Source organism: Hemitrygon akajei, chromosome 12 (assembly GCF_048418815.1).
Source record: "Hemitrygon akajei chromosome 12, sHemAka1.3, whole genome shotgun sequence".
NCBI classification, from domain to species: Eukaryota; Metazoa; Chordata; class Chondrichthyes; order Myliobatiformes; family Dasyatidae; genus Hemitrygon; species Hemitrygon akajei.
The window spans coordinates 72,841,900-72,986,078 of record NC_133135.1 but is presented as its reverse complement, the minus strand read 5'-3'; the positions used below and the strand labels follow the sequence as shown (position 1 = coordinate 72,986,078).

The following is a 144,179-nucleotide window of genomic DNA, read 5'->3' as shown; positions in this document are numbered from 1 at the left end:
GGCTTTCATCTCCCCCTTATTCAAAGGCACCACTACATTTATATCCTCAGTTTTAGGTGACTATTTGGCATGAATACCTGCCACCTCATTTCCTTCAACCCCAGCATGGGCAGGAAACTGTGTGAAATGTGTATACAACCTGGACCCTGCAGCCTCAGCAGATGTTGTCAAGAAGAATGTCTGAACTACAATTTGAAATCTATTTTAATAGATATCAAAACTGCGAATGAACCATTCCAAGGCTAAAATTTTAGCAACCATCTCAGACATGAATACTGATACATTGTCTGGTAATCTTTTCTTAATAGTCACCTGAAACTTTGGAACAGAAACAGAAACACCTGAACAACCTGCCAGTGGATCTGTTGAACCATCTGTGTAGAATTGTAAAAATCCATAATATCTGCCATGCTTATATAGCTGAACTTCCTGTGCCACTGATAAACAATCACTTCTCATCTTGACCTTTATCTGAAGGCCTAAATCAGCCACAGGGAAAAGTAAAAACTGTTGAAGTGTGACAGAAAGTAATACTCTGGGACAATGCACATTAAACAACCCAAGATTTTGTACCCATTCATTTCCCATCAATCCAAAAGTGAAGACCTTATGAACACAGTGCTCCCAACACTCTACTAATGATGCCAATATTGGATAACCAACTTTAGTCCTCTTACATTAACTCAATAAACCAATGCTAACTGTAACCTGCATAGATATAATAGATATAACAAACATCCCAACACCCCTCCTCCTCCTGAGACTTCCCACTCCTTACCCTCCCTTAACCCCAGTCCCAACCCTTGCCGTGTCTTCACCATCCCCCTGACCTTCCCCTATCTGAGGCAGAACGCTCTGTCCTCAGTAAGGGCCTCACTTTTGTCCCCCTCTGCCCCCACCTCAGCGAGTTCCGTGCCCGCCATGATGCTGAACTCTTCTTCTGCCGCCTACATCTCCGAGCCTACTACTTCAACAAGGATTCCCCCCCTCCCCCCCAGTGATGACCCATTCTCCTGTCTTCTACACTCCTCCTCCTCCTGGATATCCCCATTGGGCCTTCTACCTGCTCTCAACCTTTTCATCTCTAACTGTCGCCAAGACATCAACCATCTCAACTTCACCACCCCTTTCTCCTATTCTAACCTAACTCCCTCTGAACGCACTGCCCTCCATTCTCTCCACACTAACCCCAACCTCACCATCAAACCTACAGACAAAGGTGGTGCCATAGTAGTCTGGTGGACGGACCTCTACCTCACTGAAGCCAAATGGCAGCTCTCCAACACCTCCTCGTACTTCCCCTGCCGCAGGACCCCACCAAAAAACATCAATCCACTGACTCCCGCACCATCTCCATCCTCATCAACTCCGGACACCTTCCTCCCTCAGCCAAAAAACTCATAATTCCCACACCCCGCACAGCTCGGTTTTACCTCCTCCCCAAGATCCACAAGCCTGACTGTCCCGGCAGACCCATAGTTTCAGCCTGCTCCTGCCCCACTGAACTTGTGTCTGCCTACCTGGACTCCATTTTATCCCCCATAGTTCAGACTCTCCCCACCTACATCCAGGATACATCCCATGCCCTTCACCTCTTCAATAACTTCCAATTCCCCGGCCCCGACCACTTCATTTTTACCATGGATGTTCAATCCTTATACACCTCCATCCCCCATCAAGAAGACCTCAAAGCCCTCCGCTACTTTTTGGATAACAGACACCACCAGTTCCCCAGCACCACCATACTCCTCCGGTTGGCGGAGCTTGTTCTAACTCTCAATAACTTCTCCTTTGGTTCTTCCCTCTTTCTCCAGATCAAGGGCGTAGCCATGGGCACTGGCATGGGCCCCAGCTATGCCTGCCTCTTTGTGGGTTATGTGGAACAGTCTATGCTCCAAATCTATACTGGCACCACTCCCCAACTTTTCCTCCGCTACATTGACGACTACATTGGTGCTGCTTCCTGCACCCATGCTGAGCTTGTCAATTTCATCAACTTTGCCTCAAACTTTTACCCAGCCCTTAAGTTCCCTTGGTCCATCTCGGACACTTCTCTCCCCTTTCTTGATCTCTCGGTCTCCATCTTGGGAGACAGACTATCCACTGTCATCTTCTACAAACCCATTGACTCCCATAACTATCTTTACTATACCTCCTCCCACCCTGCCCAATGCAAAAATGTCATTCCCTATTCCCAGTTCCTCCGTCTCCGCCGCATCTTCTCCCAGGATGAGGCTTTCCATTCCAGGGCTTCTCAAATGTCCTCTTTCTTTCAGGATTGTGGTTTCCCTTCTGGCGTCATCAAAGATGCCCTCACCCGCATCTCCTCCACTTCCCGCACTTCAGCCCTTAACCCATCCTCCCGTCACCACAACAGGGACAGGGTTCCCCTTGTCCTCACCTACCACCCCACCAGCCTCCGGATCCAACACATTATCCTCCGCAACTTCCGCCACCTTCAACAGGACCCCACCACCAAGCACATCTTTCCCTCCCTACCCCCCTCAACTTTTCGCAGGGATCGTTCCCTCCGCGACTACCTGGTCCACACGTCCCTCCCCACAGAACTCCCACCTGGCACTTATCCCTGCAAGCACAGATGCTACACCTGTCCCCACACCTCTCCCCTTACCACCAAATCTGGACCCCAGACAGTCCTTCCAGGTGAGGCAACACTTCACCTGCGAGTCTGCTGGAGTCGTCTATTGCATCCGGTGCTCCCGGTGCGGCCTCCTCTACGTCGGCGAGACCCGACGCAGATTGGGGGACTGCTTCATTGAGCACCTACGCTCCGTCCGTCACAATAGACAGGACCTCCTGGTTGCCACCCACTTCAACTCTGCCTCTCATTCCCATCTAGATATAGTCCATACATGGCCTCCTCTACTGCCATGATGAGGCCAAACTCAGGTTGGAGGAGCAACACCTCATCTACCATCTGGGTAGCCTCCAGCCTGGTGGTATGAACATTGAATTCTCCAATTTCTGGCAATTTCCTCCCCCTCCCACTATCCCAGGTCCCTCTCTGCCTCTCTCCCCTTTCAACTTTCTGCTTCTTTATCTCTACAGTTCTTTCATGCTTATCCCCTCCCCCTCACCCCTTTATCTTTCCTCTGATTGGTTTTCCACCTGGCGCCTCTAGCCCTTCCCCCTCCCCTATCTCTATTACTGGGCTTCAACCCTCTCTTCCCCCCCATTCCTGATGAAGGGTCTTGGCCCGAAACGTTGGCTACTCTTTTCTCATGGATGCTGCCTGACCTGCTGAGTTCTTCCAGCGTTATGTACGTATTCTTTGATCCACAGCATCTGCAGTTGTATTTTTGTGATATAATAGATAGACCTCCTATTCACACCCCATTCACACCTGAGCGCATTAAAGACTTTTTTATACTTCTCTTATTTACATCCACCTTTCAACTCAGTCTTGTATCCATCCAAGTACCTAGAAACTTTAGTGTCTCTTCCTTCAGAGATTTACCATATATGAGGGGTGATTGATAAGTTTGTTGTCTAAGGTAGAAGGAGATGAGTTATTAACTTCAAACTTTCTGCATAATCACTCAAGGAGTTGAACTGCATGTGCATGTAACGAGAGCTGTATAACTCATCTCCTTCTACCTTAGGCCATGAACTTATCAATCACTCCTGCTGTGGACACTTTCTGGAGGTCCAAGATCCGTATACTCCATGACCACTGGAGTAAGTGTGTAAATGTAGGAGGGGACTATGTTGAAAAATATATGTGCTAGGTTTTCTAAAATTGACTCCTTCCACCTTAAGCCACAAACTTATCAATTACCCCTCATAACTTGAGAGTATTCCCCTATATAATTTGTGACTAAGTCATTATTACCAATTTTATTTCATGCTTCTGTTCAACATCCGTCAACAGCTAGAAATCCATACAAATAATCTGTGATGCAGTTGTAAGTTAAATTTCATAACAATTATGCTTTATCATTTGAACATTGCAGTTCTGAAAACAATATACCAGAATGTAGCTGCACAGGTTGAAAAACTTGTATATAAATTTTGTTTGCTGTTATTTTTGGCTTTGTTTATGCTTATGATGTGTGATATATAAATATGTTAAATTGAACAATTCAGCCCATCAGTCACTGAGGTTTTGCTGTATTTCATATGAAAAGTACATTGTAATGCAAAGAAGAGGACTCAGTTTCTTTGATATTAAAACAGTATTTGGGGCATACTCATGACCTTGTCCTCATCAGATACATCTGTCCATAAGAGCTTTGTAGAAGTGACCATTGCTTTTTCCTTGTGAAAACAAATTCTATGTTCACACTGAAGAAACTCTCCTTCATGCTATGTGGCTCCACATTCCTGTAAATGAAGTAGAATCAGGATGGCTCCTGAAACTTAAAACTGGGGATCCATGATGTATTGTGTGCAGTAATTGTGCACTATCGTGTGGAACTCTAATCTGATCAATTGGCTGTAAGAATGTTCAGATCTGCTTATTCCTTTCAATGTGGGGTGCAGTGAAACCCTGCATTTCATCAGGCACCTCAACCCTTTAGATATTTCTAATGCTGCACTGACAAGATCCTTCTGTAATCCACTTTGAATCAGGGTTAATCCCCTGACTTAGTGATTATAATGGTATTACTATCATGCCAAGTAAAATGTTATAGATTGTACATTTCTATTGCTGCCAATAGTCCTTAGTATGTCCAGAAAGCCAGTATGAGCATCCAGATCTGCTCTGAGTCTTTCCTATTCAACATGATTTTAATGCCATTAAAACACATAGAGTGTGTCCTCAATGTGAAGTCCATACAAGAAATGCATGGTGGTCAGTTCAACCAAAACTTCATGCATCTGTCAGCAGATTAAAACTATGCACATTTTCAAATACTGTTCCTAAATTATGTGGTTCTGATCTACACCTGGTGTTACAGTTTTGTCCAATATATTTTAGTCCAGCCATTAATGTGCTAACTCTTAAACAGTTTATTTTATTGGTTTAATATCTGATTTATGTATTGTGCATAAGAAAGAACATTGGAAATAAGAACACTGCATTCTGGGGTTACATTGGAAAGAAAAATGTGCCCTGGGTACAGCCAAACAGTGATCACAGGGCATTAAAAGATCTCTCTCCTCCTTTACTTATGCTCAATGGGATTTTCTGACAGTCTACCAATAAAATTGGGCATTTATGAGTTTAGCTGCCAGAGAAGGACAGAGGGTAGATCTGGAGTGTGCAGTTGCAGAGAAGAATCTATTCCTGGTAAAAGTATTAACATGGTATGAAGCAAGAACCAGAATTTGCCCCATGTGTAAATACCATTGATATATTTTGCCCTTTGATAACTTTTCAATTTTTATCACCAAATAACCAGTCTGGATGCTGCATTTGTGAATGCTGCCATTTGATTTTTTATCCCTAGTATGTCAAATTCTAATAAAGAGATTCCATTATCACCATAAAATAAATTGAATTTTCCTTCCTTATTACTGACTAATGTGCAAGTTAGCCTTCAGGAAATTGTACATAAGGACTCCTCAGTCTCTTTGTACCTCCTATTTCTGAATTTGCTCCTCATTTAGAAAACAGTCTCTATACTTTTATTCCTTCTACCATATTGCCATATCAAATGACCATATAGTTCCCCATGTTATATTCCATCTGCCATTTTTTGCCAATTCTCCTCACCTGTCTAAGCTCTCCACCTATCTTTATATCATCAGCAAACTTGACCACAAAGCCATCAATTCCATCATCCAGATTATTAACTTATAATGTGAAAAGTAGTGGACCCAGCATGAACTCTTGGGAAACACCACCAGTCACTAGGAGCCAGTCTGAAAAAGCACCCTTTATTCCTGCTCTTTCCTCCTGCCAGTCCGCCAGCTTTCTATCCAAGTAAGTATCTTTCCTGTAATACCATGGGCTCTTATTCTGTTTAGCAGCTTCATTTGCAGAACCTCATCAAAGGTCTTCTGACAATCAAAGTAAACAACATCAATTGACTCTCTTTTGTCTATCTTGCTTGTTGCTTCCTCAAAGAATTCCAATGAATTTGTCAGGCAAACTTTCCCCTTTCCCCATGCTGATTTTCCCCAGGCCTATTCTATCAGGTGTCTCAAAGTTCCAAGAAACTTCATCTTTAATAATGGACTCTAACAACTTGCCACCTACAAAGTTCATGTTAACTGGCCATAATTTCCTTACCTATGTTTCCCTCGCTTCTTAAAGAGTGGAGTGACATTTGTAATTTTTCAGTTCTATGGAACTATTCCAGAATCTGGAGATTCTTGAAAAATCACTACTAATGCCTCCACAATCTCTTCACCTACTTCTTTCAGAAAACTGGGGTGTAGTCCATCTGGTCCAGGTAACCTATCTACCTTCACACATTTCAGCTTCCCAAGCAACCTCTCCTTAGTAGTAGTGACTACACTACTACTACTTCTGACGCTGTCTACATAGCCAATGGAAAAGGAGACATGGCTGGGACTGATGCAAATGCCTATGGCTGTACCTTTTGTCTGCAAAAAGTGGGAGGAGCTGAATGAGAAGTTGTTAAAGGTGAGTACCATTTATAGCTGATGGAGGGTGACAGTGGTGGAGGGGAATTGGTGCTATCAAGAAAGAAGCAGAGGGCCTTGAAGCCTTCCGGGGTGGGGGAACGGAAGTGTGCAAGGATTGGACATGTTTGATGAAAATGAAGCGGGCTGGTTCAGGGGACTGTTGAAGTGGAAGAGAACACATGAATTTCCATGGATGTAGATGGGAAGGGACTGAAACAAGAAGGTCAAAATGGAGCTAAGATACAAAGATACAAGTTCAGTGGAAAAGGAGTAGGCAGAAACATCAGTCCTACCAGGGCACATAGGTTTGTAGATCTTGTTAGGATGTAGAAGCAAGCAGTGTTGGGTCAGGGAACTATAACTTTAGAGCCTGGAGTGGGGAAATCTCCGTCGGTGATCAGTTCAGTGATGGTATGGGAGACAGATATGATGCTTCTCAGTGGGGTCCTGGTTCAAGTGTAAGAAGTGTCTGAGAGCTGCTGTATGGCCTCAGCAAGGTAGAGACCAGTCCACCAGCCAGTGGGTTTTATGATGAGGTTGGGATTAGTGCAGAGAGAGTGGAGGACAGTGTGTTCAAGGGGGGTCAGTTTGGAAAAGGCAATGAGAGGGATGAAGTTGAGACAGTTAATGTCCTATTGGGAGTCGAAGATGAAAACATCCAGAGCAGGGACTCCAAGAAGAGGAGGGCTGAAGGCGGAAGAAAGAGTTATTGGTGGGGTTTGAGGTAGCCTTGCCAAAGAAGTAGGGCCAGAGAAAAAAGCAATGGAAGAAGAGCTTGGTGTCATAGCCGGCACAGAACTCATCAAAGTCTAGGTGCAGAGGAACAAAGGCAAGGCCCCTCCTGAAGACAGAACGTTTTGCCTCAGTGAGTGGAAGTTCAGAGGGAATAGTGAAGACATGGCAGGGGTTGGAGTTGCGTCAAGCAAGGGTAGAGAGTTGGAGGGTTCAGAGGAGAATGGAGGATTAGGAGGCTCAAGGAAGGTGCTGGAGGAGGAAGTAGGATCTCAGGAGAGTGAAGGAAGAATGAAGAGCAGGGAATGTGCGAGACTAGGGGTGGGTGGAGAGTGGTGGTGGAAGAATTTTAAGGGCCATGGGATCCAGCAGTGGCATGAGGGGAGTTCAACCCAGGTAAGTGTGAGGGGATTCCTTTTGGTAGGTCAAGTATGATGGCAGAATATGGTAAGACTCTTGGCAGTGTGGAGGATCAGAGGGATCTTGGGGTGCCTGGATTAGGGAGCATGCCTTATGAGAATATGTTGAGTGAACTCAGCCTTTTCTCCTTGGAGCGAAGGAGTATGAGAGGTGACCTGATAGAGGTGTACAAGATGATGAGAGGCATTGATCGTGTGGATAGTCAGAGGCTTTTTCCCAGGGCTGAAATGGTTATCACAAGAGGACACAGGTTTAAGGTGCTGGGGAATAGGTACAGAGGAGATGTCAGGGGTAAGTTTTTTACGCAGAGAGTGGTGAATGCATGGAATGGGCTGCTGGCAGCGGTGGTGGAGGCAGATACGATAGGGTCTTTTAACAGACTTTTGGATAGGTACATGGAGCTTAGAAAAATAGAGGGCTATGGGTAAGCCCAGTAATTTCTAAGGTAGGGACATGTTTGGCACAACTTTGTGAGCTGAAGGGCCTGTATTGTGCTGTAGGTTTTCTATGTTTCTAAAAAATAACATTGTGCTTTGAACTTCACGCAGTGGTGGGAAGTGGCCAAGCAGACCCAATAGCAATCTCAGCCCAGTATGGCAGTGTGAAGTTGGACCGTGTTTATTTGGTTGAGTCCATCCTCAATTTTTGACGCAAGGTAGGGAAGGCCATTGACAATTCGTGAGCACTGCCTTGCACGGAGGGGAGGATGGTAGACTGTTTTCCAAGCATTGAATGACTTGCCCAACTTGGGCTGTGAAGTCAACCTTTCCCTCCTGAATTACTTCCTCCGACTTCCCCTTACACACCATCAACTAACTTAAGAGACCAAACAAACTGCCAGTGCAATAGAAAATTGCAGGGAAATTTCATTTTAAAGATGGTCCATTGTGGCAATTTTTGAAGAGGAGGTGTGAGATGGAAGAGGTAAATTCTGGGCCTAGGCCTACAGACAATTCTGATGAAGTTAATGATGAAGAATTACAATTTTCTAAGTCATTTCACTACATAGTGCAACAACGGACACAAAAGAAGTCCATCTTTATAATAACAGCTACTTAAAAAGCATTTTACATGGATTGGTGATCTGAGTTGTCCTATTCCATTGTATCTAGCAGAGGAAAACATCTTACAAATGTAGCAGTGGCTCCAGCAAAATTGAAAAAAACACTTAACTACAAATCACAGCCTATGATATGCAAAAGTGCTGATTATTTTAACCAACTATAGGAATCTCAAAACAAACAGATTAAAGCTCTTGAAAATAAGTCACAGTCAGCAAAAATTTTCAGGTAGAAAATTATGTAGCAGCTTTAAGACCAGTTCACTGAAGAATGTTTAAAAAACTATGTGAAAACCTGGACAAAGAGCCCACCTGTCTCCTGCTGCATATAGAAATCTAGTGGCTTGGCAGAGGAAGACTTCTCAACAGGATGAAAGGAGAATTGCAGGAGTACTTTCAAGAAAGTAGTAGGCTAGATTTTGGTGAGTGCTTTGAAGATGAAGAATGGCTGCAGAAATTAGCCTACTGAACTTAACAGACATTTTTTATCATATGAACCAGTTGAACAAGTGTCAGCAAGGCCCTGGAGAAAATATTTTGACCTCAGGCTGCAAGATTGTTGGATTTACAAGGAAACAGAATCTTTGAAAAAAAATCATATTGCCGAAGGAAATCTTGAAATGTTTCCACTGCTGCTTGGGCTTGTGAGTGAGGAAGAGGAAGAAAGAAATTAATTTCTAGAAAGGTAAGCTAAACTTAACCAACTTTTTTTTCTTTCAAGAAAGGTTGGCTAAAAATTCGTTCTCTATTCAAAAGAGCATTGACAATGATTTTTGAATTATTATAGCCACAAGGGACTGATCGCAGTAATGTACTGTGAGCCGTAGATATATTCATTTTTATGCAGGGTGGCTCTGAGACCAGGAAATTGCTCCAGGGCAAAAAAGTTGAGAAAGGCTGCTCTATGCTCTGACCTGCACATGTTTCTGTGACCTTGTCATGACCTTCAAATCATGGCCTGTAATTCTGGCCACATACTCAGCTTTGATTTCCATTGCCAGACTTGCCTTTCGCTGCTGGGGTTCTAAGTCTTACTGAAATTGGCTCCCAAAACCTTTCCTGTACCTAATAAAGTGGCCACAGAGTCTACCGCTGCTGTAGCCTTTCAAGGTTCGTCATGTGTGTTCAAAGATACTTATCTGCATGCTACTGTTGTAATGTGTGGTTATTTGTGTTACTGTTGCCTTCCCTGAGCCTCTCTGGCCATTCTCCACTAGCCTCCCTCATTAACAAGGCATTTTCATCCACAGAACTGCCATTCACTGGGTGTTCTTTTTGTTTCCCACTCCATTCTCTGTAAACTTTAGAGACTGTTGCGCATGAAAATGCCTGGAGATCAACAGTTTCCAAGATACTCAAACCACCCTGTCCGGCACCAGCATTCATTCCATGGTCAAAGTCTCTTAGGTCACATCTCTTCCCCATTCTGATGTTTGGTCTGAACAACAACTGAACCTCTTGACCATGTCTACATACTTTTACATGTTGAGCTGTTGCTGCATCATTGGCTGATTAGATATTTGTATTAATGAACAGGTGTACAAGTGTACCTAATAAAGAGACTACCGAGTGTATATGGTTTAATCTTTTATTTTGTATAATAATGTTCCTACTAATTGGAAATGTATAGCTATGTTAGAGTTACTGCTTGACTGAATTTAATGAATACCTGTACCCAGAATGTTCCCCCTTTATGAAATATTATTATCAAAACCACAGACTTCCAGGTAGCAACCATAAAACACAAGGCACTTCGATGTGATTATAATTCTTAATAATTATTATAACTTTTTCATGTGATTAAAATTTTCATCAAAAAATACATTGTTACATTTTAATATATTTATTGTGACATTGCAATAAAACCAACACATGTAACAGATTCATTAATCTAAATCCAGGAAAAGCAACTGCAGCATAAGATAATATAGCATCTATTAAATGTTAGTAAAATTTGAACCAATTCTACTGCTCTAAATGATGTCCTCATCAACAGTCTCACGTTGTATAAGTTTAACTGGATGTTAAGTCATCCGGTTCATTCATTGTGGATACAAAGAAGAGATCACACAAGATGTATTATGTTTCATTACATAACAGAGATTATTCATTAACAGTAAATGATTAGAGACCTTGGAGGCATCAACAAAACGCAGCTTCACACACAGATGAACATTTTTCAAAGCTTTGGAAGTTGCTGTTTTCATTAATATTAATGAAAATAAATCAATGTGTTGATACTTACTAAAACTATGCCGAACGCGTTATCATTCCAGAAATACCCTCGCAAAGTTTCAGTAATTGAATTAGTTAAGCATGTTTACAAAAAAATCATACTTCGGCTTTAGAATTAATACTTAGGGAAGAAACAATCCTTAAATTTCTTCACTCAGATATTGTATCTTTAATTCTTGGGAGCAGTTAATTGCCTTTTCTCTGTCTTGTAACTCCACAGCTTACATCTGTTATGGATAAATAAATAAATGATCATAAATGTACTAACAGGATACGAACATTAAATGCAGACTATAGCTTTAGAATAATTATTAAACTTTTGATAGATAAATAATATTTGAATTAATAAGAGCATGTGAGGAAGAGCTGAAAGATGCAATGTATTTCCAACTCTTGGTGAATACTAAATTTTATTGAGAGTAGTGCGCTATCTTTTGTCTTAAAGGGACGTGTGGTGATACAAATCTTTAGTCTACAAATTTGAGAATAGTGCAACCCCAACTTATTAGCCTTTGTTCTCTCTTTATGAACACATACTGTTCACAAGAAGCATCCATCATTTTTAGCTAATAAAGATGAATGATTGTTAAGGGGACAGTAGAGACTTGATTTGAAGTGACACCTATTATTGATCCATTGGAAATTGGTAGCCATTAAAAGTATGCCAAGTGTGAGGGAATATAACCTTTTCTTGATCAATTCCATATTTCAATAAAAATTACTGCTTTCTGCAGCAGTCTGCCAACTTTTGCCAAGAGTTCTTGAATAACTACAGCAAGAAGGGCAAGAGACACTGGGCACTTCTGTACTAAGACTGGCATTTCTGTGCATCTGTGGGGAAAGATCAATGGGGAGCTATTTCGTGCATGACAAAAAATATGCACACTGAGAAAGTAGTACAGTAGAAATAATGTACCTGAAATTATCAGGAAAAGGAATGAAAAACCTGTTCCGACTGCCCGTTTGTTTAGGATCTGAATTGCAGAGTAAACTTGACAGTAAAAGCCATGTAAAGGAACTTGAATGCAGTTCTTTCAAAATCATGATTGGCAACATTATCATCACAGAGTCTTTCAGATCCTGAGCAGAATTATAAGCATAAGTATAAACTTCAAAAATAAAATGCAACAATCAAACTTTTTGAGTCACCTGAACTGGTTGCATCAATAACAAATAACCCTTTCCCCACTCAAGCTTTAGTCAAGGACTGTGCATTATTAACAAGAGACAGAAAACTACATCTCCTTCAGGTTTATTGGAATTCCCAATACCAAGTTTCTCATTATCAATGTTAATGGGATTTGGAAAATGAGTTGGGGTCACCAATACCAGAAGCTGATGGCTCGGATGCATAAATACTGAGACAAACTTTTAAGAAAAAAAACTGTAGTGGCTGGCTCAAGCCTTTTTTGAATATTCTCCATAGATGAATGTGCAACATAGTGGAAATCCAAGAATACAAAGGCAACTCAATGTTATCAACTGGCACTCTATCCATGCTCCAAAGTATCCCCCTCCTCACCGTCAGAATATATCAACTGAAATGTGAATTGATTTCAGAATCTACAGCAGTAATTCTGAATTAATAATGCTTAAGAATAAGCCAATTTTATCCATCAAGTATTAATTTTGACTTTCACAGGAAGTGATTTGCACTGAAAATATTTTATGTCAATATCTTTCCATTAACCTTTCCAACTTTCAAACTTTTAGTCTTAATGTTGACTCCTTTCATCAAATCTAATGCTGTACTACTTTTGAAAGTAACATTGTATGTGATCTATAAGACAACAGATATAAGTACATCAAAAACACATCCTAAACATATGCAAAGAGCATATAAGGTGCATGAAAAAGAGAGAGATGCAGTTTGTTGAATGTTATGCCATCTTTTATACCCTTGAGATAAACCAGACATCTGTGCAGCCAGTTATGTAATTTATGTAGGCAAATGTGACAACTGATTTCCACTCAGCCAAGCCCCACAAACCAGATCATCTGTTTCAGATTGTTTGCTGAGAGCTGCACATTGGCCAGAATACAGAGAATTCTCCTGTACATTTTGCTTGTGCAATGCAATTAATTTCTTTTTGCCTATGTATGTGAACCAACAAACCCAGTTCAGCGTCTCATTTTCAAAACAAAAATGACGTCGCTAGCAGTTGTCACCAGATAAGTGCAAAAGACCTATCTCTCTCACAATGAAACTGTGGAATATGCCCTTTTCTCATGGTTGCAGGTAAATCAATGGATTCAATCAGCAGAAAATGCAACAAAGTAGGACACATACAAAGCATATTGGGCAGACAAAAATAAATGGACTGCACAGGAAGAGATAGATAAAAAGTCAAGTTGCAGTTTCTAAAAGAGCACTAATCTGCATGTTGTTGCTGAAAAATCTGATCATGTTGAGAGTTTTGTAGTTACAAAACATAATAGTGGTGATGAGGAAGTTTTAAAACAAACTTGAGATGACTACCTATCTGTTGAAGCACAGTGAGACATTTGAGTCAAAATGAAGCGCAGCAAGTTTTTTTTCTCCAGAAGGGAAGGAGACTATCGAGTTAAAAAAGGCAGAAAATGGATAACATTCGCTGGTTCATAAGCAATGAGTACCAGGCAATAGTAATAATAAATAAAATTAAACAGAAATGACTGGCGGCATTGGAAAGGTAGTTGCATTTGATTGCACAACAGATAACTGGCTGATGTATGCTGAGTGAATTGAGCAGTATTTTGAAGCAAATGAAATAGCCAATGAGAAATGGGTGCCAGCTTTACTGAGTGTAATACTACAAATGAGAAACTATACAGTTGGCTTAGAAGTTTAACTGCTCCAACCAAACCAGCCAAAATTATCTTTACCGATATCATGAAAGTAATGCAGGAACATTCAGAACTTAAATATTGTTGATTGCAGAACACTTTAAGTTTCATAAGCAGGATTAAAAGGCAAGGGAGTCCGTTGCAGTTTACATGGCTGAGTTGAAGAAATTGTCTGAGCATTGTCAGTTCAGTGCTGGGCTTAATGAGGCACTGAGAGATTGTTTAGTTTGTGGGATCTTACAAGAAAGCATTCAAAAATGGCTCCTAACTGAAGCATAACTCATATTTAAAAGGGTAATTGAAATTGCTGCATCAATGGAAACAGCAGACACAACTGAATTGTAGTCAGGATTGAAAGTGAACATGAACAAAATTGCATGGTCTAAACAGAAACCTCCCTGGCCAAACAAATTGTTTTACCATTGTAGCAGGGATTCACATACACCACACCAATGCAATCTTAAAGGCAAAACTTGCAGAAAATGCAACAAAGTAGGACACATACAAAGAGCATGTCAGGCAGACAAAAATAAATGGACTACACAGGAAGAGATATAGATAAAAAGTCAAGTTGCAGTTTCAAAAAGAGCACTAATCTGTATGCTGTTGATGATAAATCTGATAATTATGGGTGTGACATAGGACTGAGTAGCCTTCAGATTTACAATCTGAAAACTGACAAGAAACAAGTAATATGGCTTACACCAGAAGTGAATGGAAAAATAATTAAAGTCTAGACGCATTAAAGTCTAATTGTTTCAGTTATTCCACAAAATGTTTGAACAGCATGAGCTGAGAGGCCATGAGCATGAGTTCAAGCTTTGAACTTTGAGGCAAAGCCATTTTTTTCAATCTCTTTTAACCATGGCTACCGATACCTACTTTAGCAACTGGAGGTTAAGATGGGAGGTGTCCTCAGCTGTTGTATTTCAGGCGTTCTGCTTGCTGTCTGCCAGATGCAGCCACGTTGCTCTAAACTAGACAAGATGCCATACTTATTTTATTTAATATTTATGCATTATTATTTTTAACAAACTACATTTCATTCATAATAAAAATATTTACAAGAATGAACAGTTCAATGCCTTTTCATATATGCATTATTATTGTACTCTTCAATCAATAGCAATATATTTTCCCAGGCAGTATATTGGAAAAATAATTATCTGGTCTCGATTTCATCACTTGCATATGATAAGCATTCCAATAGACTGTATATGTTTGTATCATCTGCAGAAAACAGACATTTTAGAAATGGTATCAAAATCTAAACATTAAAAAGAATTTAAAGTACTATGATTTAGTATTGAATCCAGGAAATTGCAGGTAATGTGGAAAACTCAATGGACAATAATAACAACAGGTACAAACTTCCGCTTTGTGGGAGAAGATTATAATATTTCCATGTGTTAGCTTAGAGGCACCCACCTCACATCAGCAAATGCAAGATTACAGTTTCAATTAAAGAATGTTACATCCAAAATAATGCTTATTTTCAAACATTGCATCAGTGACAAAAAGTAACATTTCATTTACAGCATAAAGATGGTCCATTAAGCCCAGCATCCCATGTTTATACTTCACAAGGGTTTTCTCTTGTGAAGTGGAAACAAATAACTTCGTATGACCTCATGAATAAATCCTTCCATTTCCTTCTTCCATTGATAACTTCCACTTCAATGCATAATTGCTCTTTGGTCCAATATTTCTCCTGCTACCTAGTTCTACATTATAATTAGTTTCAAAGTAATGAAATTCATCCTTGGATCTATTAGATTATAAATTAATTTACAGAGACATACATCATGGAAGTTGTCCTACACCAAAGCTAATTCCATGTGCCTGCATTTGGCCATAAACCTCTATTTTTAAACCCTCGTACTGGACCAAGTCCCTTTGAGCTGTTAGATGCAGTCCCTTTCTGCATCAACTTAATCCTCTGGCAGTTCATTCCATAAATAGACCACCTTCTGAATGAACAAGTTTCCACTCAGGTACTGATTAAATCTCTCCCCTTTCACATTAAATCTATTCCCTCTAGTTCTTCATCTGAGCTGTGCTTACACATGCAGCCATCTATCTGTGCCCCTCTTGATTTTGCACAGCATCCTATGATCACTTGTTATCAACCCATGCTCCAATGAAGGGTGTCTGAAACTGTTCAACCTGTCCTTATTACTCAGTCCCTTGAGTCCCAGGAAAGTCCTCACCAATCTCCTCTGTACTCTTTCCAGCTTATTAGTGACTTTCCTACAGCAGATTGACCAAAACTGAACACTATATTCTAAATGTAACCTCACTAACAGCTTGTAAAACTGCAACATAAAATCTCAACTTCAATTTTCAGTGCTCTGACTAATGAAAAATACTGTGCCAAAACCCTTCTTCACCATCATCTACATGCAATGCCACTTTCATGGACCCATATACTTGTACTGCCCAGTTCTTCTGTTTTGCAATACATCCCAGGGTCCAACATTACCGTGGGCAAGTCCTATCTTCATCTGTCCCCCAGACACTTCACACTTACCCAAATTTATATCCATTTACCCAGATGATGAAGATCCCTCTGCAAATCATTATAACCGTCCTCACTGCCAATGACATCACCTATTTTAGTATCATCTGCAAACTTACTCACCATGCATATAGATTTTCATCCGTCATTGATTATAGATAACAAATACCAATAAGCCTAACACCAGCCTCCAGAGAAAACCACAGGTCACTGGCTCCAGTCTGGGAAACAATTTTCCACCTCACTATCTGCTTCCTACTGTCAAGTCAATTGTTTATCCATGTAGCAAATTCTCCTTGGATCTCATACAACCTTACATTTTGTTTGAGGCTTATCATCCAGAACTTTACCAAAGGTCTTACTGAAGTCTATATAGATTATGGATATTGCCATCACCCATTAGTCTTCTTGGTTTCTTCTTCAAGTACTTATATTAACCTGTGAGTCGCAATCTCCCATGTGTAAAGTCTTGTTGACTTTCCTAAACCAACCCGTCTTTCCAATTGCTTGTACATCATATCCCACAGAATCCATCCTAGAACCTTATCTTATGCATACGCATCTATAGTTCCCATGTGTTTTTTAAGCTCAGCTTAAATAAAGGCACAACATGAGCCACCCTCTGGGTTTTTGACAATTCACCCATTGCTAATGATGGTACTTATATCGGAGCTAAGACTCCCACTATTTCTTCACTAGCTTCCCATAATGGCCTTGAATATATCAGAACAGGCTATGGTGATTTATCCACCTTCAAATATTTAAGATATTTAATACCTCCTCTGTTGTTATGTGGATATTCCCCAAGACATCCCATTAATTATCTCAAGTTCCAAGGACTTCATGTCCTTCTTCATGGTTAAAATAGAGGAGCAAAATCCATTGAAGACTTCACCCATCTCCTGCAGTTCCATACAACAATGTCCACTTTGGTCTTTGAGGAGCCCTATTGTTTTTCCAATTACTTTTTGTCCCTTAATATACTCATAATATTTTATTGATTCTCCCTAATTTCTCTGCCAATACTCCCTTTTAGCCCTTCTGATTTCTTCCATGTATCCCTCTCTCTCCAGGGATTTGCTTCATCCCAATTGTCTGTATCTGACTCATGTTTACTTTCTTTTCCTAACCAGTGTGAATGGATTAGTGCTTGATACCTGTTACACTTCTATTAAGGTAATCAGATTTTAGGTCCAGGATGGAATTGTAGACAATGTTGTGAGGTAACTATAACGTCAGATATTTAAACACATTCAGAATATGAAGTGAATGCTCTCCCTATACAGCAGTTTATGCCACAAGCAGTTATTTATTCTAAGTTTTATATTTTATAGACAAATATTTTGTGCTGATTTAGGTTAAGTTTCTGCTGTTGCATCTTATATGGTGTTTAAAACAGGGTTTTCCACTTTCTATCAGATCATGAGCTGCCCACGAATATGTGTGTTCCCACCTATTTCATCGATTCCATATCAGACAGGTATTATACATCTCAGGCCATGGACTCTGTTGAGGAGAAGTTCAGCACCAGCACAGGAACCTCAGACATGAAAGGCCTTTGTACTTACAAAACTTCAAATCTATTAGTATAGATATGCTTTGGGATACTCAGGCCTATAGAAAGGAATTGTATAAATAAATAATTTATATGTATTATATGTATAAAATCACTCTTACTCCTCTAAATATCTTGGTCAAAAGTAGCAAATGCTTAAAATTAAAAAGACACTCTTAGTTTACATCCAATATGCCATGAAGTAAATGTGGAGGAGACCAATTAGTCTGCAAAGGAGGCAAGTGATTTGATAACTAAATGAAATCCATAACTTGAATAGATCAACTCTGTTCAACTGACCATTAAATTGTGGTTTGATTGAATGTGTGTCCTGTTATGGGTTCTTATCCTGTTTAGCAGCTTCATGAGCAGTACCTTATCAAAGGCCTTCTGAAAATCAGAGTGAACAAAATCCACTGATTCTCCTTTGTGTATCCTGTCTGTTATATCCTCCAAGAATCCCAACAGATTTGTCAGGTAATATTTTCCCTGAAGGAAATCATGCTGACTGGCATTTTTTATCATGTGCCTCCAAGTACCCTGAATCCTCATTCTTAATGACATCTTGCCAACACCTGATGTCAGGGTAACAAGCATATAATCTTTTGCTTCCATCTCTTCTGAAAGAGTGGAGTGACATCTTCAATGTTTTGGTCCTCTGCAACCATTCTGGAATCCAGTGATTCTTGAAAGATCACTTCTAATGCCCCCACAATCTTTACAACTATCTCTGTCAGCATCCTGGGGTGCAGTCCATCTGGTCCAGGTGGCTTCTCTACCTTTAAACCTTCCAGCTTCCCAACTACCTTCTCCTTGTAGTAAGAGCAACTACACTCACCTCCACCCTCTGACACAACATAAATTCTGGCATGCTGGTGCCTTCTGCAGTGAAGATTGATGCAAAATATTTATTCAGTTTTCCCACCATTTTTTGTTCTCCATTTCTACCTCTCCAAGATGATTTTGTGGTGGTCCAATGTCCATTCTTGCTTTTCTTTTAATCTTTATATATCTGAAAATCTTTTGGCATCCCCTTTTATATACAGTAATTGGCTTGCCTTCATATTTCATCTTTTATCTTATTTTTGTCAGTTGCTTTCTGTTGGTTTTTAGAAGTTTCCCAATCTCCCAACTTCCTACTAATTTTTTTGCTATATTTTATGCCCTCTCCTTTGTTTATATACCATCTTTAATTTCACTTGTCAACCAGGGTACCTTATTCTCCCTTTAGACTATTTCTTCTTCTTTGACATGTTGCTATCCTGCATCTTCCAAGTTACTCCCAGAAATTCTAACCACTACTGTTCTAGTATCATCCCTGCTGGTCTTCCCTTCCAGTCAGTTTTGGCCAGCTCCTCTCTCATGCCTCTGTAGTTATCATTACTTAACTGTAATACCAGTTCATCCATTGAGAGTCTCAATCTCTCAAAATGCAAAATGAATTCTATCATATTATGATCACTGTCTCCTAATGATTCCTTTACCTTAAGCTCCCTAATCAAATCTGTTTCATTACATAAAACCCATGTGACAAGAGACATGCCTAGGCGAAGATGGTAAGGACCCAAGCGCTAGAGTATCCGAGACTAAACTTGAGACATGATTTCAAGATGAGACAAGAGCATGTTCTTTACTAGGTGCTAGGCGAGAATCCAAATGAGACAGAAATCCATAACACAATCACAGACTGAACTAAAGTTGAGCTAATGATTGAGCGCTGAACCTGTGTTCAGGTCCTCTTCAAATATTAAAATCCTGGCGCCAAACCTGGCCACCAATTAGCAAAGTGGGCCCGAATCTTGAGAGGGGCCATGCTAGCTATCCATACTCCAGAGAACCGGAGCATGTAAACCCCGGAAGCTGGTGCAGTCATGACATATACCATCACAACCCAGTCCAGAATTGTCTTTTCCCTAGTGGGCAACACCACAACCTGCTCAAAAACTCCATCTTATAAGCATTCTACAAAAGTCTACTCTTTTGGGATGCAATACTAATCTGATTTTCCATATCTATCTGCATACTGAAATCCCACTTGACTATCATAACATTGCCATTTTTACGTGCCTTTTCTATCTCCCACTGTAATTTGTACCCCACATCCTAGCTACTGTTCAGAGGTCTGTATATAACTTTTTTTGTGTCAAGACCCTGCATTAGGATTGAGAGTGTAGAGGAGAGATAGCCAGCATAAAAAAGTGAAGAAAATGGGTGAGAGAAACACTAGTCAATATGGTATGTTTTCCTAATTGCAAGAGGATTTCTGAGCAGAATAAAGAATGGGGGCATTTATATTATGAGGGCTCCAAATATTCCAAGGGGAATAAACTCTCAGCATATTTCTTGTACTAAGAGGTTTCAAATTGAAATTAGAATAAGTTTAGTTTGAAATTTATAAAGGGCACAGAGTTCCCTTAAGGAGAACTTTCACCAGTGCCATCTAGAGCCCTCTAAATGCCAAATGCCTAGGACACAGGATAAGGCCAAAAAAATGTTGATATGAGACACAGTTTAATATAGCAAGAAACTGATAGAGTACAAGTGCAGAGTGAAATAGAAAGGGAAACTTCAAGAGCACAGAATGGAAGAGTGCTGGCAAGGAAAATCAAATAAGTCCTAGAAACTTTGTAAATTACATAAAAAGCAAGAGGACAGGGTAAGTGATGCACCATCAATAACTCTCGGAGACGTGAGGCGAGAAATAGGCTTTTATTCACTGGAAGAGAGCAATCAGCAGCAAGAGATCACCATACGACATCCTGGAGACTGAGGGAGGAGCAGTGCCTCCAATCGCCTTTATACAGGGGTCTGTGGGGGGAGCCACAGGAGCAGTCAGCCGGGGGGGGGGGGGGTGTCCAGACAGGTATATGTAGTTCACCACAGTAAGATCGTTTGAGGATCAACATGGCAGAGAATGTAGTTAAGGTTCTTAATGAAGATTTAGCAATTACCTTTTCTCAATCATGTCTAAATTTGTCTGAATGCTGCTGATTTTTTTAATTTACACAATGATCTTATGTGTTCTCTCTGACAGATTTACATTTCCTGAGCTTTGTTTCAAGAATATTATGCCTCACATCCAGAACCTAATGTTAGAAAGGAAATAACCCTTACGCTGATTCATTACATTAGAACTGGTATCATCCAAATTTATGTCATATGCCCGTCAACATATTCCCCCAGCCAGCATGCCACTTGCAGATGAATCCTTGGCACAGTATTTAGCACGACAAGATCTCGTCACTTCAAGACTATACAAGTTTGACGATAAGCCTGAAAATTACCATGCGTGGTACTCCTCATTCGCCAATGCAACCGCCGGAATCCAGCTCATAGCAACCCAAGAGTTGGATCTTATGTCTAAATGGCTGGGAAAGGAATCAAGTGAACAGGTGAGACACATACACTCAGAGTATGTCAACAACCCCAAGCTAGCCTTACGCAAAGCATGTGAGAGACTTCGGGAGTGCTATGTGGCCCTTGAAATTATTAAAACGGCACTACTTCGACGGCTGGAAAATTTTTGAGCTGATCGAATCTGAAAGAGACTCGGAAATTCGGCCGCAAATACAAACAGGAGTCACCTACCTGGAAGAATCAATACAAACCACTGAACGCTTTCAGCGGTTCTCCACTTTGAATTTGAAGTGAGAGGACTTGCGTTCCTCATTCACATGGCCAGATCCCACAAACACTCATCCCGAAATAGTAAATGTAAGGGATGGCACAAATGTGACTTACCTTGCACTGCGGATGAATTGGCCCAGGCCAAGGATGTCATCCTTAAAGCAACTCAAAAAGCAACTTTTGCAAAGGAGTTTTCGGCCCTCCAAGCTAATAAACCAATACCAAAGGACAGCCCTTTGAGGAAACTCAGCCCGATCCTGAAGAATGATCTCGTCTGCATTGGAGGCCGATTAATACACTCTCACCTTTCAGCTGCAGAAAAGAGCCCAGTAATCCTGCCCAAAGACAGCCACGTGTCCTTGCTGCTCACATGCCATCACCATGAACAGGTAAGGCATCAAAGCCATCACCTGACGGAGGGAGCAATCAGGGCAGTGGGACTGTGGATCTTGGGAGGCAAAACACTAATCAATTCAGTACTCCACAAACGTGTTACCTGCCGCAAACTGCGAGGGAAGCTGGAAGTTCAACGTATGGCAGCACTCCCACCAGAACGCCTCAAAGCCTGCCTTCCTTTTACATATGTGGGGTTCGATGTATTTGGTCCCTGGACCATCACCACTAGACGCACCGGAAGAGGACAAGCAGAGAGCAAACGGTGGGCCATCATGTTCAGCTGCATGAGTTCGAGAGCTGTGCACATTGAGGTAATTGAATCTTTAGATACATCCAGCTGCATTAACGCTCTCAGGCACTTCTTTGCACTAAGAGGCCCTGCAAAACAGTTAAGATCTGATTGCAGCACAAGCTTTGTTAGAGCGTCCAAGGAGCTTGGGATGGACAAAATGGTGCAAAGGTACCTCAGTGAGCAGGGATACAACTGGGAAGTCAACACACCACACGCCTCTCACATGGGAGGCTCATGGGAGCAGATGATTGGCATCGCCAGATGAATCCTTGATTCAATGTTTTTGCAGCAATGCACCCGTCTGACCCACGAAATACTGTGCACACTACTAGCAGAGGTCACTGCCATTATAAATGCGCGACCACTCCTACCTGTGTCTTCTGACCCGGAAAGCCCCTTCATACTCTCGCCATTAATGCTCCTTACGCAGAAGACAGGAGTTCCCCCTCCACCTGGGGACTTCTCAGATAAGGACTTGTACACAAAGCAATGGAGACAGGTTCAGGCTCTCGCAAATTAGTTCTGGTCTCGTTGGAGACATGAATATCTACCTTTGTTGCAACACAGACAAAAGTGGACAGAGCCTCACAGGAACCTTCAAGTTGGAGATCTAGTCCTGCTCAGGGACAAGCAGATCGCCTGCAACTGCTGGCCAATGGCCAGAATCACTGCCACATTCCCTGGTAGGGATGGACATATCAGGAAGGTTGAGTTGAAAACTACTGACCAAGGTGATGTGAAAACTTACCAAAGACCAGTTGCAGAAGTCATTCTACTTCTACCTAAAGACTGATCTATAAACTAAGCTCGTCGACTTCATTAACTTTGCCTACAACTTTCACCCTGCCCTCAAATTTACCTGGTCCATTTCCAACACCTCCCTCCCCTTTCTTGATCTTTCTGTCTCCATCTCTGGAGACGGCCTATCTACTGATATCTACTATAAGCCTACAGATTCTCACAGCTACCTGGACTATTCCTCTTCCCATCCTGTCTCTTGCAAAAAGGCTATCCCCTTCTCACAATTCCTCCGTCTCCGCCGCATCTGCTCTCAGGATGAGGCTTTTCATTCCAGTACGAAGGAGATGTCTTCCTTTTTTAAACAAAGGGGCTTCCATTCGTCCACCATCAACTCTGCTCTCAAACGCATCTCTCCCATTTCCCGCACATCTGCCCTCACCCCATCCACCCACCACCCCACTCAAGATAGGGTTCCCCTTATCCTTACCTACCACCCCACCAGCCTCCAGGTCCAACATATAATTCTCCGTAACTTCCGCCACCTCCAACGGGATCCCACTACCAAACACATTTTTCCCTCCCCCCCCTCTTTCTGCTTTCTGCAGGGATCGCTCCCTACGTGACTCCCTTGTCCACTCGTCCCCCCCATCCCTTCCCACCGATCTCCCTCCTGGCACTTATCCTTGTAAACGGAACAAGTGCTATACCTGCCTTTACGCTTCCTCCCTCACCACCATTCAGGGCCCCAGACAGTCCTTCCAGGTGAGGCGACACTTCACCTGTGAGTCGGCTGGTGTGGTATACTGCATCCGGTGCTCCCGGTGTGGCCTTTTATATATTGGTGAGACCCGACGCAGACTGGGAGACCGTTTCGCCAAACACCTACGCTCGGTCCGCCAGAAAAAGCAGGATCTCCCAATGGCCACACATTTTAATTCCACGTCCCATCCCATTCTGATATGTCTATCTATGGCCTCCTCTATTGTCAAAATGAATCCAAACTCAGGTTGGAGGAACAACACCTTATATACCGGCTGGGTAGCCTCCAACCTGATGGCATGAACATTGATTTCTCTAACTTCCGTTAATGCCCCTCCTCCCCTTCTTACTCCATCCCTGACATATTTAGTTGTTTGCCTGTTCTCCATCTCCCTCTGGTGCTCCCCCCCCCCTTTCTTTCTCCTGAGGCCTCCCATCCCATGATCCTTTCCCTTCTCCAGCTCTGTATCACTTTCGCCAATCACCTTTCCAGCTCTTAGCTTCATCCCACCCCCTCCAGTCTTCTCCTATCATTTTGCATTTCCCCCTCCCCCCACTACTTTCAAATCTCTTACTATCTTTCCTTTTGGTTAGTCCTGACGAAGGGTCTCGGCCTGAAACGTCGATAGCGCTTCTCCCCATAGATGCTGCCTGGCCTGCTGTGTTCTACCAGCATTTTGTGTGTGCTGTTGTTTGAATTTCCAGCATCTGCAGATTTCCTCGTGTTTGCTCTATAAACTAAAGTTCTGTATCATGTTCATAGTGACCTTACAAAGGTCAGGCGGGGAGTGTGAAGCCCTTAAGGCATTTATTTAGCTTTATTACATTTTCTCTTTAGTAATTCGTTTGTAATTATTCTCTAGTTAAAGTTAAGGTTGATAACTACGTTACAGTTGTTGAAGGTAAATTCATTGTCTGTGATGTATCACGGCATGTGAAGACGTCACACCCGGTTTTGCCATGTCTTGTGGGTAAATACCGGTTTGGAGAAACGGGAAGGCGGGGGGCTTGTCTGTGCAGGATCAGCGCGAGAAAAGTTCCATTTCTACGCACTAAGAAACATCATAGAAGCAACACCTTTTCACCATATGTTAATGTGGACGAGTGAACAGTAAACGGTTAACCTTACTGCGATCCTATCCTGATTGACTTCGGTTTAACTTGTTGTTAGTTCAGAGTTTCTACACCCTGCACGAGATCACTACACCTTTCATTCCTGAAATCATCCTTGTCAACTTCCTCTGGATCCTCTCCAATGCCAGCACATCTTTTCTAATATGAGGGGCCCAAAACTGTTCACGATACTCAAGGTGAGGCCTCACCAGTGCCTTATAAAGCCTCAGCATCACATCCTTGCTCTTGTATTCTAGACCTCTTGAAATGAATACTAACATGGCATTTGCCTTCCTCACCACCAACTCAACCTGCAAGTTAGCCTTCAGGGTGTTCTTCTCAAGGATTCCCAAGTCCCTCTGCATCTCAGATCCTGGATTTTCTCCCCGTTTAGAAAATAGTCTGCATGCTTATTTTTTCTACCATGCATTTTCCAACATTGTACTTAATTTGCCACTTTCTTGCCCAGTCCTTCTGCATCCTATCTATTTCCTCAACACTAACTGCCCCTTCACCACTCTTCATATCATCTGTAAACTTGGCAACAAAGCCATCGATTCCATCATCTAAATCATTTATATACGATCATTTATTGTACTTGCTTCAAGCACCTCCTCTGGCAGCTCATTCCATATTCTTACCATCGTCCATGTGAAAAAAATTATTGCTCCGGCCCCTATGAAATCATTTCCCTCTTTCCTTTAACATATTTCCTCTAATTCCCGATTCCCCAACCCTGGGATTAAAACTAACCCTATCAAAACTCCCCTTGATCTTATACAATGCATCATTCTCCTTCACTCCTAGGAATAAATTCCTAGCTTGCCCAACCCCTCCCTACAAACCCAGTCCCTCAAGACCTAACATCACCATCTTGAATCTTTTCTGCATTCTTTCCTGATTAATGGTATCTTCCCTTTAGCAGGATTTGGTAGATTTTACATCTTGAAGTCCTTTAAACTTAAAATAATATATGGAAAGATGAGGGACAAGAAGAATGATTTCAACCTATTGACCTAATGACAAGTCAGACAAGTTTCTAATTGAATTTTGAATTTTCCTATCATTTCAAATTAGCAGATGGTTTAAGAAATTTAATTTGGAAACAAAGTTCTCATTTAAATTTGTTCATTCCACCAGCCCAATTTTGGTGGTTGTATTATTTTGCCTAATTGAGATCCCTAACACCCTCCTTTCTCAAAAATAAATTGTTAATCTTCATTCCCTGATCTTTTAAAGCTGGCATCTTATTAGTCACTTTCTTTATTGCCAGCAATGCAGCATCTAATTATTTAGTTATTATTGAAATAAACAGGCTTACCATCTCAGTGAAAGCCAGTACCTGTATTAGCACCCAGTAACTAATTTATTTCAAAATCGATTTCACATTACTGTGATTGCACATCCTTATCTCTTTTGGTAAAAATAAACCATTCCTGCATCTGAGTTACTTGAAAGATAAAGTTAAACAATCTAGCAAGTTGTTTAAATTATTACACAGTGGTAAATGATACCGGCAGAGCTAGTTTGTTGTCAGAAAATGAGGCATTGGGTTTTGGACTTTGTAACTACACTGGATGGCGATCTAGTGCAGTTATCCAGCGATGTGTTTATTTACATTGTTCACTAACATTTTTAAAACTAACATTTAGTAAAACTAATAGTTTTACTTTGAAAGAATGATAGGAGGCTGAGGATAGAAGATATCATATGTAAGAATGCGGAGACAGGGTGAATGGCACGTTTAAGAAATGTTAATTAAAGCACCCACAATGTGATTAATGATAAGTTATTGTCTCCGGGCTAGTGTTGGGTTTGCTGATTAAGCTGCAGTCTCAGATTGAAAACTGGTATCTGCTTACCACACAGTAAAAATTTAACCAATTTATATGCAACATTAAACATTTCATTGTTTAACATTGTTATCTTTCATATAACATACACGAGAGAGACTTCTTTATACTAACAGATATGAGAACGTGCAGTTGTGGTGCTAAAAGACCACATTGGGGTGACTGAAGCATTTCAGAGGGCAGCATTTGAGATGTAGTTTTTGGAATGGCTGTATAAAATGAAATAGGATTTAAGTTAAAAAGGATAGATCCCAAGAAGTATATTTGGCAGTGTCTGCTTCCCATGGGCTGAAATCCTCAATTGTACTTACAAGTTTTATATTATTTTATAAAGCATCCTGTAGCTGTGTATGAGCTTGGAAGATTAGGGAGGTAATAATTGAATGTCTGAGCAAAGGGAAATGTCTTTGTATTTCACGAGAAGCCAAACATACTGTAATTTGATGATTTTTAATCTCTTTCCCTTGTGTTTTATCTTGCAACGAAAATGCTCATGACACACAAACTGTTAATACATATCCACAGGTTTTCATTGCCACCAGAAAAACAGAGACACAGAATATCAGGAGTCACCATTCAACATGCTAATGGCTGGTCACCTTCTTCAGTATTCTGCTCCTGGGTCCTCCCCATAACCATTGATCCAAGAATATATTTCATGATTTGACTTCCACAGGCTTCTGTGGTAGAGAATTTGATTCCCAGTACTCTCTGGGTGAAGAAATCTGCACACATTTCAATTCTAAATGATTTTCTCCATACAGGTTATGACACCTGGATCTGAACTGCAGGAACTTCCACCCCAGATATTGTCTGTTGATTCTGTTCAAATTTAAGGTCCAGAATATTAGATCATTCTGGTTCCTGATTTTACACATGGACAGCTCCTGATGGTAAAACCAGGAACCAGATTGATTATATCCTCAACAACAAAAGATGGAAATCAAATATTCTGAAGTACGGGACATATCCGGCAGCTGACTGTGATACTGACCATCAACTGCTGTTGGCCAAGGTGAAGCTCAGGGTTAGGAACGTAAAATGAACAAAACCACCAGTCAGATATGGTCTCTCAGACATACCAAACTCTCTCAGCATAGAGGTTTGCAACAGTTTTGAAGCCCTGCTGAACTTACAAGAAGATGTCGAACCAGAAGAGCTTTGGAACCAACAAGTGATGCATTGACAACAGCAGCCAAGAAACACATTCCAAAGCAATGCAAGCACAAAGGCACAGAATAGACCACAAATAAAACATTGTATGCAGTAGAAGAGGTTGGTGAAAGGTCAGAAAGGAACAAGTAAGGAATACAAGAAGATGAAGCATGAAATACAATGATGATGTAGGCTTGACAAAGAGGTATACCTACAACGCGTCTGCTCCAACATGGAAAATGAGGCCAACAAAGGCAACAGCAAGATAGTTTATGCTGCAGTAAAAGAACTTACTAGCACCTTCACACCAAGGACTGGTGCAATCAAAAATGACGAAGGAAAAATTCTGACAGAAGATGCAGATGTGAGGGAAAGGTGGCTCGAGTACACCAAGAAACTATATGAAAATCACAAGGATGAAAACCGTGACAAAGCCATTGACTGGACAACACTGGAACATGAACTACTACTGTCAGAAGTAGAAAGAGCAGTCGAGAAGATTAAAAGGAATAAAGCACCTGGTCCAGACAACATACCAGCAGAACTACTGAAAGCAACAGGCACCTCAATGGCCCACATCTTGCACCACATTGTCTGCGCCATCTGAAAGACTGGCAAATGGCCAACAGACTGGTGCAAATCTGTCTACATTCCAATTCCCAAGAAAGGGGACCTCCTGCAGTGCAGTAATTACAGAAAAATTGCATCGATATCACACGCCAGCAAGGTTCTACTCATAATCATCTCTGAGAGACTAAAGAACTATGTAGATAGAGAAATAGCACTCGAACAGGCTGGCTTCAGGAGTGGCCGAGGCACCAGGGACCAGCTCTTCAACATATACCTAATAATGGAGAAAATGAGAGAGGTCAATACCCCCCCCTCCCGTACATCTGCTTCATAGACTACTCAAAGGTGTTTGACTGTGTCCAATACACCAAACTATGGACAACAATGATTCAACTGGGCGTGGCACCACACCTCGTGACTCTTCTAGAAACACTGTATGCTACGCAATACTCCAGCCTTCAGACCACATCTGGCGAGACTGAATCATTCTGCAATGGGAAAGGAGTCTGCCAAGGCTGCATCCTTTCTCCACACCTTTTTAACATCTGCACTGAGATGATCATGAGACTGGCAATTCCAGACAACACTGGCATTAAAATAGGAGAAACAACCATCAGTAACTTGAGATGCGCAGATGACACAGCCCTGCTAGCCACAATGGAAGAAGACCTACAAGCACTACTCAATAATGTTGCAAAAGTCTCTGCTGAATTTGGATTGCTGATGAATGGCAAAAAGACCAAAGTTATGGTGATAAGCAAAACTGCAATTCAAGCTGACATCTACATCGGAAACGACAAGATCGAACAAGTGTCCTCCTTTATATACCTTGGTGCAGAACTAAATGACACAAACGAATGCAGCAAGGAAATAAGGCGAAGGCTAGCAATGGCACGCACAAGCACTACCAAACTCTGGAGCATCTGTAAAGATAGATCTGTGAGCACTGACACCAAGATACACCTCCTCAAGAGTCTCGTCTGGCCAGTGACCCTATACGGCTGTGAAACATGGACCCTAAACGCAGCTGACGAAAAGAAGTTGACAGCATTTGAGATGTGGACATACAGACGGATCCTCAGGGTATCATACATTGAAAGGAGATCCAACAACTTCATCCTAGAAAAGATTGGCACGAATCCAATACTTCTGGAAACCATTATCCAAAGGAAACTTCGTTATTTTGGACACATCTCAAGAACTGATGACACACTGGAACGCACTGTGCCTGAAGGCAAAGTAGAAGGAAGCCGTTCCCGAGGCAGACAGAGGACAACCTGATCGACATCAAGAAGTGGACCAACCTCATCGCCAGAGATTTGACTGCCAACAGATCGTAGTGGAAGTGGCCTTCGAGGCTCTGGCAGAGTATGGCACATGATGATCATTATGATAAGGTCCAGAAAACTCCATTATACTCCCTCCATGGCAGAAACATCCTTCCTCAGACTAGGAGACCAAAACTGCACACCATAATTAATATGTGGTCTCAAAGATTGTACACAGTTACTGCAAGGCATTATTGTTCCAATACTCTAATCCTATTGCAGTGAAGGTCAACATACCATTTTTCAAAGAGATTGCTATACAAGGACACCCACATCCTGATTGGGAAGAGGAGGTTCGACAATCACCATTCAGATAACAATCCTGACTTTTAGCTCTAACATGGATGACTTCATATTCACATAGAACTGCATTCACCATGCATTCTCCCATTCACCCAACAATTTAAAATAATATTTGAATCCCCTTTGTATTCTGCTCACAGTTCACAGTACCCTCTAGAATCATTTTGGCTGCAAATATGGAACTGTTATATTAAATTCTCTCACGCATATCACTGGCGTACTTACAAATAACTAGGATTCCAAGCCCTGATCCCTCTAGTTGCCCATTAATCACTGTCTGGCAGATAAATGTTTATTCCTCCTTTACCTCATCAATTAATTCTCAATCTAAGTCAGTATATTACCCCGTTCTAAATGTTTTCACTTTCACACCAACCTCTTTTGTTGGATTTTATCAAAAGCCTTCTGAAAGTTCACATATATCACATCCATTTGCTCTCCTTTGCCTATTACACTGCAAAAAGAAAAGTTAACCTAGAAGCAGCTTTGTGTTTGACTGTTTATGGAAAGGGCTACTGTAAACTCCCCCCCCCCCCAGTGGCTCTACTATTTGCACTATTTGGCTCTCTTCTTTCTCACCCCATTTGAACGCAATCCATTTTACAAAAAAAACATCAAATACTGATTATCAGTATTACTCAGTTAAAAGCGATTTTTGAAAGTGATGATGTGCCTTTGCACCTACTACTGCAGTTTAAAGACAAGACATAGGAGCAGAATTAGGCTATTTGGCCCTTCAAATCTGCTCCACCATTTGATCACGGCTGATTTATTCTCCCAGTCCTGCCTTACCCCTGAAACCTTTTCTAATCAATAATCTATCAAACTCCACTTTAAATATACCCAATGACTTAGCCTCCACAGCCATCTGTGCATTGAATTCCACAGATTCACCACCCTCTGGCCGTAGACTCTCACACTATTGGAAAAATCATCTCCACCTCCACTCTAAGCCTTTCAATATTCCATAGGTTTCAATGAGATTCTTCCCCCCACCCCATTATTCTTCAAAACTCCAGTGAGTACAGGTCCAGAGCCATCAAATGCTCATATATTAAACTTTTCATTCCCAGGATCATTCTTATAAACCACCACTGGACCCTCTTCAATGTCATTTTATCTTTTCTTAGATAAGGGGACAAAATATCTTCACAATGCTTCAAGTGCCAATGCCTTAGGTAATGGAATATTCAGCTTTGGATGCAGCAACCTATTGCAATGCATCCTTTACATACAGCAAAAACAAACACTTCTAACCCAAGCCCTGTTTCTTTGCTTTTTGACCAGTAATACAGGAGCATTTCTGATTTATTTTCTTTTTCAACATATTCAAACAGCCTGCCACCAATCTAAGCTACTCAAAATTATCTGAGGTTTAAAACAAACTGATCTCTGGTGAACCTTTCAGGTTGCTCGGTAGTGTTGTGGTTAGCTTAATGCTATTACAGTGCCAGTAACCTGGGCTCATTTCTTTCTGGACTGTAAGGAGTTTGTACATTCTCACTGTGATGGCATAGGTTTCCTCCGGGTGCTCTGGTTTCCACCCACATTCCAAAGATGTTTAGGTTAGTAGATTAATGTGGTGAAATTGGGCGGTACAGGCTTGTTGGGACAGAAGAGCCCATTACTGTGCTCTCTGTCTAAATAAAACAAAACTACAGAGCACATTTTTACTAACTGTATTGAAGTTCAGTGGAGACTTGGGTGATTATCTGTAAGGAGCCCCCGTGGTCAGTTTTACATCTCTACTTTAAACTATTAACCACAATATATTCATACAGCCAGAAAAAAAAAAACAACAGTACAAGACGTACCTAATTATAGTACTGGATGTAATATTGCAATATTTATTTTCTTTGAGACAATAAAAGGCAAGCATTGCAAACTGTACAAAAAGTATTAACAAATTTTGTTAACTTACAAACAATTTATTGGAATAACTCCATCCTCATTGTTTTCAGACTGAAGATGGACAATAACATTTCACCATGAGTGTCATGCATACGAAGGTTGCTTACACAACCGAACTATATTTCTCCAACTTTGGCAAATATACAAGCAGTACAAGTTGGAAAAGTTGAAGTTTTTTTGCAAACATTTATATCAATATATCTAGCATTAAAATCAACTTTTTCCCCTATTTAAGATCTTAAAGAGAAATTCCAAGCGTATCCATGACCAACTGAATTGCTTTTAAAGGATCCACAACTTCTTTCACGTTGTCTCTCCTCAAGACCCAGTCTGGTTTTAATCTGTGAAACAGAGAAGTATATAAGTTTAGCCATGTCCTACAGGACGAATTAAAGGAAACTGGAATGGGCAAGGTAGGGGAATGCCAGCAATGAACAAATGCAAAGAGAATAAATGGATTCTTACTTAGAAACTGCTCTTGTTCGCACTGGAGTGGCTGGAATATATAAACTACCATTGAGAGGAGTTTGCATCCGTTGTTTAACATTTATTCGGTCTGCATCCATTTTATGTTTCCTCGCTGTCAGTTTATAAACATTTCTGATTCGATCTACTGCTTTTGGCAAGCTACGGACCTCCTGGAAGCAAAAACTGCCGTTACATAATGTTACATTTATCAAATAATATTTTCCATTGTTTTGGTGGGACTACTGGGGAAAAAGAAATAAGCAGAAATTAATCCTGACCTTGTAATTATCAACAAGTTTATTCTTTGCTACTTCTACTTTTTCAACAAAATCAAAAGACAGCAGACAGAATTGTTATTCTCTTACACTGCATTCTGAGAGTAAAGTGAGGTATTATATGTGTTATGAAATCATTTTAGATGTGACAACCAAGTTCTTCATCTAGTTGCTATAAAAAAAAACATTTTTTCCACCAGTTCAAGATCTGCCATGATGCGATACCCATCTCGATAATGTCAGGCAAAAATATTTCTTTCAACCATTGGAAATATCCTTCCAATGCATCGTAAGGAGCATGTGAAGACCAAGGACATAAATCAACACCATCCAAAATTGTGATAACTATCTGCAACAATCTTTTATGATTAACCATAAACATGCCAAGATTTCCGGCACTAAGCCAATGATTTTGGACAAAAAACAAATTCTTGGATCTCAGTGTCCTCACAGACCCAGAACATTTGTTTTCTAGATTGCATTCTGAAACTTATATCCAAACAGGAACCTTGCCACTTGTGCTATAGCCTTTTTTGACCACCAGTTCATCGCAAGTTCAGTGAAACACAATGAAATATTAACTTGAAGACAAAATTTACTCCCAGCGTTGCCAAGGAAGTTTTTTTAGGAAAACGTTGCCGATAAGCAGAATGAAAGCTACCTTTAAGTTTTCTATGGGTGATTTGCCATGACAATGAAGCTCACAACCATGTAAAGCAAGAATGCCTCAACTTAACTTCAATGTTAGGTCAAAAAAAAAGTTCAGTAGTGTGGAAGAAGATAATTGACAATGTTTAACTCTAATATTAAGCAAAAACAACATCTGCTTGGATTGTGCACCTTGAGGTAGACTAGCCTGCCGAGGACTGCCCACATGCAGGATTAGTTATTGAATGTACTGAAGTTTAACTGGCTCCATGTCCAGACATTACTGCATTCAACATGGAAAAATAAGGACAAAAACAGAAGAAATGGACATTCACCATGGTCAACAAATGTTCACTTACAGCCTATTCTTTGGATACAATTGCCTATCGTGCTTGTTTAGGTATCTGTCAAAAGTGGGAAACCAATTGGTAACATAAACATCTTATTTATACTGGAATATAAAAAGGCCATACAGTACCTAACAGAAAAGTTTAAAAAATTAAAATTAAAAACATGAACACATATACTTACAAAAGCATTCTTTGAGTCTTGCGACAGAATTGCCAGTAAACAGCAAACTTTTGAAAAAATACTGCCACATTTGTCAGACGTCTTATCACCAGCTTTCCCTCTATATGTATACAATAGCTCAAGCAAGGTATCAATGGAATTCTCCACTTCATAAACCACTGAGGCTGTCTTTTCATACTGAAGATCATAAAAAATATTCATAATTAAAATTAAAGATTGAAAATCTATCATCCAAACAGAAGGAAAACTGAGAACAATCAACCACTTAACAAATTTGATTGACTACAATATACTTCACAACAACAATCATAAATTTTTTCTGAAAAATGTTTATACTTGCATGAAAGAGAAAAGAGCAGATTATGTGATGATATAATGGATCTCAGAAAACACATTTGCAAGTCGCAAAAAGGGTGTAATAAATGCTAACACACCCTGTTAAGATGGCTCACCTTCTCCTAGAAATAAGGCAAACTACAGTTGATGGGAGTACAACTAAACAAAAAAATGGTAAACACATCAACTTGTGTTCAAGACTTCCCACTGATCTTGAAACAGACATCTTCCCAAGATGGTGTGACATGAGGTTTGTTGCAACCTAGTGCAAGTTCCAAGGGATCCCTAGAGCCCAGAAGTTGTTTGCCAAGCTGGCTAAGCAACTAACCACACACACAAAATGCTGGTGGAACACAGCAGGCCAGGCAGCATCTATAAGAAGCACTGTCGACGTTTCCGGCTGAGACCCTTCGTCAGGATAACTGAAAGGAGCGATACTAAGAGATTTGAAAGTAGTGGGAGGAGGGGAAAAAGGAAATGATAGGAGAAGACCGGAGGGGGTGGGATGAAACTAAGAGCTGGAAAGGTGATTGGCGAAAGTGATACAGTGCTGGAGAAGGGAAAGGATCATGGGATGGGAGGCCTCGGGAGAAAGAAGGGGGGGGGGGGGGGGGGGGAGAAGAAGCACCAGAGGGAGATGGAGAACAGGCAGAGTGATGGGCAAAGAGAGAGGAAAAAAAACAAAACAACTAAATATGTCAGGGATGGGGTAAGAAGGGGAGGAGGGGCATTAACAGAAATTAGAGAAGTCAATGTTCATGCCATCAGGTTGGAGGCTACCCAGCCGGTATATAAGGTGTTGTTCCTCCAACCTGAGTTTGGATTCATTTTGACAATAGAGGAGGCCATAGATAGACATATCAGAATGGGAATGGGACATGGAATTAAAATGTGTGGCCATTGGGAGATACTGTTTTCTCTGGCGGACTGAACGCAGGTGTTCAGCGGAACGGTCTCCCACTCTGCGTCGGGTCTCACCAATATATAAAAGGCCACACCGGGAGCACCGGATGCAGTATACCACACTAGCCGACTCACAGGTGAAGTGTCGCCTCACCTGGAAGGACTGTCTGGGGCCCTGAATGGTGGTGAGGGAGGAAGTGTAAGGGCAGGTGTAGCACTTGTTCCGTTTACGATAAATGCCAGGAGGGAGATCGGTGGGAAGGGATGGGGGGGACGAGTGGACAAGGGAGTCGTGTAGGGAGCGATCCCTGCGGAAGGCAGAAAGGGGGGGGAGAGGGAAAGATATGCTGGGTAGTGGGATCCCGTTGGAGGTGGCGGAAGTTACGGAGAATTATACGTTGGACCTGGAGGCTGGTGGGGTGGTAGGGGAGGACAAGGGGAACCCTATCCCGAGTGGGGTCGCGGGCGGATGGGATGAGGGCAGATGTGCGGGAAATGGGAGAGATGCATTTGAGAGCAGAGTTGATAGTGGAAGAAGGGAACTCCCTTTGTTTAAAAAAGGAAGACATCTCCTTCGTCCTGGAATGAAAAGCCTCATCCTGAGAGCAGATGCAGCAGAGACGGAGGAATTGTGAGAAGGGGATAGCATTTTTGCAAGAGACAGGATGGGAAGAGGAATAGTCCAGGTAGCTGTGAGAATCTGTAGGCTTATAGTAGATATCAGTAGATAAGCCATTTCCAGAGATGGAGACAGAAAGATCAAGAAAAGGGAGGGAGGTGTTGGAAATGGACCAGGTAAACTTGAGGGCAGGGTGAAAGTTAGAGGCAAAGTGAATGAAGTCAACGAGCTCAGCATGCGTGCAGGAGGCAGTGCCAATGCAGTCACTGATGTAGCGAAGGAAAAGAGGGGGACGGATACCTGTATAGACTTGGAACATGGACTGTTCCACAAAGCAAACAAAAAGGCAGGCATAACTGGGACCCATACGGGTGCCCATGGCTACGCCCTTGGTTTGGAGGAAGTGGGAGGAGCCAAAGGAGAAATTATTGAGAGTAAGAACTAATTCCGCTAGATGAAGGAGAGTGGTGGTAGAGGGGAATTGGTTAGGTCTGGAATCCAAAAAGAAGTGAAGAGCTTTGAGACCATCCCGGTGGGGGATGGAGGTATATAGGGACTGGATGTCCATGGTCCCTTCTGCAGCTCTGTATCACTGTATCACTTTCGTCAATCACCTTTCCAGCTCTTAGTTTCATCCCACCCCCTCCGGTCTTCTCCTATCATTTTGCATTCCCCGTCCCCCCACTACTTCCAAATCTCTTAGTATCTCTCCTTTCAGTTAGTCCTGACGAAGGGTCTCGGCCCGAAATGTCGACAGTGCTTCTCCTTATAGATGCTGCCTGGCCTGCTGTGTTCCACCAGCATTTTGTGCGTGTTGTTTGAATTTCCAGCACTTGCAGATTTCCTTGTGTTTGCTCTTTAAGCAACTAACCACAGTAGGAATTCACAGACAGAAATCAGGAAGTAAATTGCAAATGCTAAATATTAGAACATAAAGGAAATTAAAGTAGCTGAAATACAAAGAAATTAATAATTAGATTTAAAATCAATTACAGTTGAAAATATTAATGCAAGGATATTAAAACAATCATACTTAAACCACTCTCATTACAGAAGTGAAAATCCCTAAGTTTCATAATAATGATAGGAACACTAAGAGCAAACACGAGAAAATCTGCAGATGCTGGAAATTCAAACAACAACACACACAAAATGCTGGTGGAACACAGCAGGCCAGGCAGCATCTATAGGGAGAAGCACTGTCGACGTTTCGGGCCGAGACCCTTCATCAGGAACACTAAGGCTTTATTTCGCTAAATGAATTGTCCGGCCATGAATTGACTTCATACGGGAGGTGAAAGATGCAGATGTAGTTCAAATATACTCAGTGGAAAGATTTTTTTTTGGTAATACTTGGGTGGAAAGAATACAAGTATTACGGGATAATGGAAGTACAAGTGTAGAATGCCTGATTTATTACAAATGGAAATATGCTTCACTCAGTTTTCTAACACTCAAAATTTTCTTGCCTTACATGTCCAAGTTACTGTAGACTAATTGAAAAGATTGATAAAACTAATAACTCTATACACCAAACATGATAATTAAAATGTTGAACTAAATGAACTAATTAAGAATTCTTATTTTAGCATTTCCCCTGAGTACATTAATTAATATAGGTCAATTTAAGAAATAGGTAAACAAAAACAAGGCACTTGACTGCCTGTCTGACAGTTAAATAATTTCAGTACATGGGACAGTTAAAAATATTAGTGTATCCAAAGGTGCAGTTAATATGCAAGTTAAATATACTCCTTCACATCCATAAAACTAACACAGGCTACAGAACTTACATCAAGCACTTAGATGTCAATAAAGCCATTCTAAATTCAGTTAAGATTTTAAAGATTTAATGAACTAGGCAAAGTTTCTAACATATTGTTCTGATAAAGCCAACGATATGCCACATAAAACAAGAGAAAATCTGCAGATGCAGGAAATCCAAGCAATACACACAAAATGCTGGAGGAACTTGCATCCATAGATGCTGCCTGGCCTGCTGAGTTCCTCCAGCATTGTGAATCTGCCATATAAATAGGCATTACCAAAAGAAAAATTTTATACCGATGTCAAATTATAAAGATCAATTGCATAAAGAATCAAACTGCCTGTGAGAAACAGATAAAAGTACTTTAACCAGCAATTGTGGAAGACTTCGTACAGTACCTTAGAAAGATTGAGGAGAACTTGAATTGCACTTTTAATGACATCCATACAAGGCACACTGCGGTTACAACTTCTGATCAAAGTGAAAATAATAGGTGTTGCTCCACTTTGAGCAAGATTTTCACAACAAATAGCAGATAGCCTAGTGGCAACTTCTAAAATAAAATTAATGGTAAAACCAGTCAAAATTTTTAAGACACGAAGTAGCAGAAATATTTTTTTTAAAGAATAAGCAACTTTAATTAATTTCCATTTGATATTATTTTTAAACTTAGCAGAACATCAACATGGACTTGAGAAAAAAAAAGTCTATTTGTTTCATTAGATTCCTTTCTTATGCATCTTCCAACTTCCAAGTTCTAGGTATTGGACCCCACACAATACTTTGAGTTCAAATTCTAGAGGGTACACTTTTATGGTGAGTGGGGAAATACTGAAAATGAGAAACAAAGCATTATGTAAGTAGGATGAACTACAAATGTATGGTGGATTGCGATTAACTGGGCCATTGGTTAATTCCAGCAGCTACTTGCCTACATTTGTGACCCTGCTTAAAGAATAAACTTTAAGTGAAAAAATAGCCAGGATTCCTTTTGTTTATTAGGATCATTATTCCGCTAATTGGGACAGGGGATTGTGGCCGAACAGTTTTTAAATAGCGTCATCTACAGTGCCTTTTATCACTAACATTTGGCAAGAAGTAAGACAATTCAGAATTGCTTTGCTCACAGTGGTTTCAAACATTCAAGCTTGGAGATGCAAGCAACAGCCAGAAGTGAAAATGAAACCACTTCAGCAAGTTAGAAACTATGATAATTTGAAGGTATCTACAATCACGCTGAATGTTGCAACGAAAGTGAAGATTTGGAGGCTGCAAGCAAAGACTTTGTATGAAGGCAGTCCATTGTCTGCACTGACTTTTGTTGATTTACAGTCAATCAAACTAACATAGCAGCATACACTGGATAAATTCCTGTCGATGACTGTCAGGAACCAATACAGTTATATAGTATTGGCAGTTTTTCAATTTGCTCTGTATTTCATTTAAATACATAATTTGTCACAGTTAAATGGTAGTTCTTTTTAATACCTTTTTAACTATTTCTATGAAATTTCGGCTAATTGGGGCAGCTGGACGAAGTGTATGGGTCCCAATTAACTGGAATGCTCTGCATTTGGAAACTGATCAAGGAGATTAACCTGCTATAGATCAATAAATAGTGATTGCTTTTGACAATTTTGACTACTACCACTACCTTGATAGAACATGAGTCAGATCAAAGAGATCAGAACATTACAGAAAAGTGGCCACAACATTAAAGAGAGCTTGCAAAGATCTTAGATCTGAATTGGAAGCAAGAAATGCAGTAGTATCTGTAGAGTTCAGCATAGAGAGCACTGGGAAATTCACTTTTTTTAAAAAAAGGCTTGGAGCAATCGGACTAAAACAAAATGGAGTAATTGAATATTGAAGTACAGATAATGGTAATGAAAACAAACTAGCATAACAAATCTGTCTGAACTGCTAAAAATGGTACTTACAAAATAATCTAAAATTCAAAATTGGTTTGAAACTCTGACTTCTAGTTTTTTTTGGAAGATAAAGGAACAAAAAGACACAGTAAAGAATAATGAACAGTTTATATTCTTGCAATTGAGATTTTCATCCAAAGTAGATTATAAATATGCTTGCATAATTATGATTAGCTAAATATCTCATCCAGCAAATAAGGTGAAATAAAAATAAGGATAGAAGCATAAAGGCCAAAAATAAGGACCGAAGCATAAAGATAATCAATTTATTAGCTTCATTTGAACACAGAAATGGACTCCATATAAGCACATTTCAATCCCACAAATATCAGAGGTAAAATCACAATGATTCTGTTCTCTTGTTATCTAGAGGCTTAATGAGCAGATTTAAATCACAGCAGGGCAACTGAGAAAATGATTTTATAATTCTTCAGTACGAAAGCTGAAACAAGTTGCATTTACTTAATAGCAGATAATGCTTCAGATGTAGCGACGATAATTAGGAGGGTTAAGATGCGTTACTGAAGGTTTGAAAATAACTACGCAAGAGTAAGAGGAGTCAGAGCTAGAAATGTGTTTGAACCGAATCGTACATGGGAAAACATTGTGAATAAGAAGCAAATCTTTATGAAGGCATGTTGAACTTTAAATGTTCTTGGAAATTGTTTAATTATTAAAATTTATAAAGATTGTGGATAACAGAAATATACAAACCTAAGTGCTGTAATGCTGCAAGAATATAGGAGAAGTGCTTATATTTAAGAATGTAATCTACAGCTACAGCTGTTCTGTTGCACAATTTCTGATCCTCGTAGCTGTTCTTATTAGCCCGTTGTATACGGTGTCTGATAGCAATGATTTGAGGATTCCTGATTTTCTTACGCAACCAATATCCTTTCCACAAAGCCTGTAAAATTAGACAATATCGACATTTTCTTAAACAAATGGGTGCATAATTATAATAAACATCTAATATCCACCAGGAACACTAAAAAAGTGTAACTAATATTTTGTGCACTACATATTTGAATACAGCAACTATTGGTAAATAATATTCAATTGGTATTTGAAACAACTTTGCAAATTCAATGCAAAAATATTAAATATACATTTTTCGTTTAAAATATGTGAAACGTCAAGAATTCTCAAAAAACATCAACAACCAACCTGTATTTTGATAATTCCATTGTGAATTTTCTTACTCCGGATTTTATAAAGAAACTTCCTTACAGACTCCTGAATGACAACAGCAGCTTTGTGTCGTCGCATGTACCAGGCTTTCACAATTCGTTGTGCAGCAATGATCTTTCCACGTTCATAAAGATATCTTCTGCGTTGAAGACAAGTCCGGAACCATCTCTATAATGGAGGATTTATAATAAATGAACCACCCTTTAAAGGACAAATGGACCAGAAAGAAAAACTGACAAACACCACACAAGACTTCAGGGTCAGAGAATCATAACACAGAAATGGGTGCTTTGGCCCACCAAGTCCATGCTGACCTTCAATCTAATTTCTTCCCCCCCCACCCTAAATTATATCTCTCACCCACACACACAGGGGCCAATTAACATACCAACTGGCACACCTTTGGGATACAAGGGGCAGAAAGCAGAGCACCTGATCCCTGAAGCAGTCACAGGAAGAAAATACAAACTGCATACAGTCATCACCAGAGGTCAGGATTGAGCCTGTGATCACACTTCTCTGAAAACAACACATTTTACTATCTTGGTGCAGACAGCACTTCCCTCGATGAACTTGATACGTGAATATGTGAATCAGCCAAATTCACAGAATAGGCGTGCACAAATAATAAACTTGCCCAAATGACTAAGGTGCAGATCTGTGAAGTCCTTGTTCTTAGAATTTTTCTGTATGGTACAGATTTACACTGCTGCCAAGAAAGACAACTTATGAGCTTTCAACTTTGGCGCAGTGGTAAACATGTGCTCTCTGAAAGTAAGATGACGAATGCTGGATGCTTCACTAGGACAGACAACGTCCGTGGTCCTGGTATGGGCATAGGATGAAAGACATCAATAACAAACAATCTGCTGCAGATTCCAGCATTTGTATACTCTGTGTCTCCATGTAAAATAATTATATCTGCAAGGAAATACTCAAAAGTTTTTGGTTCAACTATGAATTTTGTTGGGACACCAAAGTTAGTAAAAAAAAAGCCTAGAATATTGATTATGACAAGTGCTAACTCTAGGTAATAAGAAAAAAAAACACTGACAGCAGTTTGGAGTGTGTCATCACAGGTGGCAGTTTCACAAGTCTACAGTGGACAATACTAAACAGCCCCAAAAATGCCAATGAACTACAGACTAGCTTTTATTTTTAAAGCCAATGACATTTTCTGTTCTGACAGACTCCATTTCACATTTGCACATTTAGTCACCAATGGAAATGATACACCTAAGTTTGAAAATTATGTAGCTATCAACTTGCATGGATCAAAGAATGGCAAAATATCACATAAAATACTCATTTCATCAGAACTTACATAGTCTCATGTAGCCAAACAACCACAAGTCAATCGATTATGGGTTTCAAGCACAATTTGTGCTCCAATCTTAGGCAGAAGTTCTGAGAATGCTGGTAGTTTCATCTCTCAATTATGTTAAAAAAAGGCTCCAGTAAGTCAAAAATAAAAGACTTGGGGGGTAAAAATTTGTCTGAATGGGGATTTCAATACATCAAATGCAGAGAATGGAGCAGAACCAGGGATTGATATTCCTGCACTTGTTTGGCAATTCAAATATCCTGACCAATATTATCTGGTCATGCATCAGGACAGATTTTTCCATTGTCCAGCAATTTCCTATTTTATATTTTTGCTGTGGGTGGTAGGCTGCCACAATTATTGCAGTGACTTAGGAGGAATTCATCAGGTTTTATCTTCTTTTGAACATTTGTTGAGACATTATGTCTTTATGAAAGTTTTGTTTTTCAGTACTGATTAAAATTGTTAAAAATCTTTTAAAGCAAATAGTATATTCGCTCCTCCAATCAACATTTAGAGAATATTTTAATATCAATAGCCCCTTATCATACAACAACAACCAGATTAGTTATTCTATTAATGTGTTAAATTTTAGGTTTTAAGGGAAACATTTTCAAAATTTTGAACAGCCAAATGAAGTTCCCAATTTCCGTTATTTATTACCTGGATATAAATGACTGAATTGATCTTCTCTTTTGCATGTTTAAGAGCCAAGTAGCCCCAGTATGCTTTCTGAATCTTAACAGCACAGAGATTGTGATAGGCCGCAGCAGCAAAACGAAGGTTCCTTTCTGACCGTTTTTTCTCAGCAAGCTATGTGAAAATCAAAATAGCAGAAAAGAGTTAATGTCGCATTACAACAGTAAGGTACAGTTTCATGGCATTCCATACAAATGGCATGACAAAAAAAAATCACATTTTCAGATCTGAACTCTAAATGAAGGACTAGTTACAGTTTTGAAAAACCTGATACATCATTAACATATTTATACAACAAAATATTAGATTTTTCCAAACTTCTTAAAATGTGGTGCCAGCTTTTCCTTTTCCTAATTTTATTGCTAGGTATCAAACACGCTATTCTCTTTTAAAAAACACTCTTTGATCCCCATGTCCAGGGCAGTGGCAATGGTCATATACAATTACTCTATTCCTAGTAGCTCTGAAGGCAGACAACTAAGTTTGTAATTTTGCTATCAGACTTGACAGATTCTTTCATTAGTGCTGTGAAATCAAATCCAGCCATTGGTTTACTTTTCATTTAATATACTTCTCCTCATCTCCAAATGATTTGCATGAGCCAACTGCACAAACTTTAATCTCAGCTCATTTAGTACAAAGTCCTCATCCATGGATTTCCTTAGCTCTAAATTATCTACTCCAACAAAATCCAAGCTAGCATTCCTTATTCTAAAGTCTATACAAGTTCATTAAATATTCTGCTATCTTGTCTACACACCACCCTAATGCTTGCTGATCCACACTGTATCTCTTTAAACTATGGTTCAATTTTATTCTGTCATTGTCATTTAAACTTCAGTTGTCAGGTGTTTACTCTTTGAAATTTCCTCTTCAAATTGCTCTATTCTCCTCTAAAGATGCTCACTGACATTAATCACTGCTGTTTTTGAATTCTGATTTATTATCTCTTCATGGCTCAAATAAATGTTTGATAAAACACTTTTCAGTGCCTCGGGATGCTTTCCTGCATTAGAGTGATCAGAAAAAATTACGGTCCCAAATCGTCAAACTCTCATGCTCTTTATAAGACACCTCACTGACATGAGGTAGAAAAAAAAAATAACATGGGTTTTGCAGGAACCAAATTTCATCGAAATTGGTTCCAATAAACATTCAAGACACGTTGCCTGACCTACTGAGTTCCTCCAGCATTTTGTGTGCATTAAAGCATCCATTTCAGAGATTATAATCATACCTTTTTACGAACCAACCATCCACGACAAAGAGATTGCAAATGAATTACAGACTTCCTAGTTTTATTATATTTCAGGCTTTCAACTTTAGCGAGATGCCATGCCCGGTATTGTCTCTGTATAAGCACTGCAGCTCTCCTTTGCTGAAGGAACTTCTCTCTTTGGGTGTAAGCTCTAAATGCAAGTTGAATACGAGAAGCTGCTTCATGTTTCTGCAATTCCAATAAAAGATTATAAGTGCTGGAAGTACATTCATTTGGCAGTACTATTTGTACTAACTAATTAAGCTGTAGAAATGTTGCAAGTCAGCTTTGCAAGCAAACCTAGATTATTTAAAGAAATTAAATTATTGGGTGAGGGAAACAGTTGACATGTGCTTCACTTGAACCAGACAAAGTTAGAAATTTACCATTCAAAGGTGGAGGGGGGAGCTGAGAAAAGATACAGGAAAAGACTGAGACGGGGTAGAAGTCAGGAAACTCAACAAGTGACTTTAAGACAAAAAGGGACAAGGACCAAAACAGATTATCAACATCCAAAAACAAGCCACTCGTTTTTGAATTCCAATTGGTAAACCATTCAAATGGCTGGGGTTCCACTATGTACAGAAGAATGCCTTATACAAATGTACAGTATCCTCACCTCAGACCATCCATGCACGCGGTGTTGGGTGTGATAGTAGAGCTACAATGATGACACTAGCATCTTATCTTCAGATCATTCTGAATTTTAAGTCCATAATTACCATCTAAATCAACATATTTACCTGTGCATTCTACAACTACTGAGCAACTTGATAGTTTTCTGTTTCATTTTTACCGGGTGCTGCCTGACCTCCTTTCCTGTATTTTCTATTTATTTCACCAGATTTCAAGAGGGACCAATTCACTTTCAAAAAAAAAAGGTTACCTTCGTCATTTGTTTTCTGACTTTAAATCCTTTCCAAAAGGCCTGGATTTTGATAGCTCCCATGGCTCTTCTACGATTGGTATGCTCCAGTTTCCTTGCTTCAATAGCCATTCTCCATCTGCGCTGAATAACAATTGTGGCAACCTGGATCTTTAGAAACCTACAACCATGAAAAATAAGGATACTAACTTAATCAAAATACACTTCACATTCAGAGTACTTACTATTTAAGGACAATTTCATCTAAAGGATATTACTCAAACCATCAACCACATTATTTTCCAGCGGTTGCTTATAGACTCTTCCCCCTTCCTCACACTCTAACACAACTTGCCTTTAGTTCCTGGAAATTTGCCAGTGTACGGGTATTATTCATTAAATGCTGGTGCAGATGGTAAAGCAGGTTGTATTGTAACAAAACAAATGTCATCCTACTAAACAGGTCATATCAGACTCTTTAACTGCACGAGCAATTTCTGGAGTGCAAGTAAGAACAACCTGATGGAGATAACAAAGGAGGTACTTAACTGATCCACTGGCTTCACATGTAATGTTTTCTATACAAAAAAGACCAGAGGCTGGATCCTCAAACAACTCACCTCCGTAGGAATCCAGGGCTAGTTTTAGAAGCATATTTTTTTTTCAATCAAATTAATAAGCCTGTTGAGTACACATCAAAGGATACAACTAACTGACTTATTGAACCCAATGGATGTTTTGCAATGACTGGATACAGAGTAGGGAAGGAGGCCTTGCTTAGTTTTGGTTGGTTAAAAGCTACTGATATCTATACATAGTTAGATGACAAAGAACACATGTGATTGTGCTTACAGTAGAATATGAATTGTATGAAGAGTGTGTTTTTAAAAAAAAAAATATCCTAAACTCTATGACTGGGTGATATCACTGCATATACTTAAATAAGCCTGCATACATTATTAAAAAACAAAAAGCAGTAAATTACTTTTCCTTGAATCGAGGAACTCAAGTTTTGCAGGGATGCACACCAACCAAGACCACTTATTTCTTGCTACTAAAGAGTGAAATATACTTGTTTAAAAAACGGGAAACAGAATATTTCAGTCAGTTAGTGAAAAGAGTTTAAAAATTGCAGCATTTTTGGGAAGAGAAATCTTTATTGTCTCAGAATTATTAACCTATGGAAACTTGTTTGCACATATGGGAGAAAAATATTGAAGAAAACCACAAAACCTTTGTTATTGAAATGTTACCTGGATCTATCTTGTTTTGCTCTGAAGTGCCTTTGGATGAATATAACTGAAGCAAGAAAAGCCTTATACCGACGATGTACCACTTGCCCCTTGAACCAAGCCTGAATTTTTTGTGCAGCTTTTGTTTTTCTGATTACTTGTCTTTCTTGGTATCGGCGGAATGAAGTCTAAAATAAGATTAATATACAAGATAAATTTTACTAGCAACAGGTGTGAAAGTCAATGAGAAAGTCCAGATTTTAAAGAAAAAGAAAAATGCATTTCAACCACTGAAGTAGCACATTAACATTAGAAAATCGTTCTAGTTAAGATTGAGAGTAGATTGAAACCAATACAGGAAAGCAAATAATAAAATTTAAAATGAAATTCTTCGATGTCAATGTTGACAGCATAAAAAGGACACAATGAGGCAGAAAGTGAAGTAACACAGGATTGACAGACCACTCAAATCAATGTGTTTCAAATTACAATACTTCTAATGGATGCAGAACACCAAACTACCATACAAAGGATTTTACATAATCAGAAAACAATTCTGAAGACATCTATGTGAAGTGTAGAGCTCAGTATGAAGTGCAGGATTAAAAGAAACGTAAAATCGCAAATAAAGCATTTAAAGATAAACACAATATTGATGGCAGGTTCAATTACCAAAAATCTACTAAAGTTATGGAGAGGCTGCAAATGGTCAGTGCATCACATTTCAATTTCAGGTACATAGTAAACAAGTTGGTTGGAAGGATGTGGAAGAACAAAGAAATTATTGTTAGAGCACAGGTTCATGGCCAGGTCATAGCAATACCAAAAAATCACGCAGTAAGGCCTTATCATTCTATGACTATTTTTAAAAATCAGTGCGTATTGTAAAGAAAGGGCTTTCCAGAGTTGTTTGGGGGATGAAGTTCAGGAAGAGAGCTTTTGAATTGACTAAGTTGGAATCAGTCTTTAAAAGGAAGAAAAAGCCATTTACTCTAGAAATATTTAACAATCAATAGTTAAAACATTAAAAAGCATCCCAGAAACAAATTAACTTTTGAAAGCCCAAAAATACATGTGAAGCCTTCTAAACTGAAATAGTACATATTATAAACATAGTTAATTAATAACTCCTCGAATTTGCCTGAAAGGGAAGAGATAAATAACCATTAGAAATAAGCTTTGGTCAGCAGATATTAAAACAGGCAAACTTATCAATGAAGGATCTTCAATTTTTTAAAGGAACAACTGGAGTAGCATAACTTAATCAACAGGTAACCAGTATGGAATCAAAGAAAATACCTGTATTGTGACAGCAGCATGTTTCATTTTAAAGTACTTTTCTTGTTCAATCCTTCTTTGACAATAAGCTCTGTAGTGTTGTTGTATCACAAGTGCAGATTCTTTGTAGAGTAGGAATGCTTGTCTTTGTTTCTTTCCACGATAACAAGCCTGCAAGTAAAGTAAACTACTTAAAAATAAAAACAGACTTTGCAGAGATAATTGAAATATTGCTCTTAAATTTGCACGTGCCTCCAGTGCCAGATCTTCTCCCTACTTGATTAGCATTTGATGTGCGAATGTGTGCAGGCAAGACGAGTCAGGAAAGAAAACTGAATTAATTGGACAAAATTGCCCTTTTTGCCCACTTTGCGCAATAATGCAGTAAAGCTCTAATAACCCGCTGACCGGCTCATCAGAAATCCCAACGTTTCAGCATCTAGCTCGCTCAGTGATGTGTGCGGCAGCTTTTAGCTCATGGTTGCTGGTGCTCACAATCTTTCAATTCATTGGGTACATTGGAAAATTTATCATACTGTGTCATTTATGTAAGATCAAAATGTTTTTGGGTATTAACAGGAATATTTAATTACCTGTTAGTCTGACACTGAAGTCACAAGTGTGCTACAATATTGGTGTTTTACTGTGTATCGCAATGAAGTCAATTTTATTCTTCAATTGCTTTCAAACCTTATTATTCAAACATATTATAATTTAATTTACTATCAAATGTTTTACCTGAATTTTAGTGATACTCTGATGAAGTCTCTCATAGTTTCTTTGAACAATAAACCCTCGAATTCTGGCTTGAAGTCTGATTACTGTCTGACGGAATGTTAAGTAAGCATTTCTCTCTTTCTTCATTAGGAGGTAGGATCGATATTGTCTTTGTAATATAACAGCTGCTTGTACATAAGCTCTGTATTGTTTCCTTGCTTCATAGGCACGGTAGTGCGACTGCAATACAATTGCTCCACACTTCAGTTTGAGGAAGCGTCTCCTATAGTGAATCATACGGAAAAGTGACTGAATTTTTACGGCAGCATACTGCTGCTTAACGCACTGCCTCACTACCATGCCTTTGTAGGCAGCCTGAATCACAATGGCAGCATTACGCATGGACTGATATTGCACGAACTGTGAACGTCCTAGCTTGCAGGCTCTGTACCATCTCTGGATCAAAATGGTTGATAGCCGCATGGCTCTGTAACGTACCCTCGCTCGATAACCACGGAATGAAGCTTGAAGAGTTACTACAGCTGTCTTCTGAATCAAGAAGCGTTTCCTGGTAGTACACATTAGTAGGTATGATTTAATATAGATAGCTGCCTTCATTGTTTTAACTAAATCTCGGGCTTTTTTCCCACGGTAGAAGGCCTGAATACAGACGGCTGCTTTTCGCAAAGTATTGTATTGTCTCACATGGATATCTCTTATTTGACAAGCTCGGTATCTCCGCTGTATAGCAGTTGTCGCCCATTGCAATTTTTTGAAGCATTGGTGCTGCTTGTGCATTCGATAATACGTCTGTACGGTTCTTGCAGACTTGTGCATCTTCCGCAAATGCCTTCGAACAATCATTCCTCGGAAAGCAGCTTGAATCACCAAAACACTGCTGTGGATTTTCAGATAATTATTGCGATCAGTTTTCCTTTGAAGGTGTGCCCTATAGTGACTCTGTATTATTGTAGCTGCCAGTCTCATTGCTCTGTATGGAAGGTATACCCTATGCATTTTAAATGCTGCCTGTATCACGGTCGCTGCCTTGTGTTTGTGCTGGATCTCTCGCCGAACTTTCATTCCCCTGTAGGCAGCTTGAATGGATATAGTTGCCTTCCGTATTGAAGCATATGCTTGCTTTTTATTCCTGGCAAGCACAAGTGCACGGTACCTCACCTGGATAACAGAAGCAGCAGCTCTAAGCAACAGGTAGTTTTTCCTTGCAACATAGCTCCTGAATCTTCTTTGTATAATTGTTGCCGCCAAGTGAACTCGTCGCATTTGCTGCCTTGTTTTCATTCTGCGAAAAGCAGCCTGAAGACAAGCTGCTGCCCTTTTCATGGCCTTGTATTGTCTCACATGGGCATCTCTTATTTGACAAGCTTGGTATCTTTGCTGTATAACAATGGCTGCCTGGCGTAGTTTTTGGAAATATTGGTACTGTTTATGCATTCGATAATATGACTGTATAATTCTGGCAGACTTGTTCATGTTCCTCAAACACCTACGAACATTCATTCCTCTGTAAGCAGCCTGAAGCAGTACAACACTGTTGCGGATTTTCAGATAATTATTGCGATCAGTTTCCCTTTGAAGGTGGGCTCTATAGTGACTCTGTATTATTGTAGCTGCCAGTCTCATTGCTCTGTATGGAAGGTATACCCTGTGCATTCTAAATGCTGCCTGTATCACGGTCGCTGCCTTGTGTTTGTGCCGGATCTCTCGCCGAACTTTCATTCCCCTGTAGGCAGCTTGAATGGATATAGTTGCCTTCCGTATTGAAGCATATGCTTGCTTTTTATTCCTGGCGAGCACAAGTGCACGGTACCTCACCTGGATAACAGAAGCAGCAGCTCTAAGCAACAGGTAGTTTTTCCTTGCAACATAACTCCTGAATCTTCTTTGTATAATTGTTGCCGCCAAGTGAACTTGTCGCATTTGCTGCCTTGTTTTCATTCTGCGAAAAGCAGCCTGAAGACAAACTGCTGCCCTTTTCATGGCCTTGTATTGTCTCACATGGGCATCTCTTATTTGACAAGCTCGGTATCTTTGCTGTATAACAATGGCTGCCCGGCGTAGTTTTTGGAAACATTGGTACTGTTTATGCATTCGATAATACGACTGTATAATTCTGGCAGACTTGTTCATGTTCCACAAACATCTTCGAATATTCATTCCTCGGTAAGCAGCCTGAAGCAGTAAAATGCTGCTGCGGATTTTCAGATAATTATTGCGATCCGTTTTCCTTTGAAGGTGGGCTCTATAGTGACTCTGTATTATTGTAGCTGCCAGTCTCATTGCTCTGTATGGAAGGTATACCCTGTGCATTCTAAATGCTGCCTGTATCACGGTCGCTGCCTTGTGTTTGTGCCGGATCTCTCGCCGAACTTTCATTCCCCTGTAGGCAGCTTGTATGGTTATAGCTGCTCTACGAATAGACAGATACATTTCTCGCTGCTCTCTGCTTAGGAGAAAAGCTCTAAACTGCCTTTGTACAACAACTGAAGCAGCTTTAAGGGCAGTGTAATGCTTCTTGGTCAGGAAAGATTTAGTTGATCTTTGAATAATTGTTGCAGCTTTGTGCATTTCTTTCAGCCTTTTTCTGGTTTTCATAGCACGAAATGCAGCTTGTAAAACTACCACAGCAGCCCTCAGATTTTGATATTTTTGATATTGATATTTCCTTTGTATGTGTGCACGGAAGTATTGTTGTATTATCAATGCTGCTCGTCTCTTAGTTTGAAATTCTATACAAGTTTTGTGCATTCGAAAATAAGATTGTATTACAATACAAGCTTTCCGTTTCCTTCCAAGCTCTTTCCTTGCAATCTTACCTTTATAAGCCGCTTGAAGTGCTATTGCTGACCGGCGTATTCTCAGATATGCACAACGTTCTTTCCTTCCCAACAGCTTTGCCCTAAAATGGCATTGAACAGTTATGACAGCCCTTTTTAAAACGCCAAACCGGTACTGTGCTCTGCACCTCCGGAAAGCTGTTTGAATGGTCACCGCAGCTTTCTGCTGTGCCTCTAATTTTTTCCTTGCAGATAATCCACGGAACGCAGCCTGAAGAATAACTACTGATGCCTTAATATTGAGGTACCTGAGTCGCTGCTGTTGCCCAACTTTGCAATTCCTGTACCAATTCTGGACTGTAATGGCAGCATTTTTCATTGACGAATATTTGACCCGCGAAGCATGTCCTCTAAATGCTGCTTGGATTTTACTAGCTGCTCTATGTTGAAGCTTCATCTTTCTGCGTACACTGTATCCTTTGTATGCTGCCTGCAAGCGGATCACTGCTTCTCTAGTTTTAAGGAAGTTCTGCCTTTGGCGAGTTCCTTCCTGGTACACACGGAATCCTCTCTGAATTACAACGGCAGCACAACGAATCCTCTGGTATTGACTCCTTACTCTATACATTCTGAACATTGATTGGATTTTAATTGCAGCTTGTCGGCACAAACGCAGCTGCTTTTGAGCCAGATGCTGTCTAATGGCAGACTGAAGATATATACAAGCTTCCTTTTTTCTCAGATATTCTTTTCGCTTTTCTAAGCAAAGCCTGTTAGCCCGGTAACGCCTCTGGATACAAACTGCAGCTTTTTTAAGGGATGTGTAATATTTCCGTGCTTGTATCATTTTTACTGAGGCCTGAATTTTGACAGCTGCACTTCGTATTTGTAGGTATTTCTTTCGTGAAACATATGCACGAAAGGCAGACTGAATCCTTACAACTGACTGCAATAAGTAAGCTTGTCTTCTCATTTGTAACCGCCTGTAGGCAGACTGTAAAGCAATAGCTGCAGCTCTTACTGCCCTATACTCGGCTTGTGCTTTCTTTTGAGCTAAAATAGCTCGAAAATGGGCCTGTAATGTATAAATTGCAACCTTCATTGAATGGTATCTTTTTTGAGCATAAGATCTTCTCACGTGGGCTTGCAGTACAATAATACATTGCTTGTAATACAAGAACTTCAGTCGTTCTTTTCTCATTTTCCAATATGACTGAATGACTCGTGCAGCTTTCATTTTCCTGGCAAGCTGACGACTGTTCATGCCACGAAAGTAAGCCTGGATAATTACAGCTGCCTTGAGCATTAATTTATATTTTCCATGCTGAGCTTTACTTTCCCTGTAAGCTCTATAATATTTTTGGATAGCTAATGCTGCACTTTTCTGAGAACAAAAAGCATTTTGAGCCACATAACATCTATACCATGATTGTATTCTAATACAACTTCGTTTTGCACGTAGATACTTTTGTTTTCCTCTGTGCATTCGATACCAAGACTGTATCGTAATTGCAGCTTGATTTTTCCTGACCACTTTTTGTGCTTGCCGTTTCCGAAAAGACACCTGTAGTTTTAGAGCTGCTTGTCGAAGTTTCAGGAAGTGCCTCAAGTCATTTCTCCCCTGCTGCTTAGCCCTGAAGTGCCTCTGTATGATAACCGCAGCATGCCGGCATTGTAGAAACCTTGCACGAGCCTGATGCATCCTTACTAAAGACTGCATGGTAATAGCAGCTTTACGGCTAGCAACAAATCTTGTACGTTGCTTGTACATTCTAAAAGTTGATTGGATTAGTGTAGCTGACTTAGTTAGATGGCAAAGCTTTTGCGTTTTTAAGTGACGGTAAGCTCTTTGAATTACGACTGCAGCCCATTTCAGCCTCTGATAAGAATCGTATTCACGCTTTCCTCGGACATAAGCCTTTATGTACTTCTTTAGGGTGACAGCAGCATTTTTCCTCCTGCGCATTTCAGTTCTTATGAGAAATCCCTTTGCATGTGCTTGTATCAGAAGTACAGAGCGTTGAAACCTTTTGTATTTGCCTCGGGAGAGAAAACCCCTTACATATTTCTGCAGTACAATTGCTGCCTTTGTCTGTTTTTCCATTTTGTGAGCTCGCCACCTTCTAAATCCAGATTGTATTTTATCAACTGCAGTCTTCAATTTTAAGTAATTCCTTTGCTCAGATACACACAGCTGATGTGCTCTAAAATGCCTCTGAATGGTAACAGTAGCCCATTTAACACGATTGTAAGATGTGACTGCAGTCTTCATCCTTATGCGACTTTGCATGAGAATGCAATACTGCCGAAGTCTCTGAAAATGCCTTCTATCAACATATCCTCTCCAGCAGGCCTATAAATAAAATAAAGGAAACACTATATGAACAACAACTATACTAAAAGGAGAACGTACACCATTTTAAATTAAAATGGCTCTCAAAAAGATGTTCTGTGATTTAAGTGCATTTATTGTCTAATGCAACACTGAGCAGATTACAACAACTATACAAGTTATGCATATGAAGGACCACTTTGGACAAAATGTAGAATATTTGCTTCTAAAGTTAATTTGCAAATACCTCTTAAATTATAATTTTGCATTATAATGCTGAAGATGTTCTATAGGTCAGTTGTTGAGAGCGCCCTCTTCTTTGTGGTGGCGTGTTGGGGAGGAAGCATTAAGAAGAAGGACGCCTCACGTCTTAATAAGCTGATAAGGAAGGCGGGCTCTGTCGTGGGCAAAGTACTGGAGAGTTTAACATCGGTAGCTGAGCGAAGGGCGCTGAGTAGGCTACGGTCAATTATGGAAAACCCTGAACATCCTCTACATAGCACCATCCAGAGACAGAGAAGCAGTTTCAGCGACAGGTTACTGTCGATGCAATGCTCCTCAGACAGGATGAAGAGGTCAATACTCCCCAGTGCCATTAGGCTTTACAATTCAACTGCCAGGACCTAAGAACTTTTTTTTTTTTTTTAAAGCTATTATTAATGCTTTTTGAGTTAGTGATTTAGATGCATATCATATTATTACTGAGTTAAGTATTGTATGTAATGAGTTTTTGCTACAACAAGTGTATGGGACATTGGAAAAAATGTTGAATTTCCCCATGGGGATGAATAAAGTATCTATCTATCTATCTATCTAAACTCAAGAACTTAGAATGCTGAACTTAACCCTGACTCAGCATTCAAAAAACCTGATCATCAACCCAACCTCATGCAGAGTCCTTCCTTTGGAAAATGTCAAAACATAGACTTCACCAGGCTAGAGAATAAAAGTATTAATGCGGTAACTGAAGAACCTAGTGAAACAAATTAACTTTATAGCCTGGTGATCTCCATATGGATATGTCGCCCCCTTGTGGTAAGTACTCAACTGGAATCATATCCATAAATGAAGTGGAGATTCACCTGACAAGAAACTTTTGGATAAGTATATGGAGTTTAGAAAAGTAGAGGGCTATGGGTAACCCTAGTAATTTCTAGGGTAGGGACATGTTCGGCATGACTTTATGGGCTGAAGGGCCTGTATTGTGCTGTAGGTTTTCTACGACAAGATTTAAGGATGGTTTTTTTAAAAATATCACCTGAAGTATTGGATTTGAATGCATTCCTAGAAAGAAATGTGGATCAATACTCATAGTTAGCAAAGTCCACTGCAGAGCTTCCACACGGGTGTCTGCATGATAGTGAGTTGCACCATTTAACACTTGAAACAGTTTAACACCAAGTTTCAGTTAGCTAACTCCAATTTGAAAAATAATACTAAAACCAATGCCAAAAACCATGAAACTAATTTTAAGATTTGGTAACAAATGCAGATTTTCTGCATCATTTCCATGCTCTGAACAGAGAGGAAGAATTCAGGACTGCTAGCAGATAGCTCAGTCACAATCTTCATTTATAAGCCTGCTACTTGCAAGAAAACAATCATCGAGAGCAACAGAGCATCTCTACCCAATGGGACTAGTCACTATGAAAGGAGGCTGACATACGACTGAAGACTGAAGTACTTTTACATCAGTCCAAAGTAAACCAAGGTAACAATGTTGCTGGAAACTCAGCAAAGGAAGACACAGTAAAGATTTTAGATAGGTCAGACATTGTTAAAGAGGAATTACTAAGTAACTAGCCTTGATAAAATGGAGGGTTGATGAGGAAAATGCTGCAAATGCAATACGTACAAACTTCCTAAAGGTATTTGATAAAGTGCCACATAATCATTTACTAATATTTAAGTAATTGAAACCTTCTTCTGTGACACATACTTAAAAGTTAATTTCAGAGAATAACATTTGTAAAGTGGAAAGATACAGATTCCAGATTGGATTCAGCACATGGTATGTTAATCATATTTGATTTCTTAAAGCTAAATGATCCAACCTGAAGAAGTGTTGCTGCCTCATTCTGCACTGCTTGTATCTTAAACATTATCAGTGCTTTAGTCTTCTGCCTTGCCACATGGCCGCGCCAAGTACTTTGTATAACCATAGCAGCTTTGTTCTTCTTCTTGACCTGCTGTCGATGCAAGAATTTACGCACTGCTGTTTGAAGGACGCTTGCAGCTTGTTCTTTCTCCTAAAATGCAATACAGTTGTTAAGAGTGAATTTACATCATAGCTCATAGTTAGTTTTAATTTACAAAATTACACCCAGCAATGTTTTTCCAGTAACAAACAGCATATATTGATAAGTGCACAAAGAATAATATGAATATCAAAGTTTGGGGAGACAATGGCTTAGAAATCCAAGTATATAATACCTTGTACTCCACAGACCACATAACATTCCTTTTTTCTCAACATAAGATGGCTACCCATATAAAGATGTCAAGTAGAAAACAAATTACAGTCCTTACTGTATACTTTTGTTTTTATTAAATACTTAACCTTATTAATAGAAAATGTAAAAATCTAATATATTTCAGGAAATTATAATTATGAATTGTGTCTGTTCCATAAAACCTCTAAAAGACACTGTCAGGTGCCAAATTTTGTTCATGTCACATAACTTTTGAAAGTTCTTTTGTTTCCTGATTTCTCCATTGAATTTTCGTACAGCCCATCATAGGCAATGTACCTGCAAATATTCACCATCATAATGAACAAAAACAGAAAGGAATTGTCCACAGACATGTTAAAATCTACCCAGTCATGTCAGTTACAATGGCTGATCTGATTTTTGTCCTCCGCAGAAGTGTCCCTCTTGATTACATAGTCCAATCTTATCGTTGAATAGACCAAATAACTCAAGTCTCAGCAGCTAAGTGGAGAGTCCCAATTCATTATCCTAAGAAAATCTCCTTCTTAAAAAAATGACTCTTAATCTTAAATAGTTAACCACTCTCCCTTCTTTGTTCTAGGTTTTCCCTTCCTGACAGCAACCACCCTGTCAGGTACTCCCAAATTTGCTTAATTTAATAGAATCACATTTTGTTCCAATAAACTCCAAAGTGGAGTAAAGCTTAATATAGTCAAACTTTTCCTTATTAGACAACTTCCACTCAGTCTTCTAACCTTTTCTGCAATGGTTCCATGGTAAATAATAAGACCAAGCCTATACTCTAGATGCAGTCTCACCAAAGCATTGTGTACAGACATAACAAGACTTCCTCATTTTTGTACTTCACCTATCTTGTCTTAGGCAGAGCAGCAAAAATGGTGTCTGTTACCTCCCAAAGCTATTGCCATGCACCCTACAGTTGTGCTTGATTCTTTTTTAATCTATCAAAACAGCTCTTCAAGTCATAAACATCAACCATGTTTATGTTAAAAGGTTAATAAATCCCTCCTGTCTGTGTATAGCCCTTAAAAGTGTTAGGCAAATCAACTTCCTGCAATGTGTTCCTCAAACTTCTAGCCGCCTAGGACATGGTTTGTACAATTCCTTTCTTTATATCTACTTAGTTTTAGAATCATGCCATTGTGCTCTTCCAATGCTACTTCTGGAATTTCCCAAGCACTCATTTGGAACACCTCAGTCTCATCCATAAGCTTTCAATTAAACACCAGATATTAAAATTCTTTCTTAGTCATAGCTTTCTTGCTTTCAAATCCCTCCACAACCTCATTCCTTGCTATCTCTAATATTCTCCAGAGCTACTTTACAAATTCTGGCTTCATGAACAGCCCAAATTTAATCGTGTGTTACAGGTAATGCTTGAGTCAGCTGAGGAAACTTAAATCTCTGAAATTCCCTTTCTAATATGCTCCACCGAAGTATTGTCCTTTACTTTGTTCTGCAAAAACTCAGCATAACTAATTTTTTTGTCAATTGGTTAGACATCTATTACTTCAAACTGCAAATGAGTTGGACTACAATGAAGAGACAGGAAAGTGAAGCTGAGGCCAAGATCAGATCAGTTGTCTTCTTACTAAAAGGCAGAACAATCACAAAGGTTCACATTTTGTCGAAGGTCATGTTTTGCTGCTTTAATGATTCCATGAACTATAGTTTGCTATTAAATCTTTCTAACCTGCACATTAGACACAAGAACACCAAAATCTGGAAACACATTATCCATATTTCCATGAAAATTATTGAACTTCACTGCATGTAGAGTTGTTGCCTCCCAAATACAAAAGTTTTGCAAACTTTTGATATTCTAAATTGACTACAGATTACTAAAATACTTTTCCCCCCCATCTCACAGGATGCAAACGTATTAAATAATTAAATGAGATTTTCTGAAATTAACTTGATGGAACAGGTTATTATTTAAATAATTGTTTTTGCTTAGTCAAATGCACAATGCTTCACAATAGCTTTAACTAAAACCTTGAAGAATAGGTCATTTTAACAGCAGAACAGAGCAGGTGGTGGATAACTACACTACCTTTAAAAGCTGAAGCTCACAGTTTAGCTTGTATCGTCTCCAAGCAGCCTGTATGATTCTGGCAGCTCTTGCTTCTTTTCGTAGATCAAGAAGACGTGCACAGAGAAATGAGACATAAGTGATAACAACCTGGAAAAAAACAAAGATGTTTAGAGAGCTATCGTAAAGCAATGGCATGACTGCCATCTTGCCCAGAATTAAACATTTCATAATTTATTTTACGCTTCTACTTGAAGGCAAGAAACGTGTACCTTCTCTTCTGGGATGGTATTTGACATATCCATGAGCCGTATCATTGCTGGGATGCCTCCAAGTTCTGCAACAGCAGTTGTCACTAAATTAAAATTCTTCTTTTCATTCTCCAAGAGTTCTTCATAGATACCGGTTAAAGGCAGTGCTAAATAGAAAGATACATCACTGAGCATCATTTCAATAGCAAAAATGAATATAGTAGTTCACTCAAGCAAGTGTGACCATTAGCTTTTAAACTAATTTATTCTAATCAGCAGAATTTCACTTTACTATTGCAGTAATAAAACCCAGTCATCTGACTCTTTAGAACTCAAGATTACTGTTGTTTGCCAAGAAAGCTCCAAGTAACCACTTAGTTTTTGTATTAAATACACGGTTCGCTGGATTCATTTTGCACAAAAGAAATTATATTCAACCTCTGCAGCTTTTCTAAATATTTTCAAGCTACCTAAATAAAATTGATGATTCCGAATCATCAACTTGCAAAAATGATTAGCTTTTCTATATCCACACCAACAAAATACTTCATAAATATTAAATTATTTGATAAATATCTGCTGAACCTCAACTTGAACATTCTCCTCATAACTAATACCTCATCAAAAGTAAAAATGGATTAAACACCAAGAATGCAAGCTATTCAAAAACTGTATGCCATACAGATGGTATTTACTTCAAAATATTTCTATTCACTGAACATCTTACTCAGAAAATCCAGAAAAATGGGCAAGTTTTATGACTTTATCTAGCAATACTCCCACTTAAAACAGCACATTGACCGCCCACTACATTTTGTGCAAAGCCATTTATCATATAGCAGTAAACCATTTAAAGACTATTTACTTCATTATTTAAAAGTGTTTGTTTCCTCAGATCATTTTGCATCTTTCACCATTCTCCCCTACAAAATCTAACCCCATATTGTATCTAAACACAAAAGGAATTAAGCTGAATGAGTTATCGTATAGCTTCATTAGTTATTTGTCTTTGATGTTTGGTGTCTTCCACCTTAACTGGGGAGGTATGACAATATAAGTAGCAACTGAACTGAAATTTAAATCAGAACTAGTTGCACCAGAATTGGGGGAAGGTGGGTGAGGTGGGCAAGGGGGTGGTAGGAAAAGCCAAGCAAATTGCAGAGAACTTTGTGTTCGCAAATCCATTACTATTTACCTTCTGGGAACCACCCACTGTGGTCATCTATTCCAGTTGTCCAGTACAGAAAAACTGGAGTACAGGAAAAACGCCAAAGGAACAAAACATTCAGACCAATCACTCAGCTCAAGTCTCCTCCTTTCTTATCTAATCATAGCTATGTAAGCTTCCATTCCATTCTCCTCCAGATGCTTTCCCAATTATCCTTAAAGTACCGTATTGGTTTTGATCACGCCCTGTGGTAATCAATCCTGCCTTTATTACCTATGCGTAATAAAATTTGTCTCATTTCCTTACTGAATTTATAATATTTGCACTCAGATATGCATTTCCCTACAAATGGAATTTTTTTGGATACAAGGTCTTTCAAGAGACTCTTAGGTACACTGAGCTTAGAACAATAGAGGGCTAAGCGGTAGGGAAATTCTAGGCAGTTTCTAGAGTAGGTCAGATAGTCAGCACAACATTCCTATGCATATTAACTTGGTCATAATTAGGCCCCCTATATTCTCAAGTAACTTAGTTTTTTCAACCTTTGCTGATACTCATACCCTCATATACTGAGTACCTTCCTTGTAAATCTTTATTTCATCCTTCCCAGTATCCCTTTATCCTTTTTATAATATGACAACTAGTACAGTAGGGCAGGGGTGTTCTAACTAAAATTCAATACAGGTTGGCATGACTTCACTACTCCCCACCCCAATTATAGCACTCCAGAACTGTAGAGCTTTTTTTTCCTTAAATGGCTTAAAGCATTAAGAAGAACCTTTCCAGTCTTCAGTTTGTATTTTGAAATGTTTCTCTAACCCTGCTGAACTTTCATCTTCCAAATCATAAATAACTCTATTATTCCTAACCGGAAGTTAATTCCAAACATGACAACTTATAATTGGTTTGTTGCACACGCCAATTATTTGTCCATTCTCCATTTACAAATCTCTTCTTGTATTGATTATACTTGATGCCTGTCACTGTTTATATCCCTCCAAAATAAAGAGTCTTAACTACAAATTTTGGAAGTGTGTTGTTGTTGCAGTGTTTCAGTATAAACAAACTGTTCACAGCAGGGGAGTCTTGAAAGAGTTAGTCGAGGCATTGATTATCATCTTCAAGGTTCTATTGATTCTGGAATTGCTTCTGTGGGTTTGGTGGGAGGAAATGTGACCTCACTTTTTATGAAAGGAAGGAGAATTCTGGAAAGCACTTGCTTGTTAGCTTTAATTACAGCCTCTAGCTTTTTCCTCATTACTCACAGTAAGAACGCAACAACAGAAAGCCAATATGGATTTATGACAGGAAAATCTTACTTGACTAAATTGCTTGAGTTATGGAGCATGAAACAAGGCCCAAATCATCCTTGGTAACCCAGGTTGTCCACGTGAACAAGTGTGATTTGCCCAAGTTTGGACATTATTCCTCTAAACGTTTTCTATCCATGTACCTGTCTAAATGTCTTTTAAATGGTATAACTTCTCTCGTGTCTTCTACTTTCTCTGGCAGCTCATTCCATACACAAACCAACCTGTTAGTGAAAGATTTACCCCCTAAAGTTCCTTTTAAACCTCCCACCTTTAAACAACATCATCTAGTTTTAAACTCCCCTACCATAGGAAAGAGACTGACTTTCACCTTTTCTATGCCCTAATGATTTTATAAACCTCTATAAGAGCAACCCTCAGCCTCCAATGCTCCAGGGGAAAAAAGCCCCATCTTATGCCCTTCAAGCCCTGGTAGCATCCATATCAATCCTTTTCTACTCGTTCCAGCTTAATGTCATACTTTCTATGGCTAGAAGTGAACTGCACACAGTACTTAAATGTGATCTCACCAACATTTGATATAGTCAATAATATGACATCCCAAAATCAACAAGTCAATGGAGATAACATGTATGACTTAAAATTGATTATCAGACACGAAGCAAAATGACAGTAACTGGCTGAGACAAGGTCTGAGGCTGGAGTCAGAGCTTTTTAGGTCTTCAAAGATCTAGCAGAGATATTCAAATGCTATTAATGACACTAAACTAAGTAGAATTGAAAGCAGATGGTGCTGCTAAGATGTATTAAGGGAATATGGACAGACTGTGGGTGGTTAAGAACTGCTGAGGGAATAAAATATGGAAAAGTGTTAGGTTATCCACTTCGGAACATGTAACAGAAGCAGAGTCGCTGTTAAATGAAGCAACAAATTTTGCACCTCATTCCTGACTTCTGATAGAACTTTGGGTTAAAAACCATCACAATCCAAGAACTGGTGTGCCTTGGGGATCTGTTCTGGGACCCCTGCTCTTCATGATGTTTATAAGTGACCTGGATGAGGAAGTGGAGGGATGGGCTAGTAATTTCCTGATGACACAAAGGTTGGAGGTGTTGTGGATAGTGTGGAGGACTGTCAGAGGTTACAGCGGGACATTGATTGGATGCAAAACTGGGCTGAGAAGTGGCAGATGGAGTTCAATCCAGATAAGTGTGAGGTGGTTCATTTAGGTAGGTCAAATATGATGGCAGAATATAGTTTTAATGTTAAGACTCTTGGCAGTGTGGAGGATCAGAGGGATCTTGGGGTCCAAGTCCATAGGCTGCGCAGGTTGACTCTGTGATTAAGAAAGCATACGGTGCATTAGCCTTCATCAATCGTGGGATTGGGTTTAGGAACCGAGAGGTCATGTTGCAGCTGTTGCACCTGGTCAGACCCCACTTGGAGTACTGTGCTCAGTTCTGGTCGCCTCACTACAGGAAGGATGTGAAAACCATAGAAAGGGTGCAGAGGAGATTTACAAGGATGTTGCCTGGATTGGGGGTCATGCCTTATAAGAATAGGTTGAGTGAACTCAGCCTTTTCTCCTTGGAGCGACAGAGGATGAGAGGTGACCTGATAGAGGTGTATAAGATGATAAGAGGCCTTGATCGTGTGGATAGTTAGGAGGCTTTTTCCCAGGGCTGAAATGGCTAGCACAAGAGGGCACAGATTTAAGGTGCTTGGAAGTAGATACAGAGGAGATGTCAGGGGCAAGTTGCTGCTGTTTTTTTGTAAAAACGTAGAGAGTAGTGAGTGTGTGGAATGTGCTCCGGCAACGGTGGTGGAGGCGGATACGATAGGGTATTTTAAGAGTCTCCTGGACAGGTCCGTGGAGCTTTGAAATTGCATAGGGTTAATCATAACCCTTTATTTTCCTAAGGTAAGGACATGTTTGGCACAGCTTTATGGGCCGAAGAGCCTGTATTGTGCTATAGGTTTTCTATGTTTCTAACTGGTGTGGTCTGCAGGGAGATTACAAAGTTTTAAGTACTAGAGCCAATTGCAGATAAAGTGGAACTCTTAGCATTCAACAAAAGGGGCAAGAATGTCTTCTGTTCCAATTTGTCTGAGAGAAAACATGCAGTAGTTGTGGGTCCAATACATTGGATACAAGTAGGATCGAGGAAACTACTGCATTTCTATTTTGTAAAAACCAAGGCAAGCACGGACATTAATATTGGATTCCGCTGCACAAGCAGGTAGGGTATGGGAGAATTTTGGTTGTAGGACAACCTATTTCGATCATGCAGCAAACTAATTTGGTACCTAGTGAAAATTTGGTTGAAATCTATTAGGTTGCTGGACAATCTATTAACTTGGCTGCTATCTATTAATATTTTGAGATTGCAGTCAAAGTAATATAAAGTATATATGAACTAAGATCGAATCAAGATGATGGCCAAGAGCTCTTACCTGAATAAAACATCTCAGTTTGATATAATTAATGAAAACGTCTGGAAATAAAACCACATGGTCAGTTTGATCAAATGTCTGAGTGAATGAAAATGTTACCGGGGCGAGTGAAGTCTTTAATTAATTGTTTGGAAAAGAAAAGTGAAATTTGCAGAAAACAATAAAAACAGCCTGATAGAGACAGGGAAAAGTCTAAAGAAGAAACCTCTGCCTTAACCAAACAAGTGAAAAACAAAACCAAAGTGCATGGTAAGTAAACAGGACAACATGGGAAAACTGAATAGGGACCTCAAGTGGGCAGTCCTGCAAATGACACTTCGAGTGACATTACATCTGGCATCCCTCCACAGAGGACACTCCCTACGTTGAACAGTCCCCCTTGACAGCAACACCATCCACACTCTGGAGAATAACCCTCCATCGAACTGTTCTCCAAGACACTACCACCATCTGAACTCATAGAGGAACTACTGGATGGACGTGACATAAACTCCACAGGAGCCCCCTAGCGACTCAAGTGAGGATAACAGTAATGAAATAAGATTGGCTGCTATGTCACAGCTTGCTTCAATATAGACCAAAGAAGTCAAGATACACAGGACTGAAGATTAAACTATTGCTAATCTATATATTGACAAACAAGTGGTAGACCCATCAAATACTGCTCACACTCAACAGTCAGCTGAAGGGCAGTAAGCGTTTACGGCATAAAGGGATACAGGGAGAAGACAGTAGGTTGGATTGAGAGGAAAACTGGATCAGCCATGATTAAGTACTGGAGCAGACTCGATAGGCCAAATGGCCTAAGTCTACTCCTATATCTTATAATCTTGTGGTGTCAAATTTGAACAGTGGACATCAAAATCCAACAACAGCTATGATTTTAATGAATGAGGAATGGCAAAATAGCCTTCAAAGGCTGGATAACCAGTTCCTGGTTTGTTTCCTGATTTTAATATCTTATCATCAATCTGTGGAAAAACACTTCTACTGGCCCTCTGTTGTGCAATGATAGCTGCTTATTTTATATACTAACCATCCCAATGATATTTAGAGACTTCAAAAATCAACCCCATGAGTTTTAACTAAATATTTTATTCTGAAGGCATTCCCAGAAAAACTCGTTTAAGTTTGTGTTTCATCACAGCGATATGGAACACCAATAATACTTACTGTTTGTAGGTATGGCATCAATGGAATTTTCATCAGACTCACTGGTAGATGTATCAATTGCCACTGTGCCATGCTGTGCATACTCCACTGTCTGTGTGGTTCGTTGACAAATGTTATTCACAGGCAAAAGGCTCGGGTGGTAATGATGAATAAGGTAACATAAAACTCTACCATCAGAAAAGGGGACGGTAAAATTCTCAACCTGAAACAAGACGACAAAACTGAATAATGCATACAAGATAATTTTTGAAAATACAATTTATTATGATTTTTCTCAGTTGGAACTCTTAAAAATAGCCATTTGCTAATATTTGAGCAAACCACATATCAGAATATAGTGGGTGCTGGCTAATTGGGACACATCGGGACCAGTACATTTTGGTCCAATCAAGAGGCTGCCCCAGTCAGCCGAAGTTTCATGGAAATAGTTAAAAAGGTATAAAAAGACAAAGTACCATTTAACAGCGTGACAAAATATGTATGTAAATTGAATACTGAATAAATACTGTATTTTAAATGAATTACAGTCCACCTCTCCTTATAGAAAATGACCTGTATATATAAAGTTCTAAGATAATTAACTGCCTTGCTCAGTCTATTTAAAAATAGGCTAACTCTTTACTCTAAGATTACTATCAAATTTATAGACCTACAAACCTCAAACTAAACAAAATTTGTTAACTATCACAAATGAATATCCTGAATTGCTTAAAGATATTATTAATAATAAAAAATATTATTCTGTTCTTATTGCAGATTTCTGGTAGCTCAAAACATTGAATTTATATCAACTGCATGTGGAAAAAAATATTCATAAACATTAAATTACATTAACCATATGCAAGCCTTAGAAAGTTGCATCAAGAAACCAGGTTCATGAGAGATCCACATACAGTGAACTTATAAAGTAATTAAGTGTGTGTGTGTGTGTGTGTGTGTGTGTGTGTGTGTGTGTGTGTGTGTGTGTGTGTGTGTGTGTGTGTGTGTGTGTGTGTGTTCGTTCGTTCATTTGTTCCCCCCCCCACCCCCACCCCGGATCAGACAGGGATGTGCACATCCTAAAAATAAATAAAATTTGAGCCAAGGAATAGGAATGAACTGGAAAATATCCTTCTACGTACTATTGCATTGCCTGAAGACGCAGTCCAAGTTCAACATCAGTACAAGTCAGATAAAGAAGGCAACCAAAAGTTACTCATTTTAAAAGAGAAAAACAGAATTAGATCAAATGTAACAACTTTACCTACTTTTACACCATAATATGCACATACAGCATTTATCCAATTCATCAACAGAGTGATTTGCGGACTGTATTTTTCTGTCAAGCAGTTGAGGTCTTTATCTTTCACTGGGTGGGGTGGCACAGAAAGGGAACGCAGAGCTGCAAGTTTGTGTGATGTGTGTAAATTATTTTTCAGAAATTCAATTTCTTCTCGCAACTGATCTTCATTTAGCAAAATCTCCACCTGAGTAGAGAAAAAAATTAGTTAAAACCAACAAATGTTAGTACTCTATGAACAGCAATTAAACTGGTTAACATTTTTACTTGTCAATCTAATCAATTTGCTTCAAATAGTGTGGTATTAGAAGGCCAAATACATAGGATCAGGGCTTCACAAACAAGAGAAAATCTGCAAATGCTGGAAATCCAAGCAACATACAAGATGCTGAAGGACCTCAGCTGTCCAGGCAGCATCTATGGAAGAGTAAATAATCAACATTTCAGACCAAGCTCCTTCATCAGTCCTGATATGTCAAGAGTTTACTCTTTTCCATAGATGCTGCCTGGCCCATTGAGTTCTTTCAGTATTTTGTGTAGAATATGGGCTCTGGGCGTTTATAATATTATTAGTTATATTTGTATGCTCAGTTCACTTCATTGTACATATACTTTTCTGTACAAAGGTGCAGAACTAGTTACTACATTTACTTTTGAAAGAAAAACTAAGTAACAATAAAAAGTAAAAGATCATGTGTGAATTCCCAATACTAATTTCAATATTTAATTTCAGAACAAACCAAGCAACATTTAACAATTACGAAAATAGTATAACTCAAAGCCTTAAATGTTTTTGAAGTTTAATTAGATTTTCATAGTCAAAAATGTACCTGAAAGGCAAAGATGATTCTCCACAGTAGTGCCAAAGTTTTTTCCCGATGTCCATCCACAATATCTCTGGGATCTATATCAATGCCTGGTGGAGAGAGAAAAACATTGTATTCAAAGACCATTTAAAAATTAGGAGTAAAGCTAATATTCTGGCTAAAGTTAAGAAAATTGAATTTTACCCCGCTCATCTTTCAAATCAACTCGAGTTTTAAGGGCTTTCAGTGCAACATCCACATTATGCAGTTTTTGAAGACGGCTAATTGCTGGGACCCTCAGCTGCTTTGAAAGTTTCCAGTCTTGAGTAAGAAGTTCAACTGCTCGCCTGAAAAACGTCACACAACCAAAATCTTATGAATTTTAAAAGTGCCCTTCCATTGGAAGTACAGCAGAATTTTAAAAAAACTTCATCTCGCCCCAAGAAGCTAAAAATCATGGACTGCAGCAGAGATAGTTTTCTAATTCAATAGGTTGGACAAGCTATTGACGTCACATCTTCAAATGGGGCTAATTAATTTTGTATTTAATATATTTAAGGAAGAATAATCTTAGTAGTGGATATTTTTATGCAAGGGTTGAAATTGATTTAATTCACTCTAAAATTAGAGTTTTACATCCAAATGAAATTGAATAATGGTAGGCATGAGTTGGCCATAGCCAATACGGGAAACTGCACATGATGTGAATGGCAGCAAATGCAGCAATGGACAACAACTACAGAATTGATAAAACAACATGACAAGTACACATATTGTTGGGTTTTTGAGTCTTAAAATGGATGTGGTCAAACATGATTAATAAAGGCTAAATACTTTATTAGTTCAATGGAAAAGGTATACATCATTGTCAAAGAAAACAAGTCTGAGGAGTAGAGCAGTTTTCAATTCATACAGAAGGACCAATAAAGGTATATAGAATACTTAAGTGATCCAAGAAGAAAAGGCTAGAAAAGCATTTAAACATTTAAAATGGAAACATTAGTAAAGTTGTTATCGACCCCTTATGGACATTTAAGATAAACTATATTTTGAAATAAAATTAGATTATTTTGCCTTCGTCTCAACAGAAAAATGCATACAACCACCCAGAAAATGTGAACAACAATTAATGGGCAGACAGCCAACGAAGTTCAAGATCCCTTGATCTTCATCCCAACCTTGAAAATAGTTGTGAGGGACTTAAAGATTCTCATCTCCCAGAATGCCACGAATTCTGGAATGATTCCCATAGAAGTTACTAAATGTAACTTCCCTATTTGAGTAATCACCAGCCAAGGAATGAACTGGATTGTCTCCAGAGAAAGGGTTGTTATCTTGATTCACTAGAAAATATCAATAGAAGACACTGCCTTGTCAGTTCTTTCCATTCCAGAACTACTGAGATGTCCTTCTTCTTCAAAGAAAGGGGCTTTCATTCCTCCACCATCAAGTCTGCCCTCACCTGCATCTCTTCCATTTCACGCATGTCTGCCTCACTCCATCCTACCACCTCCACACCAGGGATAGGGTTCCTCTTGTCCTCACCTACCTCCCCACTAGCCTCCACGTCCAGGACATAATTCTCCATAACTTCCACCATCTCCAACGGAATCCCACTACCAAGCACATCTTTCCCTCTGCACGCACCCCCCCCCCCCCCACTTTCTGTTTTCCGCAGGGTTTGCTCCCTAAGCGACCTCCTTGCCCACTCATCCCTCCCACTGATCCTGCTTCATTCCTGGCACTTATCCTTGCAAATAGAACCAGTGTCACCTGCCTATACACCTCCACCCTCACTACCATTCAGGGCCCCAAATAGTCCTGCCAGGCAAGGCAACACTTCACCTGAGAATCTTCTGGGGTCATCTACTGTACCCACTGCTCCCGGTGTGTCCTCCTACATAATCGGTGAGATCCGACGTAGTTTGGGAGACTGCTTCACCCGCCAGAAAAATCACAATCTCCCTGTAGCCAGTCATTTCAATTCTACTTCCCATTCCAACATGTCAGTCCATGGCCTCCTCTACTGCTGCAATGAGGCCACACTCAGGATGGAGGAGCAGCACCTTACAGTCTGTCTAGGTAGCCTCCAACCTGATGGCATGAACATCAATCTTTTGAACTTCTGGTAACTGCTACCCACTTCATCATTTTCCATTCCTGTTTCCCTCTCTCACGTTCTTATTTGCCCATCACCTCCCTCTGGTGCTCCTCATCCTTCTCTTTCTTCCGTGGTCTTCTATCCTCCTATCTGATGCCCTCTTCCCAAGCCCTTTCTCTCTTTCACCAATCAACTTCCCAGCTCTTTACATGATCCACTCTCCCTCTCCTGGTTTCACCTATCATCTACGACCTTGTACTTCTTCCTCCCCTCCCCCCACTTTCTTGCTCTGACTTCTCTTTCTTTCCAGTCCTGACGAAGGGTCTTGGCCTGAAATGTCGACAGTTAACTGCTTTCCACTGGTGCTGTCCCACCTGCTGAGTTCCTCACGCATTTTTTATGTGTTCCTGCCTTGTCAGTTTTCAAAGCCATTCTCAAGTGGCCTCCCACTGTGAATAAACAACTGAGATATTTACAGGTAATGGATCTGTTTGATTACCTCTGGAAAGTTGCAGTCTTCTGTGAAGCCTGCAAAGTGAATTTCTGTTAACCTAAACTGCTGTAACAGAGGTTATCTGTATTTGAACTATTGATAAGACAACAGACAAGAGATTTTTAAATGACATTCCCAGGGAATACAAGATTGTGGGCATCATATTGGTGTGGATAAATGATTACTAAATGTACAAAGAACAGTTGAAATAGACACATCATTTTCAGATTGCGAGGCTGTAACTCATGGGGTGATATAGGGGGTTGATGCTGAGGCCCCAGTTGTCACAATCTATATAAAAGAGTTGAATGCCAAGGTATAACGTATTCAAGATAATAAATTAGGTAATGATATGAATTCAAGAAATAATGCACAAAGCCTTCACAGCAGTGTAAACAAGCTTAAAGACATGGCAGAAAGCATATTAATGCGTAAAAATGTAAAGTCATCTATTTTGATGAAAAACAGAAATTTTTTTTTTTAAATGGCAAGAAACTGAAATGTTTTAGTGTTCATTATCAGATTTATTATCATTGCCAAGATGTTATATTTGTTGTTTTGCAGAGCACAAAAATACACAAATCACTGAATATCTATGTGAAGGTTCAGTCACTGATTGGTATGACAAATGGTACATAACCTTAATGGCAAGGGACCTGAGTACTACCATCATCCAGTGCCCTAGTGGCAGCACAGCTGGAATTTTGTCTACACACCAGGACTCTGTACCAAGTGTTAACTAGGACAAGTGCACCCGAAGTTCACTAGATTTTGGGGGTGTGGGTCGAAATTATACATGAGGAAAGATTAAGCAGACTGAGCCCATACAGGCTCTAGTTTAGAAGAATGAATGTGATTTTTGAAAAAGTACAAAATTCTTATGGGAATTCACAGGGTAGATTCAAGGATAATGCTCCTGACAAAGGTGCTCCAGTGGCCATATCAGTATATGGGAACAGTCAGTCAGGACTGAGATAAGATATAACTATGCCCAGATGGAAAATTCAATCATTATTTCTCTAATCAAGAAGGCTGTGAAACTCAGTCAGCAAATACGTTCAAGATGGTGTCCTGTTGATTTCTGGCTATTAAGGGCTATGAGGTTATTATGGGAAAGAGACATAGAGGTAAGAGATTATCCAATGGAATTAATAGACAGGAAATGATAAATAACTTAACCCTATTGTCATGTAATATCCATAAAGATCTACCAATAAAGCAATATATTAAAATAGTTCTTTGGTTCAAAGTCAAAATAAAAATCATTATTGCATTGTTAACTTGTGCAGATTATTTATAATTTAAAATAATTATGTAATTGCAATTCAATTGCTTGGATTACTTGTTTTTGACAAAATAGCAGTAGCCCCACTTCCAAATCCAGCATCGTTCTCATGCTCAGTAGCAACCTACTAATACACAATAGAACAGCACAAATCTAACTGTCATTGTCAGATACAACGGACAACCAACCAGTCAGTTTGGATTACACAGCTCATTTAAAAGTTAATCGTAAAAGTATTATTGCTCCACTGGATGATTAAAATATATTGTACTTACACCAAGCGAATACCACATCGAAGATCTACAGCAAGATTGGTGACCGCAAAATTAAATTCATGAAGGGGCATCTGACAATGACTGACTGTCAACCCCAGGAAACCAAGATGACGGCAAATGTCTCCTTCACCACTAAGAAAGTCTCTTGAGAAGGCAAGTAAAAGGTCTTTGCTTGCCTAAGCAAAAAAAAAGATACAAGTTAAAGGAGCTTGGTATTAAGCAAAATTACAATCTAATGCACCCTTATCCTTTATCCAGGGCACACACAACTGTAGGCCAAATACAATTTCACAGCTGCACTACAAATGCAAAATGTTTTCTAATACAATGGAGTTCATTTTTAATTCAGAGGTACTGCCTATATTTCTGTTTTAACAAAAATCAATAAAATTGTAGAAACCAAATTAGACACGTTTATCAAATGAGTTTAATTGTCTTTAACAGATGCCACAGGTATACAGAAATCCCCAGTGCACAAAGCCAAAGAATGTATTTTAATTTATTCATTCCATGTTTGGTGTGCACACACGTTCAAGACCCTCGTGCACAAAACCAATTTTTACAGCACTCAAGTAAATCTTACATCTCACATTTATTTCAAATCATTTTGGTTTGAACATCAGTCTAAATGGAGAATATAATATAATGCATAAACAGAAAGTAGATTTTAATAAATTGCTAATGACATTTCTAAAAATTGCAACTTCACATATAAAATGTTATGATCACAAGTTAACGTAATAAATGTTTTCATCTTAGTACTAGATTTGAAGACCGAACAGGTTAATTGAAAGCATTCTATCCCGATGACCTGCTTAAGAATTTAATAAAACAATGGAAGAGTGAAATGGTATCACACAGAATCATGGTCCTATCCATGTCCTAGACTAACTGTTCGTCATTATAAAAGATAATTAATCTTCCACGACACGTATTGCTTTTATACTTGTTTTTACGAAAGAAAATCTATGACAGAAGACATACCTGTCAGCATCTTACCTTAAATTCAGCATCTTTGCAGAAAAGACATGGATCATGATCTATCATTCTGGATTGTTTGGCACAATCAAGAAACCAAACCAGAAGTAGGAATTTCTTCAGTGTGAACTGTGCCAAAACTTCCTGGTGCTCTAGAAAAGTCAAATCACAAAAGCTAGAGTATTTAAATTTATCCTTCAACTCACATTAATATCAAATCCAAAATTTGGATCATTAGAACAATTTTTTTCATTAGTTTGAAGAAGTGACAGGCTTGAAATGTATTACTGATTACAAGCTTCACATTTAAACAGTTGGGGCAAAAATTCATTCCTTGACTACCAGATGTAAGTGGGTACTAGATTATGGACTGCCCACTATATAACAAATACTCCAGTAACCAAAGATGAATTTCTACCTCCTGGTGTTATGTATCAGAACATTTTAGATAACTGCATAAACTGTACATAGAGAAAACACATCATCAGCTGATATAATTTCAGTTATACAATGCAATTTTTTTTTTTTTAAATCCCTTAGCTGGGATTTATAGCACTCAAACTTGTCTAGCGGTATTAGCTTATGAAAGAGTGCCATGAAGTACACGTGACTACAATATCCAATACCAAACTATGTTAGCAAAGGGTCAAATCAAATAGATTTTCCATAATAATTTCTCTTATAGATTCCTAAAATTAATGAATGATACAGATGACTGGCATTTTAAATATAGTTTTTGGAAATCTGGATGGAACAACATTAAACAAAAGTGACCAGCTTTGTATTCCAAAAATAGTGAAGTGATGAAAAGGATTTCAAATAAGAAATAAAACTTTACATGACATTAAATAGCTAACAATTTTTTTAAAAAATCAGAGCATGGAGGTGTAAGGAAATCATACAATTGCTTCAGGAAGTTCTCCAATAAAGACAAATCACAACTAATATTAGCACAGATAATGGCATTTCATCAAGCTTCTTCACTAGAGTCACTAATAATTGTATAATCGTTATTGTAACTGGAAGTTGCAAGTTAAAATCCTACTGCTTTGAGATTCAAATTTGTTTATAGTAAATCTGTACACTTGTGGTTAAGGCACGTCTTCATGTCTAGTCAAAATTTGTATCCAATTTTCTAAATTCTAATGGAGATCCTTTCATTTGTTTTAACTTTGACTTGCATACTCAATTCAAAGCTTGGACTGCAATCCATATATTGAAAGCAAAATTGCTTACCATCAGCATACAAATGTGGTACTGTTGAATGTCTATACACTGCAGCTATGTCAGAATTCCAAAGCAAACGATTTAAAATGAATCTGGCTAATCCATTAACATCGCTGTTGCTTTCCAATGGAATCATCTCACCAAAAACACACTAAAATGTAACAAAAGTTGAAAAATTTAAGCAAATACACTAAAATTCACTACAAATTAACAAAATTGACTATATTACTGTTAGTTTTGCTTAATATATGCTGTATATCAAACATTATATTTAAAGAAGCAACATTACTTTTTTTTTAGTTGCAACAAATAAAATCCTACCTCTAATCCAATTCGTAGCCATAGAGGATTATATGACAAAAGCCATTTGAGGATCTTCTGTCGATGTCCTATTGTGGATAAAAAGAAATTAACAGAACAGCAAATACCCACTCTTTATGTATTCAATACTAAAAATTCAAAGCAGAACTCAGTAGTAATTATAGTGAATTTGGTAAAATGGAATTTATGCTACGGCCCACACTAAAATAAGTTATGCTCAGTGTAAATTGAATATTCAGTCTAGAATAATTGAAATCTAATTAAATCTAAATAGTGCAGAACTCATGGTGATAAAAGTGTTATCTTTTGTAAATATACTCACCCTGTGAAAAAGGATCTGATTTCCATTCAACATTACTAGTGATAAACAAGTGGTCTACCAACATCAGGTATAAATGCCCTACTCCGTTTCTATAAATACTTAATACATTGAGGCACTCTGGAAATTCACTTCTGTTCTTTCAAGTCAGACAACATTGAGAAACTGAAAATGTCTGGCTTCAATAAACATCGGAAAAATATTTCAGAATTGTCTGACACTTTGCAAGAGGGACAAGGAGAGAAAATATACCCAAGTACTTTTGACTGCAAGCAAAAGTTAGAGAACCAGCAAAACAGTAACTAAATGTTTAATAGGATCTGCTAACTTCTTCAATATAGTGTAAATTATGATGAGTACCAGATTTTAAATCATGGCATGTGGTAAATCAAGCAACACACACAAAATGCTGGTGGAACACAACAGGCCAGGCAGCATCTATAGGAAGAAGTACAGTCGACGTTTCGGGCCAAGACCCTTCGTCTGCAGATTTCCTCGTGTATATGGTAAGTCACTTTATTTTAAGTGTACTGACACAGATAGATGGTAACTTTCTGAATAAAATATTTGCTTGAAAAGCTTCTTGCTAATCAAAGCTTCAAAAATCATTTATATCAGTGTACAAAAGGGCATATTATTTTAACCAAGATTCGATTTTTCATCTGATTTCATGCATTCCTCCCACTGTGTACAAATTATACAAGCAGCATTGAATCAGTACTGCAGTGAGGGTCTGTTTTATGATAGGGCTCAAGCAGTAATATGTTGGAACTACAGATGGCCCCCGTTTTTCGAACGTTAGCTTTACGACAGCTCGCTGTTCCTACATTAGTACCTGTTTTCGCTAACCAAAGAGGATTTTCGCTTTTACGAAAAAAAGACGCCCACTTTATACGTGTGTTCACTCCAAGAAAGACTACCATGACCATGAGGCGTGCGTGCAGTTGTGTACGTGCTTACGCTTGTAAGTACGCATGCGTGTACATGCCGATTTTTTCTCTCCAAATCAATTTCAGCTCGCTGTCTTCCCGATTCTGGTAAGTGAAACTACACCACACATACAAAACACAAAGGACACTGCAGATGCTGTGGTCAAATCAACGAGTGACTGCTCCTTTCAACGGATGCTGCCCGACCTGCTGAGTTCATCCAGCTTGTTTTGTATGGGTTGACCGTACATACAATATTTCTACTTTATATAGGCTGTATATTTATCATATCATTCCTGCTTTTACTGTATGTTGGTGTTATTTTAGGTTTGATGTGCTATTTGATTTGATTTGGTAGGTTATTTTTTGGGTCTGGGAACACTCAAAAATTTTTCCCATATAAATTAATGGTAATTGCTTCTTCACTTTACAACATTTCGGCTTACAAACAGTTTCATAGGAACACTCTACCTTCGGACAGCGGGGAAAACCTGTATAGTAAAGCAGTCAGCCATGGGCCCATTAAATGCCAGCTGATAGTAGAGCAGCCTGGCCAATTCCATTCCCCAACTACTTCCACATTGCTCTGCTATTTTGCAGTCCATGTGCTAATCCAAATCCAATCTTGAAAGCCTTAAATTCTGTTAATTTATAAATTACCAAGGCAATGTGTGGAAGGGTTTAACAGGAGAATTCAGTGAGGCTTAACAACAGAAAAGCCTAAAACCCAAGTGCCAAAAGTTCACACCGCAGGCTCTCAGGCTCTGAGGACCTCGGAAAATAAACTGGAGAGGTCACATCTGGGTTGGACCGGCTCCAATGTCTCGCAAGGGTAAGGGTGGTGCTTGTTTTTATTTAGGAGAGTTTAGAAACTCTCCCAGATAAAAGCAAACTTCAGAAGGAGAAAAATTTTAAGTCAGGAGAGAAAGAAGGAATAGAATAAAAACAACATAAAGGCAAGTATGAACACTGGCACGTAAAGGCGTGACATAGATCTGAACAAGTGCAACTAAAAACACCAAAGACAGTAAATGTTGGCTGGTTACCTACAGGGCCCCAAATAGAGATGTTGAGAAGGGAATTGAATTAAATAGATAAATGGAGATGCATACAATAAGCGTACAACTACAAACACAGGAAAATTGAAACTAAATTTGAAAGGATGCATGTGATTTTTTTTTAAACATATGTTTAGAGATGAATCACAAAGCTATTTCTTACTGTGCCTTGTGCAATGAGAAAAGAATAACTAATTTTATTATGCGTTTGATCATTTAGGGAAGTGTGACAATAATATGACAGAAACCTTCAGTAACATGAGAGAGCTAGTAGAAACTAGGGTCCCAAATCTGAACACAGGAAACAAGGTTGTGAAGTGGCATAAACTATGATAAACATGGTGTATAACCAAATGGATTAACAGTGATTAGGAATGAATCAAGATGATTTAGTTGTGGCTTATGAAGGAAATTAGGTATAGTATTTTATCTAAAGAGGAGGAATACAACATTACCAAAACAAAAGCAGCATGCCTGAGGATTGGGAACAGTTCAGAACTCAGAGACCATAGAGAAAAGATGATACGAGAATGAAAGCTTACTGGGAAGATAAATGAAGACTAGAAAAGCTTCCTTAAACGTGAAGAAAAATTAGTCCATGAAGAAAACTGTAGGTTCAAAGTCAGAAATGGGACAGGTTACTATTGGGAACAAAGAAAGCACACATGACTGTAAAGGAGGACACAAATAACCTCACAGATATGTTCACGGATCAAGGGTTAAGTGAGAGGTAGAGTGAAGGAAATCATATACATCCAAGTATTGCAATGGAAAATAATGGACTTAAGGTTAACAAATCCACAGGCCCTATTAATCTACAACCTAGAGAACTAAAGAAAGTGACCCTAGAAATAGTAAATGCTTTTGTGGTCATCTTGCACAGTGTACTGAGATACTGGAACTATAGTTACAGATGGGAGGGATGACAATTATAATCCCAGTATTTTTTAAAAAGGAGAGGAAAAACGGAATCCAATCTCAGGAGGGTGAAAGGTGCTGGAATCTATTGTAAGAGAAATGCATTAACAGCACAATTGTATCACATCAATAAGACTGAACAAAATCAGCAGCAGCTTTTGAAAGGGAAACCAAGCATATCCACTGCAGTTTGAGAATATAATTAATAGAAAGGGAGAATTACTAGATGTGATGCATTTTGATTTTCTGAAAGTTTTTTCTTAAATCTTGCAAAATTAAATCAAATGAAACTGAGGATAGTAAACCAGCATGAATTGAGAATTGACTGATGGCAGGAAACAATAGGAATAAATGGGTCTTTCTCAGGTGGCAGAGAGTAACAGTTCAGCTGAAAGGCCTTAACTCAAAACATTCAGTCTCCAAAGCCTGTGTTACTGAATTTCTCCAGCATGTTGTGTGTTGCTCCAGAGGGCAGCCTTGGTGGCCTCCTGGGTCTGTAAGAGCTAGTGCGGAACTACAGATGTACTGTAAGTGCTCAAATGTCAATTGCTCACAATACACTGTGGTAATTTAGGTGCAGTGATTAAACACATCTCTACATTTACAGATGAACAAAGCTGGGATGAGAAAAGTAAGCTGGGGAACAAAACTTTCTGTGATTCTACCCTTTCTTGTCATGCTAACAATTTTTATACCCTTATAATCTTCCAAACACTATAATTCTGTCCTTGGAGCAAAGATGTTACAGCATGATTTAGAAAAGTTGACTGAGTGGGGAAAATGCTAGGCCATTGCAATTGAAACTTTAGTTTAAAAACAAAGATTTCTCATCTGAGTGGTGGCAGATTAGGAAAACATCAATTGCAATGAGACCCAGCTGGCGTTGAACACTAGTTGTTAAGACCAACAGTTAGCAGGCATTTAAAAGGGCAAATGGAATTACTGGGCAATACTAATACTGCAAGACAACTTGAGTACCAGGAACAATAATGTCTTGCTGCAGTTGCACAGGGCTTAATTGAGAGCAAAAGGATGTTTTTGCCATGGTACGATAAAGATTTACCAGATTGATTACTGGGATGGAAGGACTGATACAGTTGGAACAAAAAAATTATAAGGTATCTCATAGATTATACAATTTTTTTTAACAAGATTAGAAAAGCTAGTTTTCAAAGGATTTTCCCTATGGCTAAATATTCCAAAACCAAGGGATATGGAGTACACGATTTACAGCAGAAATTTTTTTTTATCTCCCTGTTATCCCCCGGTGACTCTGTGCAATTCTTTTTCATCGAAAGATGTACGAGAAAATAAATAAACGTATTCAAAGTTGATATGTAAAAGGAATTAAGTGATAAAAGGAAAAGCTAGGAAAAGGGTACTGATCAGTCATACATTCAGTGGTAGAGCAGACACAAAAAGGGCCACACGATCCTGCTTTAATTTTCCATTTTTCCATGTAAAATAAATAGATATTTTCGTACTAAGGGAATCATAAAGTTAGTGCAAGTGGGAGAAGTAATGGATTGGCTCGGATCTTATCAAAGCACTAAGGTATGAATGGCTTCCTACTTCTATTTAACCTCCTGCCAATATATTGTTTGTGAACGAAATTCTATATTAATTCAAATAAAGGATTGCTTTTGTAAAAAATAAACTGCAGAGCATAACAATGACCGTTTGCTGCATTGAATAAGAATTACATGTTTGCAAGGTTACCAAAGTCTTTCCAGAGACATCGGTCTTTCCGTACAAGGAGATGTTTTGCTTCAATGGCTGCTTCCAGTTTCTGTATAACTTTGACCATGCTTTCAGATGTAAATAACCTGCAGGCTGCACGGCGGAGGCGATTGAGTCGACATTTTGCAGTATATGCTCTCAATGACATTTCTTCTTTAGTTGGTGCAGAAGAAACACTAATTTTGTGATGCTGAATCTCAGAACCGATAAACAATGTAGCAGTATTCACTGGAAAGTAGAGCCAAATATTTAGAAGTTAACACCATGATATGTAAAAGTGCAGCAATTTTCTCCCACACTATTGTATGCTCTAGTACATTTCTACCGCTTGCGTTTAATTAATTGATTTTTAAAACCAATTCAAATCTGAAAATGTCAAGACTGAATGAATTACATGACAATGTCAGTGAGTAAATGAAAATAATATGAGAGAACATACTAAAGGTAGTACACAGTAAACATTGTAACGCACCTCTGGAAGACTCTGTGTTCACTGTTAAGTCATCAGGAGTAAGAATAAAATTTAACCACCACGTGAATCCTCTTTCCTGCTTCTCCTTCCATCGTTCATCATAAAACATATTTTTTGCAGCAAATGGTAATGGATGTCTTGGAATAACTGAAAAATGTAGGTAACCATATTAAACGCTTCCCAAGGAAACAAATTGGCCATTAATCACACATCTCAAAGGCATCCCCGTGTGGCCAACTAAAGATCTAATCAATAAAAGTGAATTTAGAGTGACATTAATATTAATGCATATTACATACATTTGTAATTTAACCCTTTGCATACATTTGCTGATGATATTAAAGCTAACCCTGAGTGTGTCTTCTTCTGATGATTTGAGTGTTTTGCTTCAACGGGAGTTGTGGCTGATACATTGAAGAAAATATACATGAAGCTCATCTAATCTAATGGAATCACGACATGTAGCAATACAGGGCCAAACTTGTGAATGTTCAAAAATGCTTTATACCGGGGTGGCCAACCTTTTACATTCCATGCGTCAATTTTTTCACGCATGAGTTCAGATGCACCGTACAACTCTTGTACCCCCATTCAATTCTTGTAAAAATATGTTAATATAGACATTTAGCATTTTTACATGAAATATTGATTTAATATAAAAAACATACTAAACATTATTTACCTTAATGAGACTTTTAACAAATATATTTTGTCTTCTTTTAATTTCTTCCTTTTTCTTAGTCACATATTCTTTCCGTAACTCAGACCCAAGCACTAGCTTCAGTGTTCCTTCTATTTCAGTCTGTTGTTGTGTTTTATAGTGTCTACTAAGATCATGTCTTCTATTATGTGAGAAAGTGTTCTCACATACAATGCACAACGGTTTGCCTGTCGGACCTGCTATAAATAAGAACTCATTTTCCCCACTGTTCATTGTGCCACTTCTAATCATCCAATGCGCCACAGGTTGGCCATCCTTACTTTATACTGTAGTTCAGTTAGTAAAGAATATATCCTTTATTTGCTATGCTTTTGGTGCCACTTTCAAAATTTCTACTGCATGGCACTAGTGACAAGTGCTCTAAATTAATGATCCCAGCTTTTAAAAGCAAGCAGCAAATCATTTCCATCGACTCCCTAAATCAAAATATAAACTTTGGATTATCTCCAAATTTTATCAATTGATTTTCTTAAATTATATTTTTCCAACAACTTCAACATTCCGGGCTCTAATGCCAATAGAAAGCCACTAATATGGTCCAAGCTCCAGTGACTTGACAGCTTTGAAGCCAATACTTCACATACAGTACATGCCTACTTGTCAATGCAAGCATATATCCATTTCAACCAAGTACTTTCACCACACCAGTCTTTGCAGCAGGTCAAAATCAAATTTTCCTAGCAAAACTTAAAAATTTAACATTTCTAAAACTAATCCTAAGTACAATAACTTTTAAAAATTAAAAGCTTTTGCATTATTACTTTGTATGAGTAAATTTCAAAAGAATCTAACAACTTTCAAGATAAAACATTTCCTCTGTCAACAATCAGAATGCAATAAAGTTTGTGTTCAATTTAAAACCTTATGCAAAATATGAAATAAACAGTTCTGCATATTGCAAGCTTGAACATTTCACTCACCAGTCTTCATCAATTTCCTAAAAGTTAACTGTGACTGTGCAACTCCAGGCATAAGTTTACCATTGTTCACTCGGACAGAGGAAATCTTGAGTTGAGAAACTGTAGAATTCACATGAAAAGAGCATATTACTACAAAGCCTCTTACAATGTGAATTAACTAATAGTGATGGGAGAGGTTGATCCATTTAGATATATGGATTTTACTGTGGAAGCTATCAGAAAGTTAATTTAATGCAGCACGTGTTACATAATTATATCACCAAATCAGCCTCGTAAATGATGGTAAAATTCAACACTATCTAATTGGGCTTAACTAGTAAGTAGCTTGATATTGTTGAGAATGATATGCTGGATATGGAAACCCATGAGGTAGTAGGTGAGGAATCCTACCCAACCTCCACCACTTTTCACAGAGATCTCTATACGCGACCCCCTTGCCCACTTACCACTCCCTACAGATCTCTGTCAAGCAACCGAACCGTGCCAATTGCTACACATGCCTCTACATTTCCTCTTTCATCACCATTCACTTTCCGAGACAGTCCTTCCAGTTGAGTCTGTCAAGGTCATTTATGTTATCCCATGCAGCCTCCTACATCAGTAAGACCCAACACATATTGGGGGGGAATCACTTTGTTAAGCTATTTTGCTCTGTTGCTTGCAACAACCAAAATCTCTGAGTAATCCAGTGACCACCCATTTCAATTCCACTTCCCATTCCCTCCATTACTGGCACAAATAGGCTAAAAATGGTGAAAGGAGCAACATCCCATATTCTGTCTGGATCATCTCCAACCTGATGACATGAACGTCAATTTTAATAACTTCCAGTAACCACTCCCTTCTGCTTCCCCCCCCCCACAACTTTTTCACTCTCCCCCATTCTGGTGGCCATCCCACTCCCCTTCTCCTCTCCACCCTCATGACATGCCCATCAAGGCTCTCTACCTGCCCACCATGGTCTTCTTCCCTTTACTCCACAGTCCAACGTCCTTTCCAAACAGATTTCTCCTCTTTCAGTCATTTTTCTCTTCTACCATCACCTCCCAGCACATCATCCCTTCCATCACCCACCCAATTTCCCCAACCACCTGATCTCACCTGTGACCTGCTAGCTTGTCCTCCTCCACCTACCTCTACCTTCTTAGTCTGGCTTCTACATCCTTCCTTTCCAGTCCTGATTAAAAATTTTCAGCCAAAATATTGACTTTTGTTTCTTTCCATGGATGCTGCCTGATCTGCTGAGTTCCGCCTGCACTTTGTGTTCATTGCTTAAAATTCCCTTGTGTTTCAAACATCAACATCCTCATTATATGCTGGAACAAGCTAGAGTACATAAACTGCTGTTAAATTTATTAATCCATTGAATTCTCCAAATAAAAAAAAGCAAATACTTAAGCTCATACCAGATTTTCTTTTCTGGAGTCGTTTTCCACCTCCATTCAAGCTTCTTGAAGTGGTCTTCTTCACCACATTTAACTTTGGACTCAGTTGTTCAACACACTTAGTCTTTCTTTTATTGGTATGAACACCTTTTTCACATGCATTGTTTGACAAATATTCTGAACTTTTTCTCTTTCTGCTTGGTAGAGTTGACCTGTTAGCAAGTTTAGGACTTCTGTTTTCAGCTTTCGTCTCTACATCAATAATAGACCTTGACCGGAAACGAGAGTTGACTTCAACAGACTGATAGCTTGAAAGTTTAACTTTGCTCTCTAATCTGCTGTAACCTACAGATGTATCCTTGTTGTCCGTGGTAGTGAAGACTGGAAGCATCTTAGTATGAGCAGTGGACTGATGTTCTTGTCCACAAGCCTGTGAGTTCTCTGCAAGATCAGTCGTTTTAGAAAATACAAAAAAGGTTAATCTTGACTTAGCTGGCTTCAATTCTTCCACATTAATAACAGGTGATCCATGCTCTGACATAAACCTTGGGCTACTTTCTGTCGACAAAGAACTTCCAGATTTCAAATTTTCAATAGAGGAAGCTTCAACAGACATAGAGCAAGGCTGATTCATGGACATCTTTGCATCTTTCAGAAATTGATCTGGTGATAGCACAGCTGACTCAACAACTGATTCAGCATCTTCATCAGGGACATAACTGTCATTTACAAAAGAATCGGGGCTTAAAATCTGCCGTTTGTGAACAGGAGTTTGAAGAGCAGAAGCACAAAGAAAACTTAGTGGTGTTTTATTCAGTCCAGTCTTCAAAACTTCAGATGTACACAATTCATCAGTCTTTTCCTCATATTCTAGTCTCCCATCTTTATGTAATGGCATTGCTTTACCTTGATGGATAGAGAAGGAACCAAATTTTTTAAGTGATTGTGGAGTACAATTTTCAAGCTCTCTTATTTGACTGGTGGGTAATATTGGTGATATGTGCTTTATATCAAAGCTAGCATAGTCCAAAGCATCCACGGGATGAAGGGGAGGAACTCTTTTGCCAACTGGTCTGAGATTTTCGCAAGGCTGAAGAGGACTTAAAGGGCGACTTCGACCCATTTTCATAAAATCCTTCTTCTGCGGTATGATGATCGTCTTGCTGCCAATTGATACATTCCTCTTTTGTTTCGAGCGAACAGTATTTTCTGAAGCCTTCTTGCCTTTAATTGATTCCCATAGGCTTCGCTATAGAAGTAAATTAAATATTTACACCTCAAGCAAGAATATATGGCTTTAAACTATTTTGGTCAGATATATTAAAAATTGATTAGAATTATGGATATTGTACACATAACCAAAGACATTTTAAAACTATGATAAATCTTTTTTGTAGAATATATATGAGCAGCACAGCACATCCACACCTACCATGATGCCAGTCTAACCCATTGTACCTGCCTGCATGCCATCTGTATCCCTTTATTCTTTGCATGTCTAAATACCTCTCAAATATTGCTAATGTATCTGCTTCTACCATCTCCCCTGGCAGCATATACCAGGCACCTCCCACTCAGGCAGTTCCGTTATGGGCAATAGCCTCCCCAGATTCAAGACCACCTTCAAAAGGTGATGCCTCAAAAAGGCAGCATTCATTATTAAGGTCACCCATCACCCAGGACATGCCCTCTTCTCATTGCTACCATCAAGATGGTGGTACAGGTCCTGAAGACACACACTCAAAATTTCAGGAACAACTTCTTCCCTTCTGCTGTCAGATTTCTGAATGGACAATGAACCCATGAACTTTACCTTTTCTTTGCTGTCTTTTTGCACTGCTATTTTGCACTTACTGTAATTTTGTCTTTTTATTATGTATTGCATTGTACTGCTGCTGCAAAACAACAAATTTCATAACATACGCCAGTGATATTAAATCTGGTTCTGGTTCTTCCTTTGAATTTTCCTTCTCTCGTCTTAAATCCAAGCCCTTTAGAATTTGACATTTCCCCCTTTGGGGAAAATAATCTATCCTACCTACACCTCCTATAATTTTATTTCTACTAGGTCGCCCCTTAGCTTCTGACACTGTAGAGAAAATAATTCATTTTTTAGCCTATCAGTTCTGAAATCTAAAACATTTACATTACTGCTTCGTGTCACGACTTTAAGTAGATTTTAACATCATTGCTTTTAGTCTTTTAATTTATGTGTCATTATCTATTGCAAAGAGATTGTATTAAACACTGTAGTTCAGCACATGACCTTACAAAATCACATGTCTAACAAGTAATCATAATTGGAACAAAGGCCAATTGGGAAAACAAATCAGACTGACTCGACAGTCAAAGTAGCATTTATTTCCACTGTGAAGTGCTTTTGAGAGTTGGAGGTGAAGCATATCAAGCCCCGCCCAAGGAGTGATTTAGATCCACTCCAATTTGCCTACCATCACAAGAGGTAAACATCTGCTGACATTTCACTGGCTCTCCACTCAGCTCTGGACAGTGCAGATACATATATCAGGATGCTCTTTATCAACTATAGCTGGGCATTCAATACCATCATCCCCTCTAAACTGATCAATTAGCTTCAAAACATAGGCCACAATACCTCCTTGCGCATCTGGGTCCTCGATTTTCTCACTTACAGAACCCAGTCAATTCAGATTGGCAATAACACCTCCTCCACAATCACCATCAGCACAGGTGCACCAGAAGACTGTGTGCTTAGCCCCCTGCTCTACTCTCTTTAAACTTACGATTGTGAGGCTCCAATGCCATACTTAAGATTGCTGATGACGCCACTGTTGTGAGCCAAAGCAAAGGTGATGACATATAGAAGGGAGATTGAGAATTTGTCTGAATGGTGCCACAACACCTCTCAGTCAATGTCGTCAAAACCAAAGAGCTCATTATTGACCACAAGAGGAGAAAACCAGAGGTCCATATTCTAGGCCTCATCAGTGGATCAGAGATGGAGAGACTTTAAATTTCTCAGTTTTAATGGCATTTAACTGCCATTACAAAGAAGACATGGCAGGGTCTCTACTTTCTTAAAAGTTTGTACAGATTCAGCATGTCATCCGAGAATTTGCCAGACTTCTGCAGATGCACAGTGGAGAGCATTCTGACTGGTTGTATCACAGCCTACAAAAAGTAGTGGATGCAGCCCAGTCCTTCACAGGTAAAGCAACATGTGGACTTCCAACATTCAGACCATGCCCTCCTCTCATTGCTGCCAGCAGGGAGGAGGTATAGGAGCCTCAAGTCCCAAACCACAAGGTTCCTGAACAGTTACTTCCCTTCAACCATCAGGCTCTTGAACCACAGGGAAATACTTCACTGAGCCCAACACAGAACTGATTCCACAATCTATGGGCTCACCTTTAGGAATCTACAACTCATGCTTAATATTTTTTCTTCTTTTATTTGCACATTGGTTGTCCGCCTATTGTTTGGTGTCTGCCCATCGATTCTATTGTTTCTCTCTATTTACTATGTATGCCCACAAAAAAATGGTAGCATATAGACTTGGATAATAAAATTACTTAGAACCTTTGAAAGTACTTTGTTCATCACACTTGTGATGTTCCTTTGTAAATTTGGCTAGTCATTTACACAAAAGAAACCAGGTCTTTTCAAATCAGTCAATTATGAAGTTTGAAATATCTGCAGATATTCTATCTTTTGGAATTGTTTCTGGTCCTATCACAGCCAAAACAATATTCATGCAACAATAAAAACTTGCATTTGTGTGGTATTAACAAAGAAATGTGTTCTAAGGCATGTCTTAAGAGCATAATCTAACCAAATCTGACACCTGACCGTGAAGTGAGAGAGCGGGCAAAAGATTGATTCAAAGGTCGGCAAGTTTCAAGTAAGTGAGAAAACAGAAGCAGAAGTTCCAAGTGAGTACAAGGACCACGAAACAAACGCTAAATCATTAGCACGCCCAAATAGTTGGGTAGCTGCTCATTGTTTTTCAATGCACCTCATTCATTTGAAAAATTCTTTGGGACGTACCGAGACTGTAATAAGAACGACAAATGCAAATATTTCCATTCCGAGCCAACTTTCAGTTTTTATCTGAAATATTTGGAACAACTCAGAATTTGTCTGTCCTTTGGCTCTTTGTTCCTCACAGCAGAATTTACAATTATTGGCAGCTTACCATCAAAAGGACCATCTCAATTTACTTACCAGTAGCAAGCCCTTGACAGCAAAAACTGTCTCGGGAAACAACATCCAACTTGAAAAGAAATTCAGAGGACAATGGTTGTTGATTCACCAGCAGAACGGAAGACAGCAGTGGGTAAGATTGTTACAAGGGAATTATTGGCAAGACCAAGAGCTGCTTTGGTTGTAGTGTGCAGGAGGGCACTGACATGAGCTGGAGTAAAGCGCCGCTGAACGATAAGGAACACATACTGTAGATACCAGTTATGATCTTATCTGAAGCATTCAATTTTGAGATAAGAAAATAGGAAGTTATGGAGGAAGAAATGAATTGATAGAAAACTAACATTGACTTATTTGGGGGACATGGGAGAGCCCTGGGAGAAATAAAGTATTTGGCAAGAATCTGAAGTGTTAGGTGAAATCCACAGACATATAAATACAAAGGAAATGTAGGCTAAGACCAACTACAAATTTCCTAAAGTACAGCATGGGGGAACATATAGTAATATGGGCTTTCAAACAAAGACGGCATCATAATTTAGAATAATATCAGGTTCGCCAAACTGTAAGGAAAATCATAGATATTAATACTAGATATAAGTTAATACAAGACCCCAAAACAATATATTTGAGTTGTAATAAGGAAAAATAATGAAGATGCTAAAGAATGCAATATTTTAACTACCTTGACTTTGAAAGACAAATTCTGACCTTTTTTTTGGGTGGGTCTTCTGCCTTGCCCAAAAGAATGCAGAGGACCTTCACACAACCAACGCTAAACGTCACTGTTTCTCGGACTCTTCCAGCTTCCACTGGCGCCCAGGTTATGGAAAGATAATACCTTCCTGCTGGCTGTGAAAGTGAGCACACATTTTAAAAGACAAATTAACATTTTTAAAAATTGATTTCTGGCACAGTTGAGACATTTGAGATATCTATATTAATGTCAGATCTGCAATAACACATAGCGGACTGGATCTTTCATCTCCAAGTCTAAACTTAATCCAAGATTGGGTGGAAACTTGGACCTTAATGAGATTTGGAAGGGCAAGTCTCTCAGGTCATTCTGCCATTGGATTCCACAAGATTATTGTAAAGTTGGAGAAGAAACACCTTTTAGATCTAAGCCAAAACCACTCTTCATTTCCCTGTATACTTTCAACTTATTATTATCAAGGCTATCAACTCCCCTTTGATTTTTTTGCGACTAACCTACACACAATTGTTAATTAACCAATTAACAAAAGGAAATGCTTTCTTGAAATTCAAGGTATAAATGGGATTGATCAACATTCCCCTCCAGTAGCACCTTCCAACAAGTTTCTACCTTCAGGAGAGCCAAAAATATGATTGGGGAAAAAAAGAATACTTGGAGAGATTAGAAGAACAACGAAGGCACATGAAATATCATTGGCTGATAAGGTTAATCAAGATCTCAAAGCATTTCATAAAGGAAAGAGAAGGGCCGATTTGGTGGTGTCAAAAGTTGCATGCCAGGTCTTAACTCTCAGCAATGTTTACAAAGGAGAAGGGTATTGTGGGAATCCGTGAAATTCTAGAACCTGTGTCTACAATAATAGAACTAAACCGGTGATAAAAACCACCTTAGGTTCTGACAAGTATTATGGGATGAAGTGTTCCTGTCACCATAGAAGAATGACAATACATCTTGATGGTTTGGGTGAGAGCCTTTCCGTACCATTAACCAAGGGGTCCGTGGACCCCAGGCTGGGAAACCCTGCCTTACACCCACCACAGTTAACCTTCTGTCTTGCCAGGGAAGTGCATGATATTGCAGCCTACTTTCTAGATTGGACAACGCATTGGTGACGGAGTGAGTAAACTTTGAGTGGTGGAAAGGACATCAATTAAGTGGCTCCCTTTAAGATTCTTCTCTGGATTACTATCGTACAGATATTGGAAATGCTGTCGTTAGTAACTTCCACACCATACCTTCACATGGATAGTTTAATTTCGCATTAAAGGCATTTTACTTGTGGAATATTGAAACAAAGTTTAAAGGCAGATTTGGACAGGTGAGCGATGAGGTGTCTCTGCAAAACTAGATGGGAAAGATGAGGGTGCAAATTTCAGAGCTTGCTAACTCCAGGCATTACATCCGATTCCACATTTTAATTTGAAGATAATGACAATTGTAATGCAAAAAGCTCAACGGGTTATAGATCTGTACAGAGACGACTGGGCCATGGTAGAGTTGGTTAACCAACTCTTTGATGGATCATCAAACACATAGCTGACGATGAGTGTGACTTGGTGCCATAGCACGGGGCAGACCAATCAGGAACGCATTGGAGTATTACATCTAGACCAGCAAATAAGGATCTCTAAATCGAGGATGAGCTTGAAACGGCAGAAAATACTGTCGTCGGGATGGCTGAGCAAAGGACATTGCCAAAGAGGATATATCCAAACTTGACAGCCGGGATATGAAGTCCAGAACCCATCTCAGGGTGGACATGATGTAAACAAGCAGGGCTGTCTGAAGCTGGCCAGGGAGGGTGATGGAGAAGATAGCTCACACACATTACATTTTGGTAAAGATAATGTTGGCTTTGGGATTCCCGATTTTTAGATGGAGGAAATCTCCGCTCAACTTTCTATCACAACAAGTGACTGAATCAGGTATAAGTAAAACGTTTAAAAGACGCTGAACTGGTATATGACTGGGAATGGTTTCGAGGGATATGGAACAAACACGGGCAAATGGGACAAGTGCAGATGCATGGACCTATTGGATAGATTGCCCCTTTTCCGTGCTGTATGACTGACTCATGTCCCCATCCTTACCTCGATCACAAACTCCCGTTCATTCACTACAAACCCCTTGGAGCTGGGAAACTTGTCCACCGTCACCAGGACTGGTACACTCTCAGGATTTTCCACGGCCAACCGCTCGGTCTTGGCGTAACCTGTCCTCACCGTCTTGAAGCAGACGAATGGAGTGCGGGCAAAGTGAGTGAGTGTGAGGACGGGGACATCATCCCCCTCCTCGGGCCCGCGATAAGGCTGTCGTCTCGGCCCCCCTGCCGCAACGGGACTTCGAACAAGCGAATCCATCTCAGGCGGCCAGGGCTCCGCCACCAGCAGCTGCACAAGGTCTCGCCACACCGCCGCCCTCCTCTCCGTTCAAACTTCCAGCCGCAGCCAATCGCCCGCCGCCATCCGCCTCGCAATCAGACGCCAAGAAACAACAGCCAATGGCGACGAGGATCCTCCGAGATACATCACTCCCCCCCTCCAACAGCAGCGCCCAATCGGCACCGCGTATTCCACGGGCGACCAATCGGAGGCGACACATCCAAAATATTATTTTTCGAAAGCTCAAGTCATCGGGTGGATTTAAACCTTGGCTCTGCGAAACGCTGGTGTTCGGCGGCGCAAGGGGGAGGGTCGCGCTGTCGGGTGTGCGGAGGAAAGAGTGATTACTGCTGTGTCAATTCTAATGAGATTCGATGGTGAATTTGGTGTTTTATTATTTTGAAGGGGAGCATTGTCCTAAAAGGTTCATCATCATCCCCGATAACAAGAACTAGTTTAGCCGAAAACACGCTGTCTGTACTGTTGTGCAATGAAATGCAAACGACAAATGATGTGTGTTAGTTATTTTATTTTCAATGTACTACAGGCAAAGGTTAAATAGCACAGAACATGCTGGAAATGCGCTGCCTCAAGGAGAGCATCTGTAGACGGAGGAACGCAGCTCGCATCCATACCATTTCACGTGTTTATTCGCTGACATAGGTGTCTCCAGTGATAGTGCTATACACACTCGGAAGTTTTCCTAAACCGCTCCAGTTCATGCCTGTCGGTAATGTCGGCGCTACTGGGAAGTCCAAGCTGAAGAAATAATATATTTGTATTTAGATGGCGTTGGTAGATAGAATTAACTGCTCCTGTTCCAGGAGATACGAGCTGCAATATTGTACAGTGTAGGATCCTGTGAAAACTGCACAGCGCAGGGAGGGAAAGGTGTCGTTTTAAGAGCCCCACAACATGCAAAGATAAGATTTAACAAATGTAATTGTAATAATCCGGTTTGCAATACGAGTTCATCAAAATCCAGTCTTTCAAGCTGGTTGGTTTGGGTTTTTTTAAATTATTGCAGTGGCTTCAGCAAATATACCGTCGCACTCTCACTTGGCCTTGTAAGTAATGGAAAGGGTTCACGAGGTGACACTGACTCTGGTCCCTGCAGCACAAACTTTATGGAACTGGTTCAGTTCAGTGATGTGGAAGGCTCTGGGACACTGGTTGTAAGTGGCAAAAGTTCAAAGTAAATCTATCATCAGAGTATATATGTCACCAGATACAACCCCGAGATTCATTTTCTTGCGGGCGTACTCAATCAATCCATAATAGAATAATAACCATAATAGAGCCAATGAAAGACCGCACCAAACTGGGCGTTCAATCAGTCTGCAAGAGACACAAACTGTGCAAATACTAATCAAATAAATATATATCGAGAACACGAAAAGCAAAGAACTGGTGAGGGAACAGATCGTTTTGGAGGTATCTTATAATTTTGATTAATCCATGATAATTTACTCATTTATGAAAATAAAAATGGTAACTTATTATTGGCGAATAAAAACATCTGGGACCAAGTTGAATGAGCCTTAAAACAAACCGTCCACAGAAATAAAAGTGCCAACTTGCATTCTGGGGTTTAGTCTATGGATATTTGGTGCTTTTTGTACAGAAAGAACTTGGTGAATGTTTCTCAAACAAATACAAACGATCAGAACAAATAATAAGCTTTTTATTGCATCCACTGATGAGAACATGGGATCAGCTTATATATTTTTTGAGTTCACCAGAAAATTCACTGTACCATTCACATTGTTTTTGAGTTACTGCTCACTGAATGCAGAGAAATAAGCATGAAATTAATTTTTCAGGCAAAAATGTCAATTATGGGTTAATAGACATATCCTTTCTCACTGCTGCCATCAGGAAGGAAGTACAAGGGCCTTATTCCCACACTCCCAGATTCAAGAAAAGTTCTGACGAAGCATCTCAGCCTAAAACGTCAACTGGTTAATTTTTCCATAGATGCTGCCTGACCAGCTGAGTTCCTCCAGCATTTTGTGTGTGTTACTCTGGATTTCCACCATCTGCACAGTTTCTTGTGTTCAGGAACAGTTATTACCCTTCAACCATCAGGCTCTTGAACCCGCATGGATGACTTGACTCACCTCAACTCTGAACTGATTCCACAAGCTATGAATTCCCTTTCAACAACCCTCAGCTCATGTTCTTAGCATTATTATTAATATCTGCACATTTAGTCTTATTTTGCACATAGGTTGTTTATCAATCTTTATGTATTTTTTCATTATCTCTATTGTATTTCTCTGTTCAACTGTGAATGTCTGCAAGAAAACAAATCTCAGGCTGATATATGGTGTACTTTGGCAATAAATTTATTTTTAACTTTGAAAGGTGATAGTTATTATTGTGCTTTCAAAAGAGTCATGCTGATTTACAGAATTGTTCATATTCCCAGGATAAAAACTTTTCACAATGAATTACATTAATTGAAGTACCTATTTCCTGCAAAAGAAGATATAGCAATAAAAACTGGTAAATAATGTAACTGCAAGAGTTAGTATTTACTAAAACCTTTATTAAAATTAGCTATTTCCTTTCACAATAACTGTAATCATAGTTTGGTAAGGGTTTTATATTTCCCATTTCATCAGAGCATGAATAAGTACTCCTTATCAGCCAAACTGAATTTCTGGTCTATACTACAGTGGAGACTTATGTTATCTGGCCTTGAAGAAACAAGATGACACCAAGATGCTGATAATGTGGATTATAAAATTACAAACCCTCCTTTCAGTTAAAGTCTGTCCCGGCTCATCAGGTGTGCCGATTTTCATCAGGTGTTTCCATGGTGTGAAGCGACTGACTACAGGCCTTTCCCCCCCCCCCCCCCCGATAGGACGCCTGTCTATCGTGACGTTAACCCCCCAGCATTTTGCCATTACCCATTTTCAGCTGGGTGGACTGGAGCAATGTGTGGTTAAGTGCCGTGCTCAAGGACACAACAAGTCGTCTAGGCTGGGGCTCGAACTCATGACCTTCAGATCGCTAGTCCAATGCCTTAACTACTTGGCCACGCGCCACCCTCCTTTCAATATTTTCTTCCCGATTACAGTGGATCAATGAAATACTTACATTAAATGAAATATTACACCAGTGTGAGATACTTGATACAATACAATGCATGCTGACAAAAACTTATTCTCTTTACTTAAGCAATCTCCAGTATTTTCCATACTTGTAATGTTTTTTCTATCCAAATAAAGGTATCACTCAATTTTAAAACTCACCTTTACTTTTCCCAGGATAAAGTAGTCCAAAAATTATTGGAAACGCAATGTATTAAATGGCTCTTGAATCAGAAATGGGTTTATTCTCATTAACATGAAATTTGTTGTTTTGCAGCAGCAGTGCAGTGCAATACATAAAAATGTTACAAAAGAAAAAGATAAATAATATAAAGAGTGCAAAAATAAAACAAAATAATGAGGTAGTGTTCATGGTCCATGTTTATAGTGGAGGGGAAGGAGCTGTTCCCAAAAGATTGTGCATCCTGAGGCTCCGGTACCTCCATCTAGTGAGATTGCAACTGCAGTAGGCCTGTTGTGACGGTAGGCAAATCATAGCAGGTCCAGGTCATTGCTCAGGCATGAGTTAAATCCAGTCATGACCAACTTCTCAAATCACTTCATCCCTGTAGAAGTGAGCACTACTGGGTGATAGTTGTTGAGGCAGCTCACCCTGCGCTTCTTAGGCATCAGTATGATTAATGCTGTTTTGAAGTTGGTGAGAACCTTCGACTGCAGCAATGAGAGTTTGAAGACGTTCTTGAACACGTGAGTCAGTTGCTTCACACAGGTTTCTCAGTGCCCTGCCACGTATGGGACCTGACACCATTTGAGGGGTCACCCTCTTTCAAGATATTCTGATGTCAGCTTCTGAGACAAATATCACAGGTTTGTCAAATGCTGCAGGAATTCACACTGGCACTGAGCTCATCTGGGAGTGAAGTGTTGCAGTCATTTAGGTTTTATCTCATAGAAAATAATGACATGCAAACCCTGCCACAGCTAATGTCTCTAACTTCACTTGGGATTGCATTTTTCATTCTTAGGTCATAGCAGGACTTCCTGCAGAGTTCTGAAACACTGGTCTTGACCCAGAGATCTAGTCCTGAGAGGACAGTGAATTTCCTGGATCACCCAGGATATATGTCTGGTATATTCCCAAAGACACACAATCATCCACACAGGTCTCGGGGACAACTATCGCATATTTATTCAGATCCGAAGATGAATTCCTGAATATCATCTAGTCCACTGATTCAAAGCAGCCCAGTAAAATGCTCCTCCATGTTCCTTAACCATACATACAGTACCTTTGCGGTCCTTAGTCTCTGCTGTATGCTACGAGTAGAAGTACAGGCCAGGTGATCAGACTTGGCAAGTGCGGTCATGGGATTGCAACAAATACTTCCTAACTCTGTATCAAATAATTCTCAGTGATCTAGATCTCTCATTCAGACAGATTTTTATCTTTACTAACCTTTATTTGGGATGACTGTGCTTTTAAGATATGTTAAGTACTGATACCCATATATTTTTGTTATGTATATAAAGCTTTGCAATGAATGATAAGCAGAAGCAGTAGAGGCCGACCCACCCTAACTTATCCTGTATCTATCATCTACTGTTCCCAAATGATATCAACTATTTTTTTTAGCATCTTAGTACCTCTTTTACTTCCATCTTCAATATTCTCAGTAACTGTATTTTCATCCCATTGTGGAAGAGGAGTCCAAGATTCACAATGCTTTAACTTAAAGAACTTCCCATCTGTTTTAAACAACCAATCTCATTCCTTAAAATTGTGCCCTTTTGTCAAAAGAGCAGCTTGTCTACATTTAATTGTAAATCCCTCTCAGAATTTTCTATTTTAATGAGGCCATCTCTTATTCTTCCAGTTGTTAATGAATAGAAGCCTTACTCATTTGCTCTCTCTTCAAAGGAAACCCCATAACCCCAGGAATGACTCAGTGAACAACTCCAAATCAAATACCTTTCAAGGTACAAAGACCAAAATCACACACAATGCTTGTTCCTTTTTTAGTGCAATAGGCAACAGCAGCAAGGCAACGTGCATGTTGTGTACAAAATAAATCTTCCCCTAAAAATAAACTACAGGCAATTTTTTGAATGTTCTGAATATTATATCAGGCTTTAATTTTGAGTTTGGCACAATCTTCATTTAAATTTGGCAGTCTTATGGTAATGAATATCTCTCGTATTCTGAATCTCAGGTTTCCAGATGAATCAAGAATACAAAACATGTTCAGCTGTGTCAGATGATTTGACAAGATTTACAAAATAGAAAATAAAATAAATTTATTTCCATATCCAATCTATCACAATTCAGAAAAGTTAGGAAGAGGAAACAATCGAAGTCAGACAGAACCCATTTTATATTAGGAAGCACTCTCCAAGGCAGTTATCTGATGCGTGGTATGGTAGCGTATGGTTAGTGCAACGTCATTACAACTGGAGTTGGAGTTCAATCTTGGCATCCTCTGTAAGGAGTTTGTATGTCCTCCCTGTGGAATGTGTGTGTTTTCTCCAGGTGATCCGGTTTTCTCCCACAATGAGTTTGCTGGTTAACTGATCACTGTAAATTTTCCCATGATTAGGCTAGGGTTAAGTTTGGGGTTACTGGCAACCCAGCTCAAAAGGCAAGAAGGACCTGTTCCGTGCTATATCACTAAATAAACAAATTCATGTTCAAGATATGGGACTGATATCAATTTTTCAATCAATGGAACCAAAGGGAACCTATCTTTATACCTGGACCTAATAGAATATTTCCACCTGTCAAAATAATTAAAACATCTACATGAAGCAGGTTGTCTTGGGTCCAAATTTTTTGTTAAACCTAATTTCTTATTGAAACGCTTCTTCAAGAATCAGACATCCATCAGATATTTCAAGCTGCATGGTTAATTTAATAGCACAGAATATAACCATGTAAGAAAAAGGATGACACAACCTAAAGCTCTTTCCATCTTTTAATAAGCATGGTTATTATGTTCAAACAATAAATATGATTGTTTTAATATTTATCTTTGGGTTTAAATAGTTTAAAATCATTCAAGTCATTGTAGAACTGGAGTTGAGACATAATTTCAGTTATATACAATAGCCAAGCCTTGCATTATCAACTGGATGATAGGCTGAAGGATATAACTAATACAAAATGACATATCCATTTTTAATCCCTAATTATAGGCAATCCCACAGTACAAAAACATAGATATTGCTGTGAATTATACCAATTGACCAACATGATTCACAACTGATATCAATTTTGAATTAAAAGTTAATGTTCCACTTTCCCACATAAGACTGTAGTCTTCACAGTGTGCTTTTCCTTACCCTTAATGTTCTACATTGGAAATACTTTGCACAGATGTACCTGTGTCAAGTCCAAGTAAAGTTCCAAGATACGATGGCTCTCTAGGATCTAACATTTGATCATCACGAACCGGATGCACAATATTGGCAGGTTGTGGCGTAAGGGTATATTTCTCCAGAAAAGCAAGGTCTGTAGCTCTTTGAAAGTCGGTTTGCTCAGGAGGCTGCTGGGATTGAAGGAGGTTATGAGGCTGCGAAACCAAAGTTGCTGTATGCTGTGGAGCATCAGATTGCACTGTGGCAGCACCAATCCGTACTGGTACAAGTGTCACATCCCCATGAACGTTCTGAATTGCTGTTTTGTTCTCAGTTGAGTAAGCCTTATTTTGATGTAAGTAGGATTTAGCATCTGTTTGGTACACTTTGCCATCTTGCGCATACAGCAGCTCCTGAGATACTATTTTCACTTCAGAGACCGCCACTATTGGCGGTTCTATAGGCTTATTGCCATGAACATGATCCATATGATACTTCAGCTTGTCTTTCCGTTTGAACGTTGCATTGCAATGATGACAGTTGAAGGGGCGGGCATCTGAATGAGTGACCATGTGTTTTGTTAAAGTCTTCTGAATACGAAATGCTTGGTTACAAACTTGACATTTATAGGGCTTTTCACCTGTAGTAAAAAAAAATTAGCTATGTTTTGTTTCGAGCTTAAATAAAGTTATCATATGCTCACAACAATTTTCATCACAAATCTTTTTAGCAAAATGGTTTCCCACGAAAGATCTTAGCAATAGCATTACAGGTTACCTGGAATAATTCTGTGTAATCAAGCCCAAATAATTTCAACTCAATTATTTTAGATTTAAAGAATTCACTGTAAATTTTGTGTAACCTTATAAAATATTACTAATAAATATAATTGAATGAAAACAAAGTTTAAGGGGGTAGAAAGAAAAGGGGGTGGAAGAGAGGGAAGGAGGAGAAAGAGAGAGAGAGAAAAGGAGAGACAGAGAGAGAGAGAGAGAGAGAGAGAGAGAGAGAGAGAGAGAGAGAGAGAGAGAGAGAGAGAGAGAGAGAGAGAGAGAGAGAGAGAGAGGGAGGGAGGGAGGAAGAGAAAAGGAGAAAGAAAAGGAGATATATATTAATAAATAAATAAAATGGATTACAGATGCAATTTGTCACAAGCATGTTAAGCATGTTATCAGGATACCTGAATGTGTCCTAAAATGCATGTCCAAGCTTGATTTTCCTTTAAATTCTTTTTTGCACACTTCACATTGGTGAAGAGTGGCTTTGTACCTGTAATTGGTAAGGAAAAATGTTAGAAGTTTTCATTGCCATTATCCATACTCCAAAACTTAGTCAAAGTTTAATCCAAATAAACTCCTGATTTTAATATTAACCCACCATAATAGAGACTATTGAAATGGTTTTCAGTAACAGTATCAATGCTGCAGTTAGTGAAATATTACCACAAAAACACTCAAGACAAGTGTCATCCCAGTGCCAACGCAAAAGGCGATAACACGCCTTCATGACCACTGCCCAGAGGCTCTGACATCCTTCTTCATGAAGTGCTTTGAGAGGCACACATCAGCTCCAGCCTCCCAGACAGTATCAGCCTACAGGAATTCACCTACTATCAAAACAGATCCATGATAGATGCAAATTCCCTGGCCCCACATTCAACTCTAGAACATCTGGATAACAAAGACACCAATGTCAGACTCCTATTTATTGTCTATAATGTCACCCTCATACATAATTCCAAAACAAACTCACCTCTAAATTCTTTGATATAGGACAGCACCTCTTTCTGCAGCTGGATCCTTGACTTCCTGACCAACAAACCTGAATCAGCACGATTATACTCAACACCGATGCCCCACAGGGCTGCATCCTCAGCTCCCTGTATTCCTGACTGTGGCCAGATTCTGCTCTACTTTCATGCACAAGTTTGCAAATTACACTACTGCAGGGGGCCATACTTCAAACAACAATCAAACAGAACGCAGAACAGAGATGGAGGCCTGGTAGCATGGTATCTAAACAACAATCTTTTCCTTAATGTCAGCAAAACAAAAGAGCTGGTCATTGCACAGGAAGTGGGGTGAAGGAAGTGCTTCTGTTTGTATCAGTAGTACTGAAGTAGAATCAGTTGAGAGCTTCAAGTTCCAAGGTGTAAATATCACCAACAATTTGTCCTAATCCAACCACATTGTCACTACTGCCAAAACAGTACACCAACACCTCTACTTCCTAAAAAGGCTAAAGAAGCTGGGCATACAATGGTGACCCTCACTAAGTTTTGCAGATACACCAGAAAAGGTACCCTATCCTAATTTGTTGTGGCTACTGCTCTGTCCAAAACAGAGTTGTGAACATAGCCCAGTCTATCATAAACCCACACTCTCTTCCATTTACTCTCTACACTCCCCACTGCTTCAGGGAAAGCAGCCAACGTAATCAATCACTCCTCCCACCCCAATCATTTTCTCCTTTCCCTTCCAATGATAGAAGATACAAAACTTAAAACCCTGTTTCACCAGGCTCAAGGACAGTTTCTATCTATATTCAGGAAGTTAAAATCTGCTGACCAAACCATCCTAATTTTTTTGCCGTTTAAAGCATTTCTCCTCAATATCACTTTCTCTGCTAATTTGTATTATCTACAAACTTCTTTAACATGTTCCCTTCATTTAACACAGATTATTACTTTGGAACAGAAGTAACAGACTATGCACTGGACATTAGGCAGCTCCACTGGTAATAACTTTCAGACACAGAAGTATCATTTACTCATGCTTTTGGCCATTAAACCAATTTCACATTCAATTTGTCACTCTCCTTTAGGGTCCCTCTCAGCCTGCCATATGTAACCTTGTCAAAAACCTGAAATGAAATCCTGATAGACTACATCAAACATTGCACCATCATTGATCTTGTTTGTTACCTCTTCAAAGAATTCGGTCCAATTTGGCAGCATGGCCTGATACCGTTAATTCATCTGTGTCACTCTGAACAGTGGCTTATATGATCCTTAGATTTGACACCATTAATCTGACCAACACAAAAGTTCAACCTATTGGATTGTATTTAATATATCTCTTCCTGCTTTTTAAACAGTACACCATTTAACAGTGCTACAATCTTTGGGAACTGTAGTAGTTTTAAGTATTTTACTGTACTGCTGCCACACACAAAAAACTAATTTCATGACATATGTGAGTGATGATAAACCTGATACTGATTTGGGTCTCTATTGTGGACTGAGAGTGGGAAGAAGACAATGAGAGGGGACTCAGAGTTGGGAAAAGGGGAAGGGAGAGGGGAGAGAGCCGGAAGTACCTGAGACACATTCTGTAATGATGAATAAACCAAATTTTTGTAATCAAATGACCCTGCCTGGTGTCTAGGGCTGGATGTGTCTGCACCTGTGCCACCCTTTGCCCCTGGCACTCCTTCTCTGCCACCTGTCTCACCCACCATTCGTGGCTCTCTACCCTCACCATTCCCAACATCCTTTGCTCCCTCCAGATTTACAAACTCACTCTCTCCTCCACGTTGACAAATATAATACTGTGCAAAATAATTGTCTAAACCTCTGTATTTTCTTCACTTGCTACCTTTCAGTTAGCTGGGTTGCATTTCAATCATGACTGGCAACTTATTCATATTTAAGGATGCTAAACGTCTTAATACCTTTTCTTTAAGAATGTTATCCCATTCAATACATTTTTTGAATCCCTCTTAATGATCCCACTAGTGTCATCATCCAGTTTGGTGAAAACAGCTGTGAAATATTCTTTGAGATCCTTGGGCTCCATACATGGAAGCCTTTTTGGTCCATAAAATCATCAACCCTTTCCTTTGTTATCATCTCACTACATTGTACTTCTAAAATATATTTGGATTTTCCTTGATTTTATTTACCAATTTCTTTTTCATACTCCCTACTTTCCTAATTTCCTTTTTAATTTCTCACCTAGACTTACTATACTTATTTTCAGGTTTCCGCTATATTAAGCCCTCTGTCTTACAGGACGTTCCCTTTTTGCCTTGCCATACCTGCTCTGACACAGTGGCACAGCCAGCAGAGTCACTGCCTCACACAACCAGATACGCAAGTTCAATCCTGACACTGGGCGCCATTTATGGAGTTTGCAAATTGTCCCTGTAACCACGGGGGTTTGTTTCCTCCACATCCACCAAATGCGGTTGGCAAGTTAATTGTATGGTAATTATATGAAGTATTCAGGTGAGTGGTAGAATCTGGGAGTAGTTGATAAAAATGAGTAGAGAATAAAAAATAGGATTAATGTGAATGGGTGGTTGATAGTCAGCGTGAACAGCGGGCCAAAGTGCCTGATTCTATGCTGCATCTCTCAGTGACACTATAGTTGATCACAAGTGGGATTCGGTTCATTGTTCAAAATAATTTATCGAAGTTTGCAAAATGACATTCAAGGTGAGTTGCAAAGCTACCTTTTTGGTAAATTAGTCTGTTTTTAAATTTCAAGGTATATAAAGGCTTTAAGCTTTCATCTATGGTCACTGTTCCACTGGGGCCCAACAGGTGAATAAATGAGGATAAGATCATTAAACGATACCATTCAGGCATTTTAGAAACTGAAGTTGACAACAGCAGATTGAAAAACGAGATAAAATAAAATGAGGAAAAAGAAACTTGAGGGAAAGAAGCTTAAGGGAAAAGTATGAAAGGAACATGTGATTTTAAAGGAATTGCATAATTATTTTAATTTTATTCAAAATATCGCAAGATTTCTTTCCCCGTAAACTTCAAATATGATTATTTAAATTTCAAATTCAGCAGGTGTTTTACTTACTTCTGCCAGACTTTTTCTCCCAAGTGAACACTTCTGTAATGAACACTGAGATGATCCCTACGACCAAAACACTTTCCACATTCTTCACATTGATGAGCTTTTTCTCCTTTTGAATAAAAGAAAAACAAGATTATATAAACCTCAGCTGATTAAAAATGTATCTCTTCCAAAGCTGACCAGAGTTAAATGGAAAAACAACAAAAATTTGTAAATAAAAAATACATATATTGTTTAATGTAATCAAGTGACATAAAAATCCTTTACAACAGTATTTCCAAAGAGGACATGAAGGATAAGGAAATCAGTGTCGAGTGTATTGATATGCTTGGACATTTCGAGGTAAAGGAGGAGGTAGTATAGGATCAATAAGGAGCATTAAGGTGGATAAATCCCCATGGCCTGATGGGACATACCCCAGATTATTGCGAGAGGCAAGGGATGAGATGACTGAGGCCGTGACCAATATCTTCATGTCCACTCTAGACACAGGCGAAGTCCCAGTGGACTAGTGAGTAGCTAACATTGTTCAATTAATCCAAAAGAAAACCAGGGTTAATCATGGAAACTATAGACCGGTGAGTCTCATGCCACACATAGGGAAGTTAGTGGAGAGAATTCTTAGGTTTAGGATTTATGAGCAATTGGAAAACCATGGCCTAATTAGGGAGAGTCAGCATGGCGTTGTGCGGGACAAGTCATGTATTACTAACTTATTTTTTTGACGAGGTGACAAGGGTGATTGATGAAGTTAGAGCTGTGGATTTTGCATGGATTTTACTAAGGTGTTTGACTAGGTCCCTCATGAGAGACTCATCCAGAAGATTAACATGCATAGGATCCATGGTGATTGGCCATTTGGATTCAGTACTGGCTTGCACATAGAAGACAGAAGGTGGTGGTCAAAGGAACTTATTCCAGCTGTAAGTCTGTGACTAGTGGGGTCCCACAGGGACCTCTGGTGTTTGTGATGTATACAAATGACCTGGATGAACTTGTAGCTGGGTGGGTAAGTAAGTTTGCAGATGATACAGAGGTTGGCGATGTGTGGATAGCATAGAAAACTGGCAAAGAATACAGTGGGATATAGACCAGTTACAGATACAGGCAGAGAAATGGCAGACTGAGTTTAACCTGGACAAATGCACCTTGGAAGGTCAACTGTTAAGAGTCAGTACACTATTAAGAGCAAGACCCTTAACAGGGTTGATGAGCAGAGAGATTTTGGGTCCAAGTTCATAGCTTCTTGAAAGTGGCTGCACAGGTTGATGAAGTAGTTAAGAAGGCATATGGCATGCTTACCTTTATTAGTTGAGGCACTGAGTTTAAAAGGCAAGAAGTTATATTGTAGCTTTATAAAACTCTATGCATCAGGAATTCTGCATACAGTTTAGGTCGCCCCATTATAGGGAGAATGGTGAGGCCTTGGAGAGGGTGCAGAAGAGGTTTACCAGGATGCTGCCTGGATTAGAAGGCATGTGCTATCATGAGAGGTTGGGCAAATGAGAGTTGTTTTCTCAGGAGCAGCAGAGGCTGAGAGGTGATCTCTCAGAGGTGTATAAGATTATGAGAGGCACAGGTAGAATACAGACAGTATCATTTTCCCAGAGTTGGAATGTCTAACAACAGAGGACATCCATTTAAGGTGAGAGAGGGTATGTTCAAAGAAAGTGTTAGGGGGCAAGTTTATTTATTTATTTATTTATTTTACAGAGAGTGGTAGGTGCCTGGAGAGGAGCTAGAGGCAGATACATTAGGGGCTTGAGACATTTAGATTGGCACATGAATGTGAATGAAATGGAAGGATATGGATATAATGTAGACAAAAGGGATTAGTTTAGTTGGCCATTTGATTACTAATGTAATTGGTTTAGAACAACATTGTGGGCTGAAGGGCCTGTTCCTGTGTTGGACTGGTCTACATTTTGTTTTTTATCCATAAAGTTAATTCAGCTACAGGAGTCAAGAAATTAAAAGCTGTCTTCAAGTGAAATCATGTGAGGCAGAAATTAGAAATTTCAAAATGTAAATGGGTTAAAGTGAGGAAAATGTAATTAATATTAGCGATTTAAAGCATTACCAATTTGTAGGTAAAACATTTTTGACAAAGTCCCGTAAGGAAGGCTGAACCAGAAAGTTGTGTCGCATGGCATTCAGGATGAAGTAGTAAATTAGATTCAACATTGGCTTAGTGGGAGAAACTAGGGAGTAATAGTTGATGGCTGTTTCTTTGACCCAGTGCCCAGAGTCCTGTGCCCAGTGGTGATCAAACTTTAAAGTAAATTTATTATCAAAGTACATTCTGTATGTCACCAATTTACAACCTTAAGATCCATTTTCTTGTGGGAATTCACAGTAAGTATAGGAAACCCAACAGAATCAATGAAAGACTGCAAGAAACAGGATGGATAAACAACCAATGCACAACAAAAAGTGCAAATACAAAAAGAATAATAAATAATAAATAAAAAATAAGCAATAAATATCGAGAGCATGACAGCCTTTTTGAAGGCTTTTCCATTCAAGAGCATTAGTGTTTCCATATCAGTGTCACAGGAACTGGAGCTGTTGTTGGCCATCTATGTAATAATTTGGATGATATTGTGGTAAACTCAATCAATTTGTGGTTATTACCAAGATTAGAGGTATAGTGTACAGTGAGGAAGGCTAGCAAACTACTGCAGAAGGATCTGGACCTGAAAAATAGGCTCAAAAATGGCAGAAGGAATTTAACTGTGACATGTTGCACTTTGGGAGGACAGACCAGTGCAGGACGTACACAGTGAACAGTAGGGCACTAAGGAGTGAAAGCGATCTGGAAATACAGAATCCATCCCTTGGAAGCAGCATCACAGGTAGATAGGGTCATAAGGAGAGCTTCTGGTACACTGACCTTCATAAATAAGAGCTTTGAGTACAGGAGTTGGGATGTTATATTTAAGTTGTATAAGATGTTGGTGAGGCCAAATTTGGAATATTGTGTGCAGTTCTGGTCAGAAAAGATGTAAATAAGATTAAAATAGTACTGAAAAAATTTACAATAATGTTGCCAGGCCCTGAAAATCTGAGTCATAGGGAAAGGTTGAATGGGTTAGGACTTTATTTCCTGGAGCATAAGAGAATGAGGGAAGATTTGATAGAGGTATACAAAATCATGAAGAGGTATAAATAGGGTTAATGCAAGCAGGCATTTTGCACTGACGTTTGGTGAAACTTGAACTAGAGTTCATATATTAAGGATGAAAGGCGAAAAATTTGAGAGGAATCTGAGGAAAAACTTCTTCACTCTAAAGTGTGGTACAAGCTGCCAGTAGAAGTGATGGATGCAAGTTCGACTGTAAAATTCAAGAGAAGTTTAGATAAGTACATGCATGGGAGGAGTACAAAGGCCTATGGTCCAGGAGCAGGTCGAAGGGACTACACAGAATAACTGTATAGTAGCAACCAGATAGGCTGAAGGGTCTATTTCTAAGCTGTAACACTCTATGACTCTAATCAGAAATCCAGCTGACAGCTACGAAGGCAAAGAGGGAATCACGAAGGCATCTGTTTCTCCATCAGAATGTTACCTGAATGGGTTCTTCTATGTTTGGTGAGATGATCATGGCGAATAAAAGTTTTCCCACATTCTTCACATTCATAACGCTTGTCATCATGATGTACACGGAGATGTAATCTAATAACAAAATATGAGTTTATAAAAATGCTTCAAGCAACATTTCTTGCTACTTTATTATGGATCACATAAAATGGGAAAATTAACTCGCTATTTAATTATATAAATTAATTTTGTTGAGAAAAATTTCAATAACTTGAATAAATTTAAGTAAATTGCATAATCTATCTGTAGAAAATAACCCTAAAAAGTTGCCAGTATCATTGAAAGTTTAGAAAGCAATCTTGTGCATCTACTTAAAAGCAGCAACTAAGAATGTATATAGATGGTGTTTCTGTGCAATAAAATCGTCCCATGACAAAGACACTGAAGAAAACATTGACTATAGCTCAGCATTCAACATTATCATCCCCTTAAACCAACAATGTACTTATGTTTCAAAAGCAAACACAAGGAAATCTGCAGATGCCGGAAATTCAAGCAACACACACAAAATGCTGGTGGAACGCAGCAGGACAGGCAGCATCTATAGGAAGAAACAATGTTGACGCCCGAAACGTCAACAGCGCCTCTTCCTATAGATGCTGCCTGGCCTGCTGCGTTCCACCAGCATTTTGTGTGTTGCCTGTACTTATGTTTGTTGACGATATCACTGTTACTTTCAACAATGAATTGGCATATCAGAGGAAAATTGAAAATCTGATTGAATGGTACCAAAACAATACTTCTAAATCAACATCAGTAAAACCAAAGAACTAATTATTGATTACAGGAGAAGGAAGACAGAGGTCAGAAGATGAACTGATGTCCAAAAGTCATACAATTAAAGATGAAACATTCTTTTCAACATTTTAAGCAAGATTGGTGTATTACTTTTGTACAATTTTAGAGTGAAAAGTCTCAGACCTTAATTAGCTTGTTAGGGCTATGGTTTGTTCACAGTCATCGTTAGGAAAGGCCAGGTGATGCAAATTTCAAAGCTTTATAAATATTCTGACTCCTCAAACATTGTCCCAAAAATCAGCAGCCACGGGCTCCTCTAAGCAGCTGCCTAGCACTCTGAAAATTAAAATAAATGATGCCCTCAAAGCAGGAGAAGGCTATAAGAAGGTAGCAAAGCGTTTTCAGGTAGTCGTTTCCTCAGTTTGTAGTGTAATTAAGAAATGGCAGTCAACAGGAACGGTGGAGGTCAAGTTGAGGTCTGGAAGACTGAGAAAACTTTCCGAGAGAACTGCTCGTAGGTTTGCTAGAAAGGCAAATCAAAACCCTCAATTCACTGCAAAAGACCTTCAGGAAGATTTAGCAGACTCTGGAGTGTTGGTGTACTGTTCTACTGTGCAGCGACACCTACACAAATATGACCTTCATGGAAGAGCCATCAGAAGAAAACCTTTCCTGCGTCCTCACCACAAAATTCAGCGTCAGAAGTCTGCAAACGAACATCTAAACAAGTCTGATGCATTTAGGAAACAAGTTCTGTGGACGGACGAATTTAAAATTTTGGCCGTAATGAGCAAAGGTATGTTTGGAGAAAAAAGGGTGCAGAATTTCATGAAAAGAACACCACTCCAACTGTTAAGCATGGGGGTGGATCAATCATGCTTTGGGCTTGTGTTGCAGCCAGTGGCACGGGGAACATTTAACTGGTAGAGGGAAGAATAAATTCAATTAAATACCAGCAAATTCTGGAAGCAAACATCAGACCATCTGTAAAAAAGCTGAAGATGAAAAGAGGATGGCTTCTCACAATAGGATTATGATCCTAAACACACTTCAAAATCCACAATGGACTACCTCAAGAGGCGCAAGCTGAAACTTTTGCCATGGCCCTCACATTCCCCCGACCTAAACATCATTGAAAATCTGTGGATAGACCTCAAAAGAGCAGTGCATACAAGACGGCCTGTTACGAATGAGAAGCAACTCTGATGGGCAGAAGGGTGCAAGGTCGCCCCCCCCCCCCTTTTTGAGAATCGCAAAATCGCTACTATTTCGGGTCTGATACCAAGGAAATGAGAGAGAGACAACGCAGAGATACACAAAAGTGGAATGTCTCCTCCTAACAAAAGCGGAACGGAACCACTGATTACTGCTATTGTCTCTTGGAGAAGGATTGTGTATTGAGTACTGTTCTATTCATTGAAACCCCTCAGGGGGCAACCAGAGTGGTCTGGTTGATGGGTTGCATCATCCCAACCTGATTGACACCTGAGACCCCGTGAGTGGGGATAAAAGGTCTGCGGAACACCCCTCAGACGCACCAGGAGAGACACTACGAGACTGGTGGGGGCTTGTGTGTGTGTGTCCACCCTTGCCTGGGTGACGAGTCCGCCACAGAAGAACTGTCTAGCTAAAGGACGGAGGGGTCATATGTGAATGGCCACAACAACGACGCATCGATGGATCAAGATCGTAAAAGGAAAGTCGGCAAGTCAATAGCTGTTACTGCTTTCTCTCTCTCTCTCTCTCTCCAACAACGCGACCAACAACTACTGCAGCCTGCATGAACTGAACTGAACTTTATATTTCCATCGGACAATTCATTATCCCCTAGACAACGATAGAGCTTATTTCTTATTGATTATTATTATACCCGCACTTTTAGGTTTAGTATTGATGACATATATTATCTGTATATTTGCATTGATATTATTTTTGTGTATTTTTACTAATAAATACTGTTAAAAATAGTATCATCAGACTCCAACCAATACTCCTATCTTTGCTGGTAAGACACCCAGTTACGGGGTTCGTAACAACTTGGGGCTCTGTCTCAAGATTTGATACCAAATTGGAGGGCCAGTGAATCGAGCTTTTAAGTCCAGACTTGGATCTGGTTGCGCAGGTAACCAGACGGGAAGCCAGCAAAGATGGACGTAGACAAATTTACACAAAACCCGACTTTGAAGGCGCTAGAGGAGGCCACAAAGACGGACTTGGTAAATATTGCGAAAGGACTAAATCTCACAGAGGTGAAGTCGTCAATGAAAAAGTGGGAGATGCGGAGAGCCATAACTCAGTATTATATTGAGAAGAATGTGTTTTCGGCTGAGGTATTGGAACAGATCACTGAAAAGGTACCAACTATTGGGACGGCTCAGTTAGAGTTGGAAAAATTGAGGCTGGACGCGGAACAGAGGAAAAGGGAGTATGAGCTCCAGCTAAAGGAGTTAGAGGCGAAGAGGGAGCATGAAATTAGGTTAAAATAGCTGGAAGCAGCTGAAAAGGAGAAGGAAAGAGCTGAAAAGCAGAGGGAGCATGAAATTAGGTTAAAACAGCTGGAAGCAGCTGAAAAGGAGAAGGAAAGAGCTGAAAACCAGAGGGAACATGAACGTAGGTTACAACAGCTGGAAGCAGACGAAAAGGAGAAGGAGAAACAGAGGCAGCATGAGCTGGACATGGAGAAGTTAAAGCAAGAGAGAAGGGTCCAAGGGGCGGACCGAGAGGAGAGGTTTAATGTTAGTAGCGAGTTTAGGTTAGTACCTCCATTCGAGGAGACGGATGTTGATAGTTATTTCTTGCATTTTGAAAAGGCGGCAGTGAATCAGAAGTGGCCCAGAGATCAGTGGGTGGCGTTGTTACAAAGTGTGTTAAAAGGGAAGGCACAATGGGCATATGCGGCGTTGTCTGTGGAGGAGGAGGAGGAGTATGAGAATTACGAGGAAGTAAATCAGGCCATTCTTCGGGCCTACGAATTGGTACCTGAGGCATATAGACAAAAGTTCAGAGATTTAAAGAAAGTATGGAATCAGACGTATGCAGAGTTTGCCTATGAGAAGGGTGTGCTCTTGGATCGCTGGTGTGCGGCAGAAAGGGTGGAAGAGGATTTTTGGCGTTTCAGTGAGTTAATTCTGATTGAGGAATTTAAAGGTTGTGTTTCGGATGATATCCGGATGTATTTGAACGAGAAGCCGAATAAGTCCATATCAGAATTTGCCAGGTTCGCAGATGAATATGCCCTAACCCACAAGACAAAGTTTTCCTCGAATAAGAGTTACCAGAAAGACCGTAGGAATGGTAGAGAAAGCCCGCCGGCTGAGGCAGAAATTCAGCCGGGAGCTAGTGGTAAAAGTAAGGAGGAAGAAAGGCAAGCTGGCAGGAGGGTTCTTGGCTTGACCTGTTTTAATTGTGGAAAGGTTGGTCATATTGCATCTAAGTGCTTTGCTCCGAGGAAGGAGACAGGAAAAGGGATCGCAGCAGTCCCTACAGGGTGTATGTGTCGATCAGCAAATCGATGAGCAAGCCCCAGGTAGATAAAATATGAGAGGGGCGTGAGAAATTTATTTCAGAAGGGACCGTGTCTGTGAAAGAGGGAGAAACACCAGTTCCAGTGCGGATCTGAAGAGATACTGGAGCTGAGCAGTCATTGATTCTCAGTAAGGTACTAGATTTTGGTCCTGAGACGGGAGAGGTAGTTTTGAGAGGCACAGGAAAAGGGACAGAAACTGTGCCTTTGCATAGGATCATTATAAATTGTGATCTGGTATCTGGACCAGTTGAAATAGGGGTGCGATCAGAATTCCCAAGAGCTGACGTGGACGTCCTTCTTGGTAACGATTTAGCAGGTGGTGAGGTGTGGTCAGCAATGAAGCTGATGAGCCAGCCTGTAAGTGTTGAGGACCCGCCCCTAGATTCCAAGATCTATCCCGCATGCGCGATCACTCGCAGCATGTCGAGAAAGGCAGCTGAGAAAGAGACCAGTTTAAATCAGTCCAGTGTTGATTTGGCTGAGACGTTTTTACCGACCCTGTACCAAGAGGGGTTAGAGGGTGGTAAAACGGAGAATAGGGAGGTGAAAGAGAGTAAAGGAGAGGAGGTAGACCTACCCTTAGCCAGGAGGGAATGTACAGAGGCACGGTGTACAGATGAGAAACAGATAAGGCAGTTAGAAGGTCCAGGGTTGGACATGGATGATCTGTCTGGCTTGACAGAACTGTTTGAAGAAGTTGAAAATTTTAAATGTGTTCCCGATAATGAAATAAGGGCAGTCCTACATGAAAAGGATGTCATTACCTTGAAGGAGTCTGCTGGGTTAGTAGATGAGGTTGTTTTAACCCGCAGGGTTGAGTTTACTCCGGAAGGGAGTTGCCCAGAGAGTAACTGGGAGGATCAGGGGAACTTAGAATTTGAAAAGGGGACGGGTGTCGAAAGCCTGGAAGAGGCAGATGTGTGAGTGTGTTCAAGATGTGGATGCACATGGTACTGAACCTAGTAATGAAACTCAGGAAAAGTCTGAGGTATCTGATTTAGTTGAAAAGGAATGCAGTCCTTTTGGGTCAGATGGACTTGGTTCAGTGAAGAAAGGGTTAACCTTGGTACTAGTGGGAAGTGAGAATTCTCAGTTGTTTGTGTTAGAAGGTGTGTTAAAAGTTAGTGAGGAGATAAAAGGTGGTGATGTGAATACTATTGAAGAAGAAGGGAAAAGTGTAGTTCCTAAATTGACTAAAGGAAATTTAAAGTCTGGATTGGTGTCAGAAGCAGTAACCAGGCTGAAGGAACAATGGTTTGTTAACAAGGTGCCTGTGAATCAATTACAGGTTGATTTGGAATGTAAAGGTACCCCACTCGCTAATGTTATTCAAGGGTGTGCTGTGAAGAGGCAGAATTTGAAATGTTGTTTGGACAAAGAGGGATCGCTTGCAGATGTTAAACTGAAAACTAACAGAATGAAGGGTCCTGAAGATAAAACTAACGACTTGCTTAAAAATAAAGAATTGTGTGGAAGTTCAGAAGATGGGCTAAGTTTGGAAAACATTGTTGATAAAATAACTCCTATGAAAGGAGTATGCGAAAGCCTATTCCACACTGATGAGCAAGCTAACCATGTGAGAGTTAAATGGAAAAGAGGCGAAGGTTGACCAGATGCCACTTTAAATAACAGGATCTGGTTTTGAGGGATTTCAACAAAGCATGTAAATAATAGACAACACCATGGAAGGCTGACTGTTAAGTTTAAAAGTAAAATAAAGATTAGTATTTGCATAAACTTTTGTAATGTACTACAGAATAATCACACATGTATTGGTTCACATTTTGTAATATACACTTAAGCTAAGATCACAACTCTTTAGTTTTGTTTTGCTGAAGAAAAGGAATAAAAGTAGGTGGTTATTAAATTGGAGTCTGATGCTACAGGAATTTATTAAGAATTTGATATTAAGATACAGCATATTAAAGGAAGTGATAATGTACTCGCTGACTGTTTATCTAGATGCTAAATTGAATGTATAACTGTATTACTCTGTAGTGAAAACTCTTTTGTATTGTGTTAGATTCTGAAATTCTGTAAGACTCTGTATTAGTTAATTTTCCCCTTTTGGGTGAAAATTCTTAGAAGGATGGGGGTGCTACGAATGAGGAGCAACTCTGATGGGCAGAAAGGTGCAAGGTCACCCCCCCCCCCCTTTTACAGAATCGCAAAATCGCTACTATTTCGGGTCTGATACCAAGGAAATGAGAGAGAGACAACGCAGAGATACACAAAAGTGGAATGTCTCCTCCTAACAAAAGCGGAACGGAACCACTGATTACTGCTATTGTCTCTTGGAGAAGGATTGTGTATTGAGTACTGTTCTATTCATTGAAACCCCTCAGGGGGCAACCAGAGTGGTCTGGTTGATGGGTTGCATCATCCCAACCTGATTGACACCTGAGACCCCGTGAGTGGGGATAAAAGTAAGGTCTGCGGATCACCCGTCAGACGCACCAGGAGAGACACTACGAGACTGGTGGGGGCTTGTGTGTGTGTCCACCCTTGCCTAGGTGACGAGTCCACCACGGAAGAACGGTCTAGCTAAAGGACCGAGGGGTCATACTTGAATGGCCACAACAACAACGCATCGACGGATCAAGATCGTAAAAGGAAAGTCAGCAAGTCAATAGCTGTTACTGCTTTCTCTCTCTCTCTCCAACAATTGCAACACCGCGACCAACAACTACTGCAGCCTGCATGAACTGAACTGAACTTAATATTTCCATCGGACAATTCATTATCCCCTAGACAACGATAGAGCTTATTTCTTATTGATTATTATTATACCCGCACTTTTAGGTTTAGTATTGATGACGTATATTATCTGTATATTTGCATTGATATTATTTTTGTGTATTTTTACTAATAAATACTGTTAAAAATAGTATCATCAGACTCCAACGGATACTCCTATCTTTGCTGGTAAGACATCCAGTTATGGGGTTCGTAACAGGCCCAAGAATCTCACAGAACTAGAAGCCTTTTTCAAGGAAGAATGGGCGAAAATCCTCCAAACAAGAATTGAAAGACTCTTAGCCAGCTACAGAAAGCGTTTACAAGCTGTGATACTTGCCAAAGGGGTGTTACTAAGTACTGACCATGCAGGGTGCCCAAGTTTTTGCTTTGGGGCCTTTTCCTTTTTTGTTATTTTGAAACCGTAAAGGATGGAAATAAAAAAGTAATCTTGCTTAAGATATTAAAGAGATGCGTCATCTCTAACTTTATGCTTTTTGGAAATCAGATCATCTTTTACTTGCTTAGCTGTTCACAGTAACAGAAATTTTGACCAGGGGTGCCCAAACTTTTGCATGTCACTGTATCTTGTGGCTGAGATAATTAACATCAGACAATCACTGCTGTCTGAAGTTTGACTCCAGCATTTTTCCCTCTAATGCCCAATGATATCAATTTTAACAGGCTCTGCCAATGCTACAGTCAATCAAATTCTACCCTGATGCAAAGAAAAGTCTCTCAGCAGTTTGGCCTGTATTGGATCAAAGGTGCAGAGGAATGATCCTTGGTGGTGATGTCCTGAAACTAATCTACCAGCTTTAGCAGCCAAGATTAATGAGAAACAAAATCTAACTGTGCCTTTTTTCAAGTAGCAACTTATGAATGACTCTCAAATTATGTATAAAGATCCAAAATTCAGAACAGGATAATCTTAAAATACAAGTAGGTTATAACTCATGTAAAAGTGGTACAGCTCAGGAATCAAGTCTTCTAATTTTTTTTGAGCTTCAGGAATCAATGAGTATTGGCATGAAGGAAAGGAAACAGAGGGTCTGAGGAAGATGCATTTCTTATTCTATATCTTATATTCTTACCTGTATGAACTACCATGACGGAAGCTCTGTCCACAAATGCTGCAAAGATGAGGCTTTTCACCACTATGGATTCGAAGATGTTCCTTTAATGTAGTTCTGTTTATAAAAATAAAACAAATCACTTTTATCAAATAAGATTTATTATAAAGGAACTGGTATTAAATTCACTTCCACTTTGTATCATACCATATTTGTAAAATAATTTGTGCTCAAGTAGATTAATAAATAATGATTTAGTTACGAAATAATTTTTAAAAGTTCAGTCTTCAATAGCAGATCCTTAATCTTTCAAATAATCTGTGGGATCTTGTTTTTACCTTTCCCTTACAGACTTGCCACAAATTAGACAAGTCCACTTTCTTTTTCCTCCATGAGTGCATTCAATATGTCGCTTGAGATTTCCTGTATCATTAAACTGACGACCACAAATATCACACGGAAAAGGGCCTAAAAAGGTGATAAAATTTAAATTATAGTCTGTATCTAAAGTTCAGTACACCAAAGAGTCAAAGTTTTTATCCATTATCAAAATAAAAAATGGAAATTAGTCCCAGACAAACCCCTAGACTAGCTCACACCTCATCCTGAACACTGTGTATTTACATTGTAACACAAATTGCACAAGTATTTCTTGCAAGTAGTTAACATTTACTATAGTGTTTGAGAGATAACAATTAAAAGCTACATTTACTTTACCAACTAATTAAATTCCAATGTTTTAAATACTCACTGAGATCACTGTGGCATCCAAAGGCTGTCTGAGAATGAACAGATAGTTCGAGTGGAACTATGATAACTACTGCATTATTAACATGAACTTGCGCCCACAATTTGTTTGTACTACAGACTTCCAATTTCTTCATGCCACTGGGAGTTATTTTTTGTACAATGGAAAGATATCAGTAAGATTGAAAAAGTACAGAGAAAATTTACAAGGATGCTGCCAAGACTTGAGCACCTGAGTTATAGGGAAAGGTTGAATAGGTTAGGACTTTACTCCCTGCAGCATCGGACAATGAGGGGAAATTTAATAGAGTTATATAAAATTACGCGGAGTACAGAAAAGGCAAATGCAAACAGGCTTCTTCCACCGAATGTAGGTGAAACGAACTAGAGGTCATAGGTTAAGGGTAAAAGTTGAAATATTTAACGGGAACCTAAAGAGGAACTTCTTCACACAGAAGGTGGTGCAAGTGTACAACAAGCTGCCAGCAGAAATGGCAGATGCAGGTTTGATTGCAACATTTAAGAGAAGCTTGGATAAATACATAGATGGGAGGGATATGGAGGTCAATGGTCCAAGTGTGTGTCAATGGGACTAGGCTGAATAACAGTTCAGCATGGACTAAGTGGGCCAAAGAGCCTGCTTCTGTACTTTAGTGCTCCTTGACTCTGTGACTCTAAATGTCTTTTCTCAAGCTGTTATTTTTTTCCTCCCCAGTTATGTTGCTCAGATTCATAGTACACTTCTAACCAAATAGGTTGGAAATCCACCTCAAACCTCCTAATTAAAATCACAGCAGAACAAGTGTCTGTTCTTAATTAAATGCACCAATATTCCTATTAATGTTAATAAGCAAGAAGTACGCAAAACAAATTTTAGCAACCACACTACTTCACTGCCTTCTCCACTATAATCAAAGGAAATCAGTAATTTTAAAAAAAAGAAAGTTAACATATATTATTACTTTTCTTGTAAAATAAACTGAAAATATTACTCATAAGTGCTTGAGGTTTTGGTGTGTTTCTACTAGAAAGGCAGTCACTTCTAGTTACACAGCCAAGTACAACTGTATTTACTTTCAAGGAGGTCAAAATCAGAAACTAAATTCAACCACACCTTATAACGACTTAAAAACAGGTTGACTATCTTTCTGATAAAAGGTTCTAGCAATAATATACCCCATTCTCAATATTGCATAAGATTGTGCTGGGACTACCTGAATCATAAGTGTTGACAATTCTACTAAACTGACAGTAGTACGTAATGTAACAGGCTAAAAAACTACTCTATCTACTTGGCTGTACTCTATGGTCCATTATACAAAACCCATACAACTTCCATCGCTTTTGGAAGGTTGAAGTTTTCTCATACTTTTGTCTGCACTTTGTGGCTAATATATCTATTTCATAATAAAATATATTGTGCACACTAGTATGTTAGTTTAGCATACATGGGCAACCATTGACCACAAATCCAAGAACATGGGAGGGGGAGAATTAGATTATATGAATCAAGATAAAGTTAACTACTTAATTTTACAATAAAGATTATACATGCTGAAATCAGACCAAGAACATTTTACAACCAACTGAAACTGTAACAGCTGTGAGTGAGAATTCCATCTAGAATCAAAAAACCTAGGTACTAACTGGTATGTATTGGTATAATCAGTAACACAATCAATTAAAATTAGTTCTGAATGAAAATTTTTAAAAATCCAAAACATACGGACATACACACCCAAATGAAACTTTTCCTGATGTTTAAGCCTTGCAAATCTTGATTTGAAATGTTCCTCACAATAACTACATTTAAATGGTTTATCCTGTGTGTGAAGAATCATGTGCTCCTCAAGATGAGGTCTCCGTGTAAATGTTTTGTTACATACCTGCGGCCAAAAAAAATAGAGAATTGTCAGAGTTCAGAATTTCAAATACTGAAATATAAAAAGGGGCATGAACAGTTTAAATCGGCTACTATTTGCATATTTAACTTTGATAAGAAGTTTATGGGAAGAATCTAGATTGAAAAATGGAGGGGAAAAAACTTACATCACATCTCCATGCTTCGCTCCTCTTCTTTCTAGCAGTAAAAAACTCCTGTATATTATCTGGATGGAACCTGTAAATATCCTCAAATCAATGGGCATAATATTGCAAATCACAAATAAAGATGAAAGAAGGTATGCATTGATAACCTATGAATTTTAGTTTACACTCAATGCTGCATTATATGTTAGGAAAAAATTCTTCAGGCCTTCTCTTCACCAGTTAAAATATAGATTATACTTTACACAAAGTACACTGCAGATGCTGTGGTCAAATAAAGACATACAAACAAGCTGGATGAACTCAGCAGGTCGATCAGCATCCGTTGAAATGAGCAGTCAATGTTTCGGGCCGAGACCCTTCGTCAGGACTGAAGAAGGAGGGGACAGGGGCCCTATATAGAAGGTGGGGGGAGGGTGGAAGGTGCCAGGTGAAAAACCAATCAGAGGAAAGATCAAGGGGTGGGGGAGGGGAAGGCAGGAGGGGATAGGCCGGAGAGGTGAAGAAGGAATGAAAGGGGAAAACACTATGGGTAGTAGAAGGCAGAATCATGAAAGAGGTGATAGGCAGCTAGAAGAGGAGGCAGACTGAAAGTGTGATGGTGGAAGGGAGAGGGAGGGAATTACCGGAAGTTGGAGAATTTGATGTTCATACCAAGGGGCTGGAGGCTACCCAGATGGTATATGAGGTGTTGCTCCTCCAACCTGAGTTTGGCCTCATCATGGCAGTAGAGGAGGCCATGTATGGACATATCCGAATGGGAATGTGAAGCAAAGTTGAAGTGGGTGGCAACCGGGAGATCCTGTCTGTTGTGGTGGACAGAGCGTTGGTGCTCGACAAAGCAGTCCCCCAATCTGCGTTGGGTCTCGCCGATGTAGATGAGGCCACACCGGGAGCACCGGACGCAATAGATTACCTCGACAGACTCACAAGTAAAGTGTTGCCTCACCCATAGTGCTTTCCCCTTTCATTCCTTCTTCACCTCTCCGGCCTATCCCCTCCCTGCTTCCCCTCCCCCACCCCTTGATCTTTCCTCTGATTGGTTTTTCACCTGGCACCTTCCACCCTTCCCCCACCTTCTTTATAAGGCCCCTGTCCCCTCCTTCTTCAGTCCTGACGAAGGGTCTCGGCCCGAAACGTTGACTGCTCATTTCAACGGATGCTGCCCGACCTGCTGAGTTCATCTAGATTATACTTTGTTTCTCAGTTTAGTAATGCAACTTAAGGCCACCATACACACAACCCCTATTATTCAATACTGACATAAAATGAAAGCTTTCATCTTACTATACGTGTTTTACTTACTAGATTTCCTAGTCACAGTTAGCAAAGACTGTATTTCTTTTAAAAAGTATTTGTATTAATTTCAAGACCCTTAACAAAACATGAGTATAGGAAGAACTATATAATTTTGCCCAAAGCTGAAGAAACTCAATGGTCCCAGCCTTGCTGGTCTATGCCTCTAGTTATAAATTGTTATTGTTTAACCACCATTTGTCCAGGTAATCTGCAAATATATTGTTAAATTCAGATGTCATGGAATTCCTGAAAGAAGTGTATTGCAGAACCTTTCAATCTGCATCACCGTTACATTCCACATGAAATCAAATTACAAAACCCAATCTTGTTGAGATCCTCCAACATTTACTCTTCTGAACTTGTCTCATGGCTCCAGTGACAGTTTAGTGATGTTGATTTGAAGCAATGTCTCCTGCTTGGTTTTAAATTTTGACTATTGAACTTTTTTTATCTTCACAGTTTTTACTGAACATTTTCATTTTTTATTGATTTTAATCTTTCAACTTGCTTAGGTAGTTTATACATTTCTGCACTTCAGAAATTAATAAGTGACGTTTATCATTTTTGCAGCAATAAAATTGATGGCTGGGTTTTGCCAATTGGCTGGGACTTTTCAAAGACACTTGTTGAACTCAGGTGTATTGAGTCATAAAATCATCTCTCTCCATCAGATTGCGTAGTGTATGGATTTAGATAGACTGTGGGCAGTAATTCCAGAAGGACGCTGCGTCAACAACAACAGATGTTATTTATCGCCACCTTCAACTTCAATTTTTTTATTTTGTTCCGTCTGGTTAATGTTGCCGGATAGCAATTTTATATTAATAGGAAAGGTATGTTCAAAACAGAGAATGACAATTCGTATTTTTTCCGAATACAATTTTTGAACTGAAAACAAGTATTAAAATAGAACTTAAGGAATAGATGACACATACCGCTTCACATGCTTTGCTAATGTTTTTTTGCTTGCATGTAGCTTGTTGCAGAATGGGCATTTTTGCTCCTTTCTTTGAAAAGCAGCTTGTGAATTATGCTTCTTCCTGTGGGCAGTTAAGTTGGATTTGGTGGAGTAACGCTGATTACAAATATCACATTCAAAAGGTTTTTCACCTGTATGTACACGTGTGTGGCACTCGTATTTTCCTGTAAAAATCCGATAATACAAAGTTAAGATACATAAAGTTTTTGGTGAACTTCTATATTGTGGCAGCTGTGCACAAGGAATGCAAAATATACAGAACTTAAAATACGCTACATAACCATTAATATTCAATCACCAATGTGCTTCAAAGGAAGATTCAAGTATTTCTTCATTTATAGAAAGGACATGAGCAAGAATTAGATCGCAAGCCTTAAGCAATATTTAAAGGGGCTTGCCTAGCTTCGTAGCCAGAGAATGGATCGCGATGCAAAAACACATTTGCATTTTAGTATTGATTATGCAATTAAATACGACATGATAAAATGGAATTAAGCTTTGATGAATGTGTGTCAGATATTCGATTCTGTCACACTGCAGTACAAATATTTACATGTAATTAAAGCTGACGGTTAGGTTAAAGTAATTTTAAATACTGATCTTGTTTCTAGAATTCACATTCTACTAACTGGGAACTAAAGACAGCTACTGTCCAAACAAACTAGTGTTGATCTTACCAACCTATTCGGTCAAAACATTTATCACACTTTGGGCACTGGAGTGTTTTCTTGCTCCCAGTCTGTAAAATGACAGGAGGCAATTCCTTAGGAATATTTTGCTCAATCTCTTCCGCATCTAGAGAATCATTCTCATCATCCCCTTGAATTTCTTCCTCTCTTTCCATTTCTTCAAGCTTTGCTTCAACTTCTTCCATTTCATCTTCACTTTCTAGACTTTCATGGGCATTATTGTTATTTTCAGTGTCACTACTATTTTTACTAGAGCATTCATCTTCAGAGACATCTGTGGTATCAATATTTTTACTATCAAATTTTGCTGGACATTTGCGCGTTCGCATTGAACACCTTCGGGTAAGTTCGATTTTTGTTGCCTCAGAACTTTCTTCTTGTCCCAGGGAGCTGGCATTGTGAGTTTTAGTTATGTGGTTTTCTAAAGATTTTTTGTAACAGAAACTTTTATTGCAGAAGGTGCATACATTGCTATGCTGGAATTTGGCAGTGGGTTCAAGGGAATCCGTTTCTTCCAAACACTGGTTACTTTCAGTTAACAATTCCGTTTGGGTTGACCTGGAGACATTTTCATTACTAGTCAACAACTTAACTGCATCGATAATGTCTAGAAACTGAGCAGCTTCCAAAATTGAAGGGATTTCATTTTCCTGAATGAAGAATTCAGAGGTGTATAAAAATTCTAATAAGTGATGGAAAACATAATAACTAACATGGTCCAATTGGATACTATCTATATTTGGGTTTTTACTTAAACAAGCATGGAAGTAACTGCTACCTACAGCAACAACCACTTTGTGGGCGCAAAACTGCTTTCCTTCTACCATGATAACTAAATCACAAAAAGGTGACTGCTTGAGTCGATCATCATTCATATATTTCAATAGATTCTTATTATGTAGCAGCGATCGCAGATGTACAATTGGTGATGATTGTCCTAAAGGAACATCAAGATTGTCAGCAATATTTGAAATGCTTTGAATTGATCTTGGACCATAGTATAGATTTTCAAATTTTGCTGTTTGTAAATCCAAGAAAACATCTTTGCATGGTGCTCCAGATAAACTTGATCCAGTTTTATAAGAACTGTCGATATTCTGAGACATGGTGTTGATTAAAATTGCTGTGGATGAATACCCACTCTTCTCAGTCTGCAGTTACACAGTGGGCCATCATTGTGGATCAGAGGTATAGAGTCTCAACATGAAATTTCTTTGCAATTTTCTTTGGTATCAGATAACCTCATACTACACATCTTCTCGGGATGGTTGCAACAGTCATCGAGCCTGCAAGATAATTCATATATATGTTATACAAGTTACAACATGACTTAAGCTTTACTTACTTATGAATATTGACCAATTATTCGAAAGATATATCCTGTTGGCATTTAATGTCAAATTTCCAGTGTACTGCACAAAATAATTATGCCAGTTGATAATTTGTTACTTAGAAATTGAATCAACTTTTGCACCCAAGTTCCAAAAGTGTGCTGGCAAGCTGGCTGGCTACTGTAAATTATCCCTAAAACTAGGCAAGTAGAAAAGAACGATAAAAGGGAGTTAACAGCTACGTGAGACAGGATAAGTTGCAGGGCAAGAGAAAGAAAGGAAAGGAGACTGACAGAAGTCCACTGCTGAGATAGTATGGACTGGGACCAAATGCGCTAAAAAATTGCCCAGTGACCAATATAGTTTTATCCAATGCACAACACCCATTTCCACACGTGAACAGAAGCTGGCAGCAAATCATGTACCTTATGATCTGAAGAATGTTAACACAAAGAAAAACAAGGAACAGATTCTGCCAAATCAGCAATAAGGTAATTTAAAGGATCCACATGAGCCTTTGATATTTTATCCAATGACTCTGAAAGACTCAGTTTTTACTACTCTAAATTTGTTCCATCATCACATGTATTATTAGCATCATCTCTTAATGAATTATTTCAGTACGATGATGCAAATGTTAGTCCTTTGATACGGCTGCACAGGTCTTCCCCAGCCAATGAGTGCACAATTTACGCAGACCCCTACATACAACCGGGTTTTTGAGAGACAGGTAGATGAATATGCCAGCTGTTGCAGACAGCTCTGCTGTGTGGGAACTTGGTTCAGGTTAGAAACTCTTCCCAGGAAAGGAATTTGGGAACTCCTGGCACAGGGATTGATCAGACCATATCACTCATGGAGTTTCTTTCATTTAACTGTATAGCCACCCAAATATTGCCCATAATTAAACAAATTGAATATATATTGCATTCAGTAATTGATACAATGAAACACGTTATTATCAGATTTTAAATGATTTAAAAGCATCTGGAAGAATTTATATAATGTCCAATTTCCCCTGGTCAGGTCATTCGTAACTCTGGGAGCCCCTGCATTTGAATTATTTCAAAACAGATTGGTAGACTACAAGACAAAACAATAATGTCAAAAACCTCAAATTGGAAAAATACTTTTTTGGATCTATAATAAGTGTTAACCTAGTAAAGTGCCATTTAATATAGTGTAAATTTCCATCACATTCAGATTCAGAAATAATGAGTGTAAGTGGGGAGAATTTTTGAGAATGTTAAAATCGAACAGTCCAAGATTAGGCATACCAAACAAAAACTAACATCCAATAAAGCATCCTTATCTCAATATCAACAAAGCAGTAGTTCCTGGCAAGGAAACTGATACATTCAATGAGTTGATCCTTGTTGCTTGAAAATATAAAGTACTGTGTATAAAAGTATAAAGTACTCCTATAAAGTACTGTGGCATCTTTTGCTACAGTAGATCAGCAGAGCACTCTTTCTCACCCATTCACCTTCATCATTTTCTTCCATTGTTTAAACATGGCCCCTTGATCATCCCCAGTTTTAACATTTCTTCACTTCTAGTCTCTGAAATTGCTCTATTAATTTTTTAACCTATATTTTTATTAAGCTACTCCTTCAAAGCTTACCTTCTTGGCCAAGATTTTGGGCACCTATTGTTCATTTAATACCCATCTAATACATATAAAATACAAGTATGCAGTTACAATGAAAAACTTAATGCTAAGTGCTTGCGATACTACTACAGGTAAGCTTTTCATTGCACTTTTCCAGATATGAACTTGCACTTGTGAGAACAAAACTGACTTTGACATGGCCTGGCTTGTCAACAGTGGGATATTTTGCTGTGTTAAAGGCACAACATAAATGGAAGGTGATGATGCTGTCATATAACATGGCCACCTCCCAACCAGTTGGAATCGGATGAGTTTCCAATTTAGTTTCTGCCATCAGAGACTAAGGAATTTCATCCTACCGGCTTGGACTGGATTCAAAAGGCCAGGGAAGTTTAAAAAAAAGTCTGGTAACTCAGTGAGACAGCGTATCCGAGTTTTATTTTGAACCCCCACCCCACCCTCCTAACTCTTAACATAAAAAAGGTAGGATTACTTCTGACAAAATGATATTTTTGCTGAGCCTCCTTGTGTCAAGTAATTGATCTTGTACTGGGCAAATCCCCAGCTGTGGATTCCAGCCTCCTCAGCACTGGAACTGGTGTAAGTACCATTGGCCACATCACCCAGGTGAACCCTGCGGACTTAAGGAGGTCCCTGGCTGGCGTAGGCGGGGCGGTGGGGAAAGCTTCACTTTCCAACACCACTGATCGGATGGCACTAGACTTGACTGCGGCCAAGCCCACGCCAAATCCCAACCCCGGGCAGCTGGCCCAGACCGGGGCCCATCTCCCGATCCCGATCCACGCCGCCTCTCCCATCCCAGGCGCGGCCGCCCGCGCGTCGCTGCGACGCCGGGACGCGGACCCCAAACCCGGTGCCCGCACTTCCCTTCGCCTCTCAAACCTTTGTTTCCGTTTCCCCCCGACCAGAAGCAGCGCCGGCGCCTGCGCAGTGGCTCGCCGGCGAACAAACGGGGTCCGGGGGATTGTGGGGCAGAGATGGCAGGAAGTGATGACGAACACGGAAGTAGCGAACGGGAGGTCTGGTTGGGTGAAGGAAGGCGAGGCAGGTTCCTGGGAAAGGGAAAAATAATTGAGGATTGTAGTGGCTTATCGTCTAGTGATAACGGAAGTAGACATAGTTTAAATTAAAGAAGGAATTGAAGAGCTAACTTTAAGGTATTGCTGTTGTAAATGTGGACGTCTTTCTGATATTAGATTAAGGATGGGGGGGGGGGGGGAGGGGGAAGCGTTAGGAAATGGCCTGGGCGCAAAACCTTCAAGAGATGAGGCGCTTTTGGTGCTTTGTAAAGATAGTAAGCAATGTGAGAAAGCTTTAGGGTGAAAAGCTCTGACAAGAAGGAAAGTAACACTGAATTGTTTTGAGCGACAGTGGCTTTGGGGAGCAATCTCTAGAGTGCTTCTAGACAAGGTTGAAAACAATTTAGTTGGAAGAATTGTAAATACTGAACGTTTCAAAGTTTCAGATAACTTTTTACTGTTGATTAAATTTGATGGGGGAAAAAGTTGCAGAATAGGGTTAACTTAGGCTATGTGAGTTGTATGGTTTGAATCTATGTGCTGCCACTTCTGAGGTGTTTTCAGTGTCAGTAGTTTGATCACAAGGCAGCTGTGTATAGGGGTAAAAAGCAATGTGGTAGAGCTGGTGGAAAACATAATTATGGTAATTGTGGAGCAGACATTAGGCCAAAATGTAGCAATTGTAGAGGGGAACATAGCTCTTGTTATGCAGGGTGTCTGTATATAAGAAAGCTGTAGAAGTGCAGCATCTTCAGGTAGAAATGAGTATATTAGGTATATGCAGATGCTCTTCAGAAAGTACAGAAGACAGTGTCAATCTGCCCTATTAATATTCAGAATACAAATAGATTAAAGCCAGTGTGTAAAAACATGATTGCAGTACAGGATTTGTTAAATGTTGATAACTAAAGTTTGACACTTTCATGGCAGATGTGGTAAGTTGTACAGTACAAACTAAAGAGTAGACTTTAAAAAAAAAATCAGAATCAGGTTTATTATCACCGGCATGTGACGTGAAATTTGTTAACTTAGCAGCAGCAGTTCAATGCAATACATAATCTAGCAGAGAAAAAACAATAATAATAAATAAGTAAATCAATTACAGTATACGTATATTGAATAGATTTTAAAAAAACATGCAAAAACAGAAATGCTGTACATTTCTTAAAAAGTGAGGTGGTGTTCAAAGATTCAATGTCCATTTAGGAATCAGATGCCAGAGGGGAAGAAGCTGTCTCTGAATTACTGAGTGTGTGCCTTCAGGCTTCTGTACCTCCTACCTGATGGTAACAGTGAGAAAAGGGCATGCCCTGGGTGCTGGAGGTCCTTAATAATGGACACTGCCTTTTTGAGACACCACTGTCTGAAGATGTCCTGGGTACTTTGTAGGCTCGTACCCAAGATGGAGCTAACTAGATTTACAATCTTCTGCAGCTTCTTTTGGTCCTGTGCAGTAGCCCCTCCATACCAGACAGTGATGCAGCCTGTCAGAATGCTCTCCATGGTACAACTATAAAAGTTTTTGAGTATATTTGTTAATCTACCAAATCTCTTCAAACTCCTAATGAATTATAGCCGCTGTCTTGCCTTCTTTATGACTACATCAATATGTTGGGACCAGGTTAGATCCTCAGAGATCTTGACACCCAGGAACTTGAAACTGCTTACTCTCTCCACTTCTGATCCCTCTATGAGGATTGGTGTGTATTCCTTCATCTTACCCTTCCCGAAGTCCACAATCAGCTCTTTTGTCTTACTGACGTTGAGTGCCAGGTTGTTGCTGTGGCACCACTCCACTAGTTGGCATATCTCCCTCCTGTACACCCTCTTGTCACCACCTGACATTCTACCAACAATGGTTGTATAGTCAGCAAATTTATAGATGGTATTTGAGCTATGCCTAGCCACGCAGTCATGTGTATATAGAGAGTAGAGCAGAGGGCTAAGCACACACCCCTGAGGTGCACCAGTGTTGATCATCAGCGAGGAGGATAGGTTATCACCAATTCGTACAGATTGTGGTCTTCTGGTTAGGAAGTCAAGGATCCAATTGCAAAGGGAGGTACAGAGGCCCAGTTTCTGCAACTTATCAATCAGGATTGTGGGAATGATGGTATTAAATGCTGAGCTATAGTTGATTAACAGCATCCTGACATAGATGTTTGTGCTGTCCAGGTAATCTAAAGCCATGAGGAGAACCATTGAGATAGCGTCTGCCATTGACCTTTTGTGGCGATAAGCAGATTGCAGTGGGTCTAGGTCCTTGCCGAAGCAGGAGTTCAGTCTAGTCATGACCAACCTCTCAAAGCATTTCATCACTATAGATGTGAGTGCTACCAGGCGATAGTCATTAAGGCAGCCCACATTATTCTTCTTGGGCACGGTATAATTGTTGCCTTTTTGAAGCAAGTGGGAACTTATGTCTGTAGCAGTGAGAGGTTGAAAGTATCCTAGAATACTCCTGCTAGTTTTTTGGCACAGGTTTTCAGAGCCTTCCCAGGTACTCCATCGGGACCTTCCACCTTGTGAGGGTTCACTCTCTTTAAAGACAGCCTAACATCTGCCTCTGATATGGAGATCACAGGGTCAATATGTTAGAAGTTGCAGTAAAACATTAATGCTATTAATGGTGCTTTACAAAAAAGGATAAATAATGTTCAGACTTCAAAGAAATGTTGGTAATGTTATTTTTCCTTTTTTCTCTTTTGTTCACAATGGAATATTAGAAATTTGTTTGCTGACAGTCAGAGGAGGGTTGTTTTTTTTTCTTTTTCTTTTTTTAATCCTATAATGGAATGTTTGAAGTTTGCTAGCTGATGGTCAGGGAATTTTAATGCTTATAATACTATGTGAGTCTGAAGTGACACAGATTTGAAAGGAATGGTGAAGGAAGACTTTCTGGAAGAGAAGTATTTGGTGTGCTTGAATGATACTCAGTAGGTGGCAGTGATGCACCTTACGTTGGTCTACCAACCACCATTAAACACTACAAGAAGAAGAAGTAGCAATGGTTCAGGAATAGTTACTACCCATCAACCTTCGGGCTCTTGAACCAAAAGGGATAAAATCACTCCCTTAATCACTGAAATCTTCCCACAACCTATGGATTCGGTATCTCATGTTCTCCACCCAAGTCCCAAGTGTATCAGAGTTTCGCTGTAGTTAAAAGAAAATAAAGGGAAGTACTGTAAATTGTTTCACTCATTAGAATAATGCAAATTAAGGAATATGCAGACAATTAAAGTTCATTGCCACTCCTCTGCAGATGTGTGCTTTGATGGACAATCTGGATATAATACAAAGAACGAAGTTCCTGGGACACTGGAGACTTGCATATCTTTTAGAGGCTAATATGTTGGAGGAGTATGACTTTCCTAGATCTTACTGTTCTGCTTCCTGTGTACCCACTTCACACTTGTGAAATTTGTGGGCAAATTATCTGATAAAATAGCCAGTTCTGAATTCAAAAACAAGAAAACAATTACATTTATACTTGTTCAGTTTGATGACAGAAGTTGAATCCAAGGAATGTTTTCAAACATTATTTAACAGAACCCTGTGAAGACAATGACTAGGCTTAGGCAAAGTCTGGGCCAAAGGGGTATACTTAAGGGATTATCTTAAAGGAGAAGAAAAAGTCAGAGAGGTTAGTTGGGAATTTGAGATTTAGCCTTGTTAATTGAAAGTGTGCTGGAAGAGTTTTCAGAGGTGATTAAAGACAGGAAATGGAAAAACACAAATATCTTAAAAGGTTGTAGGGCTGCGGGATTCTGAAGAAGAAGGAGCAAGGAAAATTACTTAAAAACAAAAGCATTCTTTAACTCAGAGAAAATGAGTAAATCATCTTATACAACTTGAGAAACATGCAGCTTTGCAAAGGATGATCTCAGGTTTATGGAATGTAGAGATTTAGGGTGGCATTATAGATAAATGCTTGAGGATATCTCAAGCAGATAAACAGAGAGAGGGATGCAGTCAGGAAATGCAATGATTCTCAAGATAGAGGGTGAGCAGCCAGAGCTTAGCGTGCACATTGACATAGGTAGAAAGGGGGAAGAGCCATTGCACAGTGAGTATAGGCAGTGAGTAAAAAGCTGAAGAGCACGACCTCCAAGGCAGAAATTTTTGGATTACTGCCAATACCACATCTACTCAGGGCAGGAATAGGGTGATAGTACAGGTGAAGGAGAGGCTGAGGATGTGTTGCAGGGGGCAGGGTTTCATATTTCTGGATCATTGGAATCTCTTCTGGGGAAGTTATGACCTATTTGGAAAGGAGAGGTTGCTTACGCCTGAACCCGAGGGGGAAGCAATATCCTTGCGGGCAAGTTTGCTAGAGCTGTTGGAGAGGGTTTCAACTAAGTTGGCAAGGATATGGGAACCAGAGTGATAGGGCTGAGGATGGGCGGTTGGTATACCGATGCAGTGTGGAGTGAGACTGTGAGGATGGACATGCAGATTATAGGGCAAACTTGAAGTCAGTGGATTGTTGAAGTAAAACATGGGGGTAAAATCTGAATGCCTTTGACAAGATGCCACACCTGAAGCTGCTTAACAATATAAGAGCCCATGGTATTACAGGAAAGTTTCTAGCATGGATAGAAGATTAGACAATATGAGCAGAATTAGGTCATTTGGCCCATCAAGTCTCAATGAAAACTATTGAATATTGAATGGCCTAGATAGTGCTGATGGGGGAAGGATTTTTACTATGGAAGGGGAGTCTAGGACCAGATGGCAGAGCCTCGAAATAGAGGAGCATGCATTTAGAACAGAGATGAAGAGAAATGTCCTTAGCCAGAGTGTAGTTAATCTGTGAAATTCATTCCCACAGATGACTGTGGAGCCAAGTCATTAGGTATATTTAAAGCGGAGGTTGATAGATTCTTGGTTAGACAGGGCATCAGAGGTGATGAGGAGAAGGTAGGAGAGAATGGGGTTGAGAGGGTTAATAAATCAGAAATGATGGAATGGCAGAGCAGAATTGTTGGGCTGAGCAGCCTAATTCTGCTCCTATTTCTTATGGTCTTATTTAGGATCTCACACTCCGTCTCCTAACAAATCGTCCTCCTTTATCCTTGAGTTGTCCTGCCCTTGATGTATGGTATTGGTATTGATTTATTATTGTCACATGTACCCAAAGCGAAAACTTGTCTTACATATTGTTTACACAGATCAAATCATTACACAGTGCCTTGAGCTAGAATAAGATAAAACAATGATAATGCAGAAAATTGTAAAATATACTGAAAAAGTGCAGTACAAGTAAATGATGAAGTTCAAGTTCATAATGAGCTAGTTATGAGTTCAAGAGTTTAATCATACAAGAGTCCATTCAAGTGTCTGATAGTGGGAGAGCAGCTGTCCTTGAGCCTGGTGCTGTGCCCTTTCCGGCTTTTGTACCATCACCTGCTGGGAGATAAAAGTAAAAAGGATGTGTGGGGTGGGTGGGATCATTGATTATGCTGGCTGGCTCCTGTGATGTGCTGAACTGTGTCCACAACTCACTGCAGTTTCTTACAGTCATGTACAGAAGCTGCCATACCAAGCTATTCTGCATCCAGACAGAAGGCTTTCTATGGTCCTTTGATAAACATTGTTAAGAATGAATGGGTACATGCTGAATTTCTTTAGCCTCCTGAGGAAGTAGAGGTGTTGGTGACCCCTCCTGGCTGTGATATCAAAATGGTTTGGACCAGGAGAGGTAATGTTCACATCTAGGAACATGAAGTTCTCAACCCTCTCAACCTCAGTACGCTGATGTAGACAAGACATCTCTTCCTTTTTGAAGGTAATTACCTGTATATACAGTAATGTCTTGGGATTCTCTTTACTCTTACTTGTCTTGGACTTTTTAGACCCTCCTGCCTCTCCTAATTTCCTTCTCAAGTGCTTCTCTATCTTTATATGCTTGACATCTCTGTTTGATTCGAGCTTCCTAATCCTCACAGATGCTTTCTTTTCTTTCTTGACTTAATTCACTATCTTTCTTGATATCCAAGGTTCCATAACCCTGCTGTTCTTCTTACTAGAGGAAATATACTCTGTGCGTTTGGCTTCTAAATAATCAGATATGGAGTTCCCCAAAAACTGCTGTTCCCAATTAACTCTACCTAGCTCCTGCCTAATACTCTTGTAATTTGCCTTCTGCCAATTTAATACTTTTCAACGAAGTTTTTTCTTAACCTTATTCATAGCTGTCTTGAGAGTTGTGATACTGTTTCCTAAATGTTACCTCATTGAAAGGTAAGTCACATGGCTAGGCTCATTTAATTTACCAATACAATGTATAATATGGCCCCTCCTGTGGTTGGACTAACTACGTTTTGTTTTGAGAAGTTCTCCTGGATACACCTAACAAGCTCCCTAGCTAACCCTCTTGCACTAAGGCATATGTGTCAAACACAAGGCCCACGGGCCATATCCGGCCCGGCGTACAATTATATCCGGCCCGCGAGATCATTTTAGATAGATCTATTATTTTAATTATTAATGGCCCGGCGATATGAAGCACTGATAACACACAAACTACAGATCCCATAATGCAGCGCAACAGCTGCCGATAGGCTACCCGGGAACATTCCCGCGTCAAGCGTCTGTTGCTGTATACAACGCTATTCTGAAGTCAAAGCTAACCCCTAACAATGGCGAAGAGAAAAGTTGATTCTGAAAAAAGAGTCTTTCAAAACCGATGGGTCGCTGAGTATAGTTTGTGAGATAGCCACTGATTTAAGAACACAGTTGATTGAAAGAAGCAACCCATTTATTGCATAACGCTTGCTGTAGATGAAAGTACTGATATGACGGGCACTGCACAGCTGGCTATCTTCATCCGAGGAGTGGACTCCAATTTGTGCGTTACAGAGGAAATATTGAACATTAAATCGATGCACGGGACAACGACAGGAAAATACATTTTTGAAAATGTATGTCAAAGTGTAACGGACATGAAATTGCCCTGGGACAAACTTATTGGACTTACAACAGATGGAGCACCGGCGATGTGCGGTGAAAAAAGTGGACTAGTGGGAAGGATGCGGGTAAAGATGCAGGAGGAGAACTGTACTGGTGAGTTAACAACATATCACTGCATCATACACCAAGAAACGCTGTGTGGTAAAGTCCTAAAGATGGAACATGTAATGAGCACTGTAACACAAGCCGTAAACTTTATCCGAGCTAAAGGTTTAAATCACCGGCAATTTCAGTCTTTTATGCGGGAAATAGATTCAGAGTTTGCCGACATTCCTTATCATACAGAGGTGCGTTGGCTGAGTCGGGGAAAAGTTCTCAATAGAGTTTTTAAGCTCAACAAGGAAATCTGTCAGTTCATGGACAGTAAAGGAAAAGACTCCACAGTTTTGCAGGATGAAAAGTGGAAATGTGAGTTGGCGTTTCTGGCTGACATAACAACACATCTCAGCGTCTTAAATCTTCAGCTCCAGGGACGTGACCGCATGATCACTGACATGTATGATGCAGTGAAGGCATTTCAAGTGAAGCTGCTCTTATGGGAGACACAAATGCACCAGTGCAACTTGCCTCATTTTCCCTGTTGCCAAGTAATGTTGAACCAGGTCGGCGCAATGGTGTTCCCAAATGCGCACTTTGCTGATAAACTGAGCGCACTGAGTTCGCACGGCGCTTTGCTGACTTCGAAGCACAAAAAATTAATTTCGAGCTGCTTCGCAACCCATTTGCCATCGACGTGGAAACTGCACCTGTACAGATTCAGATGGAGCTGATAGAGCTGCAGTGTAATGGGACACTAAAGGCAAAGTACGACACTGCAGGGCCCGTACAGTTTATTCGCTCCATTCCTGAAGCAATGCCTCAGCTCCGTCTACATGCGGCTCGAACCTTGTGCATGTTTGGTAGCACATATCTGTGTGAGAAGCTTTTCTCAGTGATGAAGATTAACAAAACATCACACAGGAGTCGTCTCACTGATGAACACCTGCAGTCCATCCTGAGAATCTCCACAACACAGAACCTTACACCAAACCTAAACGAACTTATTGCCAAGAAAAGATGCCAAGCATCCAGCTCTGACAAAATGGCATAAGAGCAAAGAAAACTGAGTGTTTTGATTTGTTGTTGTTTTAACTTTTGCTGAAAAGCACAAATTTTATTTATATTTTCAGGGTTTTTTTTGCAGCATGCTCATATTTCTAACTTGTATAATACTGACAGGAGATATTTTTATGGAGAGCAAAATATTTAAGTTATTTAAAGTTTTAGTTTATTTTTTCTGGAATAATATTCCTGTCTGTTTTTATTCATATTTATGTTCAAAAAATGTTTAGTTTTAGTGTGTTCAATAAATGTTTATCCTGTTTGGCCTGCGACCTAAAGTGTGCTTTGAGTTTTGGCCCCATGTGCAATTGAGTTCGACACCTCTGCACTAAGGTCTCAGTCTATATCTGTGAATTTTAAGACCCTGACTACAACAACCCTGTTGTTTTTGCACCTTTCCCTAATCTGCCTGCCTGTCTGTTCTTCATTGTCCCAGTGGCTGCTGGGGGATCTCATTAAAGTGATTAGACTTTCCTTATTTTTGAATTCTACTCAGTGGGTAAGCCTTCCATAATGTTCCCTCTGACTGCAGCTGTAATATTGTCTTTAAGACATGTAACTCTTCCCCATCGTGTACCTCACCCTCTATTTCTTCTAAAACATTGAAATCCCAGAACATTAAGCAACCAGTCCAGTCACTCTCTCAACCAATCTCTATAATCACCATGATATTATGGTTGCATGTACTGATCCATGCTCTAAGTTCCCTTAATACTCCTAGCGTTAAAGTAAACACACTTCAATCCTTCTGTCCCATTGAGTACATCACCCTTCTTATGTCTGTCTTCTTTTACTAACTTACTGGATTTTACTTCTCTGCATATTGGGTGTTTGATGGTCTTTGTTATGTTTTCTGCCATCTCCCATCTGCCTTACTGCCTCTTTGCAGTACACCACTCCCCAAATCAATCCAGTTTAAGTCCTCCCTAGTATCACTATTAAGTCTATCCGAAAGGATATTGGTCCACTGCAGACCAGGTGCAACCCATTCCTTTTGTACAGCTCACCTCTGGCTCAGGAGAGAGCCCAATGATACAAACATCTCAATCTGCCATATCCTCCTATTCTTACTCTCACTAGCATGTGGCACTAGAAGTTATCCAGAGATTCCTATTTTCAAGGAGCTGCTTTTTAAACTCTTTCCAACCTCCTGATGTTCATTCTGTAAGTCCTCATCCCTGTTTCAATCTGTACCATTTGTGCCTTGTGCACAACAACTTCTGACTGCTCACCCTCCCCCTTAGAATGTTCTGCAATGACTCAGAGGCATCCTCAACTCTGGCAGCGGGGAGGCAACACACCATCCTGGTGTTCCTTTTGCAGCCACAAAATCTTCTGTCTGCTCTTCTACCACACTCACTACTGTGAGGCTAGTCCAACCCTCCCTATTAAACAATGGCCTATCACTAATACAATCCTTTTTGGTCCCAAATTTCAATCACATTCAGTATGACAGTGTCAGTTTGGTAATCTCCTATGCAGCATCTGCTTACATCCTCACCAGAACATTGAATCTTTTGACAAGTGCAAGAGTTAACAGTTCTCAAAAACAATTATCCGAATACCCATACCTGTGAATGGCAGGGCACTGAAGAGTGTGGTAGGATAGAGGGATCTGGGAATACAGGTCCACAATTCGTTGAAAGCGGCATCACGGGTAGATACAGTTGTAAAGAAAGCTTTTGGCACTTTGGCCTTCATAAACCCATGTACCGGGTACAGGAGATTGGATGTTAGGTTGAAGTTGAATAAGACGGTGAGGCCTAATTTGGAGTATTGTGCACAGTTTTGGTCACCTACCTACAGGAAAGTTGTAAACAAAGTTGAAAGAGTACAGAGAAAATTTACAAGGATGGTGCTGGGTCTGGAGGACCTGAGTTATAAGGAAAGATTGAATAGGTTAGGACTGTATTCTTTAGAATGTAGAAGACTGAGAGGAGATTTGACAAAGGTATACAAAACTATGAGAGGTATAGATAGGGTAAATGCAAGCAGGCTTTTTCCACTGAGGTTGTATGGGATGACAACCAGAGGTCATGGGTTAAGGGTGAAAGATGAGAAGTTCAAGGGGAACATGAGGGGAAACTATTTCACTCAGAGGGCCGTGAGAGTGTGGAATGAGCTGCCAGCACAAGTGGTGCGTATAATTAGGAGTACGGAGGACTGTGGTCCCGGTGCAAGTCAGTGGACATAAGCAGTCTAATAGTTTCAGCATAGATTAGATGGGCTGAAGGGCATGTTTCTGTGCTGTACTTCTCTATGACTCTGACAGGATTTTGCTGGGCCTTGATTTCCTGCAAACTGAACAATACAGTTGACAGAGGCTCAAATCATTGTCACATAAATTCACAACCATCGTAAAGATGACTATCAGAAGCCACAGGCATTATCTTATTTTGTATGGCATGGACTTATTGGCTGAACAGCCTTTTTCATTAATTTTGTAAAATAATTTTGTAGGAGATGTGCAAAGGATTGGGATTTTATTTTATTAATGTTCCTGCCAGAGTGAAGGGCAAGACTGGTAAGATTAGGGATCTCTGGGGGTTCCTAAGCGATAGTAAAGCACTAGTCAGGAAGAAGAAGGAAGCATTTGTCAGGTCTCTGCAATAGGGATCAAGGGAATCCTTAAGGCACATTAATTCACAGGATTCATCACTGGGTTCACTGTTAGTCATCAATATTAAAGATATGGATGGCAATGTTGTTAACTTAGTAAGTTTGCGGATGACACCAAAATTGTTGGTTTAGAGGACAGTGAACTGAGTTTTTCTTTGCACCTGTGCATACATGTACTTATGCATATAACAATAAACTTCACTTGGTAAGGGACTTCTTCACATAGGTGTTGGTGGATATATGAAATGTTGCCAGAGGAAATAGGAGAGGTGGGTATAATTACAATCTTTAAAAAAAACATTTGGACAGGTACATAGAACTGGCCAAGTGAGGTATGGGCCAAATGCATCTACAGTTCATATAGACATCCTGGTCAGCATGGACGAGTTGGGCTGAAGGACATGTTTCTATTCTGTATTATTGCTGTGACTCTGACTACATGCTGTGCAATAAATTGGTAATATTAATTTGAAATGAAGCAAATGTTTAAACGAAATGACATTGATGCATCCAAATTACCTAATTTTGTACCTTTTCCATGAATTTCCAGGCAGATTCATGATGTAATGTAATATCTACAATAGAAACAGGGTTCCTACTGTACACCATGAAACCTAGGCAGTTAAGTATTTGGATGAGAGAATTTGGAGAATGTGTGCAGTAAGCATTCAAGTAATGTACCCAAACCTGAGGAGGCCATCTGCAGAGTGTATTCTATACAATCAGCAGGGCTCATTAAAAATCAGCAAACTGATTTGACCAAACTGATTACATGGCCAAGAAGAAAGGTTTGTATTTAAGGAACATTATGTTTAGTGCAGAGGGTTTAAACTTTTGATATAATCACTGTGACTGAGATCACACTTAAAGTGATGGTGGCAGCAATTTCAAATCAGGACAAAGAATGAAATGCCAGAGACTGAGATTGTTATACTCCAGCATGCCAGTTGTCATGGTGATACTCCTTGGCAAGAGTGACTTTCTGCTCTCGTCTAGTTCAAGAGATTTGTTCTGCAAATTAAGTATATATTTTTTTTTAATCAAGAACAAACAGAGAGTTTAGGGAAGTAAAGGTAAATTAAGAAATTTGGAAACGGGTTTATGTTGTTTTCAAAATGTGAGAAATCTATGTTGGGAGGTTAACAATTGCATTTTTGACATCTATTGTCTGATAGGCTAAGTGGATATTTAGTTTGGGTGGAAGCGTAAGTCATCAAGTTTATTGTCATATGTACAAATAAAATGAGGCTCAGGTATCCTGATATCATTCTATCTCCCTTTGTACAGTCCCTTCCCACCTACATCCATGACATATCACATGCCCCCGATCTCCCTAACTTTCAATTTCCTGACTCTGACTGCCTCATTTTCACAATGGAAGTCCAGTCCTTGTATGCATCTATCCCCCATCAAGAAAGCGTTAAAGCTCTCCACTTCCTGCTCAGAAAAGACCCATGTACTCCAGGGTAGTAATCTTTGGATTGCTGCCTGCGCTACGTGCCAGTCAGGGTAAGAATAGGATGATTTGACAGATGAATGCATGGCTAATGAATTGGTGTAGTGGGATTGGTTTTAGATTTCTGGATCACTGGGATCTCTTCTGGTGGAGGTATGACCTGTAGAACCCGAGGGGGTACCAATAACCTTGCAGGCAGGTTTGCTAGAACTGTGGGGGAGGGTTTGAACTAGTTTAGCAGATAGATGGGAACTGGAGAGATAGGACTGAGGATGAGACAGCTGGTACACAACTAGATGTAGTCTATAGAGAGACTGTGAGGAAGGACAGGCAGATGATAGGGCAAAACTGCAATCAGTGGAATGAGTTAATGTGTAACAGGGGTCCCAAATCAAAAAGGGTGATGAATACAGGGCTGATGGTGCTTTATTTAAATGCATGCAGTATACAGAATAAGATAAGATGATCTTGTAGCACAGCTAGAGATGAGCAGGTATGATTTTGTGGGCATCTCTGAGCCATGGCTGAAAGAAAATCATTGTTGGGATCTTAACATCCAAGGATACACATTGTATCGAAAGGTCAGGCAGGTAGGCAGAGGGGGTGGCTTTCCTCTGTCGGTAAAAAATGAAATCAAATCCTTAGAAAGAAATGGTATAGGATTGGAAGGTGTAGAATCCTTGTGGGTAGAGTTAAGAAACTGCAAGTGTTAAAAAGACCCTCATGGAAGTTATATCCAGGCCTCCGAACAGCAGCCAGGATGCGGGCTAAAGGATGACGGGAGATAGAAAAGGCATGTAAAAAGGGCAATGTTGCAATAATCATGGGGGTTATCACGACACAGGCAGTGGGAAAATCAGGTTGGTGCTGGATCCCAAGAGAGGAAATTTGCAGAATGCTAACAAGATGGCTTTCTAGAGCAGCTTGTGGTTGAGCCCACTAGGGGAACAGCAATTCTGGTTTGGGTGTTGTGGAATGATTAGGGAGCTTAAGGTAAAGGTACACTGAGGAGAGAGTGATCATAATACATCAGAATTCATTCTGCAATTTGAGAAGGAGAAGCAAAAATTGAATGTATCAGTATTACAGTGGAGTAAAGGGAATAGAGAGGAACTGACTAAAGTTGACTGGAAGGGCTCACTAGCAGGGATAATGGCAGAACAGTAATGGCTGGTGCTTCTGGGGTAAATTAGGAAAGTGCATGAAAGATACATCCAAAGATGAAGAAGTATTCTAAATGGAGGATGAGGAAACTGTGGCTGACAAGGAAAGTGAAAGACAGCATAACAGTGAAAGAGAGGGCATATAATAGAGCAATAATTAGCGGGTAAGTAAACTATTGGGAAGCTTTTAAAAACCAACCAAAGGCAACTAAAAGAGCCATAAAGAGGGAAATGATGAAATAGAAGGCAAGCTAGCCAATAATATGAAAGAAGATACAAAAAGATATTTCAGATGTATAAAGAGTAAAAGAGTGACAAGAGTGGATATCGGACCACTGGAAAATTAGGCTGGAGAGGTAGAAATGGCAGACAAAGGTAATAAATATTTTGTATCAGTCTTCATCATGGAAGACACCAGCTGAATGCCAGAAATGTGGGAGTGTCAGGGACAGAAGTGAGTGTCATTGCTATTTCTATGGAGAAGTTGCATAGGAAGCAGAAAAGTCTGAAGGTACCTGAAGCAGATGGACTACACCCCAGGGTTCTGAAAGAGGTAGCTGAAGAGTTTATAGAGGCACTAATAATAATTTTTCAAGAATCACTAGATTCTGGAATGGCTAAGGAGGACTGGAAAATTGGAAATGTCACTCCACTCTTTAAGAAGGGAGGGAAGTCAAAGAAAGGAAATTCCGGGCTAGTTACCCTGAATTCAGTGGTTGGGCAGATGTTGGAGTTTATTATTAAGGATGAGGTTTCAGGGTACTTGGAGGCACGTGATTAAATGGGCCAAAGGCAGCATGGTTTCTCCGAGGTGAAAATCTTGCCTGACAATTCTGTTGGAGTTCTGTGGAGAAGTAGCAGACAGGTTAGACAAAGGAGAGTTAGTGAATGTTGGTTATTTGGAGGTTCAGAAAGCCTTTAACAAGGTGCTGCACATGAGGCTGCTTAACAAATAAGAGCCCATGGTATTTCAGGAGAGGAACTCTCATGGATAGAAGATCGGCTGACTAGCAGGAGGCAAAGAGTGGGAATAAATTTTCTGCTTGGCTGCCAATGATTTGTGGTGTTCTGCAGGGGTTGGTGTTGGGACCATTTCATTTCACGTTATTTATCAATGATGTGGATGAAAGATTTATTGGTTTTATGACCAAGATTGCAGATGATACAAAGGTAGGTGGAAGGGCAGACAATCTTCAGAATGCAGGGTATCTGCAGTATGACTTGGTTAGATTGGGAGAATGGGCAAAGAGTGGCAGGTGGAATATAGTGTAGAGAAGTGTATGGTTATGCAGTTTGGTAGGAGTAAAGGTGTGGAATATTTACTAAATGGGGAGAAAAATTAAAAATCAGAGGTGCACTGGGACTTGGCAGTCTTCATGCAGGATTCCCTAAAGTTTGTAGGTTGAGTTAGCAAATGCTAACTTGCTAACAAATGCTAATTTGCTAAGAAAGCAAATTCCTTGTTAGTATTGATTTCCAGAGATCTAGAGTACAAAAGCAAGGATATTAATGCTGAGGCTTTATAAGGCATTAGTCAGACTGCATTTGGAGTATTATCCATAGTTGTTGGGCCCTTTATCTAAGAAAAGGTGTGCTGGCATTGGGGAAAGTCCAGAGGAGGTTCATGAGAATAATCCTAAGAATGAAACGGTTAACATATGAGGAGATTTCGATGGCTCTGTGCCTGTACTTGCTAGAGTTTAGAAGAATGAGGGAAGATCTCATTGAAATCTGTCAAATATAGATAGAGTGGATGTGGAGAGGACGTTTCCTATACTAGAGGTGTCCAGGACCTGAGGGCACAGCCTCAGAATGGAGGGATGACCATTTAGAACAGAGGAGAAATTTCTTTAGCTGGAGTGTAATAAATCTGTGGAACTCATTGCCACAAACAACTGTGCAGGCTAGTGGGTATATTTAAGGTGGAGGTTAGTATGTTCTTGATTAGTCAACGTTTCAAAGCTTATGTGGAGAAGGCAGCAGAATGCAGTTGATACAGATAATAAATCAGCCATGATGGAGTGTCAGAGCAAACTTGATGGGCCAAATGGTCTGTTTCTGCTCCTAAGTCTTATGGTTTTATGGTCAACTAGTTCTCCTCCTCTACCACCCTCTGGCACCCGGCAAAACCAGTTCTCACTTTCAAAAAATTCTCCTTTGGCTTCTCCCACTTTCTCCAGACTCAAGGGGTAGCTGTGGGCACCTGCATGGGCCCCAGTTATGCCAACCTTTCCTTTGACAATGTAGAACAGTCCATATGCCTAGCCTTCCCTGGGTAATGCTCCCCAACTTTTCCTGTGCTACATTGATGCTGCTTCATGCTGAGCTCACCAATTTCATTAACTTTTCCTCCAACTTCCACACTGCCCTTAACTTCGCTTGGTCCATTTCTGACACCTCCCTCCCCTTTTTTGATCTCTCTATCACCCTCTCTGGAGGCAAACTGTCTACATACATATTTTATAAACCTACCAATTCCAATGGCTATCATGTCTATACCTCTTCCCACCCTGGCTCCTGTAAAAATGTTGTTCCCTTTTATCAGTTCCTTCATTTCAACCTCATCAGTTTCCAGGATGAGGCGTTTCCTTTCTGGAACATCAGAGACAGGACATCTTCAAAGAATGAGCTTTCCTCTCCTCTACCATTGATGCTGCCGTCACCTACATCTCCTCCATTTTCCAGACATCTGCACTCACCCCATCTTCTCAGCACCTTAACAGTGATAGAGTTCCTCTTGCCCTTACGTACCACCCCAAGCCTCCACATTCAACCCATCATTCATCTCTTTGCCCAGACCTAGGATGGAGATTCACAGGAGTCAGTCAGGATGTTGCATTTTTTAAGGAGGATTTGTGATTACTCTTGAATCTTTTCTTCAGTCTCTGTCTTCCTGTGATATATACTTTGAAATAGAGGGAAAGTTTCAGGAGTGTGCTGTTGGGCATCCAAATCACGTAGCCTACCCAATGGAGCTGATTGAATGTAATTAAGGTCTCAATGCTGATGCTGGCCAGGAAGAGGACATTAATATGGTTTGTTTGTCCTGCCAGTGGATTTGGGATTTTGGTGTAGAGATACCACTGGTGTCCTGTGTACACTTCCTGAAGTGCCTGTTTTGCAAAGAAAAAGGCATTTCAGGATGTATATTGTATACATTTCTCTGACATTAAATTGAACCTTTGAACCTTTATAATTCATGACTGAGAAGCATACAGAAGAGCTTCTCAGGAGACCATAAACTTTGTTTTGAGTTTCTGATTGTGAAGTACGAACAACTTTGTCCTCAGACAGTCAAATTCTGTGGTGGCAAACTAAAGGCAGTGGTGAACTTCCTCAAAGATGTTGGCTCCAGAGATATGGGAAGTTGTCCATTTCTTCTAGGGTCTTGCCATGGATCTTTGTTGCCAGAGGATGGTGTTGAATGGTGGGGGCAGGTTGGTCATGAAAATCTGTTTTACAATGTTGATTTTAAGGACAAAACTCTTGTATACTTCAGTGAATGAGTTGACAATGACTTACAGCTTGCCCTCTGAGTGTGTACAAATGCAAGCATTGTCTGATCATTGCAGCCTGACAGTTCAGGTTAGGATTACCTTAATTCTGGAATGGAGGTGATGTAGACCTTCCACTTTAATCGCAAGTTTGTTAGTGGTGAAGTGCAATGTTGCAATGAGTAAAAGCTTTGGGGCAAAGTTTCAGCCTTGTATAATCCAAGCCTACACTGAGATTGGCTCTGTTATGTGCCAGTTGGTTAGGGTCATGGCTTGCATGCAATCAAGAAGTAAATATAAAATGGAGAGAGCCAGATTTCCAGGCGGTATAACCTTGTTAGCACGGGAGCGTAGCCTGATCCACCAACTACCCAGCATCCCGCATCCATCCATGCTGAGCTTGTCGACTTCATCAACTTGGCCTCCAACTTCCACTCTGCCCTCATATTTACTTGGTCCATTTCTAACATTTCCTCCCCTTTCTTGATCTCCCTGTGTCTATCTCTGGAGACAGTTCACTGATATCTTTTATAAGCTCACTGATTCTCAAAGCTACCTGGACTATACCTCTTCCCATCCTGTCATTTGTAAAAATGCCTTCCCCTCTTCCGTCTCCACCCCATCTGCTCTCAAGATGAGACTTTGCATTCCAGAACTAATGTTCAAGGAAATGTACTTCCCTTCCTTCACCATCAATGCTGTCCTCAACTGCATCTCTTCCATTTTGGCAACATCTGCCCTCACCCCAGCTTCCTGCCACCACATCAGGGAGAGGGTTTCTCTTGTCCTCTCCTACCATCCCAATGGCTTCCACATCCCACACCAAGCACACCTCTCCCTCCCTCCCTCCCCACTTTCTGCTTTCCGCAGGGTCCACTCCCTATGTGACTCCCTTGTCCATTCATCCCTCCCCACTGATTTCCCTCCTGGCACTTACCCTTGCAAGTGGAACAAGTGCCACACCTGCCACTACACCCCCTCCCCCACTACCGTTCAGGGCCAAAACAGTCCTTCCAGGCAAAAGGCAACTAAAAAAGCCAAAAGAAGGGAAAAGATGAAACGTGATAGTAAACTGGCCAATAATATAAAGCAGGATGCTACAAGTTTTTCAGTTATATAAAGAGTAAAAGAGAGGTGAGAGTTGATATTGGACCACTGGAAAACGATGCTGGCAAGGTAGTAATGGGGGACAAAAAATGGCAGATGAACTTAAGAAGTATTTTACATTGGTCTTCACTAGCAGAAGACACTGGCAGTGTGCCAGAGGTCCTTGAGTATCAGAGAGCCATTGCTATTACAAAGGAAAGGGTGCTAGGCAAACTCATAGGTCTTAGGGTAGATAAGTCACCTGGAACAGAATGACTACATCCGAAAGTTCTGAAATAGTTACTGAAGAGAAAGCAGATGCATTGGTTCTGATCTTTCAAAAATCCCTTCATTCTGGCATGGTTCTGGTGGACTGGAAAATTGCAAATGTCAGTCCACTTTTTAAGAAGGGAGGGAGTCAAAAGAAAGGAAATCAAAGGCCAGTTAGTCTAACCTCAGTGGTTGGGAAAGTGTTGGAGTCTATTATTAAGGATGAGGTTTCGGGGTACTTGGAGACTTATGATAAACTAAGTCACAGTCATTATGGTTTCTGTGAAGGGAAATCTTGCTTTACAAATCTGTTAGAGTTCCTCGAGGAAGTACCATGCAGGGTGGACAAAGGAGAGGCAGTGGATGTCATTTACTTGGATTTTCAGAAGGCATTTGATAAGGTGCTAACATGAGGCTGCTACAAAAGGTAACATCCTATGGTGTTACAGGAAAGATACTGGCATGGATGGAGGAATGGCTGACAGGCAGGAGGCAGTGAGTTGGAATAAAGGGAGCCTTTTCTGGGTGGCTGCTGGTGACTAGTGGTGATCCTCAGGAGTCAATTTTGGGGCCAGTACTTTGCACATTCTTTGTCAATGATTTAGATAATGGAATTGCTGGCTTTGTGGCAAAGATAGGTGGAGGGGTAGGTAATACTGAGGAACCAATGAGATTGCAGCAGGACTTGAATGGATGGGCAAAAAAGTGGCAGATGGATTATAGTGTTGGGAAATGTATGATAATACAGTTTGGTAAAAGTAACAATAGTGCAGACTATTATCTAAGCGGGGAGAAAATTCAAACATTGTCTTGTAAAGGGACTTTGGAGTCCTCGGGCAAGACTCCCAGAAGGTTATTTTACAGGTTGAGTCTATGGTAAAGAAGTCAGATGCAATGTTGGCATTCATTTCATGGGGAATAGAATATAAAAATGAGAAGATAATGCTGAGGCTTTATAAGGCACTAGTCAGGCTGCACTTGGAGTATTGTCAACAGTTTTTGAGCCCCGTATCAATGTATTGTCATTGGAAAAGGTCCAGAGTAGAATTTAGAAGAATGAGTGGGAATCTCATTGAAACCAAGCGAATGTTGAAAGGACTAGATAAGGTGGATGTGGAGAGGATGTTTCCTATGGTGCTGATGTCCAGAACTAGAGGGCACTGCCTCAAATTTGAGCAGTGACCCTTTAGAACAGAGGTAAGGAATTTTTTTAGCCAAAGAGTGGTGAATCTGTGGAATGCTCTCCCACAGACTGTGGTGGAGGCCAAGTCCATGGGTATATTTCAAGTGAAAATTAATAGTTTCCTGATTGGTCTGGGCATTAAAGGATATGGCCAGAAGGCAGGTGTATGGGGTTGAGTGGGATCCAGGATCAGCCATGATGGAATGGTGGAGAAGTCTCGATGGGTTGAATGGCCTAATTCTGTTCCTTTGTCTTATGGTCTTATGGTGAAGTGACACTTCAACTGCAAGCCTATTGTCATCAGCTCCTGGTGTGGCCTGTATATTGGTGAGCCCCAATTTAGATTGGGAGGCTGCTTCACCAAGCACACACGCTCCATCTGCCAGAAAAAATAGGATCTCCCAGTAGCAACCCATTTCAATTCCACTTTCCATTCCCATTCTGACATGCCAGGTCACAGCCTCCTCTGCTTCCGCAATGAGGTCACATCCAGATCAAAAGAGTGAGACCTTATATTTTGTCTGCATAGCCTCCAACCTGATGGCATGAGCATTGACTTCTCAAACTTCTGGTAATTGCACCCTCCTCCCACCTCCATCACCATTCCCCATTCGTGTTTCCCTCTCTCACCTTATCTCTTTACCAGCCTCAGGGGCTCTTCCCTGTTCACTTTCTTCCATGGTCTTCTATCTTCTCCTATCAGATCCCCAATTCTCCAGCTCCTTCTCTCTTTCACCAATCAATTTTCCTGCTTTTTATTTCACCCCTCTCCTCTCCTGGTTTCACCTATCACCTACCGCTTTGTACTTCCTCGTCTCCCCTTCCTTTTCAGTCCTGAAGAAGAGTCTTGGCTTGAAACGTCAACTGTTTATTCTTTTCCCTAGATGCTGCCTGGCCTGCTGAGTTCTTCCAGCATTTTGTGTGTGTCGCGATGATACCCACAGCATGAGGTGGCACAGTAGAACCCTGAGTGACTGTACAATCTGGATGTTATGTAGTGTCTACTTGTGCTGAGAACTTGGACAGGTTTTTAAGTCCACAAGTTTTTTTTAAATGCAGTTTCTTATGACTTCTTTGCTGAAAATGCTGGCCTCAAGCTTCTTTTGGCTTTTCAACACTGCACGCAAGCTTTCTGGTGGTGTTGACCTCATACGAAGCTTTTCATTCTATATAGCTGCCAGTTTTGTCTTCTGCAGGCTGTCCCTGTGATGTGTCACCCTGAGTCCTCTGTAAAAGGACTGTTGCATCAGTTCACCTCCCAGGAGCTGGCACCTGTGCTTTTTTAATGTGTGCCTTGGCTACACCTCTGCCTGCCTGCTAACTCACCATATGATATTCCTGCTGAACTAACGTCCAAAGTATGTGCAATATCTGTATCTGAGCTGGTGAATCAAGTGTTGGTATGTCATCACCTTCAGTGTCATTTTGAGTATCTACCACTGCCATGCCAATGTATGTGAATGCAACTGATATAGGAGCCTTAATCGATAATTGGGAGTGAAAAAAAAGGGTACTGCTGGATTAGTAATGTTTCAAAGCATGGTTCAGTTAATGGGATAGGGTTCGATGGTTCAAGTTTCATTTAATGTTGGAGAAATGTGTACAATATAGGTCCTGAAATTCTTGTTCAGAAGAGTGCCCCAAAGAAGGAGTGACAGTAAAAACATTAGAACCACAAAGCCCCCCCAATCCCCCTCCCACACCCAAGCAGCAGCAAAGCAAAGTCCCTCCCCCTCCCCACTTACTTCAGCAAAAAAGCACCAGCACCCTCCACTAGCCAAGCAAGCAATTGCAAAGCCACTAAGAAAGACCATGGTCTGCAGTACAACAAAAACGAATCATTTCTTCAAACAATTCAACTCACCACTGTCTCTCTCTCTCTCTCTCTCACTAATAAAGTGAAAAAGAGGTGTCCCCTTTCACAGCGAGAAGGGAGACATAACAAAACATCTCACTGATTTACAGCGTTAAAAGTCCCTGTCATGCCGCTTTTTCTCCCGAATTCTCTGACTCGAGAATTGGCGTCACTCTCCTCCCACCACTGAGAGAGCGAGCAGGATTTACAGCCTATCCACAGGGCTGCAAAACTGCAGAACCCTGAAGGTATGCTCATCTTCTAGGCTGCATCCTTGAGATTTCAAAAAGTGGGCAGACATGAGCCCCTGGGAACGGGTCCCACCACTACAAAGAGCCAAATTCTGAGTTTAACTCCCGGGCAGGGTCTTCAACAGAACCCCATCCACTCTGAAAAGAAAAAAAGAGAGACATCAAAGGTCAAAATTGAACTATTTTCACAGATAAACTCCAAGGAGTTGCCATTGAGTGCCATCATAACTCTGCCTCCATCTATGAGATTTGTATTCATTAACTTTAAACACAGGTGTGGGATCTTTGAAGTTAATGCATGCACGCGCGCAGCCTCTTGGGTCCTGACTCCCACCTCCAATGTTCCCTCCACCCAATCTTTTGGGGCATTTTGTCTCGCAAAACTTAAACTAAAACTCTCCTCTTTACATCCTCCAGTTCGGCATCAAGAAATCGAGGAATTTAATCTTTTCAGAGTGGTGCACTACTCAATCAATTAGAAACTACATTTACACTCATTGCGTCTTGCAGTGCACTTCTTTTTGACCCATACTGTGTTTAGTAGTGTAAGCTATCTGAAACTAGTGATAGCCACTCTTAATTTCAGCCTTGTTGAAAAGTTTGGGCACTAAACAAGCTCATGCAAATGAGTAGGGAACATGAAATTGGAAACAAAAGGAATGCATTAATATGGCTTTATGTTGCTGCCTTTGAGACTGCTAAATCTACCCCAATGATCTCACCGTTCAAAACCAGACTGCAGAAACGAGTCTTCAGCGATATTAATTCAGGCAATGGATAAATGCAGATATCTTGTATATCTAAATATATTGCAGTCATCAATCTAAAATGTATTGACTCCCCCGATATATTAAAATATAAAAATTTGTTGCGGTTTTCCTTCAATCGTATAACATTTAGTAGTTCAGAATATTTCTAATAATATTTTGACCTCAGTAACACATACAAAATGATGGAGGAACTAAACCGGCCAAACAGCATCTATGGAAAGGAATAAACAGTCAGTGTTTTGGGCTGAGACCCTTCATAAAATCTTGGCCTGAAACGTTGTCTGTTTATTTTTTTCCTGTTGAGTTCCTCCAGCATTTTGTTATGTGTTACCCTGGATTTCCAGCATCTGCAGAATCTAATGTGCTTGACATTTTGACACTTTGGCTGCCTGAGATCTTTTAGTGGCTGGGTGCCAGGTTCCTAAAGCCCCCCCAGATCAGCCAAACAGTCGGGTGAATGAGGAACATCTTTATTAAAGAGTAAGTGTCCTTATTATAGAGTAAAGTTGAGAGAAGAAGAGGAATTAGCAGTGACCTTTGCCAATTAATTAAATTGTGATCTTTTAAATCTTAAGCATGCATCTGTTTAAAGTGGCTGACTTCTGGGCATACTCAAGTGGTCATACAAATTGTCAGTAACATGGTTCCATCTAATGCAAATTTACTTGTAAAGATGATGGTTCTTTACCAATGTGTATGAAACAGTGAAACAAAATTATAATATGAACTTAATAATATTGTTAAAGTGTACAGACTAAATGCCAATAAATTATACACAGTCATTTCTAACCACATAAAATGTACATTATTATTTTATACTATCAGCATTATGTATTTCAAGTACAGTTTATCTCCTGTGTTTAGCAGATAGGGTGA

At 39.8% G+C, this 144,179-nt stretch overlaps 3 protein-coding genes across 4 annotated transcripts; 1 reads left to right on the top strand and 2 right to left on the bottom strand.

Annotated features, from left to right (window-relative positions):
- Positions 1-31,859: 31,859 nt before the first annotated feature.
- On the bottom strand, positions 31,860-88,434 carry aspm (assembly factor for spindle microtubules). The gene is made up of 29 exons (XM_073063508.1): positions 88,146-88,434; positions 86,049-86,189; positions 81,177-82,404; positions 79,771-79,869; positions 78,130-78,276; positions 77,637-77,885; positions 72,694-72,761; positions 72,382-72,523; positions 71,167-71,297; positions 70,168-70,343; positions 66,218-66,360; positions 66,038-66,123; positions 65,176-65,394; positions 63,929-64,130; positions 57,883-58,028; positions 57,632-57,760; positions 55,180-55,374; positions 48,017-53,146; positions 47,300-47,449; positions 46,022-46,188; positions 44,790-44,949; positions 43,883-44,092; positions 42,610-42,759; positions 40,599-40,790; positions 40,146-40,338; positions 37,899-38,053; positions 33,875-34,051; positions 32,418-32,590; positions 31,860-32,293 (listed from the first exon to the last, which is right to left on the bottom strand). Exons 1-29 carry the CDS (start codon positions 88,413-88,415, stop codon positions 32,191-32,193), a joined length of 10,731 nt encoding a protein of 3,576 aa, XP_072919609.1. The 5' UTR covers positions 88,416-88,434; the 3' UTR covers positions 31,860-32,190.
- Positions 88,435-94,454: 6,020 nt separating this feature from the next.
- On the bottom strand, positions 94,455-121,023 carry LOC140737208 (zinc finger and BTB domain-containing protein 41-like). 2 transcript variants are annotated; one of them, XM_073063506.1, is made up of 11 exons: positions 120,944-121,023; positions 117,090-118,383; positions 116,365-116,572; positions 114,134-114,203; positions 113,823-113,970; positions 111,676-111,805; positions 111,359-111,454; positions 103,233-103,339; positions 99,667-99,772; positions 96,030-96,118; positions 94,455-95,489 (listed from the first exon to the last, which is right to left on the bottom strand). In XM_073063506.1, exons 2-11 carry the CDS (start codon positions 118,201-118,203, stop codon positions 94,837-94,839), a joined length of 2,721 nt encoding a protein of 906 aa, XP_072919607.1. In that variant the 5' UTR covers positions 118,204-118,383; positions 120,944-121,023; the 3' UTR covers positions 94,455-94,836. The 2 variants fall into 2 exon arrangements, with proteins under 2 accessions (XP_072919607.1, XP_072919608.1); XM_073063507.1 differs by lacking the exon at positions 120,944-121,023 and adding an exon at positions 120,053-120,935.
- A 5,711-nt stretch (positions 121,024-126,734) lies between these two features.
- LOC140736595 (general transcription factor II-I repeat domain-containing protein 2A-like) lies at positions 126,735-129,417 on the top strand. The gene is made up of 2 exons (XM_073062414.1): positions 126,735-126,871; positions 127,867-129,417. Exon 2 carries the CDS (start codon positions 127,881-127,883, stop codon positions 128,823-128,825), a length of 945 nt encoding a protein of 314 aa, XP_072918515.1. The 5' UTR covers positions 126,735-126,871; positions 127,867-127,880; the 3' UTR covers positions 128,826-129,417.
- The last annotated feature ends 14,762 nt before the right edge of the window (positions 129,418-144,179 follow it).

What these genes read in the sequence shown, in the direction of transcription:
- LOC140736595 (XM_073062414.1), top strand. Translation starts at nt 127,881, where the DNA reads ATGACGGGCACTGCACAGCTGGCTATCTTCATCCGAGGAGTGGACTCC.
- LOC140737208 (XM_073063506.1), bottom strand. Translation starts at nt 118,203, where the DNA reads ATGTCTCAGAATATCGACAGTTCTTATAAAACTGGATCAAGTTTATCT. An exon ending in TTAGCAAAGCATGTGAAGCG is followed by an intron (nt 114,204 to 116,364) that starts GTATGTGTCATC and finishes GGATATTTACAG; the next exon opens with GTTCCATCCAGATAATATAC. An exon ending in GCGAAGCATGGAGATGTGAT is followed by an intron (nt 113,971 to 114,133) that starts GTAAGTTTTTTC and finishes TTTTGGCCGCAG; the next exon opens with GTATGTAACAAAACATTTAC.
- aspm (XM_073063508.1), bottom strand. Translation starts at nt 88,415, where the DNA reads ATGGATTCGCTTGTTCGAAGTCCCGTTGCGGCAGGGGGGCCGAGACGA. An exon ending in GTGCATATTATGGTGTAAAA is followed by an intron (nt 64,131 to 65,175) that starts GTAGGTAAAGTT and finishes GTCTTGTTTCAG; the next exon opens with GTTGAGAATTTTACCGTCCC. An exon ending in ATACCATCCCAGAAGAGAAG is followed by an intron (nt 57,761 to 57,882) that starts GTACACGTTTCT and finishes GTTTTTTTCCAG; the next exon opens with GTTGTTATCACTTATGTCTC.